At 43.9% G+C, this 144,179-nt stretch overlaps 1 pseudogene; it reads left to right on the top strand.

Annotated features, from left to right (window-relative positions):
* Positions 1–49,637: 49,637 nt before the first annotated feature.
* LOC126177803 (5S ribosomal RNA) lies at positions 49,638–49,755 on the top strand (annotated as a pseudogene).
* Positions 49,756–144,179: the final 94,424 nt, after the last annotated feature.

Here is a 144,179-nt window from a genome sequence, read left to right as displayed (position 1 = left end):
GCACACAGGGCCAACACCCGGCATCATGGTGTGGGGAGCGATCTCCTACATTGGCCGTACACCACTGGTGATCGTCGAGGGGACACTGAATAGTGCACGGTACATCCAAACCGTCATCGAACCCATCGTTCTACCATTCCTAGACCGGCAAGGGAACTTGCTGTTCCAACAGGACAATGCACGTCCGCATGTATCCCGTGCCACCCAACGTGCTCTAGAAGGTGTAAGTCAACTACCCTGGCCAGCAAGATCTCCGGATCTGTCCCCCATTGAGCATGTTTGGGACTGGATGAAGCGTCGTCTCACGCGGTCTGCACATCCAGCACGAACGCTGGTCCAACTGAGGCGCCAGGTGGAAATGGCATGGCAAGCCGTTCCACAGGACTACATCCAGCATCTCTACGATCGTCTCCATGGGAGAATAGCAGCCTGTATTGCTGCGAAAGGTGGATATACACTGTACTAGTGCCGACATTGTGCATGCTCTGTTGCCTGTGTCTATGTGCCTGTGGTTCTGTCAGTGTGATCATGTGATGTATCTGACCCCAGGAATGTGTCAATAAAGTTTCCCCTTCCTGGGACAATGAATTCACGGTGTTCTTATTTCAATTTCCAGGAGTGTAGATATCATTCCAGTGATTGCAAGATCGACTCAATTTTACAAAGAACTTCGCGGTATAGGCCAACTTGGTCTTGTTGCATGCCCTCATTCGCATGAAAAGGGTGTCATAAACCCACTGTCTCCTCTCCAGAGGCAAGTTGCTCAACATCTCTTGTAACCGTTACTTAAGATGCTGGATACTGGCAATGAGACAGAGTTGACGTCCGAATTGGTCCACACATGTTCTGTCAGGGGCCGATCTGGAGACCTTACGGGCGATGGGAGTACCTCATCGTCAAGCAGACTTCATAAAGACACGTTCCATGTGTGGATGAGCATTGTCCTCTGTTGAGAAAAGGCATCACTATACAGTAGCGTGAGAGGTAACCATTCATCAGCAGACTATGCTCCGTGGCCATGATGCCACATCAAAACCACAAGTTTTAGTTGTGGTGGTGACAGCAGACTAAGCATGGGATGGCAATTCTCTACTCCGGCTGTTGATAGTCTCTGATCAACAGTGCAGCATGACAGCGAATGTTGCTGAGAGTCCATTACTTGCTCTCGGAGGGCAGGTGAAGATGCGAAGGGGTAACGATGTGCTTAGCGCCATTCTCCCTAGTGGTGGTCAGACGTGGCCGACCAGAGCCTTGACGACGAATATGCCTCCCCTCACTTTCCCATCCAGTGTGTCATCGAGCCGCTGTCACATCCGAGTGCTCCACAACTCTGGATGTTGCACGATTCTGCCAGCCGGCCAAAGTGGAAACGATGAACATACACTACTGGCCATTAAAATTGCTACACCAAGAAGAAATGCAGATGATAAACGGCTATTCATTGGACAAATATACTATACTAGAACTGATATTTGATTACATTTTCACGCAATTTCGGTGCATAGATCCTGAGAAATCAGTGCGTAGAACAATCACCTCTGGCCGTAATAACGGCCTTGATAGGCCTGGGCATTGAGCCAAACAGAGATTGGATGGCGTGTACAGGTACAGCTGCCCATGCAGCTCCAGCACGATACCACAGTTCATCAAGAGTAGTGACTGGCGTATTGTGACGAGCCATTTGCTCGGCCACCATCGACCAGACGTTTTCAGGTGGTGAGAGATCTGGAGAATGTGCTGGCCAGGGTAACAGTCGAACATTTTCTGTATCTAGAAAAGGCCGTACAGGACCTGCAACATGCGGTCGTGCATTATCCTGCTGAAATGTGGGGTTTCGCAGGGATCGAATGAAGGGTAGAGCCAGGGGTCGTAACACATCTGAAATGTAACGTCCATTGTGCAAAGTGCCGTCAATGCGAACAAGAGGTGACCGAGACGTGTAACCAATGGCCCCCCATACCATCACGCCGGGTGATACGCCAGTATGGCGTTGACGAATACACGCTTCCAACGTGCGTTCACCGCGATGTCGCAAAACACGGATGCGACCATCATGATGCTCTAAACAGAACCTGGATTCATCCGAAAAAATTAGGTTTTGCCATTCGTGCACCCAGGTTCGTCGTTGAGTACACCATCGCAGGCGCTCCTGTCTGTGATGCAGCGTCAAAGGGTAACCGCAGCCATGGTCTCTGAGCTGATAGTCCATGCTGCTGTAAACGTCGTCGTTGTTGTCTTGCAAACGTCCCCATCTGTTGACTCAGGAATTGAGACGTGGCTGCACGATCCATGCGGATAAGATGCCTGTCATCTCGACTGCTAGTGATACGAGGCCATTGGGATCCAGCACGGCGTTCCTTATTACCCTCCTGAACCCACCGATTCCATATTCTGCTAACAGTCATTGGATCTCGACCATCGCGAGCAGCAATGTCGCGATACAATAAACCGCAATCGCGATAGGCTTCCATCCGACCTCCCGAGCACGGGGTCCCGGGTTCGATTCCCGGCGGGGTCAGGGATTTTCACCTGCCTCAAGATGACTGGATGTTTGTGTTGTCCTCATCATTTCATCATCATCCAGGAAAGTGGCGAAATTGGACTGAGCTAAGGTTGGGAAATTGTACGGGCGCTGATAACCACGCAGTTGAGCGCCCCACAAACCAAACATCATCATCACAACATCATCCATCCGACCTTTATCAAAGTCGGAAACGTGATGGTACGCATTTCTCCTCCTTACACGAGGCATCACAACAACGTTTCACCACGCAACGCCGGTCAACTGATATTTTTGTGTGAGAAATCGGTTGGAAACTTTCCTCATGTCAGCACGTTGTAGGTGTCGCCACCTGCGCCAACCTTGTGTGAATGCTCTGAAAAGCTAATCATTTGCACATCACAGCATCTTCTTCCTGTCGGTTAAATTTCGCGTCTGTAGCACGTCATCTTCGTGGTGTAGTTACACTGGCATCCGACCATGTCTTCTGGCTGCTTCACTTTCTTTGTCACACAGTGTCAATACTGTGTCGATTGCCTAGTGCACACGTGACTTCCATAATTTGTTAGCTATTTTTTTAGGATTTTAGTGTGTATCGTTCTGAATTTCACACGGTATTTCAGGAATATTGGGTGTCGCTGCTACACAAGCGGTTGGTGGGACGCACCGTGCTGGACACTCGTGTTGCCGGTAACCGATCGCACGTGCACGCCTTCAGCGCATGCGTGAAACCTGGGTCCATTCCTCACGTCGAAGGGGGAGTGGCAGTCTGGGCCATCAACCTGCTAGCGCGTCGCGTCCGGCTGTCAGTCAAGGCGAACTGGGGGCACGCCGAGAAGGTGCACGTACTCCAGTACTCGCTCACTGCCGCCGGACCACATCCCCTGCACTCCAGGTAAGCTTGCTCAGTGTCAGCTGCTCGCAAAATTTTTTGCATGATTTACGTACCCGAGGACGTAATAAATGTCGATTCAAGGGGAGCCGGGGCTGAAAGAACAAGCATTATGAAACTATAAAAATTACTGTGTAACAAAAACAAAACAATAACTAACTTAAGGCGGAATGAACAGCTTTAAAATCAATTCTCTCCTGCTGGTAACATTCAGTACAGTGTTACTCCACTTGATGCATTGTAACATGTTTGGTTGCTCCTTTGAAAGCTGTCTACAATGTGGTCGAAAAGTTGCTGCTCAAATCTACCCCACCCCTCAACCCCCTTGAGGTCATCCAGAGTCCGGGAATGTCGGATTCATGTAAGCAGATACCGAATTCCATGCGATTGATTCCTACACCTTCGAGGAAGATGTTCCCTCTTTGGGAACAATGTGATCGTGTATTTCCGCCTAAACCTGTGCTTCCGAACATGGGTGTCATTACCCGCTAAAGGGGTAAAATGAAAATTTCTAAGGGGTAAAAACAAAATGTTTTCGGTGAAGTTTTAGTGACCATTCAAATTAATTCGTTAAAAATGATCTTTGTTACCAAAATCCGGGCAGCTGTCGTATATAACAAGTCATCAGCCACCTAATGTCCACTACAGGATAAAAGCCTTCTCTAGAAACTCAATGCATTGTGATCTTCAGAGACACGAATCAATTGTCGCTCTTGCATATCTTGTAACGTCAGCTATCTGACTTTATTTAGTCTGCGTTGTCAGTCTTCTCTCATTTCTTGGCATAGAGAAAAGAACTTCTTTGGGTACTTACCACCCATCTTACTGAGTACTCTTCAGCCTATCTCCACTAACTTTCATTAATATCATAGTTACGTTTCCCGTTCTAACCTATTTCCTAATCCAATTACTTTTCTTTCCTCTCTCTCCCAGTAATTTGCAACATGCATTTCTCCATCAGTCGATGAGACATCCCCAAAATTTGAATGCCATCGTGTGAAAATATCACATCTCACTGTTCAGAGTCAAAACTCTTAAGACGAACTGTCTGTTAACGTTCAGTTTCATACACATTAAAAGCTTCATTTTGGATTTTTTTTTTTCGTTTATAACAGCACTCAAGCTCAGCTTTACTGTTCTATTTATTGCTTTCATTGTCCATCCAATGATAGTAATCACTTGCTATCAGTAATAAATTCTATTTTTTTCAGATTTAGTTAACTGACAAGTTTCAGTGGATGAAGGAATATTTTCAGGTAGTGAAATTCGAGACAAAGTCAGATTTCTTGAACCTTGCAAAGGCCAACACACTATTAACAGTTTCATATAGAGAACAGAACTTGCTTTGTTTTAGCGAACTAACTGTCGTTAGTAGCTATACCGATTCCATTCGCCACAAATTGCAGGTGTGAAAGTAGACTTTCGATTACGGTAGCGATGAAAACAAAAGCTAAAACCTGAATGAACTTGATACACGACTTCCTTTGTGCAATGACAGACAAAACTAAATATAAAAACGTTTTTAGATACAAGCAGAAATAAACACTCAGTTGAATCTTTATTTCTTTGGTTTCTTGAAGCTGTTTGAGCACTAACTATTATAAATCATTTGTAACTTTAAGAATAGGAACGTTAATTTTTTTAGTGTAATGTTCGGTTAGGAGTAAAATAATGTTTAAGGCACTGGATGATAGCTGATCTTGTTCACGGGTAATTATCTCAGAAAGGATGGGAGCCTTTGGTCTAGAACGTGGGAAAGTATAGCTCATCTACAGATCGCGTATAGAGCACTAGTGTAAATCCTTGAAAACTGTTCGAGTGTTTGGGATCCCCACCAGATCGAATTAAAGGAAGCCATTGAAGCAATCCACAGGCGTGCTGCTAGGTTGGTTACCAGTAGGTTCGATCAACGCAGGAGTATTGCGGAGACGACTCGTGTACTCAAATGCGAATCCCTGGAAGGAAGAAGACTTTTTTTGGGGGGAAACACTATTGAGAGACTTTACAGGACCGACATTTGTTACTGAATGCAGAACTGTTGGGCTTCCGCCAACGTACATTTGCCGTAAGGACAGCGAGGACAAGAGAAATTAGGACTCCATTTGCCGCGGGAACCGGAAAGAGGATGACTGTTAATAGTACAAGGTACCCTCTGCCATGCACCGTATAGTGACTTGTGGGGTACGTACGCGTATGTAGAAAGACCCACACATCGTGGAAATGTTGACTGCATGGCTGGATAACAATATGCAGGGTCGTGTCCCATTACTTCACAGCCCTCAAAATATCATCGATAGCGATAGGAGGAGATGAACATCCGTATATGATAGTGGCACAAGATATGACTGACCCACCTCCCTGCCGAATATGTGCGGCTGTGTGGCTGTGATGAACATTGGTAGCTGGGGCCACCTCCACTTCTAGAACGAATACGGGGCTTCATTCAAATCCTGCATTCCCTAGTGACAATGACCTGACCCCACTGATAAATCTACATCTACACTCCTGGAAATTGAAATAAGAACACCGTGAATTCATTGTCCCAGGAAGGGGAAACTTTATTGACACATTCCTGGGGTCAGATACATCACATGATCACACTGACAGAACCACAGGCACATAGACACAGGCAACAGAGCATGCACAATGTCGGCACTAGTACAGTGTATATCCACCTTTCGCAGCAATGCAGGCTGCTATTCTCCCATGGAGACGATCGTAGAGATGCTGGATGTAGTCCTGTGGAACGGCTTGCCATGCCATTTCCACCTGGCGCCTCAGTTGGACCAGCGTTCGTGCTGGACGTGCAGACCACGTGAGACGACGCTTCATCCAGTCCCAAACATGCTCAATGGGGGACAGATCCGGAGATCTTGCTGGCCAGGGTAGTTGACTTACACCTTCTAGAGCACGTTGGGTGGCACGGGATACATGCGGACGTGCATTGTCCTGTTGGAACAGCAAGTTCCCTTGCCGGTCTAGGAATGGTAGAACGATGGGTTCGATGACGGTTTGGATGTACCGTGCACTATTCAGTGTCCCCTCGACGATCACCAGTGGTGTACGGCCAGTGTAGGAGATCGCTCCCCACACCATGATGCCGGGTGTTGGCCCTGTGTGCCTCGGTCGTATGCAGTCCTGATTGTGGCGCTCACCTGCACGGCGCCAAACACGCATACGACCATCACTGGCACCAAGGCAGAACCGACTCTCATCGCTGAAGACGACACGTCTCCATTCGTCCCTCCATTCACGCCTGTCGCGACACCACTGGAGGCGGGCTGCACGATGTTGGGGCGTGAGCGGAAGACGGCCTAACGGTGTGCGGGACCGTAGCCCAGCTTCATGGAGACGGTTGCGAATGGTCCTCGCCGATACCCCAGGAGCAACAGTGTCCCTAATTTGCTGGGAAGTGGCGGTGCGGTCCCGTACGGCACTGCGTAGGATCCTTCGGTCTTGGTGTGCATCCGTGCGTCGCTGCGGTCCGGTCCCAGGTCGACGGGCGCGTGCACCTTCCGCCGACCACTGGCGACAACATCAATGTACTGTGGAGACCTCACGCCCCACGTGTTAAGCAATTCGGCGGTACGTCCACCCGGCCTCCCGCATGCCCACTATACGCCCTCGCTCAAAGTCCGTCAACTGCACATACGGTTCACGTCCACGCTGTCGCGGCATGCTACCAGTGTTAAAGACTGCGATGGAGCTCCGTATGCCACGGCAAACTGGCTGACACTGACGGCGGCGGTGCACAAATGCTGCGCAGCTAGCGCCATTCGACGGCCAACACCGCGGTTCCTGGTGTGTCCGCTGTGCCGTGCGTGTGATCATTGCTTGTACAGCCCTCTCGCAGTGTCCGGAGCAAGTATGGTGGGTCTGACACACCGGTGTCAATGTGTTCTTTTTTCCATTTCCAGGAGTGTATATATATACTCCGCTAGCCACCAAGCGGTGTGAGACGGAGGGCACAATTCGCTCCAAAGCCATATTCCCCCCCCCCCCCCCCCACACACACACACCTCTGTTCCACTCGCGGATAGCGCGAGGGAAAAGCGACTGTCTGAACGCCTCAGTACGAGCTCTAATTTCCCTTATCTTTGAATGGTGATCATTGCGCGATTTGAAGGTTGGTGGTAATAATATATGCTCTAAATCCTCGGTGAAGATCGGATTTCGGAAATTAGTGAGCAGCCACTTCCATTTAGCGCGCCGTCTATCTGCAACTGTGTAGCCGGCCGGAGTGATCGAGCGGTTCTAGATTCTACAGTCTGGAACTGCGCGACCGCTACGGTCGCCGGTTCGAATCCCGCCTCGGGCGTGGATGTGTGTAATGTCCTTAGGTTAGTTAGGTTTAAGTAGTTCTAAGTTCTAGGGGACTGATGACCTCAGAAGTTAAGTCCCATAGTGCTCAGAGCCATTTGAACCATTCCAACTGTGTCCCACTTCAAAATTTCTATGAGATTTGCAACGCTCTCACGATGGGTAAATGTACCAGTCACGAGTCTTGCCGCTCTTCTTTGGACCTTCTCAATCTCTTGAATCAGACCCAACCGGTAAGGGTCCCATACAGACGAACAATATTCTAAGACTGGAGGAACTAACGTATTGTAAGGTATTTCCTTTGTTGAAGGACTTCATCGCTTCAGGATTCTACCAATAAAGCGCAATCTAGAGTTTGCCTTACCCGTTACTTGTGTAATCTGATCATTCCATTTGAGATCATTTCGAATAGTCACACCCAGATACTTGACGGATGTTACCGCTTCCAAAGACTGGACATTTATTTTGTACTCGTACATTAATGGGGATTTTCGCTTTGTTATACGCAGTAGGTTACACTTACTAATATTGAGAGATAACTGCCAGTCATTACACTACACGTTTATTTTCTGCAAATCCTCACTGATTTGTTCACAACTTCCGTGTGATACTACTTTCCGGTAGACTACGGCATCATCGGCAACAGTCTAATGCCACTGCAATACCATCAACCAGATCGTTTATGTAAATCGTAAAAAGCAGCGGACCTATTACGCTGCCCTGGGCACACCTGAAGTTACGCTTATTTCTGTTGTAACAGATTCCGTTACAGGTTGTTTCGTGCACGATGATGCTTGTTGATTAAGCAAGTCTTTCGTGATTGACCCCTAACATTCCCTTCTGTATTAGCATAAAAGTAATATTATTGCATTATTTTCGGCAAACCTTACTGTAACAATGATCTGGTTTGCTTAAATAGTTCTAAATATTTTGAGGTCAGGAAAAGACAAATGGTTAAAACGTTTCTTGATAATTACAACCTCCAAACAGTTTTTAATAGTGGTATTTCTAATTCGTAGGGTAGTCGACGGATCTCGTTGGCGTAGCATGCCTCTAGGTAAAGGATATCCAGCGAAGAAGTCTCTGATTTCAAAATTAAATACCTCGAAAACTAAGATCGAGAGATGAGTCAAACAAGATGTATCTTCCTTATGAAAGCAGTAAGAGTTTTATACGGAAGTTTTGAAATAGTTCGAAAAGATGCTAACAGATGACGCCGTTCGCTGTGCAGCTCGTAGAGTTTCAGCGTTGCATAATTAAACTCGTCCTCTGTAACCAGTATTTGCAGTCACATCACAGTCTTTTCGAAAGGTCCACCGCTCACAGTCTCTAGTTGGTGCAAAGGAACAATGAAACTTGGCATCACATCTTGTAGTGTCTCAACGGAAATGGAGTCAGATGCCACACAGATCTCCGATTCAACTCGTCCAGAGTGGTGGGATGGTTCCAGTACATAATATCTTTCAATGTGCCCTACAAAAATTAGTAGCAATGAGTCAGATCCACCAAACGTGGAGGCCAGTTCACGTCTACGTTAGTAAAAATGCAATAATCCAACGCAATAACAGTATTCCCGACGTATTTCCCCCAAAAAATCGAAGCACCTGTGCGGTACGATGTGGTCGTGCGCTATCTTGCATACTCGGTTCCTGGTCGATCTTCCGCCGCTAGCTGTGTGGCGACAAACTGTTGCGAGATTGCAAGCGTAACGTTCACTAGTGATCGTTTCTCCCATGAGGGAGGGCCAATAATGCAGCCCAAACAGTAACTTTGGAAGAATACAGTAATTTCGCTTCACACAAATGACCATTTCCGGACCCCAAAATCGCCAGTTTTGTTTATTCAGGACCCCATTCAGATGTAAGGGTGCTTCATCTGTGAATCAGATGCAAACAACATCAAATACTTACTATGTAAGAATCTAGTTCGAAAAGTCGGCCCTCCGTCACACACCTCGTACAGGTATGACCAGGTGGAATTGCATTTTGAATGGAAACATGTGTGGGCTTTATTTAAGTATTTCCTGCGTTCTGGTACGCTTCAAACCAGTGCCTACTGAAACCTATCGGAGGGATATCCTTGTATTTTGCTGAACAATTACAGAAAGTATAGTGATATTTTTTGGAGGAACTAATTTGTCTGGGGCCAACATTCCAAGCTGGTTCCTCAGCCACCTGCGTGCCCTTTGGAATTCGTCAAAGAGCTTGCAAATGGTTTTACGCATCAGATCCTTTTGTAACATTAAACCGTGCTTTAAAACTGCGACTTGTTACCATAGGACTGTGTTCTAATCTGTGGTATTCCAGTAGCAGAAAAACACGTTCAATAGAAGACTTGATTTAGACCTCTTCCTTCGGTACGCTAACTGGTCGCACTGAGCTACACCGCACTATTTATAGGCCCTGCATATTGCGATTACAATGCCGTCAGTTTGGAGATTTTCGAACTGTTTTGAAACTTCTGAATTAAATTCTTACAGCTTTCACAAGAAACATACCGTTTGTTGCACATGTCTATCGATCTTGTTTTTCAAGATATTTAATTCTGAAATCAGGGATCCTTCGCTGGACAACCTGTATATTTCCAGCCTTAAAAATAGTGAGTATCTCCGTTTTAAAAACATCTTCTGAAGAACAGTTCACAATATTCATGACCGTCAAATAATATACATCCTTATAGCAAATGTCCACCTTAGAACCACAAAACTACAGACTTGACTCGCAACTACTCAGTTCTTCAGAAGTGAACAAAGATACATCTAACTACACAGATGTGCTATTTGCCATTGAGATGAAATTATGTTTAATTATATATTTTGTTTACAATGTTGTTGTTGTGGTCTTCAGTCCAGAGGCTGGTTTGATGCAGCTATCCATGCTACTCTATCCTGTACAATCTACATCCCTTTGAATCTGTTTAGTGTATTCATCTCTTGGCCTCCCTCTACGATTTTTACCCTCCATGCTGCCCTCCAATACTAAATTGGTGATCCCTTGATGCCTCAGAATATACCTTACCAACCGATCCCTTCTTCTAGTCAAGTTGTGCCACAAATTACTCTTCTCTTCAATTCTATTCAGTACCTCCTCATTAATTATGTGATCTGCCCATCTAATCTTCAGCATTCTTCTGTAGCGCCACATTTCGAAAGCTTCTATTCTCTTCTTGTCTAAACTATTTATCGTCCAAGTTTCACTTCCATACATGGCTACACTCCACACAAATACTTACAGAAACGACTTCCTGACACTTAAATCTATACTCGATGTTACCAAATGTCTCTTCTTGAGAAACGCTTTCCTTGCCATTGCCAGTCTACATTTTAAATCCCCTCTACTTCGACCATCATCATTTATTTTGCTCCCCAAAGAGCAAAATTCATCTACTACTTTAAGCGTCTCATTTCCTAATCTAATTCCCGCAGCAACACCTGATTTAATTCGACTACATTCCATTATCCTCGTTTTGCTTTTGTTGATGTTCATCTTATATCCTCCTTTCAAGACACTGTCCATTCCGTTCAACTGCTCTTCCAAGTCCTTTGCTGTCTCTGACAGAATTACAATGTCATCGGCGAACCTTAAAGTTTTTATTTCTTCTCCATGGATTTTAATACCAACTCCAAATTTTTCTTTTGTTTCCTTTACTGCTTGCTCAATATACAGATTGAACAACATCGGGGAGAGGCTACAACCCTGTCTCACTCCCTTCCCAACCACTGCTTCCCTTTCAAACCCCTCGACTCTTATTACTGCCATCTGGTTTCTGTAGAAATTGTAAATAGCTTTTCGCACCGTGTATTTTACCCCTGCCACCCTCAGAATTTGGTAGAGAATGTTCTAGCCAACATTGTCAAAAGCTTTCTCTAAGTCTACAAATACTAGAAACGTAGGTTTGCCTTTCCTTAATCTATTTTCTAAGATAAGTCGTAGGGTCAGTATTGCCTCAGGTGTTCCAACATTTCTACGGAATCCAAATTGATCTTCCCCGAGGTCGGTTTCTATCAGTTTTTCCATTCGTCTGTGAAGATTCGTGTTAGTATTTTGCAGCCGTGGCTTATGAAACTGATATGTAATTTTCGCATCTGTCAACACCTGCTTTCTTTGGGGTTGGAATTATTATATTCTTCTTGAAGTCTGAGGGCATTTCGCGTGTCTCATGCATCTTGCTCACTAGATGGTAGAGTTTTGTTAGACCTGGCTCTCCCAAGGCTGTCAGTAGTTCTAATGGAATGTTGTTTACTCCTGGAGCCTTGTTTCGACTTAGGTCTTTCAGTGCTCTGTCAAACTCTTCACGCAGTATCATATCTCCTATTTCATCGTCATCTACATTCTCTTCCATTTCTATAATATTGTCCCCAAGAACATCGCTCTTGTCTGGACCCTCCATATACTCCTTCCACCTTTCTGCTTTCCCTTCTTTGCTTAGAACTGGGTTTTCATCTGAGCTCTTGATATTCATGCAAGTGGTTCTCTTTCATCCAAAGGTCTCTTTAATTTTCCTGTAGGCAATATCTATCTTACCCTAGTGATGTGCGCCTCTACATCCTTACATTTGTCCTCTAGCCATCCCTGCCATTTACAATGTAGTGCTATGATTTTATTATTTTTAAATTCAAAATTAATGCTGTAAGTAATAGTAGAATATTAGAAAAATTATAGTTAACATTACTGGTCATTTCATAGTATTACGCTGCTTAATCCAAAATAATTGGCTCAAATGGCTCTGAGCACTATGGGACTCAACAGCTTAAGTCATAAGTCCCCTAGAACTTGGAACTACTTAAACCTAACTAACCTAAGGACATCACACACACCCATGCCCGAGGCAGGATTCGAACCTGCGACCGTAGCAGTCCCGCGGTTCCGGACTGCAGCGCCAGAACCGCTAGACCACCGCGGCCGGCTCCAAAATAATTCTTCTAAACAAATTACACTTTAATACCTGCTTGGATGCAAATAAAAATCAAAAACTTATGTAGCGCAAAAAATATAACTGGATCAGGTTGTGACCTTATCGTACAACGGAGTGCTTCAGTGATATGTCTTTGACGACAGCGGTTAAACGTCCTAGTGGTGTCGCCGTGATATGCGCCAATTCAGCGTGCAACTTCCCCTTGCCAACAGCGCTTCTTGCCGCGTAGGGACATTTCACCACGGGCTGAGCTGGAAATCACCGCTCTGGGCACGCTGACAACATGGACGCTGCACACAAACTGATTTTGCCGTTGGCGAATGGAGCGAAAGAGCACTCTACTGAATTACACTGAGAATAAATGGTTTTCACTTTTACCTCTGTTACACTCTGAGCACTATGGGACTTAACATCTGAGGTCGTCAGTCCCCTAGAACTTAGAACTACTTAAACGTAACTAACCTAAGGACATCACACACACATCCACGCCCGAGACAGTATTCGAACCTGCGACCGTAGCGGTTCCAGACTGAAGCGCCTAGAACCTCTCGGCCACACCGGTCGGCTGTTACACAGGTGGATGTACGAGCACGTGGTGATTTGTCCTGGCAAAAAGAATATTGAAAATGTGGTTTCCGATTAAAGGAAAAAATAAGCAGTTCATCATGGTTGTGCAAAGCCTTTTTTGAGTAGTTTGTTAATAGTACTGGATAATGTGCCGGTTGCCCTCAAGGTGCTCACTACAGAGCTGAAGCCAGTGTAAACACCCCAGTCGTCTCTTTTCACGACAGTCGAGTGCCTCACATTGGTCAGCAGTTTTCCCCCGTCAGTTAACATTCATTGGGAAGGATATATCAGTTCCCCGCCTTGGTCATACATATTGAGGGGCGTGCATCTCTTAAGAAACGATCGGCCGATTTCGGCTTTAACACTTTCACTGCCGGCCCGTAAGTCTTGCCGTATCTCAGAATGCTGAGCATTTTAATGGTTTTTCAGTATTTTTTACTGGGATCACTGAGAACACTAGGCAATAGTTAACTGTGATACGAGCCTTTCACGAAAGCCTGAAACTTTTTTCTTCTGGACTACTTATGTCTAGCTTCCTTGAATGTATAGCGTTTTCATTACGTTTTTAATGAATTTTTGAAAAAATATGAAAGTTTAACAAAATCAAAATAGTTTTTATTAATGACGCTAGTCGACTATTCTGCTTTCAATAATTGAAGGTTTAAATCCTAAAACCATAATTACAAATTGTTACATATCCTTTTTCAAATAGTATAATACACTCCTGGAAATTGAAATAAGAACACCGTGAATTCATTGTCCCAGGAAGGGGAAACTTTATTGACACATTCCTGGGGTCAGATACATCACATGATCACACTGACAGAACCACAGGCACATAGACACAGGCAACAGAGCATGCACAATGTCGGCACTAGTACAGTGTATATCCACCTTTCGCAGCAATGCAGGCTGCTATTCTCCCATGGAGACGATCGTAGAGATGCTGGATGTAGTCCTGTGGAACGGTTTGCCATGCCATTTCCACCTGGCGCCTCAGTTGGACCAGCGTTCGTGCTGGACGTGCAGACCGCGTGAGACGACGCTTCATCCAGTCCCAAACATGCTCAATGGGGGACAGATCCGGAGATCTTGCTGGCCAGGGTAGTTGACTTACACCTTCTAGAGCACGTTGGGTGGCACGGGATACATGCGGACGTGCATTGTCCTGTTGTAACAGCAAGTTCCCTTGCCGGTCTAGGAATGGTAGAACGATGGGTTCGATGACGGTTTGGATGTACCGTGCACTATTCAGTGTCCCCTCGACGATCACCAGTGGTGTACGGCCAGTGTAGGAGATCGCTCCCCACACCATGATGCCGGGTGTTGGCCCTGTGTGCCTCGGTCGTATGCAGTCCTGATTGTGGCGCTCACCTGCACGGCGCCAAACACGCATACGACCATCATTGGCACCAAGGCAGAAGCGACTCTCATCGCTGAAGACGACACGTCTCCATTCGTCCCTCCATTCACGCCTGTCGCGACACCACTGGAGGCGGGCTGCACGATGTTGGGGCGTGAGCGGAAGACGGCCTAACGGTGTGCGGGACCGTAGCCCAGCTTCATGGAGACGGTTGCGAATGGTCCTCGCCGATACCCCAGGAGCAACAGTGTCCCTAATTTGCTGGAAAGTGGCGGTGCGGTCCCCTACGGCACTGCGTAGGATCCTACTGTCTTGGCGTGCATCCGTGCGTCGCTGCGGTCCGGTCCCAGGTCGACGGGCACGTGCACCTTCCGCCGACCACTGGCGACAACATCGATGTACTGTGGAGACCTCACGCCCCACGTGTTGAGCAATTCGGCGGTACGTCCACCCGGCCTCCCGCATGCCCACTATACGCCCTCGCTCAAAGTCCGTCAACTGCACATACGGTTCACGTCCACGCTGTCGCGGCATGCTACCAGTGTTAAAGACTGCGATGGAGCTCCGTATGCCACGGCAAACTGGCTGACACTGACAGCGACGGTGCACAAATGCTGCGCAGCTAGCGCCATTCGACGGCCAACACCGCGGTTAATGGTGTGTCCGCTGTGCCGTGCGTGTGATCATTGCTTGTACAGCCCTCTCGCAGTGTCCGGAGCAAGTATGGTGGGTCTGACACACCGGTGTCAATGTGTTCTTTTTTTCATTTCCAGGAGTGTAGTTTTGTGTGATACACTTTGAAACAGGGCTTTTGCACATCGCGAGTTTGCGTTCACTGAACTCTACCAAGCGCCTTTGCGTCCAGCCTTTTCATTTTACACGTAACAAACCAAAAAAAGTTTCAAAGTTCAGAAAATGAAAAAAACATCATAAAAGAACGTAACGTCTAAGCAAACGTTTTACGAAAAAAAAGAGACACGTCCACCTGAGGTTTGACACAGTTCTCCTTCCACAAAGTCGTGATCATCCTCTGAATCGTCGATGTCGCCATCCTCACTGTCGTTGTCAATGAAATCTTGCTCCAGTTCACGCAAAAATTCGCCGTCCGTAAGAAAACGTGAAGCCACGTCTTTAGTTACTTTGCGTTCTGAACGAACAGCTGCTGTCCTCGAGCAGCATGATTTCATACAACAAACGGCTGTTTTAAGAACTTCATGTCCCTCGCAACACAATGAAGACCGATCGATCAAGTCAGTATACGTGGTTTCGTACTTAAAAGCGGGAGAAATCGTACCCCGTCAAATGACAGCATCTGCAGTCTACCGAAATTTTCGTGTCCCTTCAGTTGACGAGATTGGCAGTCAAAGTGGCAGTCACTGTACACTTTGGAGTGTTGAAATGTCGAAATCGGCCGAAAGTGAGTAAATAAAATTGAGTTCTTCAATAAATGAAGACAAGGCTAAAGATGAATACTTTCTTACCCATTGCAAATCTCTAGGATGGTCCATAACAATGCTCCAAAATTTTAGGTACAGTGGCTCTGTGGAGTTAGATTTGTTAACCGTATGTTCGATCAACACGCGAATATTACGGAGATGATTCGTGAAGCCGGCCACTGTGGCCGAGCGGTTCTAGGCGCTTCAGTCCAGCACCTCGCTTCTGCTACGGTCGCAGGTTCGAATCCTGTGTCGGACATGGATGTGAGTGATGTCCTTAGGTTATTTAAGTTTAAGTAGTTCTAAGTCTAGGGGACTAATGACCTCAGCTGTTAAGTCCCATAATGCTCAGAGCCATTTGAACCATTTTTTGTTTCGCGAACTCAAATGGAAATCCCTGACGGATGTCCTTTTTGCGAAACGGTATTGAGAAAATTTAGAGAACCGGCATTTCAAATTGACTGCAGAACGGCTCTACTGCCAATAACGTACATTTAGCCTAAGGACCACGAAGATAAGTTAGGGCTCCTACGCAGGCACATAGACAGTCATTTTTCACTCGCTCTATTAGCGAGTGGAACAGAAAAGGAAATTTGTAGTACGGTACTCTTCACCGCTCATCATAATGCGACTTGCGGAGTATGTATGTACATGTAGAAGTTGTTGGACACTGATGGCTTCTCCATCCATGTCACAGGAAATAGCGGCTGTTAGGACCGTATAGCACTAAGAGGTGAAGCCATAGCTAGACCGACTATAACATTTATTTTGAAACTACAACGTGCTGACATGAGAAAAGTTTCCAACCGATTTCTCAAACGCAAACAGCAGTTGAACGGCGTTGTCTGGTGAAACGTTGTTGTGATGCCTCGAGTAAGGAGGAGAAATGGGTACCATCACGTTTCCGACTTTGATAAAGGTCGGATTGTAGCCTATCGCGATTGCGGTTTATCGTATCGCGACATTGCTTCTCGCGTTGGTCGAGATCCAATGACTGTTAGCAGAATATGGAATCGGTGGGTTCAGGAGGGTAATACGGACGCCTTGCTGGATCCCAACGGCCTCGTATCACTAGCACTTGAGATGACAGGTATCTTATCCGCATGGCTGTAACGGATCGTGCAGCCACGTCTCGATCCCTTAGTCAACAGATGGGACGTTTGCAAGACAACAACCACCTGCACGTACAGTTCGACGACGTTTGCAGTAGCATGGACTATCAGCTCGGATACCATGGCTGCGGTTACCCTTTGACGCTGCATCACAGATAGGAGCGCCTGCGATGGTGTACTCAACGATGAACCTGGGTGCACGAATGGGAAAACGTAATTTTTTCGGATGAATCCGGGTTCTGTTTACAGCATCATGATGGTCGCATCCGTGTTTGGCGACATCGCGGTGAACGCATGTTGGAAGCGTGTCTTCGTCATTGCCATACTGGCGTATCACCCGGCGTGATGGTATGGGGTGCCATTGGTTACACGTCTCGGTCGCCTCTTGTTCGCATTGACGGCACTTTGAACAGTGGACATTACATTTCAGATGTGTTACGACCCCTGGCTCTACCCTTCATTCCATCCCTGCGAATCCCTACATTTCAGTAGGATAATGCACGACCGAATGTTGCAGGTCCTGTACGGTCCTTTGTGGATACAGAAAATGTTCGACTGCTTCCCTGGTCAGCACATTCTCCAGATCTCTCACCAAATGAAAACGTCTGGTCAATGGTGGCCGAGCAACTGGCTGGTCATAATACGCCAGTCACTATTCTTGATGAACTGTGGTAACGTGTTGAAGCTGCATGAGCAGCTGTACCTGTACACGCCATCCAAGTTCTGTTTGACTCAATGCCCAGTCGTATCAAGGCCGTTATTACTTCCAGAGGTGGTTGTTCTGGGTACTGATTTCTCAGGATCTATGTACCCAAATTGCGTGTAAATGTAATCACATGTCAGTTGTAGTATAATATATTTGTCCAATGAGTACCCGTTTATCATCTGCATTTCTTCTTGGTGTAGCAATTTTAATCGCCAGTAGTGTATGCCACGTAATTCTACAGGATTCACTTTGGATGTATGCATAACATCTGTTAATATGTTTATAGATTTGTCAGTAAGAGCCGGCCCTGGTGGCTGAGCGGTTCTAGGCGCTACAGTCTGGAACCGCGCGACCGCTACGGTCGCAGGTTCGAATCCTGCCTCGGTCATGGATGTATGTGATGTCCTTAAGTTAGCTAGGTTTAAGTAGTTCTATGTTCTACGGGACTGATGACCTTAGAAGTTAAGTCCCATAGTGCTCAGAGCCATTTGGTCACTTGTCAGTAAGAACATTTGCAAATGCATAATGACGTTCCCCCCCATGAACCATGGACCTTGCCGTTGGTGGGGAGGCTTGCGTGCCTCAGCGATACAGATAGCCGTACCGTAGGTACAACCACAACGGAGGGGTATCTGTTGAGAGGCCAGACAAACGTGTGGTTCCTGAAGAGGGGCAGCAGCCTTTTCAGTAGTTGCAAGGGCAACAGTCTGGATGATTGACTGATCTGGCCTTGTAACAATAACCAAAACGGCCTTGCTGTGCTGGTACTGCGAACGGCTGAAAGCAAGGGGAAACTACGGCCGTAATTTTTCCCGAGGGCATGCAGCTTTACTGCATGATTAAATGATGATGGCGTCCTCTTGGGTAAAATATTCCGGAGGTAAAATAGTCCCCCATTCGGATCTCCGGGCGGGGACTACTCAAGAGGATGTCGTTATCAGGAGAAAGAAAACTGGCGTTCTACGGATCGGAGCGTGGAATGTCAGATCCCTTAATCGGGCAGGTAGGTTAGAAAATTTAAAAACGGAAATGGATAGGTTAAAGTTAGATATAGTGGGAATTAGTGAAGTTCGGTGGCAGGAGGAACAAGACTTCTGGTCAGGTGACTACAGGGTTATAAACACAAAGTCAAATAGGGGTAATGCAGGAGTAGGTTTAATAATGAATAGGAAAATAGGAATGCGGGTAAGCTACTACAAACAGCATAGTGAACGCATTATTGTGGCCAAGATAGACACAATGCCCACACCTACTACAGTAGTACAAGTTTATATGCCAACTAGCTCTGCAGATGACGAAGAAATTGAAGAAACGTATGATGAAATAAAAGAAATTATTCAGACAGTGAAGGGTGACGAAAATTTAATAGTCATTGGTGACTGGAATTCGAGTGTAGGAAAAGGGAGAGAAGGAAACGTAGTAGGTGATTATGGATTGGGGCTAAGAAATGAAAGAGGAAGCCGCCTGGTAGAATTTTGCACAGAGCACAACTTAATCATAGCTAACACTTGGTTTAAGAATCATGATAGAAGGTTGTATACATGGAAGAACCCTGGAGACACTAAAAGGTATCAGATAGATTATATAATGGTAAGACAGAGATTTAGGAACCAGGTTTTAAATTGTAAGACATTTCCAGGGGCAGATGTGGACTCTGACCACAATCTGTTGGTTATGACCTGTAGATTAAAACTGAAGAAACTGCAAAAAGGTGGGAACTTAAGGAGATGGGACCTGGATAAACTGAAAGAACCAGAGGTTGTACAGAGTTTCAGGGAGAGCATAAGGGAACAATTGACAGGAATGGGGGAAAGAAATACAGTACAAGAAGAATGGGTAGCTTTCAGGGATGAAGTAGTGAAGGCAGCAGAGGATCAAGTAGGTAAAAAGACGAGGGTTAGTAGAAATCCTTGGGTAACAGAAGAAATATTGAATTTAATTGATGAAAGGAGAAAATATAAAAATGCAGTAAATGAAGCAGGCAAAAAGGAATACAAACGTCTCAAAAATGAGATCGACAGGAAGTGCAAAATGGCTAAGCAGGGATGGCTAGAGGACAAATGTAAGGATGTAGAGGCGTATCTCACTAGGGGTAGGGTAGATACTGCCTACAGGAAAATTAAAGAGACTTTTGAGATAAGAGAACCACTTATATGAACATCAAGAGCTCAGATGGAAACCCAGTTCTAAGCAAAGAAGGGAAAGCAGAAAGGTGGAAGGAGTATATAGAGGGTCTATACAAGGGCGATGCACTTGAGGACAATATTATGGAAATGGAAGAGGATGTAGATGAAGATGAAATGGGAGATACGATACTGCGTGAAGAGTTTGACAGAGCACTGAAAGCCCTGAGTCGAAACAAGGCCCCCGGAGTAGACAACATTCCATTGGAACTACTGACGGCCTTGGGAGAGCCAGTCCTGACAAAATTCTACCATCTGGTGAGCAAGATGTATGAAACAGGCGAAATACCCTCAGACTTCAAGAAGAATATAATAATTCCAATCCCAAAGAAAGCAGGTGTTGACAGATGTGAAAATTACCGAACAATCAGTTTAATAAGCCACAGCTGCAAAATACTAACACGAATTCTTTACAGACGAATGGAAAAACTAGTAGAAGCCGACCACGGGGAAGATCAGTTTGGATTCCGTAGAAATACTGGAACACGTGAGGCAATACTGACCTTACGACTTATCTTAGAAGAAAGATTAAGGAAAGGCAAACCTACGTTTCTAGCATTTGTAGACTTAGAGAAAGCTTTTGACAATGTTCACTGGAATACTCTCTTTCAAATTCTAAAGGTGGCAGGGGTAAAATACAGGTAGCGAAAGGCTATTTACAATTTGTACAGAAACCAGATGGCAGTTATAAGAGTCGAGGGACATGAAAGGGAAGCAGTGGTTGGGAAGGGAGTAAGACAGGGTTGTAGCCTCTCCCCGATGTTATTCAATCTGTATATTGAGCAAGCAGTAAAGGAAACAAAAGAAAAATTCGGGGTAGGTATTAAAATCCATGGGGAAGAAATAAAAACTTTGAGGTTCGCCGATGACATTGTAATTCTGTCAGAGACAGCAAAGGACTTGGAAGAGCAGTTGAACGGAATGGATGGTGTCTTGAAGGGAGCATATAAGATGAACATCAACAAAAACAAAACGAGAATAATGGAATTTAGTCGAATTAAGTCGGGTGATGTTGAGGGTATTAGATTAGGAAATGAGACACTTAAAGTAGTAAAGGAGTTTTGCTACTTGGGGAGCAAAATAACTGATGATGGTCGAAGTAGAGAGGATATAAAATGTAGACTGGCAATGGCAAGGAAAGCGTTTCTGAAGAAGAAAAATTTGTTAACATCGAGTATAGATTTAAGTGTCAGGAAGTCGTTTCTGAAAGTATTTGTATGGAGCGTAGGCATGTATGGAAGTGAAACATGGACGGTAAATAGTTTGGACAAGAAGAGAATAGAAGCTTTCGAAATGTGGTGCTACAGAAGAATGCTGAAGATTAGATGGGTAGATCACATAACTAATGAGGAAGTATTGAATAGGATTGGGGAGAAGAGAAGTTTGTGGCACAACTTGACCAGAAGAAGGGATCGGTTGGTAGGACATGTTCTGAGGCATCAAGGGATCACCAATTTAGTATTGGAGGGCAGCGTGGAGGGTAAAAATCGTAGGGGGAGACCAAGAGATGAATACACTAAGCAGATTCAGAAGGATGTAGGTTGCAGTAGGTACTGGGAGATGAAGAAGCTTGCACAGGATAGAGTAGCATGGAGAGCTGCATCAAACCAGTCTCAGGACTGAAGACCACAACAACAACAACAAACAATGACGTTAAGTATTGCTTCAGATATGTCGGTGATTCCCTGTATTTCTGACCTGGTACCAGTAGACAGATACATTACTATAGCGTTTCAACACACAACATAATAAAATTCAGTTTGCAATGGAGCTGGGAGGCTGTACCATAAATTTCTTGGACCTTAATTTACATATCAAAACAAGAAAACACGTATTTAGCATTTACAGATAAAAACATATCTACCGATACAGAAATCCACGCAAACTCCCAGCATCCACACAGCCACAAACATGCAGCTTTCCATTCAGTAGTGCAACGCCTCGTATCTGCTCCATTACACAAACCTGCCTATCAAAGAGAACTACAGCCCGTCAAACAAGTCGTTTCCAGCAATGGGATTAGCTCTGCCCTGATTGATAATATTCTACGAAAAAATTAAATGAATAAAATTACATCATTTCTGTACGCTGACCAACTGCAATCACACAATAGTTTTAAAGCCCGGAGCAAAATTCCATATATTGGCAACAATACAGACAATCTTGCAAAAAAAGTTAGTCTCGCAGCAACACAACTGCCTTTTTTACTACCAATAACATAACAAAATTTTATTTAATAGTAAAGAGAAAATGCAACCCTTGCCACAGAGTGGTGTATATAAAATGTCTTGCAAACGGTGTGAAAAATTGAATAATGGTCTGTCACGCAGATCTGTGGCAATAAGGCTACATATTTATGAGAGAAGCTGGCGATTAAAGAAGAAAGATGGACCTCTGCTGATCATCATTAAACAGAAAACTATACAGGGTGGTCCATTGATATGACCGGGTCAAATATCTCACGAAATAAGCATCAAACGAAAAAACTACAAAGAACGAAACTCATCTAGCTTGAAGGGGGAAACCAGATGGCGTTATGGCTGGCCCATAGGTCAAACGGATATCAACTGTTTTTTTTTTTAATAGGAACCCCCATTTTTATTACGTGTTCGTGTAGTACGTAAAGAAATATGAATTTTTTAGTTGGACCACTTTTTTCTCTTTGTGATAGATGGCGCTGTAATACTCACAAACGTATAAGTACGTGGTATCACGTAACCTTCCGCCAGTGCGGACGATATTTGCTTCGTGATACATTACCCGTATGAAAATGGATCGTTTACCAATTGCGGAAAGGGTCGATATCGTGTTGATGTATGGCTATTATGATAAAAATGCCCAACGGTCCATTTTAACACGGGTTATGTATCACGAAGCAAATACCTTTCTTACTGGCGGAATGTTACGTGATACCACGTACTTATACGCTTGTGACTATTACAACGCCATCTATCACAAAGCAAAAAAAGTGGTCCAACTAAAACATTCATATTTCTTTACGTACTACACGAATATGTAATAAAAATGGGGACTCTTATTTTTTTTAAAAAAAAAGTAGTTGATATCCGTTTGACCTTTGTCAGCGCCATCTAGCGGGCCAACCATAGCGCCATCTGGTTTCCCCCTTCAAGCTAGACAAGTTTCGTTCTTTGTAGTTTTTCCGTTTGCCGCTTATTTCGTGAGATATTTGGCCCGGTCACGATCACTGGACCACCCTGTATATATGATGTAGAATGTGAAGTTTTACATTCTATCAAAATGAGCAGAGATGAACCTATTTACGAAAAATGGAAATCATTAAACACACGAGACAGAATGCTAGCCTAGTATTAAACGATCAGACTCAATTTCCATTTTGCCCTTTGTTAAATTAAGTTTTCGTTAGACGTACTAGATTCAAACTGTAAATTCATTTGTTTCTCATCATTTGTAGATATGGACTGATAAGCCAAAACATTATGAGCACTGGCCACCACGACGTTGGATATCGCCTGGTGGCGTTGCGAACGCGTGACGCGGTAACAAAAGTATGAAAGCGGAGCAGAGGCGGGCGGGGAATCACCCTAGCGAAGATATGGGCTGAAAATTGGGAAGTAGTTTGACATATCAACTCTGATAAAGGGCAGATTATTATTACGCCAAGCCCGTGAAGGAGTGTCTCGAAAACGACGAAGCTGGTCGAATTTTCTGTGCTGGTCGAATTTCGTGAGCATCTACAGAAAGAGGTAGGACAATGAAAGAACCACTAGACGCTAAATGGTTGGACGGCCACGACTCTTCACAGAACGTGGCGTTCGGAAGCTTGGCTGCTCTTTAAGTTCGGATAGATGGTGATCTGTGGCATCTCTGCTGAAAGACCACAATGCTGGTGCATGCTGTAAGTAGGCTGTTTAGGTTTTTGTATTGGTAACGCCACGTAGCGCTCTGTATGAAAATCACTGGATGTGCTGTGTGCAGTCTGTGACTGGTTGGCATTGTTGTAATATTCGCTATTGTAGTGTTGGGCAGTTGGCTGTTAACAGCGCCTAGCGTTGCGCAGTTGGAGATGAGCCGCCAGCAGTGGTGGATGTGGGGAGAGAGATGGCGGAGTTTTGAGAGCAGATGATCTGGACGTGTGACCATCAGAGACAGTAAATTTGTAAGACTGGATGTCATGAACTGCTATATATATTATGACTTTTGAACATTATTGAGGTAAATACGTTGTTTGTTCTTTATCAAAATCTTTCATTTGCTAACTATGCCTATCAGTAGTTAGTGCCTTCAGTAGTTTGAATCTTTTATTTAGCTGGCAGTAGTGGCGCTCGCTGTATTGCAGTAGTTCGAGTAACGAAGATTTTTGTGAGGTAAGTGATTTGTGAAAGGTATAGGTTAATGTTAGTCAGGGTCACTCTTTTGTAGGGATTTTTGAAAGTCAGATTGCGATGCGCTGAAAATATTGTGTGTCAGTTTAGTGTTGATCAGAATAGGTAAAGAGCGAAATGTTTGAGTACGTTCAGTTCTGCTCAGCTGTTTGAAAATCAAATAATGTAAGAGGTTTATCAGCACAGTAATTCAATAACTTTTCTAAGGGGACGTTTCAATGCACAAGTGTTTTGGAGCACTTTGTTCCTCGTACATTATTGAACATGGGGCTCAACAGCAGACCACCCCTACGTGTTCACATGTTGACCTAAAGGTACGTTTACACTGGGATACATGTATCGCGACATGTATGAGCGACATGTCAATTTGACATGTCGCGATACATCACCTCATACAAAAATTCACGGAACTTGTATGCGGACCCTCGAGCTCATACATGTCGCGTATACATTTTGTATATCGCTTTTTGGCCATATACGCGACATGTATGAGCGACATTTGAACTCGCGCATGCGCAGTACTATCATTTCCTGTCGTCTTGTCGCCTGCCGCTTATTTTGACGATTAGCGCATGCGTAGTACCAGACTCTTTGGTGGATGTTTGAGTTTTGGAGGTGCCGACTATTGTTTCGACGTTAATGTATCTGCATAGAACATCAAAAAGTGCCATATGCAACATTATTCTTCGTGTTTGTGAGGCCATTGTGCAAGTTTTATTCCAAGAAGTGAAGGTATAAGTTTTATATATATCAGAGTATGTAATACATTCTATAATTTTTTCATGCATCTGGCACGTATATCAATTTTTTGCTATTATTCCGGCGGCCTCGCGTGATAATGTTGACAACGGATGCCGACAATCGTGTGTGAGACGTTGGCATTAGCAATCGCGCGACAATGCAAATGTTTTGCAATGAAATCTTCGTTTCAAGAGGAATCCCCAGTGGCCAAAAAACGGAGTGTTACTGCCAACTGATCCTCTGGTGGAATCGCTTCCCGAAAGTTTGTGTTGGTTTTGGACACAAGAGGAGCCACAAGTGATAACAAACCGCGGAAATCCTCCATACTCATTCTAACATAATTCTAAAATATGCGCCATCCTTTGGCGTTAATTCGCGAGAAACTCGCTCTGCCACCATCTACGCTTCCTCCGCCTTTTCTTCCTATCATCTTCCAAAAGAGCAAGTGTACCAGCACATAAAAATGTGAAATCTTCCAAATCGTCGTCGAAAGCTATCGCACAGTGATACATATCAACCAGTGTAAACGCACGCTCTTACATGTATGAGGTTGATACTTGTCAACTCATACAAATCGCGATACATGTCGCAAAGTCGCATATACATGTATCTCATACATGTGCTGATACAAATGGCAGTGTAAACGCACCTTAACGACATCGTCAGTTATGACTGCAGTGGACCTGGGACCATTGGGATTCGACCGACGATAAATGGAAACGTGTTGGTTCTTCGGGTGAAACATTTTTGCTACACGAACGGCGGCTCGAAACGTACAGCGCGCCACAGGTTGGTGGGAGCAGTATCATGCTATGGCAGACATTCTCCTGCGCTTGCATGAGGCCTGTGGTAGTCGTTGAAGGCACTCTGACAGCTGCGAACCATTTGCGTCCCGTCATGCTTGATGTCTTCCCCTACGGCGATATCATCTTTCAGCAGTATAATTGTCTGTGTCTCGGAGCCGGAACCGTGTTACAGTGTTTTGGGCAGCGTTAGAGTGAACTCATGTTGATGACTCGGCGACCAAATTCGCCTGATGTAAATCATCTGGAACCCATCTCCGTCGCTATCGGGCGCCGTCACCGCGTACACAGACCAGCGGCCCGTTATTTACGTGAATTACATGACCTGTGCGTAGACATCTAATACCACATACCAGCACAAAACTACCCACAAACTCTCGGATCTGTGATACGTAGAATCAGTGATGTATTTCGTTACAAAGACGGACAGACAAGCTATTAATTAAGTGGTCATAATGTTTTGTCTCATTAGATCTCCACTTTAAAACTTTGTTTATACCCACTCTTTCTTAGTCAATGTAATTATTTCAATATTTTCATATGTAAACACGTTGTCGTTTTTGTATTTTCTGTACGAATAACATCTGTGTAAGTCGCGCATTATGTTCATCTGTGCTTGTGACATTCAGCCACTTGAAGATGGCCTGAGAAACCAAAAACCGTTAGCGACCAAAGACATACAATTTTGCAGAATATTAGGAACTGAGCGGCTGCTGTGGCCGAGCGGTTCTAGGCGCTTCAGTCCAGAACCGCGCTGCTGCTACCGTCGCAGGTTCGAATCCTGTCTCGTGCATTGATATGTGTGATGTCCTTACGTTAGTTAGGTTTGGCTCTGAGCACTATGCGACTTAACTTCTGAGGTCATCAGTCGCCTAGAACTTAGAACTAATTAAACCTAACTAACCTAAGGACATCACACACATCCATGCCCGAGGCAGGATTCGAACCCGCGACCGTAGCGGTCGCCCGGCTCCAGACTGTAGCGCCTAGAACCGCACAGCCACTACGGCCGGCTTAGTTAGGTTTAAGTAGTTTCTAGGGGACCGATGACCTCAGATGTTAAGTCCCACAATGCTTGGAGCAATTTATTAGGAAATGATATCCTTTTTAATACACACATCAAAAAAGGCTTGCATCACTCCGGTTCCCAGAACTCCTGAAGATAGACGTTGACTGTGGATACTGTATCACAGACACAGCGGCTGTGACTGCTCAGAGATGTCACTAAACCCGCCCAAAGATGTAAACAACCATGCATGAGGAGCGCCTATTAGACGGAGGGGCTCCGACAGCCGATCAGTTCCAGTCATTCCACCAGGAAGGAGGTACACGGCTCTGGAATGTCTGTAGTTCAACCATGACTAGATGGTCATTACCGTGGTTCGATCGCGTCCGCATTGTTACTTTGTGCCAGGAAGGGCTCTCAACAAGGGAAGTGTCCAGGCGTCTCGGAGTGAACCAAAGCGATGTTGTTCGGACATGGAGGAGATACAGAGAGACAGGAACTGTCGATGACATGCCTCGCTCAGGCCGCCCAAAGGCTACTAGTGCAGCGGATGACAGCTGCCTACGGATTATGGCTCGGAGAAACCCGGACAGCAACGCTACCACGTTGAATAGAGCTTTTCGTGCAGCCACGGGACGTCGTGTTACGACTCAAACTGTGTGCAATAGGCTGCATGATGCGCAACTTCACTCCCGGCGTCCTTGGCGAGGTCCATCTTTGTAACCACGACACCATGCAGCGCTGTACAATAGGGCCCAACAACATGCCGAATGGACCGCTCAGGATTGGCATCACGTTCTCTTCACCCATGAGTGTCGCACATGCCATCAACCAGACAGTCGTCGGAGACGTGTTTGGAGGCAACCCGGTCAGGCTGAACGCCTTAGACACACTGTCCAGCGAGTGCAGCAAGGTGGAGGTCCCTTGCTGTTTTGGGGTGGCCTTATGTGGGGCCGACGTACTCCGCTAGTGGTCGCCGAGGACCAACATTGCCTTGATAAACTTGTGGACAGTATGCCACGACGAGTACAGGCATGCATCAATGCAAGAGGACGTGCTACTGGGTATTAGAGGTACTGTTGGTCAGCAGCTCGTGGTCGTGCGGTAGAGTTCTCGCTTCCCACGCCCGGGTTCCCGGGTTCGATTCCCGGCGGGGTCAGGGATTTTCTCTGCCTCGTGATGACTGGGTGTTGTGTGATGTCCTTAGGTTAGTTAGGTTTAAGTAGTTCTAAGTTCTAGGGGACTGATGACCTAAGATGTTAAGTCCCATAGTGCTCAGAGCCATTTGAACCATTTTTGGAGCCAACCCGGTCAGGCTGAACGCCTTAGACACACTGTCCAGCGAGTGCAGCAAGGTGGAGGTCCCTTGCTGTTTTGGGGTGGCCTTATGTGGGGCCGACGTACTCCGCTAGTGGTCGTCGAGGACCGACATTGCCTTGATAAACTTGTGGATAGTATGCCACGACGAGTACAGGCATGCATCAATGCAAGAGGACGTGCTACTGGGTATTAGAGGTACTGTTGGTCCGCAGCTCGTGGTCGTGCGGTAGCGTTCTCGCTTCCCACGTCCGGGTTCCCGGGTTCGATTCCCGGCGGGGTCAGGGATTTTCTCTGCCTCGTGATGACTGGGTGTTGTGTGACGTCCTTAGGTTAGTTAGGTTTAAGTAGTTCTAAGTTCTAGGGGACTGATGACCTAAGATGTTAAGTCCCATAGTGCTCAGAGCCATTTGAACCATTTTTGGAGCCAACCCGGTCAGGCTGAATGCCTTAGACACACTGTCCAGCGAGTGCAGCAAGGTGGAGGTCCCTTGCTGTTTTGGGGTGGCCTTATGTGGGGCCGACGTACTCCGCTAGTGGTCGTCGAGGACCGACATTGCCTTGATAAACTTGTGGATAGTATGCCACGACGAGTACAGGCATGCATCAATGCAAGAGGACGTGCTACTGGGTATTAGAGGTACTGTTGGTCCGCAGCTCGTGGTCGTGCGGTAGCGTTCTCGCATCCCACGCCCGGGTTCCCGGGTTCGATTCCCGGCGGGGTCAGGGATTTTCTCTGCCTCGTGATGACTGGGTGTTGTGTGATGTCCTTAGGTTAGTTAGGTTTAAGTAGTTCTAAGTTCTAGGGGACTGATGACCTAAGATGTTAAGTCCCATAGTGCTCAGAGCCATTTGAACCATTTTTGGAGCCAACCCGGTCAGGCTGAACGCCTTAGACACACTGTCCAGCGAGTGCAGCAAGGTGGAGGTCCCTTGCTGTTTTGGGGTGGCCTTATGTGGGGCCGACGTACTCCGCTAGTGGTCGTCGAGGACCGACATTGCCTTGATAAACTTGTGGACAGTATGCCACGACGAGTACAGGCATGCATCAATGCAAGAGGACGTGCTACTGGGTATTAGAGGTACTGTTGGTCCGCAGCTCGTGGTCGTGCGGTAGCGTTCTCGCTTCCCACGTCCGGGTTCCCGGGTTCGATTCCCGGCGGGGTCAGGGATTTTCTCTGCCTCGTGATGACTGGGTGTTGTGTGACGTCCTTAGGTTAGTTAGGTTTAAGTAGTTCTAAGTTCTAGGGGACTGATGACCTAAGATGTTAAGTCCCATAGTGCTCAGAGCCATTTGAACCATTTTTGGAGCCAACCCGGTCAGGCTGAACGCCTTAGACACACTGTCCAGCGAGTGCAGCAAGGTGGAGGTCCCTTGCTGTTTTGGGGTGGCCTTATGTGGGGCCGACGTACTCCGCTAGTGGTCGTCGAGGACCGACATTGCCTTGATAAACTTGTGGATAGTATGCCACGACGAGTACAGGCATGCATCAATGCAAGAGGACGTGCTACTGGGTATTAGAGGTACTGTTGGTCCGCAGCTCGTGGTCGTGCGGTAGCGTTCTCGCTTCCCACGTCCGGGTTCCCGGGTTCGATTCCCGGCGGGGTCAGGGATTTTCTCTGCCTCGTGATGACTGGGTGTTGTGTGACGTCCTTAGGTTAGTTAGGTTTAAGTAGTTCTAAGTTCTAGGGGACTGATGACCTAAGATGTTAAGTCCCATAGTGCTCAGAGCCATTTGAACCATTTTTGGAGCCAACCCGGTCAGGCTGAACGCCTTAGACACACTGTCCAGCGAGTGCAGCAAGGTGGAGGTCCCTTGCTGTTTTGGGGTGGCCTTAGGTGGGGCCGACGTACTCCGCTAGTGGTCGTCGAGGACCAACATTGCCTTGATAAACTTGTGGACAGTATGCCACGACGAGTACAGGCATGCATCAATGCAAGAGGACGTGCTACTGGGTATTAGAGGTACTGTTGGTCAGCAGCTCGTGGTCGTGCGGTAGAGTTCTCGCTTCCCACGCCCGGGTTCGATTCCCGGCGGGGTCAGGGATTTTCTCTGCCTCGTGATGACTGGGTGTTGTGTGATGTCCTTAGGTTAGTTAGGTTTAAGTAGTTCTAAGTTCTAGGGGACTGATGACCGTAGATGTTAAGTCCCATAGTGCTCAGAGCCAGGTACTGTTGTGTACAGCAATCTGGACCACCACCTCTGAAGATATCGCTGTATGGCGGTACAACATGCAATGTGTGGTTTTCATGAGCACTAAAAAGGGCGGAATGATGTTTATGTTGATCTCTATTTCAGTTCTCTGTACCGGTTCCGGAACTCTCGGAACCGAGGTAATGCAAAACTTTTTTTGATGTGTGTATAAAGTTACTAACTGATCGCCCACTATGGTTATTTCCAGTGTGTAGCTTTTCCTAGCGACAGCTGACGGCAGCAGGTTTGTGAAGGGCTAGATGCCGAGTCTGAAACCGAGCGGCGGTGACGGTTTGTTGCAGGAAGGTGTTGCTGAACGGGGAGCCTCTGTCGCTGCTTCCCAGCGGGGAGGTGCCCGAGTTGCAGCCGCGCCAGCGTCTGCTAGGCCGCGCGCCGGTGCTGCCCCTGCCGGCGCGTTCCGTCACCTTCCTGGTGTTCCCGGAGGCGACAGTGCGCGTCTGCCACGAGGAGGCGGCCGCCGAAGGCCCCCACCACAGCGCCGAGGAGGTGGAGGAGGAAGAGGAAGAAGGCGAGGGCGAAGACGACGATGAATACGTGGAGGAGGAGGAGGAGGCTTCTGACGAAGAGGACGGCGATCCAGCGCAGGCGGCAGCAACGCGCGACAAGCGCAAGCTGTCTGAGAAGCACCACCTCGCCGACGAGATTGACCACGAGTTGCACATCAAGTCTAAGATACCCAAAGAAAGGTTCAGGCACAGGCTGGAGAAGAAGAAGCTTCGTGGCAAGAAGCAGAAGATCCGAGAACATTTGGATCTCGAGGCAGACAAGAAATTGGCCCTAAAGGAGGGCTTAAAGAAGCACCACGCAAAGGATGAAAAGAAACATCGGATTCAAGCTAAGCTGAAACACCATGAAAATGAGAAGCCCAAGCGCATTCATAAGGCACACGAAAAGTACGCTCTAGCTCGTCCAGTTTTTGAGAAAAAACATCACATCGGGAAACAAGCTGTCCACCTGGCCGTTGAACACCACCAACACGGCGATCCGGAGCACACACTGAAGGAGGCGGATCTCCACCACGCAATGGAAGAAGCGGCGCATTACGTCGAGCACAAACTGGAAGAAGCAGTCCATCGGGAACCTGTCCTGAAGCACGTGAAGCACACTGCAGCTCGACCCGTTATCGAAAAGAAACATCACATCAGCAAACACGCTGTCCACTTGCCCCCTGTACACCATCAACACGAAGAGCTGGAGCACAAGCTGAAGCATGCGGAGCTCCACCGTCCATCGGAAGAGGTGGCCCATTACGAACCCACCTCGGAGCACGAAGAACACGAGCTAGAGCATCTGCACCATAAGGATAATCTGAGACATTACCGCCAGCTCGACGCCGACTATCACCACGAAGCTAGTGCCGATGCCCACGACCTGGTGAGGCATAGGAAACAAGCTCCAAAGCATTATCCCACGGGAGACGCACACAGCTGGGAGGCTGATGGGGAGCCAACCCACTACGATCACGCTCCATATAAATCGAATCTCAGATACCTGAAGAAGAAGTACGGCTATAACGACAAGAGTCACGTGTCGGAACAGAAACCCAGAATTCATAAATATAGCGTCTCTCCTCAAAGTCTGCACGAATATTCGGACGATGACACTCGGAAGGATTACTACGCAAAGCGTAAATATTACTCGCGTAAAGAATCACCTTCGATAAGTGAGATCCCGCCACCTTCGTCGTACAGTGGAAGCGCCGTTGGTGAACAACACACTTCAACAACGGGACCGACGAGTAACAGATCGAGTGATAGGCAGTTTACAGAAAATAAAGATGTTCAGGCGCATGGGACGTCAGCTCAGAAGATCAAGCACAAATTCAAACCATTCGAAGACTTCGAGGATACTACTGTCAGCCAATACAGCGAGAGTACTCAATCACAACAGACAACACATGTCGACGGGTTACCACACAGGGCCAGCGGTGAGAACAAGACTATTGATCACATTCAGGCTGTGAACACGTATCCTTGGTACCTGTATAAGTCACACTCTAGTCCAAATATACACGTAATTTACCAGAATACGACGACGACCGGCTCACCTCCAGTGACACACGGCAGTATAAGCCCGCCGGAAAACGTAACTGAAACTACGGCGATTGTAGTGGAATCTACCACCACACAGACACCTTACGTCTCACAAAAGCCAGAACAGTTGTTCACCACAGTCGGTTCAGCAACTTCCGACCCTCACCTCGCCTCGACGACACCTCCGTCAGGGGAACAGCTCTCTTTAATAAAAGTTTTAGACCAATTTCCTGAACAGAAGAGCAGCGAAAGGGGAGCACGTGTCCCCAGACACGCTCCTGATTCTGGGCCGTATGTTATCCCCCGCCCCGCCAACGAGTTAGGCCAGGCATTTGGGAAAACGAAGAGCAGCTTCAGGCGCCGAAAGGAGGAAGAGATGAAGCGGAAGAAGAAGCTGAGAGAAAGTATGAGAGCCAGTAGGAGAAAGGACGACTCCGGAGCACACAGCCAAAGCTTCTTGTACGATCCTAACAAAAGCGTCAGTTACGAAGACGGTGACTATTTATTCGGTGCCGCTAAACGTCCAGAGAAAGACGACAGCTTCCCGAGTGGAGACGTTTACTTGACAGAGGGTGAATCGTCAGAGGAGAAAAATGAGGATTACGATTACGTGGAGCCCGATTCTGCGGAGGACGGTTTGGGCGAACAACTGGCGCAGTCTAAGAGAAGGACGAAACATGTAGAGTCGATAGAGGAAAACGACATAGAGAATCCAGGCTATTGGCAATTCTTCGAGGACATTAAAGTTCAGTTTCCACGGAAGAAAAGTAAGTACCCTGCTTTCGGGGAATTATGGGAAGCTGAGAGCCATAGCGATCCCAGTCTGTGGTTAGAAGCGGGACCAGTAGAGGACAAAGACGTCAAGGTCGTCCGAGAGCCAGAACCAACGCCGGAACAGGACACCAAAACGAAATCATCGGTCGCGAAAAATCTCAAAATGTACTTTGACAAGACACAGCACATGAGCAAAGAGAAGGAAATGGAGGACGAATACCGAAAGAGAAAACAGAAAAGGAAATATTACATAGACGACAACGTTAGTGAAGAAGAAGAAGAAGAAGAAGAAGAAGAAGAAACGGATTTAGAGAGAATTGCGGACGATTATGACGTCGATGACATAGATGAAAGAGTACAGTCGCAGGAAAGCAGTCTCAGAATAGACGGGGACGCACCACAGTACGCTTCCTCAGGAAGAGCGAAATACACACACGGAAGGGAGAAGCGGTCACTCAAGGAAACGCAGATGTCGCTGGCTTCTAGTTCATGGAACGATGAAAAACGGCGGCCCAAACTGGACGAAAAGGAGCTAGAAAAGATGGTCGATAAGATAGTGGCAGCAGTAAATAAGCTCGACGAGGAAAGCAAAGCTAAATTAATTACACTCGATATAGATTCAAGTGAAGACGAAAAAGTCTCTCAGCCGCCTACGGACGCGACAGACATTTCACACGGAAAACGTCTACGGCGGTCGGCAGTCCCAGCAGGATACGAACACGAAACGATATCTAAAGTAGGACACGAACGTAAGTCCCAAATCCCACTGAATAAGCAAAACGGATCACATAAAGCAGAAGGAAAAGCGCATTCAAAAGAGTCTTCCACTGAGAACAATATTTCAGCTATGTCTACCACTTCAAGGTCGAGAACTGCTGGCAAGACAAGTACACTCAACGGAGTCGCAAGAAATACAAGTCACAAGAACTATGAAGCTTCATCGAAGCATCATTTACAGTCTCAGTTTGGTAGAAAGCAGCAAAATAAAAAGAAAACAGCTAATGCAAATCACACTCGAGACCCTGAGAAGTTAAGAAGCTGGAAACATAACAGTAATAGTGACATAAATTTTACCAACTCAAAAAGAGATGCTACAATGAAAACGGAAAAGCTGTCGGAAATTGTTAAATTTAACTCAAAAGCTAATCTGGACAGACATGCATACGTTGTCCAGCCCCATAACCATAGCCCAGAAAACAGTGTCAAGAAGGATCTCAAGGCCTCGTACGTCATACCACCCACAAAACTACAGGAACCTAGTAAAGGCATACGTGAATCTACAGGAGAAAAGAAAGCACCATACAGTGAGATATCCGCTGGCCGTGCCCACGAGTTACATAAGAATCAAAGTCATCACAATGACAGCTTTGAATTCAAATCTGAAAACGGATTCAGCAAAAAGCTTGCCACTCAGTTGCCGAAAAAGAGTCAAAAAACTCAAACGTCTGGAAATTCTAGAGATCAGCATCCACAGATAAGACAACGCAGGTCGGCATTCGATACGAAAATGGAAGACGTACCGGCGCATCAAGTCGAGATACCACCAGCAGGAAGCGACACACTGCACAGAAATATTTTCGGAGAATCAGGTCTTCTCGGAGAGACTGTGTACTGGGAAGATGGCTACCGAGGATCGCCGTCAGATTTGCGCTTTATCACAGACCAAGAAGGACCTCAGCTGAAGTTATATGAGAATAAGAAAGACGTGGCGCCATGGGACGAACACAGCGCGTCCGATGAAAGCAGCAGTGAAACAGACACGTATCATCACGAAGCTATGACTCCTGCCCATCCAGTGGTACCAAGTGGCGCTTCTTTTGTTTTCGAACATACAGGTGACGATGAAGATATCGCAATACCTCTGAGTGATCGCATATACCCTCCAGGAGCGGCTGAAGGACATAGAATGCACTACCGAACACATGATTTCCTTATTCCCGATTCTACAGATACCATTGTTCTCCCAGATGAACTTGAATCTGTAGAAGACGATTTCATTCTGCCGAGAGAGCATCTACCATATGATAAATTTTATTACGAAACGGATTCCAATGCGAATACAAACGGTATCGTAATAGACGACGATCCGGTTTCTGTACCAGAATCCGTTACACACATTGTGACAGTGGGCAACAGCCAACCCGAGCAGATCAACAAAAACGGTTACCCGTTCGAATATAAAAAATCAGTTTCAGGCTCAGAAGAGTATCAGATACTGGGCGTGAGTGACGAAGTGCAAAACGAACTGAATAAAATACTAGGAGATATTAAGAACGTCGTGATAGCACAAAGAACCTCATTCGAACCAATAGACGATTACTTCGAAGATCATCTAAGTGTGCACTCCAGTGACAAAAAAGCCGTTCGACATAAGAGATCTGTTGCTGAAGAAGACGAGGGCGAAGAAGAAGAACAAAATACTGACGATGAAATTGTAGAGAAAAAGCCCTACGAGCTAGATTCGCGCTTGAGATACGTGTTCGATGACGACGAGGAGGACATCGCAACAGATGAATTGTTACCTAATGACACTGTTTCAATGAACGAAATCGATGACGATGATTCTGAACTGATCCAGAACAACCTCATTCGGAAACCAAACAAATACAAGCAGAGTTGGCTGAGCCCCGCTAAAGGTTTAAAATCCGTGGACTCTAATAGTTTGCCATCGGCATCACGAGGAAGTCTAAGTCAACAAGATGACGCAGAGGTCGTCTCAGAACACATATCAAAGCCGAAAATCGCGTCAGAACTTCCTGACGTGCACAGCGCTCCGGACGAGGAATCTCCTAGCATAACAGCGCCAGAAGCGAGTCTAGAAGGCCAACCAGAGGCCGCTCCAAATCTTGATTCAGACCGTGATGAAGAGAGCTCGTCTCACATCTCAGATGTGTCAGCTACCGACGAGACATTAATTGAAAAATCACATCTGCCAACGCTTGAGATGGCACCACAGGAACCTGAAATGACGACAAGTGAATTTATACTTGGCCTCGACAAAGCAAACACGGAAGGAGTTGGTCCATCAACTCCAGCCAAGAAAGACAGTGAAGCCGAAGTGGAATCAACAACTCATTCCTCAACGAACAGCTCCTCTACTTCTAATGAAACAGTGTCGATTACCCACGACGAGAAGGATGTCAGCGACTCTGAGGAAAGTAGTCAAGAAACTCAACAGGAAGAGAAGAAAGGATTCTTCCAAAGAATTATGTCGAAAATAAACAGTGCCTTCAGAGTAATGGGAGCCTGGATGTTTCCACATAAAAGGCAGCCGAGTCCAAGTTCCTAAAACAAAAATATGTGTAACGTGACTCTTCACAAAAGTTTTGTTTTTGTGCTTTTATACATATGTATAGAATCGGACTGATAGCTTCCTTAGTATTATAATATTGCCTATGTATATACTCAGCGTTATCATAATGTTAGTCCTTAAGTCTAAAAACAGTACCTTTCAAAAATCCTTATATGTATGACCGTACATTACGTTGTAATTGTTGCCGAGTGTCAGTTTTCTAATAAAATCATTTTAAACTGATGTTAAAGTGTTTGACCGTAAGCGTCAAATACCTTATTATTTTTAGTATTAATTGGTTCGTCATTAAATGACCACTTTCAATTCCTCCCGTGAATCGGGTCAGGCAAGTTAATTTATACGGTGAGATGAAAGAAGCAAAACGTCACAGGAAAGTTAATTTATTTGATGAGATGAAAGAAGCAAAACTTCACATGAACTTCAAATTCCATGGGTTCTTACCCGTTACCTCTGTACACACTACAAGCCACTGTAGCTGAGCGTGCTTCGCACCAACATTTATCGATTTCCTGACGCATTCCAACTACGTATTGAGCGAGGAAGAAAAGTCTGTCTACATGCCTCTTCCGGAGCCTTAACCTCGACTTCCTTGTGTTCCTCACGTGAGACATAAGATACTGGCAGCAGAACTGTTGCACTGTATTCCTCAGCTGTCGTTTCACTCGGTTAAGCTAACAAGATTCCAATGTAGGTTCCCCGAGAGCTCTTGTTACACCATCCTATGGGCTATAAGCGGTTCTCACTGAGGCAATACGATACACGTTGCAATAAAGGTCACGCGACGTGATGCTTGTCGTTTTCCCACGGGAATGACACATATGCGATACGATACGGTACGATACGATACAAGGAAGAAGACAGCACGAATCACATTTCAGTTTCAGTTGCAATCATGAGGTCTTCGGAAGAGGAAGTTATTGTGGCTTATCATTATTTAAAGCTCAACAAACTAAATAAGAGTAGGAAGTACTGGGCGCACACATAAATTGCTATAAATGTCATAATTCATTGTGGTATCTCTTGAGGTCTCTCAGCACGAACTCAAATTCCACAAATTCTGCAGAATCAGTTCAAACAGCTTTCAGTTTTTGAAGTAATTAGTATAGGTATTCTGACAAAGCAGGGCACAAATTTCGACTTGCTGTTTCTCCTACGGAGTAGCTACCCGTTGCAATAAGGTAAGTTGGTGAAGGTGTGAGAATGACGTTGAAACTACCACCATGAAAAGTTTGTTTCTTATTAGACCACCTAATATGGTGCTTTGTTCAGTATGATACATACGTAAATAACTGTTACAAATTAATACAGGTAGGATAGTAGTTCTACAACAGTTTAGTTTCTCAAAGTAGCATTTCATTCAGCTTGAGGAGCATTCAGAAGGAACGTTGCTGGGTTTGAAGTGAGACCAGTCATTACTGGCGGTGTAGCAGTGGGTGGTAAATTTTGAGTAGTGGTGGATAATCTTCGAGTGGTTCAAATGGCTCTAGGTACTATGGGACTTAACATCTGAGGTCATCAGTCCCCTAGACTTAGAACTACTTAAACCTAACTAACCTAAGAACATCACACACATTCATGCCCGAGGCAGGATTCGAACCTGCGACCGTAGCAGCAGCGCGGTTCCGGACTGAAGCGCCTAGAACCGCTCGGCCACAGTGGCCGGCGGTAGATAATGTATTTCAAGAAACGAAAGAAGCTCATGATCATAAGGAGAATCCGGACCTGTCCTTAGTTTTGTCGAGTTGCTCATTCAGTAGTAACGTGACTTCACCTCTCAGATCTCTTTAACACCTGTTATACAGTTTCCTGGAATCAAGGAGCAAACACTGAAAAAAATCCTGTCGCATGACCTTTGATGTCTTTTCATTTCGGTAAGTTTTTCATTTCCAACCTCGGCCTGTATCGGCAGCATATAGGAAAGGGAAACATGAAACATGATACAGCTCCGCATTCTGCATAGCAGGCGGCAATATTCTTCTCGCATGTGGCGTGTAGTTGCCAGTCTCATCGCGGACAACCTGCAACATATCTTGAGAACTGTTAAGACGTATCGCTCTCCTTCCACCCATAAAAACGAATTCGATTTGTTAGTTATATTTCGTATGCAGCAATGTATGACCTAAACTCCACCAAAGGGAAACTAGCCAGCAACTACATTTTTCACTGCAACCTTTTCAAAATATGCTCGGCAGTTTACTTATTCGCAAAGCATTACAGTAATCATTGGCAATAGCGAAACAAAACCAGCTATCATTCATCGAATAGTTTCCGCAGCCTTGAACGCAAAGCCTGCAAAACGGGCAACACACGGAAATCTGAAAACAGTTTCTTCTTATTTTTTACACAAAAAGAAAAAAGCTTTACACAGAAACTAAGTAGAGAGAATGAAGTAGCTTTTTGAGGCACATCTGATGACTCGAAATTTATATCATACGATACAGCTGCACTCCTTGTTGCGCCGGGCGATGTGAAAGAGATAGATGTCGGACTGTGGGCAAACCGGAACAGAAAAGAATCTAAGCATTTGAAATGCGGTGCTACAGACGAATGTTGAAAATTAGGGGGACTGATAAGCTAAGGAATGAGGAGGTTCTGCTCAGAATCGGAGAGGAAAGGAATATGTGGAAAATACTGAAAAGAAGAAACACTTAAGTCGCTGCGGCTATGTTTCTACGAGTTCACCATTGTGGGTTGGTTTTGCGTCGTATCGACAGTCACATCGCATATCGTATGGGCTCAGTAAGAAACGCGCTTACGATTGTAGCAGCACTTCTTCGAACTCGTTCGATTTCTTCAAATGCTTGCTTGATAAGGACTCTAAACGATGCAACAACATTGCTTAATTGCGACTTCCTTTGCAGACGTCTCGCTCTTTCCCACAATCCTTCCAACAAATCTAAGTTTACCATCTACCTTCGTTGAAACTGATTTTACGTGCTTGCCCCTTGTCATATCGCTTATTAGTACCCCTAGCTTTAACAAAGAGTGATAAAAATAAATGTTGTAACTTTAGAGATTCAGCATATAAATTATATGCCACAATTCTGAATGCAAGATTAAAAAACTAATATCTGATTAACAATCAAGTTTTGGAGTATGAGGACCAACTATTCACAATGTGTGTACACTACAACAAGTTATAGAAAAGAGACGAAAATTTAGCCCAGAAAACCATCTTGCTTTTATAGACGTAGAAAAAGCATTTGATAATGTGAATAGAGGAACGATATGGAGTACAATATCTGAACGGAGTTATTCATCTCATCTGATAAATGTTATTAAGAGTCTATACAAAAACACCGACCCTGTTACCGACATGGGAAACATTTTCACAAAGTCATTGAACAAAAACTAAGAGGTAAGACAAGGATGCTGTATTTCTCTGACACTCTTCAATATCTGTGTAGATGAACCGATCTGTAAATGAGATGGTGAATAAAAAAGTAGTATTTTTAGATCGTGAGGCTAGACTAAATGCAGCTCTATATGCAGATGACCGAATGGTGACTGCAGATAATGAAGATGACCTTCAAATGGGAGCAAGTAGCCGCTGAATACACCCTGAAACTGCTTGTAGATTAACAAAGAAACAGTACTAACCCTTACTTATGGAAGTAAAGCATCGGTGAAAAGACACGATACATGTAGAATACAGGCTCAAGAAATGAGGTTTCTAAGGAGAGTGGTAAATGTACAAGAAAACGACATAAAAGAAATGTGGATACAAGAAAAGATTTAGGAATATATAACCTCAACTAAAAAATAAAATAAAATACTAGAACGTAGAAGGAATATGTTGACCGTATGATGAAGAAAAAGGACTGTCAATTCTAAGTGCACTGGAACAAGAGATGCAGGAAGGTCGAACAAGAGATGGAGTACCGTAGCAAGCAATTTGCCTAATATGTGAAGTGAAGAATAAGTATTTCCCTTAAATATTTAAAAGGCATTAGGCGCTCAAGATGTTCAGCACTACTCTTGTAATGTGATGGTGTCCGTTTCTTTCTCTCTGTCGAAGGCATTACCATGCATTTACCTACATTTATAGAGCGATGGCATACAATTTGGAAATTTTGTCCAAATCTTCCTGTGTTTCCTGCCTATCGTCCAACGACGGCCCTGCTGTGTACAACTTCAGCGTCAGCGAACAAACTTACAGAGCTGCTCTTTCTATGTTGATTTATAAGAGAGCATAGTACCAGTAACTTGGACAACTCAGATAGTATCTCAAAATTAGTATTTAGTCAAATATTAGGTAAAATTGGTATGTACTCAAATATTGGATACAGACGATCCCAACACGTACATAATTAACTGCTGATATATAAGGCGTATGCCACTTTTCTGTTGTGCTGTCTCAGTTACAACTTCTAGTTTATTTCCTGTTAGCCACTTCAGCCGTGAGCCAATCAGCAGACGAATCCGCGAACGAATGTTTTTAAAACAGAAAGCATGATATAATAACGTTTCTATCATTGTCACCAGCAGAGTTGTGTTTTGAACTCCGTTGTTTCGACTACCAGAGTTTGGACCCGTCAGTCAATTTGAAAGCTGCGTTCTTGATTTGTCAATGGACAGTCCAGAAATTGCAGTCTGGTGTCATTCCTGGATCTGCAGCGTGGCGATCCTGTAAATTGTTTACAAATACAAGATAAAAAAACGACAATTAATGCTTCTTTGAGTTTTTAGGTTTTCACTTTCCATTACGTATCTATGCTTATCAAAAAAACAAATGGAACTCTAATACGAAAATAATCCCACCGTATTTCAATTTCGACTATGTCATAAATTTAAATGCCTGGATGCCCTATTTATACTTTACTCTGTCAGTGCACGTCTCACTCAACTTTTGCTTCAATTTTGTTGATTTTAAAGTGTGAGTTTGTCACAAGTGTGGAATGATGAATGGAAGAATTTGGGGGACGGTGGCGGTAACGATAAGGAAGGAGGGCTCAGGTGGTTACAATATGGACAGTTATACTTTTTGGCAAGACAGTTTTGACAGTTTTACGTTAATGGATTTTTGCGTCAATACTTTGTGTAGTTATTTCAAAAGCAAGACACAAACTTGAGAATGTTCTAATGCAATTTATTTATGTAATGAAACCGTGTTTACCTATCAAAGCCTTCGCAAACAAAAATATGTCATTTTCAGTACGGCAGTATGAAGAAAACATAACAACAATGACGAAACTTCAGATATAACATTTACTATTTAATAACAGTTAGTATTTAATCAGCGATTGATTTATTGTTCTTTCATAAGTTCACGATTTAGTCATCAACGAAAGCAGGTTCTAGTCAAATAATTTAACATTATTCCAATCAAATGGACACATACGCACGCACGCACACACATACACACACACACACACACACACATACACACACACACACACACACACACACACACAATCTGAAAGCTGTATTGGAATACGGTCAAATTACATTAGCATAAAATTGAAAGTACACTTCCAAATCAGCACACACGTACATAATTTTGCTCCAAATGGCATATGCGTATACAGGGTGGTCGGAAATTCCCGTTACAGACTTCTAGGACATGTAGAGGAGAGTGACTACATCGTATTTTGAATAGGAACCCATGTCCGGAAACGGCATCCAACGAGACTACAGAGCGTCAAAGTTAAAGGCGCCGGCGTCTGTAAATGTACGTATACACGGGTCATTCCGTGATGATGTTACAGACTTTCTAGGATGATGGAGAAGGATAAATGTATTAATTTGAAGTAAGGAAACGAACGAGTCGGAAGTTATAAACGAAAACCGTTCTGATACCTCTGACAGCTGAATACATGTACCGGTTCTTGTGTTGCGAAGAGTGTAGGGCTGGTAACTTACAGTGGTGGTAGTGTGGACAAAAACGTGAAAAAATGTCCAATAAACGCGGGCTCTAAATTGCATACCTGAGGAGCTATGTCCATTCTTTCATCTTCGCTAATGTGAAACACATCTCCTTTACTGACCAAGTGTTCATAGCTGTTAAGGTACGCACTTTATGTCATTACATAACATATATATCCAATTTTGCTTAAATATACTTTACAAATTATTGCTACTACACTACTACTATTAACAAATTTTTAAAGGGTTGCGTCTAAAGGCCCACTTGAATTCAGAGTCTGTAGTTTGATTATTGGAATCTAACCGCTGCTATTGCGCATTGTCCAGCGCGCGCACCTCACTTGAGTTTGTTAACGCTGTAGGTAAGTTCAGCTGTCCATGAGGGTGCTACAGTTTCACTTATTTACCCAAAGTCAATAAAAGTGTTTATAACGTGGAGTGCTGAGGCTTGTGCAACGTGGAACTATCGGTGCACTGGCGATGAGGTTCAAATGGTTCAAATGGCTCTGAGCACTATGAGACTTAACACCTGAGGTCATCAGTCCCCTAGAACTTAGAACTACTTAAACCCAACTAACCTAAGGACATCACACACATCCATGCCCGAGGCAGGATCCGAACCTGCGACCGTAGCGGTCGAGCTGTTCCAGACTGAAGCGCCTAGAACCGCTCGGCCACAGCGGCCGGCTGGCGATGAAGTCCATCGTTTACGGGCCAGGCATTTGCTCCTGATGTAATCCACATGTTTCGGTGGTTGGACCAGATTCATGCTATCAGCGTCTCGAAGATACTTGATTGGGTTCAAGATAAGCCTCCAATGCCTTTATTCGTTTCCATACCCTCTCTGTGGTAGAATGTCTTGTCACTACCCGAGGCTGCCGAGGATACAAATGTGCGTTACTGCCAGCACCGGCACACGTTTTTTACGAGAACACACGGAATTACGGATTTCAAACCTTCACAAAATGTTCGTAGCACATTTACAGTTATTAGTCCACATATACCGTCCTGTAAAACATGTTCAGCTTTACACAGTTTTTACATTTCATCATTGTTACGATAACCTAAGTATGTACATCTTAAAAGACATTGACACGCTGATTTGCTAACGGCTAAAATGGGGCTACAGTATGGAGATAAGGATGGTTGCATTATTTCCCAGTTTAGCGTTCTATTGATCTCTTTCCTCTCAGTCTTCTTGTCGGCCCATGGAATAGCAGAAGGCTTCGTGGAGGGCACCTCCATTCTGTATTTGTGTACTCTGATTACGCCCGGGCGTCATTCAAAAATGTGAGCGTAACGCATTAAAAGCTCTTGCTCTTCTTCCTTTTGTTCTTTCATAAGACACGCTGACTCACTTACCTTGGCGTGCACGATCTCAGGGCCTGTTTCCTCTTCCTGTGATTCCTCAGTTCCCTCTGTGTTTACAAACATGATGGTAGGACAGAAGAATTGTATTCAAACATCAGCAGTGTGCTTTGGTTAGCTTTCTCCGACGTTTGACTTGACTAGGTCTACTGAATACTGTTGGTCGTTCATAAAGAAATGACACTTCCCCTTATCAATGTCAATTTGTGCCTAATACTTCCTAAAGGTGTCCATCGCGATAAGGCAGTTTACTATTGGCCTTCCAACCACAAGAAAAATGCATTGTAAAGAGAAGCTATCAATTTCAATAGCAATCCATGCTTCAATTTTACGCCTTTATACTTAACTCCTACAGCTGGTTGAATTTTACAATTTTGGATTGGAAGCGTAGGTTTGTGTCCTCGTTTTTGTAATTGATCAAACAAACCCTGCAGTCATGGACTGTGCGGCTGGTCCCGGCGGAGGTTCGAGTCCTCCCTCGGGCATGGGTGTGTGTGTTTGTCCTTAGGATAATTTAGGTTAAGTAGTGTGTAAGCTTATGGGCTGATGACCTTAGCAGCTAAGTCCCATAAGATTTCACACACATTTGAACAAACAAACCCTGTATTCGTGATATTTCCGGTGTCTGATATTTTGCGTACCCTTCAACCACATATTTGTGCGATTATTACTGCCTGTACTGTGTCTTTATTTTTATCTACACAGACGGTAATATCTTCCTGACACAGGCCACCTCAGATGTCACCACAGTTGTCTTATAAGAAAACAGCTTTTAACTAGTTCGATGCCCTCACCCCTATTGCTGCTCATCGAACGGGGGACTGTCGAAAACAGTTCGTTTTCCGAATTACCCCGTGCACTGACCTCCTCGTTTGGGGTTATCTCAACTATGTGCACATTATGCGTCTGGTTTCCCCAGTTAGTATCCTGCGCGGCTCCCGATTCAGATTTTCATTGTACCTGTCCGATATTCGAAACGCAATTTTGATTGTACTGATTATAGGCAGGCGGTGGTGGTTTATTGTGTCGCCCGGTTGCGTTCTGCCCTTGCCAGCGGCCGACGGAGCATTATACGCTTGCTGACTATAACCTCTCTGGTCATTAAACCCTGACCGACTGAAATTCTGTCCTTGGTTATTTGTATGTCCTCGCTTCAATTTTTGTCCGTTTCCGTTACCAATTTGGTTCCTGTTGGTACTGCTGCAAAGGGAATATGGCTGCCAATCGTGTTGACTGATAATGCCTTTCCTGCTGTCTTGTTCCTTAGTTCGAGTGAGGTTCGCGTTCGCACTATCACTTTGTGGTTGCCCAGGTCCTTCTTTGTAAATAAAATCAATGTAATCGAGAACTGAGAGGAAATTTTCTATACCGAGCTCAGGAGTGGTGATTAATTTTCTCATGTACATTAGCCAGCAGTTGGCTTTTCAAAATTTTTAGGACAACTACGTGTGATATCGGTTAGTCCAGTAACAGGTTGCATTTAGATACTTCTCAAAGTATTTTCTGAACCCTCCATGTTTACTGCTGAATGGTACCGGGTTAAATACTTCCCGCCTCAATTTCCTTTGTATTGCGATGGACCACAACTTGTCTAGGAATGCTTTTTCAAACTGTTAGCAGGTGTGATATTTTTCTGCCATGTCCGCGGCCCACAGTAAGACATCAGCAGTGGAATAAGCTTCGTTGTGGCGAATTTTGTTAGAGTGGGCTGCCTACATCAGGGGCAGGTATGCACTCAGAGGCAAACCTATTGTTCTCCTTTGATTGACAGGTACTTAACCTACTGTTCTCCTTTGATTGACAGATCCTTAACCTATTGTTCTGCTAAGAGGATCCTTCCCTTTGATTGACAGGCACTTAACCTGTTGTTCCCCATCCCTCTCCCAATCCCCTCCCCACTCAGGAAACCTCCCCCTCGCTGCTACAGGTACACTTTCAGGTCTGAGTTATTGGAATAGCCCCTCTCACTCTTATCCATTTGATTGACTACATAATTAAATTGATCAATTAATTAACCTCTCCCCCTCTGGCAAACCCCTCCCCACCCAACTTCCCTCCCAGAAATTGCCAGGAAAAAGATGCAGTTGATTGGTCATTTGGAGGGAATTTGGTTGCTGTGTATGGAATATTGTTTAAACACTTTAGACAATGTATAGAATATAGTTTATTACTTATGGCAGTGTATAGAATATATTTATTTGGTTAAAGAATTTGCCCAGAAATCGATTGCTGTGTATGGAATATTGTTTAAACAATTTGGACAATGTGTGGAATATTGTTTATTTAAGCAATTTAGGTGATTCAAGGCAGTGTATGGAATATATGTAAATTGGTGGCTCTTTGGTGGAGAGGAAGGATCTCACGAAGGGAAATTCAAGGATATATTGTTTATTTATAAAAAATTCAGTTTGTGGTGGTTGGATTTCTCTTGCTCATCATTCTCTGCTGTTTGGAAAGATGTAGGTCTTGTAAGAAGTACTTACATGTGCGAAACAGGTTGCATAATATAATGTTCGGCATTGCATTCTGGACGTCTTAACCTAATGTTCGGCCTTTTGTCAGCATTTATCCTATTGTTCTGTTAAGTGGTTTTCCATGTTACCCCCTGAAACGTCCCCTTAGAAAAATTATAGAAGACTGTGCTTAAACTGACACATAATATTTTTTTAGCGCAACGCAATCTGACTTTCAATAATCCCTACAAAAGCATGGCCCTGACTAACATTAACCTATACCTTTCACAAATCACTTACCTCACAAAAATCTTCGTTACTCGAACTACTGCAATACGGCGAGCGCCACTACTGCCAGCTAAATAAAAGATTCAAACTACTGAAGGCACTAACTACTGATAGGCATAGTTAGCAAATGAAAGATTTTAATAGAGAACAAACAATGTATTTACCTTAATATTCATAATTGACATCCAGTCTTACAAATTTCAAGTCTCCGCCATTTCTCTCCCCACATCCACCACTGCTGGCGGCTCACCTCCAACTGCACAACGCTACGTGCTGTTCACATCCAGCTGCCCAACACTACAATGGCAGACAACAATGCAAACTAGCCACAGACTGCACACAGCACAGCCAGTGATTTTCATACAGAGAGCGCTACGTGGCGGCGGCGTTACCAATATAAGAACCTAAACAGCCTACTTACACCCCCTTTCCTTAAACTATTGTACTGACTTTGATACCAAATTAAGTAATTAGTTATGTCCTCCCACCATTTTCTGGTACAGTTTTCGAATTTCACATCCTTTTGAACGCCATTTCTGGCGCATTCTTCTTTGTGATCCATCCTCCTAAACTACTGTACTGTGTTTTACATAAAAATTATGCAAATTAACCTAGTGTTCTGCACTTATCCTGCTGTTCTGCTTCATGTCACCCACTCAGGCACACCCTCCCCTTAACTATTGTACCACTAACACCATGTTGATATAAAAAAATTATGCAAATTAATTAAATCCATATTCTTGGTTGGTGAAATCGATAGACTATAGTCTAAACAAAAGGTCGCTAGTAAAAACACATCCTGTCACCTGACGCATGCTGTCCCCTGTCCACTGGACCACACATGCTGGCAGGAGTCAAGATGCACCCATGGCCCCATGAAGTGACAATGTGGCTGTCAGCTGCTGAACCACACACAGGTGTCAGTTTGGGTCCTGCGAGGATGATGCAGCAGCATCCCTTTCTTACATGACACCTGAGAAATACCTGGCGAAATACGTGTTCACCTAGGCACCGTCGCTGGTGCAATGATGTAGAGCTGTGGGTCCAGCGCTAAGAGAGATGTAATGGTACACCCCGTCCATTACTTATCAGTCCCTTCCTGGAATTCGTGAACTGTCGTAGAAATAGTTAACAGTCGCTTTTTTAGCACCTTTCATGATGTCTCAGCTTGTCCACAAGGAAATTCTTGACCTAACAGAACCTGTTTACGAAAATAGTCCAGAATAACACTGAATGTATTCCTCCTGGTGGTCCTAATGTGGCACCCTGTCCATTACATGTTACCCTTCCTGGAAATCGTTAAGTTTTGCTTTCAACAAACATCTCAGTAACAGTAAATGTTCTCATTGCTGAAAGCCCTCATCATGTCTGTGCACACCTGTGAAATCACCGTTAATCATAAAAGCATTCTTGTTGTTTGGAAAGAGAGCACTGTCTAAGCACAGACATGAAAATCAGAACAATTACGCAAACAAAATTCCAAGCACTGTCCTACAGAAGAAAAAAGTGGCTAAAATTTTCGGTGTTCTACAGTTACAGGTCTGGAGATGTCCTAATGCCACAGTGGTGGATGAGTGACGCCATCCCTGCAAGAGATGGATGGTCTGCTTCAACTTGTCTTTGAACACTTGCTTTCCCAGAACTTTCCGTAGATACCTTGCCTACATCTTGTTCAAATCAGTTCGTAGAAGCTGCTATGTCCTGGCACAAATGATGTCTTATGAATGAATGGAGCTTTATGATTGGCTCTTACAGAATTTACCTACCAAATTACTGATGCCACTGGTGTGGAAGCACTGTCCGCCTTTTTTTCTTTCTGCAGAGGAGATTTTCAGTGGCAAAACTATTTTAGACAGTTCGCCATATTGCACTGGCAATTATACCCTGCCACGTGGCCCACAAATCGTCAAATGTGGAAAGACTATTACTCAATTACACTGCTCTTCCACTGAGGACGGAAGCTTGAAAATTAGAGCGTGAAACTGATCTCCAACCCGACAATATATCACTGTATACCATGTCAATGTAATAAACATACAATTCATGTCCTGTGACATACAAAATCGCCCCTTTTGCATCATGCATATAGCTATCGACCGCTAGACACTCGTACATATAGTGCCAAGACAGATAGCACAAGCACATGCACCGTAGGTATACTCCTCACTGCACTAGATAATTCCCGTGAGGTCGGGCAGTCATCCACTCCCGACGTGTTACCAGAGCGCCCTCAGTGGACCAAAGTCAGTCTCAAAACTGTTTTACACATCCGGGGCCGGCTCCCCTCAGCACAAAGGCGTTACTGTTTATGGCCCCGACCTTCTTGCTTCTCTACATCCATCTCCAGACTCTGGGATTACAAGAACATATGTAATTTCAAATGGTTTGCCAGAATATTTTCGCGATACTTCTTGATATCAAGCACATAGCAGCATGCTACTGATCGCTCGCGCAACATAATTCCGAATATATAGGCTGTAAATTATTTCTCTAGAAACCCGAAAATTTAGGGAGGTGGAGTATGCTGTAAACCACTGAGTAACTAGAAACTTGTCACTTCTGAGAAGACCTCAAAAAAATAGAGGAAACTGATATTTCCACTCACGAAACTGATGTCGGTGATGTTACAGATTCCAAATCATCCCTACAAATTACAAAGTCAACTAAGGAGTTTCTCATGTCTAGAGAACCAATAAATGTGTCTTCCACCTGTCTTTCACCTGCTAAATGCAACACCAAAATCGATGTTCTCTTAACTAAATAAAGGCATGAAATGTAAAGAAGCAGTCAACCGGACAGTTTACATGGGAGGGAATAATGGTCCAGCGCAAACACGCGTCCATATTAAACTTCTCAAATTTCCATGCGATCTCGAAAGCTGTCCAACACAAACTAAATATTAGTTCGCTATTTGGTCATCTAGAGGTTAAGTCAGCTACGTTCCTGCATCCCAACAGGCGCCTCCATTCAGACAGTTCCTACCGTTAGCTGGAAATGTGAATCATTCCCGCCATAGGCCACCGCCAGCACGCCGCGCACCCCTAGACAGAATCATCATCCTACAAAACCGGCCACATATATTTTATCCCCGCACTTACAATTAGCCAACGGCCTTGCCACATTGGTAACACCAGTTCCCGTCAGATCACCGAAGTTAAGCGCTGTCGGGCTGGGCTAGCACTTGGATGGGTGACCATCCGGTCTGCCGAGCATTGTTGGCAGACGGGGTGCACTCAGCTCTTGTGGGAAAACTGAGGAGCTACTTGATTGAGAAGTAGCGGCTCCAGTCTCGGAAGCTGACACACGGCTGGGAGAGCGGTGTGCTGACTACATGCCCCTTCATATCCACATCCAGTGATGCCTATTGGATGAGGATGACACGACGGCCGGTCAGTACCGTTGGGCCTTTATGGCCTGTTCGGGAGGAGTTTAGTTTTTTAGTACTTACAATTAAACGTTACGATCGCGGCCTCAATTTTATGACATTCGACAATGAGCGAAGTATCGGAAATACACCCGGCTGATGGCCGTGGCTCTGGAAATATCTGTACTATTCTTATGACTTGGCATACTCTTCCCTTTGGTGTCACAGTATTCCACGTCAAGTCCATACCTTCCTTACGACTGGGCATAGTCATTTCCTTTGCGCATGTTGTAACAGACACATACTTTATAAGCCTGATGCTCATGGCGAACCAATCACGCACCCCCTACTACTAGGTATAATATTTGGTCAATAACTGATTGCCAGCGACAGGAAATAATACTGACCGAAATCAGCGATGGCTGGACATGTCTCGTAAGTTTTTCTTGCGAGTGTACCATTGTGTCTTAGAAAGAGAGGTGTAATCGTCTTACAAACCACCAGATGTTAAAAAACACGAACCCAACGACCATACTTCTAACACAAGCGGTCTTTGTTCTACAGGTACACACAAGTATCCATGTTAAAATCAATACCGACTTTATATATCGAGGCATGGCATCACCTCAGAATGAAGTGGTTTTTCCAGAAAAATACCATGACACTAAGTACAGTCGGTGATCGCTAGAGTGTATAGTATCAGACCAACAGTGCGGTTACAAGTCGCCGACAGTGCAACCTCGTACTAAAATTTACCGAATTTAGAAAGTGATTCGGCTAAGGAATGTGGTATGAAACGTATTTGAAACTCCCTCACGCCGCCGCTAGATATTTCACCAGTATTTGTAATTCATTCTGTCTCGATGCCATGTCAGAGGTTCGGTGATATATCGACTGGGTTATGGGCGATGGTTGATTGAGAAGGATCACAAACAGTAGTAGATGGTGTGCTGATTGATGTCGTAAGAAATGTACACTAGCTTTTCAGATCTCAAGTGCTACGATTTCGTTAAAAATGATGTCTATGATTTGGAATCAAGTCTTTCCATTCAACCACATACCTACGTTGAATCCGATGGAGAAGTCCTTTAATAATTACAGCCACTAGTGAATCATATTTCTGGCCTCTCATATCTCGAAACGAGTCACCTTTCTCGAACCTATCTGCTACAGTAAAATTCCATTGTGGTTTTAGGTAGTCCCTATGCATCTTGCAACTGCCTTTCAGACTCTGCGCTACCATCCCTGCAGCTCTGCACATGTGATCGTTCCAATGTAAGTTAGAACTGAGTGGAAGTCGGAGAAAGCTATATCTACCACCTTCTGCAACCCATGTAGAATCAGGCTAATTTGAGTTACTGCGACAGGACTGACTTTTTAACAATTCGATGGAAACAGGAAATGTTATCGTAGCTCCGCCAACTGTGCATGATGTGTAAGGTCGGAGATAAACGAAGCCTGCTGCTGCAACATGAGGTATTATAAAAGACATACTGTACGTCACAAGAGATGCTCCCTGTGACCCTGTGTCGTTATTTGAAACACTGTTTTTTCTGTTGTAACACGCTTTGTACACAGCCATACATTTTGTTTTTCCGCCACACCTTTGAGGTCTGTGACAGGTTCTAAACTGACATTAGCACATTCTGATCTGTTCCCTCCCGCAGAAAACTAGACGTTGCACAGTGTAAATCATTTTGTTATTGCTGCTACCATAACACACCACATACACTGAATGATTTTAAATAAAAGACAGTTGCAACATAAGAAAACTGGAAGACTTTGGCAGCGTTGTGGAGCGTTTCCTACCTGCTGTCTGAAGGTGAGTGATGAGTTCTACATTTAAACTCATCTGTCACAGTGACGGAATAGCTGATGGCTCAATTTCGACTGATTCCTCATATTGTAGCATGTATGTGATAACTGTTTTGGTGCTGGCCACCCCCAGAAGGTGTTGCCCCTCCTCCAATACTCTTTCTCGCACTCAAACAAGCGATGTTAGTCAATTAGTATGTAGCAACCAACAGTGTGCCTGTGGACAGATGGTATGGAAAAGACACTGCCGATGTACTGTAATAATAAGCATCACAGTTGATAGTGCGAACAATTTTAGCAATTTTAGAGTAATTTTAACACCGACCAATGATGCAACAGCAAGTTTCCCAATTTCAGTATCATAGCAAACCCGCCCCTTCTCGACTTTGTGAGTATCATTGCAAATGTAGATAGATGACTGTGAAACATGTTCATTCATTGCTAATTCTGGGGCAGTCGTGACCCATGGAAGCTAAACACCTTCCATCTCCACAATCCCGAATGTTTTCAACGCTTACCTAGGTACTGCAGAACCTTGACTTGGATGCTGCAACATACTTAACCTGCCATTAGACGTACCGTCATTCAGTACAGCAAGGAAGTATGTGCATGGCGCCGGCACGCTACCGACTATTTCTACGCTGTTCTTGGTGACTTGGACGCCCAGCTACCCATCCCTGAAACTAAGAGGGAAGACAGCAGGATTAAGCCACAAATTGTATCGAGGACACGTCGTAAACTGCGCGGGGCAATGATACGGAGCCGACGCCAAGATTCGGAGGAACAGGAACACCCCTTCATGCATCATATCGCATCACCGAGATCTACACCTGTCGCGCCCAGCACGTCACTTGCCAGGCCTAAATCGTCAGTGACTTGTAGACCACTACCGCACAATGTACCAGGAAGAGACTAGCAGCAACCGCGCTGAGGAGTTTGTTAAAGATGTGATTCGCACCAAGGCCGGCGACAATGCTGACGAGCTGAGGAAGCCTGTTACGTGCGACGAAGTCCACGATGTAGTCAAAAAAGGTGCTTTGGATTAATCACCTGGCATCGACGGCTTGCCAACGCGCCTTCCTTGCGCTAATGGCGTCGAGGTGGACGACAACGTTCCATGAACTGTCGACAATGGGGAACGCCGTACCGCCATCCTTTGTCACGAGAATTACAGTACTGGCCATTAAAATTGCTACACTACGAAGATGCCGTCCTACACACGCGAAATTTAACCGACAGGAAGAAGATGCTGTGATATGCAAATGATTAGCTTTTCAGAGCATTCACACAAGGTTGGCGCCGGTGGCGACACCTACAACGTGCTGACATGAGGAAAGTTTCCAACCGTTTTTTCATATACAAACTGCAGTTGACCGGCGTCGCCTGGTGAAACGTTGCTGTGATGCCTCGTGTAAGGAGGAGAAATGCGTACCATCACGTTTCCGACTTTGATAAAGGTCGGATCGTAGACTATCGCGATTGCGGTTTATCGTATCGCGACATTGCTGCTCGCGTTGGTCGAGATCCAATGACTGTTAGCAGAATATGGAATCGGTGGGTTCAGGAGGGTAATACGGAACGCCGTGCTGGATCCCAACGGCCCCGTATCACTAGCATGCGAGATGACAGGTATCTTATCCGCATGGCTGTAACGGATCGTGCAGCCACGTCTCGATCCCTGAGTCAACAGATGGGGGACGTTTGCAAGACAGCAACCATTTGCACGGACAGTTCGACGACGTTTGCAGCTGCATGGACTATCAGCTCGGAGACCATGGCTGCAGTTACCCTTGACGCTGCATCACAGACAGGAGCGCCTGCGAAGGTGTACTCAACGACGAACCTCGGTGCACGAATGGCAAAACGTCATTTTTCCGGATGAATCCTGGTTTTGTTTACAACATAATGATGGTCGCATCCGTGTTTGGCGACATCGCGGTGAACGCACATTGGAAGCGTGTATTCGTCATCGCCATACTGGCGTATCACCTGGCGTGATGGTATGGGGTGCCAATGGTTACACGTCTCGGTCACCTCTTGTTCGCACTGACGGCACTTTGAACAGTAGACGTTACATATCAGATGTGTTACGATCCGTGGCCCTACCCTTCATTCGATCCCTGCGAAACCCTACATTCCAGCAGGATAATGCACGACCGCATGTTGCAGGTCCTGTACGGGCATTTCTAGATACAGAAAATGTTCGACGGCTGCCCTGGCCAGCACATTCTCCAGATCTCACACCAATTGAAAACGTCTGGTCAATGTTGGCCGAGCAACTGGCTCGTCACAATACGCCAGTGACTACTCTCGATGAACTGTGGTATCGTGTTGAAGCTGCATGGGCAACTGTACCTGTACACGCCAGCCTAGCTCTGTTTGACTCAATGCCCAGGCGTATCAAGGCCGTTATTACGGCCAGAGGTGGTTGTTCTGGGTACTAATTTCTCAGGATCTATGCACCCAGATTGCGTGAAGATGTAATCACAGGTCAGTTCTAGTATAATAAATTTGTCCAATGAATACCCGTTTATCATCTGCATTTCTTCTTGGTGTAGCAATTTTAATGGCCAGCAGTGCATTATACCCATGTACAAACGGACACCGGGAGTGACGACAGCATATTACCGCCCCCTGACTGATTAACGTCGACTATAAAATTTTTGCACGGCTCCGGGCGACGCGTTGCCGCAAGATATTACCTAGCGTTCCATCCCCAGAACAGACAACTCCACAAGAGAATTTCGTGATTTAATTGCACTGGCAGTGGCGTACAGACTCAGCGCCGCGGTGGTTGATATTGATCTTGACAGCGCGTTAGACAAGGTGCGGCATCGTTTTCTGTTCTCAGTAATGAGCCAAATTGTTTTTTCATCCGTCTTTATCGATATCACCCGGCTCCTGTACGACAGCGCCGAATCGCTGATTCAGACAATGGCCGTGTGGCGTGACCAGCGATCATCCGGAACTCCATAAGGCAGTCTTTTCCGCTTTCGACACTACTCTATGCCATAAGCTTGGAGCCACTCATCGGAAGCCTGACGACCCACTTTTCGGGTCTCACTTTGCGACAGCACACTTTTAAGTGTCGTGCGTATGCAGACGACCTCCTGCTCTTAGTCCGCTCACGGAATGAAACACAAATGGTTCTTGATTTGATGTCAACTTACGGAACTGCAACAGGGAGTAACGAGAATGTTGCTAAATCCTCACCGATGCCCTTTGGACGCGGTCTGTCACACGACGACTTACCACCTTTCCCGTGAGCACAGAAACTGCGATACCTTGGTATCATTTTCACCTCGACAGTAAGCCGCTCCGCTGCCATCAATTTTCGGCGTATTCTCCATTATTCGCAAGGCAATGCGACAAAATCTCCTCCGCCAACTCGATTATTTACAACGTGTCGAATACCTCAGTCAACATGTGACGTCCATATTGGTCCCCGTCGCACAGGTACCCCCGCTGCCACCAACTACTGGACGCAGCCGCGTTCGGATACTTTCTTACGGCAGGTAAGCTCTTTAAGATCCGTTACGAAACGCTCACCCTCTCCCCCCGCGAGCGTTGGGCCTCGGACTCGTCAATGTGCGACTCCGAGCGGCGTCTTTGTACACGTCCACCATCCACAAGCAGAGGAATGGGGGCGCCTCCCTTACGCAATTTACTGGACATTCTTGTGTCCGCGACCTTATCACCGTCAGCACCAGTAGACCACATCACGCACCATCTGACGCACGTTTCTGATTTCATCTTCGCCTTCAGTTATGCTCACACTCACTTACCGAGCACGCGCCTTCCTCGAATCCATTGCTTCATTACATATTCAGCAACAACGTCGAACTCAAACATCCATCGGAGCGATAGCCCACGGTTTGGCGTCATGTTCACCGGCATTTCCTTCCCTCCAACGTCTAGGCGACACGATACCACGTCGCGTGTAGAAGATTTGCCACAAATCAACGTCTTCACACCATCTAATTGTCGGACACTCCGCTTTGTTCTATTTGCCACCACGTGGATGACAATGCCAACCACCTAATTTGTGCTGCCACCAGTGACGCGTGGAAACGACCAAGCGGTGTGTGGCGGAGGGCACAATTCGCGCCAAACTCATAATTCCCCCCCTCTGTTCCACTCGCGGATCGCGCGAGGGAAAAACGACTGTCTGAACGCCTCAGTACGAGCTCTAATTTCCCTTATCTTTGAATCGTGATCACTGCGCGATTTGAATGTTGGTGGTAATAATATATGCTCTACGTCCTCGGCGAAGATCGGATTTCGGATTTTAGTGAGCAGCCCCTTCCGTTTAGCGCGTCGTCTATCTGCAGGTGTGTACCACTTCAAACTTTCTACGAGATTTGTAACGCTCTCGCGATGGCTAAATGCACCAGTCACAAATCTTGCCGCTCTTCTTTGGACCTTCTCAATCTCTTCAGTCGGACCCAACTGGTAAGGGTCCCACACAGACGAACAATACTCTAAGACTGCACGAACTAACGTATTGTAAGCTAGTTCATTTGTTGAAGGACTGCATCGCTTCAGGATTCCAATCACTGATCACTGATATCGTTCCACCTTTAATTTTTAACTCACTTGTGAAGCTTCCTTTTATTTCCATCTCTGCTTCTTCGTTGTACGAATTGAACTGTAGGGGCGAAAGACTACGTTCCTATCTTACAACCTTTTTAATCCGAACACTTCGTTCTGAGTCGTCTATTCTCATTTTTCCCTCTTGGCTCTTGTACATCTTGTATATTACTCGTCTCTCCCTACGGCTTACCTCCTTTTTTTCTCAGAATTTCGAACATCTTGCACCGTTTTACATTGTCGAACCCTTTCTCCTGGTGGACAAATCCTACGAACATATCTTGATTCCCCTCGTCAGTTGTCAACTACAACGTCAGAATAGCCTATCTGGCGTCTTTTTCTTTCCTAAAGCCAAACTGATCGTCATCTAATACATCCTCAATTTTTTTCCGTTCTTCTGTATATTATTCTTGTCAGCAAATTGGATGCATGAGCCGTTAAGCTGACTGTACGATAATTCCCGCACTTGTCAGCTCTTTCAGTCGTCAGAACTGTGTGGATGAAATTTTGAAACGTCAGATGGTAGGTCGCCAGATTCATGCATTCTACACACCAACTTGAACAGTCGTTTTGTTGCCATTTCCTCAAATGATTTTAGAACTTCTAACGGAAATTTATCTGTCCCTTCTGCCTTATTTGATCTTAAATCCTCCAAAACTCTCTTAAATTCTGATTCTAATACTGGATTCCCTGTCTCTTCTAAATCGACTCCTGTTTCTTCCTCTACCTCACCGGACAAATCCTCCCCCTCATAGAGGCCCTCATTTTACTGTTTCCACGTATTCGCTCTCTTCTCTGCATTTAACAGTGGGATTCCCGTTGCACTGCTAATGTTACCACCCTTGCTTTTAATTTCACCGATGGTTGTTTTGACTTTCCTACATGCTGAATCAGTCCTTACGACAATTATTTCTTTTTCCATTTCTTCACATTTTTCCTAAGGGCATTTCGTCTTCCTATTTATTTCATTCCTCAGCGGCTTGAATTTCTACATTCCTGAATTTCCCTGAACATCTTTGTACTTTCTTCTTGCATCGATCAACTGAAGCATTTCTTCTGTTACCCATGGTTTCTTCGCAGTTAGCTACTTTGTACCTATGTACTTCTTTCCAACTTCTGTGATTGCCCTTTTTAGTGACAGCCATTCCTCTTCAACTGTACTGCTTACTGAGCTATTCCTTGTTCCTTAGAGAACTTCAAGCGTATTTCGTCATTCGTTAGTACTTCCGTATCCCACTTCTTTGCGTATTGATTCTTCCTGACTAATCTCTTAAAATTCAGTCTACTCTTCGTCATTACTAAATTGTGATCTGAGTCTACATCTGCTATTGGGTGCGCCTTACAATCCACTATCTGATTTGGGAATCTCTGTGTGACTATGATGTTATCTAACTGAAATCTTCCCGTATGTCCTGGCCATTTCCAAGTATTCCTCCTCCTTTTGTGATTCTTGAACAGAGTATTCGCTATTACTATCTAAATTAGACCTTCTCCTCTCATTCCTTGTCCCAAACCCATATTCTCCTGTAATCGTTTCTTCTTCTCTTTCCCGTACAATTGCATTTCAATCCTCCATGACTATCGGATTTCCATCTCCCTTTACGTACTGCATTACCCTTTCGTTACCCTCATGTGCTTTCTCCATCTCTTCAATTAAGCTTGCGACATCGCCACATATACCTGATCTGTCTTTGTCGATGTTGGCATGCTCTCGATTCTGATAAGAACAACCCTATCACTGAACTGTTCACAGCAACACATTCTCTGCCCTACCTTCTAATTCATAACGAATCCTACTCCCATTATACCATTCGCTGCTGCTGTTGATATTACCCTATACTCATGTGACCGGAAATCTTTGTCTTTTTTCCATTCCACTTCACTGGCCCATACTATATTTAGATTGAGCCTTCACATTTCCCTTTTCCGATTTTCTTGCTACCCCATTACGTTCAAGCTTTTGACATTCCACGCCCCGACTCGTAGAGCGTTATCCTTTAGTTGGTTGTTCAATCTTTCTCTCATGGTCACTCCCCCCTTGGCAGTCCCCTCCCGGAGATACGAATGGAGGAGTATTCCGGAATATTTTGCCAATGGAGAGATCATCATGAAACTTTTTAAATTACAGGCCACGTGTCCTGTGGATACACGTTATATATCTTTAATGCAGTGGTTTCCAGTGCCTTCTGCATTCTCATGCCGTTGATCATTGCTGATTCTTCCGCTTTTGGTGGCAGTTTCTAACCCCAAGGCCAAGAGAGTATCCTGAACCTCTGTCCGCTCCTCCGCCCTCTTCGACAAGGCCGTTTGCAGAATAAGGGTAATAACTTATACAGGAAGTCTTCTGCCGCCAATGCTGATTATTATTAATCAAAATTTAAGCGGTGGCGGGTTTCGAACCCGGGAGGGAGAACGTTTTGATTACTAACGAAAGACTCTACCAGAAAAAGATTTGTGTCCCAAGTAAAGTCACACACAACAGCTAGTTTTGTCGATTAACAATATATTTACTCGTGATTAGCTTTGCCTAATTAGGCTGGCGACAGTCTTTCATTTACATGTATACCGTATTACTTTGCAACCTGAATTACAGTGACTCGATCCCTATTAAATCACCTACTGCTACCGAACAAAACAGAATCTTTAAGGTGACGAAATTTAGTCCGATTCCTTTCCATTACACACGCTCACGGTAAACTTAAATTTCTGTCACAGGAGTAACATTATCGATGATTTACTCATGTAATCATAATCGGTAGTGTTATAATATAATTACTTCCTCCTACTTTACATTTAGAGTAATGCTGATAGCGATAAAATCAGAGGAAATGACTCTTACAGACGTGTACCGCCAGTCTTTCTTCCTGCGCAACATACACGAGTGAAAAGAGAAAAGAGCAAAACTATAATGATACACATTGTACGAGTCTCCTTCTCGCACAGTTCGCTGACACTAATCATGGATGTCACAAAGCAAAACGCTGCACTAGCCCCCGCAAAATATACGTATTTGCTTGACTTGTAGGCATGCTTTGCAGTGAGCTACCTATTTCCCTTGACCTTTGACGTCACTCGATAAGTATTCAGTATATCTGGAATTGACCTGCATATAGTCAGTTGCCAGTGACCAAACAACAATAAGTAAGACCTTCGTAATCTGTTGCAAAGAGAATACCCTAAGGATCCTCCTGACTGTCGGAAACATACAGGGCTATTACAAATGATTGAAGCGATTTCATAAATTCACTGTAGCTCCATTCATTGACATATGGTCACGACACACTACAGATACGTAGAAAAACTCATAAAGTTTTGTTCGGCTGAAGCCGCACTTCAGGTTTCTGCCGCCAGAGCGCTCGAGAGCGCAGTGGCCTGCAGTGAGCGAAGAAACGGTTGAACGCGTGCGGGCAAGTTTCACGCGTAGCCCGCGGAAGTCGACGAATAAAGCAAGAGGGAGCTAAACGTACCACAGCCGGCGGTTTGGAAAATCTTACAGAAAAGGTTAAAGCAGAAGCCTTACCGTTTACAGTTGCTACAAGCCCTGACACCCGATGGCAAAGTCAAACGCTTTGAATTTTCGGCGCGGTTGCAACAGCTCATGGAAGAGGATGCGTTCAGTGCGAAACTTGTTTTCAGTGATGAAGCAACATTTTTTCTTAATGGTGAAGTGAACAGACACAATGTGCGAATCTGGGCGGTAGAGAATCCTCACGCATTCGTGCAGCAAATTCGCAATTCACCAAAAGTTAACATGTTTTGTGCAATCTCACTGTTTAAAGTCTACGGCCCCTTTTTCTTCTGCGAAAAAAACGTTACAGGACACGTGTATCTGGACATGCTGGAAAATTGGCTCATGCCACAACTTGAGACCGACAGCGCCGACTTCATCTTTCAACAGGATGGTGCTCCACCGCACTTCCATCATGATGTTCGGCATTTCTTAAACAGGAGATCGGAAAACCGATGGATCGGTCGTGGTGGAGATCACGATCAGCAATTCATGCCATGGCCTCCACGCTCTCCCGACTTAACCCCATGCGATTTCTTTCTGTGGTGTTATGTGAAAGATTCAGTGTTTAAACCTCCTCCACCAAGAAACGCGACAGAACTGCAAGCTCGCATCAACGATGCTTTCGAACTCATTGATGGGGACATGCTGGGCCGAGTGTGGGAGGAACTTGACTATCGGCATGATGTCTGCCGAATCACTAAAGGTTCACATATCGAACATTTGTGAATGCCTAAAAAAACTTTTTGAGTTTTTGTATGTGTGTGCAAAGCATTGTGAAAATATCTCAAATAATAAAGTTATTGTAGAGCTGTGAAATCGCTTCAGTCATTTGTAATAACCCTGTATATGATGGTCAGGTTCTTCGCTTATCTGTCCATATTACGACGTAAAGACAGCCTAGAACGTTCTTTGCACTCGTTTCCCTAATGCTAAATAAACCTTATCCTCGAGGAGCCATCTAAGTACGATATATAACGAAAGCCGTAGTTTATGTCAGCTGCACGCACGTATAAGTGTTTGAAATCATGTTTGTTTGTTGTGAGCGACTGCGTTTGTCTGCAGCGTCCAGAGTTTTCGTCTTTCGTAATGACGTTGTCTTCAGTTATGAAAGACCACAAGGCCAGCTGACTAACATTTCTTATAGACGTATTGCGTCAACGAGTAACGGTCTCCAGTGACGAAATGTGTCATAGACCGTAGTCTGGTCACTGTCAACGGAAATGTTTCTGAAGTTAGAAAGTAAAGAGTTTCATGTCAAAATGATTCTTTCAAAGAAGGGCGTTCCCTTGAACTGAGATTAATACAAATTATTCCGATTAAACACCAGCTCATACTGCAACGGGAATACTGTTGCTCAATAACTGTTCAAACGGAAGAGGGCACAAGATTCCGAAGCGGGGACAAGAGGGAGTTCAGAGAGATGAATGCTGCTATAATCTACACTATTGGCCATTAAAATTGCTACACCAAGAAGAAATGCAGATGATAAACGGGTATTCATTGGACAAATGTATTATACTACAACTGACATGTGATTACATTTTCACGCAATTTGGTTGCATAGATCCTGAGAAATCAGTACCCAGAACAACCACCTCTGGCCGTAATAACGGCCTTGATACGCCTGCGCATTGAGGCAAACAGAGCTTGGATGGCGTGTACAGTTACAGCTGCCCATGCAGCTTCAACACGATACCACAGTTCATCGAGAGTAGTGAGTGGCGTATTTTGACGAGCCAGTTACTCGGCCACCATTGACCAGACGTTTTCAACTGGTGAGAGATCTGGAGAATGTGCTAGCCAGGGCAGCCGTCGAACATTTTCCGTATCCAGAAAGGCCCGTACAGGACCTGCAACATGCGGTCGTGCATTATCCTGCGGAAATGTAGGGTTTCGTAGGGATCGAATGAAGGGTAGAGCCACGGGTCGTAACATATCTGAAATGCAACGTCCACTATTCAAAGTGTCGTCAATGCGAACAAGAGGTGACCGAGACGTGTAACCAATGGCACCCCATACCATCACACCGGGTGATACGCCAGTATGGCGATGACGAATACACGCTTACAATGTGCGTTCACCGCGATGTCGCCAAACACGGATGCGACCATCATGATGCTGTAAACAGAACCTGGATTCATCTGAAAAAATGACGTTTCCCCATTCGTGCACCCAGGTTCGTCGTTGAGTACACCATTGCAGGCGCTCCTGTCTGTGATGCAGCGTCAAGGGTAACCGCAGCCACGGTCTCCGAGCTGATAGTCCATGCAGCTGCAAACGTCCTCGAACTGTTCGTGCAGATGGTTGTTGTCTTGTAAACGCCCCCATCTGTTGACTTAAGGATCGAGACGTGGCTGCACGATCCGTTACAACCATGGGGATAAGATGCCTGTCATCTCGACTGCTAGTGATACGGGGCTGTTGGGATCCAGCACAGCGTTCCGTATTACTCTCCTGAACGCACCAATTCCATATTCTGCTAACAGTCATTGGATCTCGACCAACGCGAGCAGCAATGTCGCGATACGATAAACCGCAATCGCGATAGGTTACGATCCGACCTTTATCAAAGTCGGAAACATGATAGTACGCATTTCTCCTCCTTACACGGGGCATCACAACAACGTTTCACCAGGCAATGCCGGTCAACTGCTGTTTATGTATGAGAAATCGTTTGGAAACTTTCCTCATGTCAGCACGTTGTAGGTGTCGCCAGCGGCGCCAACCTTGTGTGAATTCTCTGAAAAGCTAATCAATTGCATATCACAGCATCTTCTTCCTGTCGGTTAAATTTTGCGTCTGTAGCACGTCATCTTCGTGGTGTAGCAATTTTAATGGCCAGTAGTGTATTACAAACTCGCAACATGCCGCATAATGCAATTGTTTGTCCAGCAATGTTTCCTCTACCTTGCAATCTGGTGATCTAATTCCCAATCTTTGCACCACCCGCAAGGAGACACAATTAGGCCGTATTTCAATCGTACCACTGACAGAGGATTCACAAATATTTGCAGACGGCACAAGAGTCATTGTGAAGGATGTGGGGCGTAATACATATGATTAAGCAAACAGCGTAGTGGGTAATACTGATTCGTGGCATACAGAGAATGGATTGCGCTTACTAAAAACAAAAGACAGTGCACACAGTTTCTGGCACAGAGCTCTAGTAATAGAAAAGTTTTTCTATCACAAGATGCTTAAATAGTCACAGAAATAGGTAATTTTAAATTCTTGAAATTGATAATAGTTATAAGCATATTTAAAAGTACCTCATTCAGGATCTTCTTCACTATAAGACTGAACTCAGCTGTCACTGACACTGGAACATAACGCTCATTTACACTGAGGTGACAAAAGTCATGGGACACCTTCTAACATTGTGTCGGACCTTCTTTTGCCCGGCTTAATGCTGCAACTCGGCGTGGCATGGCCTCGACAAATCGTCGAAAGTTCCCTGCAGAAAGATTGACCCATGCTACCTCTGTAGCCGTCCATAATTGTGAAAGTTTTGCCAATGCAGGATTTTGTGCACGAACTGACCTCTCGATTATGAGATGAGGTTCACGTCGAGCAATCTGGGCGGCCAAATCATTCGCTCGAACTGTCCAGAATGTTCTTCAAGCCAATCGCGAACAATTGTAGCCCGGTGACATGGCACATTATTATCCACAAAAATTTATTCGTTGTTTGGTTGCAAATAGTCTCCCAGCAGCCGAACATTTCCATTCAATGATCGCTCCAGTTGGACCAGAGGGCCCAGTCCATTCCTTGTAAACACAGCCCACGTTAACATGAAGTCAACACCTGCTTGCACAGCGCCTTGTTGACAACTTCGGTTCATGGCTTCGTGAGGTCTGCGCCACACTCGAACCCCACCATCGGTTCTTGCTAACTGAAATCGGGACTCATCTGACCAGGCCACGGTTATTCAGTCGTCTAAGGACCAGGGTCCAACCTCCCCGTAGAGGTCAGGAGCTGTATGTACAGTAGCAAGCCGCGCCGATGTCAGAGTGAATCCAACCAACACTCGGTTCCTACAATTGCCGTAGTACATTGTGTTGTAATTGCGTTTAATGGCGAGAACAACGTAGTTTCCGACGGTATGAATTTTTATCAGTGAATTGTGACTTAGTTCTGAGCTAGCCGTAATTATCAGGACATTGAGGGATTTCTTAGAGTAAGTTTTTAAGTGAAAAATACTCCAGTTATATCAACCACAACAGACAAGGAAGTTAGTTAGGAATTAAGTTTCATATATTTCCTAAAAGCAGCGAGACCAAATGAAAATGGATAAAGCCTTGTAAACGTACAGATTCGTTTTAGATTGAAAATGCCCGTCTCTGCTCTATACATTTGCTGATTGGGATTACGAAAGGGATTTAAAAGTGAACCGTTGAACATTCCTTCGAAACGCAAGCTGAAGACTGACGCTATTCCAGCTCTAAATCTACCATCCTCTGGTGCTGATTTAGGGCGTAGTAATGAGCCTAACAACGAGAGAAATATTCGGGCATAAAAGCGAAGCTACCTTAAAGAAGTAGAAAATATTTTACAGGTGAATATGTTAGCAATTAATGAAGAAATTACTACTACACAAAACGTCAACCGTGAAAACAAACAATGCTGTGAATGTGACAATCTCTCTCGATGTAGCGCCGAGTTACTGAAATTAAACCATGTTCAAAAAGTAATTCAGGGCTCTTTTTCTGACTATCAGCAGCAAGTGGCTGCGAAATGACGGTGTACTAACTGGCCATCTGAAAACATTACGAAGACTACAACCTTACGTCGCCTATCTTACAAAGCATTACCTTTTGTCAGGGACTTATTCAAGTATTCCTGTCCTCGTGAAGTCACTGTTACAGGAACACTCAGGCAATTTAGCATTCCACTAGGTATTATTAATTTAAGCCTTGATGTTTTGAAAACGCAATCAAAGTTATTAACAAAATCTGAAAAAGACGTAGTTCTTAGCTTTAATGAAATGAAAGTAAACAGTGATTTATGTTTTGACCAGTCAGATGAGATTATCAGAGGGCCACACACCAATGCTTCAGTTATGGTCATCAGAAGTTTGACAGGAAAATGGATGCTGCCCACATTATAATTCTGACACAATATTTTCTACGGACTTCTTGACTGAAAGGACTCAAGTAATATAAAATGGAAAATGAGAGCATTTGTGTGTGATGTGGGGCCATCAAACAGAATGCTTATAGGGAATCTAAAGGCTGCATTTGACAACTCAGGATTTGAAAATCCATAAAATCAGAAACAAGTATGGGTCGTTTTTGATGTGGCTCATGCCTTAAAATTGTTAACGCATCATCTGCTCGACGATGGTTATCGGCTAAAATCTTGTAGTTTGCTCACGAAAGAACCTTTCATTAAGTTAGCTGAACTTCAAAACACTGGCGTAGATTTACAATATGGCCTTAACATAACCATGAACCACTTGCTCATTGCTGGCACGGAAACGCAAAACGTAAGAAAAGCAGCTGAGCTAAAGAGCAGGCCATTTGTCGAAACCTTCCTAGTCCAGTTATGTTGGTGAAGCTGCAAAAATCATAAACAGGGGATTTGATGTAATAAACTCTAGAACTGTTGATGGATACAAATTAAAAAGTGCATATGGATATTATTTGCCAGAACAACATAATGCTTTAGACGAACTGTATGATCTCAGTCACACAATGAGAATAAAAATAAGAATAAAGAAGAGAGAGAAAACAAGAAAAATATTGACCAGTGAATTTGTCTTATACTCAAAGGCAATAAGAAAACAGAAAAGATTAAACCCAAAAAATAAAATAAAATAAACCTACTGGTGATTTGCATCCTTTCCAGAAAAGCATTTTCATGTCTATAAACCTTCTACGATCTTTGTTTAAGGAGCTGACACTGAAAGGCTACAAGTACGTCATGTCTTCCAGATGCAGTCAAGATATCCTTGAGTGCTATTTTTCCAAAGTAAGAAGACTGGCGAAATTCTATGACCACTCTTTGCCTACCATCGTCTTCGAAATAACGAATACTTTGATTTTGAGCCGTAAAGCGAGCAAAACGCTATTAGTTTTTACCGGTCACCCGATTCTGCTGTGACAGTTCTAGAGTCATTCAAAGAATGTCTATGGTCAGCAGCGCGTAAATACCCACATCATGCATTACACTGGTATGTCTATGGATTCATTGCAGGTGTACCGACAGGCAATCATGCGAAGTAGTTTTAACATGTGTCTTGGGCAGCTAGTTCAGCAACCCACATGCAATGGAATTATCTTAGACCTTGCAGCTACAAACAAGCTGGACCTTATCGACAACGTCGGTATAGAAACGGGGATTAGCGATCATGATATCATTACAGCAACTATGGTTACAAAAGTTAATAAATCCGTTAAGAAGGCTAGGAGAGTGTTTCTACTAGAAAGAGCAGATATGCAGTTGTTAGCATCTCACTTAGACAGTGAAATGACATCACTCAGTTCCAGTAAGACGGACACAGAGGGATTGTGGACAAAGTTTAACCAGACTGTAGATCGTGATCTGGAGAATTACGTGCCTAGTAAGTGGATTAAGGACGGCAAAGACCCACCATGGTTTAATAACGAGATTTGAAAAATGCTGAGGAAGCAAAGGTTGCTGTACTCTCGATTCAAAAGAGAGCACACAAATGACGTCAAGCAAAGGTTAGTAGAGATACGTGCATCTGTGAAAAAGTCAATGCGCGAAGCATACAACTACTATCAGCGTCACACCTTAGAAAAAGATCTGGGAGAGAATCCGATAAAATTCTGGTCTTAAGTAAAATTCCTGAATGGGTCTAAGGCTTCCATCCTGTTACTTGTTGACCAGTCTAGCGTGGCAGTTGAAGATAGCAAAATGATAGCCAAAGTTTTAAATTTCACATTCAAAAAATCGTTCACGCAGCAGAATAGTACAAACATACCGTCGTTCGACCATCGAACAGACTCCTGTATGTATGATATACACTACTAGCCATTAACATTGCTACACCAAGAAGAAATGCAGATGATAAACGGGTATTCATTGGACAAATTTATTATACTAGAACTGACCTGTGATTACATCTTCACGCAATCTGGGTGCATAGATCCTGAGAAATCAGTACCCAGAACAACCACCTCTGGCCGTAATAACGGCCTTGATACGCCTGGGCATTGAGTCAAACACAGCTTGGATGGCGTGTACAGGTACAGCTGCCCATGCAGCTTCAACACGATACCACAGTTCATCAAGAGTATTGACTGGCGTATTGTGACGAGCCAGTTGCTCAGCCACCATTGACCAGACGTTTTCAGTTGGTGAGAGATCTGGAGAATGTGCTGGCCAGGGCAGCAGCCGAATATTTTCTGTATCCAGAGAGGCCCGTACATTACCTGCAACATGCGGTCCTGCATTATCATGCTGAAATGTAGGGTTTCACAGGGATCTAATAGAGGGTAGAGCCACGGGTTGTAACACATCTGAAATGTAACGTCCACTGTTCAAAGTGCCGTCAGTGCAAACAAGAGGTGACCGAGACGTGTAACCAATGGCGCCCCATACCATCACACCGGGTGATAGGCCAGTATGACGATGACGAATACACGCTTACAATGTGCGTTCACCGTGATGTCGGCAAACAGGGATGCGACCATCATGATGCTGTAAACAGAACCTGGATTATCCGAAAAAATGACGTTTTGCCATTCGTGCACCCAGGTTCGTCGTTGAGTACACCATTGCAGGCGCTCCTGTCTGTGATGCAGCGTCAAGGGTAACCGCAGCCATGATCTCCGAGCTGATAGTCCATGCTCTGAAAACGTCGTCGAACTGTTCGTGTAGATGGTTGTTGTCTTGCAAACGTCCCCATCTGTTGACTCAGGGATCGAGACGTGGCTCCACGATCCGTTACAGCCATGCGGATAAGATGCCTGTCATCTCTACTGCTAGTGATAGAAGGCCGTTGGGATCCAGCACTGCGTTCCGTATTACTCTCCTGATCCCACCGATTCCATATTCTGCTAACAGTCATTGGATCTCGACCAACGCGAGCAGCAATGTCGCGATACGATAAACCGCAATCGCGACAGGCTACAATCCCACATTTATCAAAGTCGGAAACATGATGGTACGCATTTCTCATCCTTACACGATGCATCACAACAACGTTTCACCAGACAACGCCGGTCAAGTGCTGTTTGTGTGTGAGAAATCGGTTGGAAACTTTCCTCATGTCAGCACGTTGTAGGTGTCGCCAACGGCGCCAACCTTGTGTGAATTGTCTGTAAAGCAATCATGTGCATATCATAGCATCTTCTTCTTGTCGGTTAAATTTCGCATCTGTAGCACGTCATCTTCGTGGTGTAGCAATTTTAATGGCCAGTAGTGTAGTAATAATCATCCCTAGCGTAGAAAATCAAATGAAGGAGTTGAAAACAAATAAGTCACCAGGTCCGGATGGAATTCCTATTCGGTTTTTAGCGCAAAGTCCCAAGTGACTGGAAAAAAGCGCAGGAAAAAAATTAAAAATTTGTAGTAAGTTCCTATGGGACCAAACTGCTGAGGTCATTTGTCCCTAGGGTTACACACTACTTAATCTAACTTAAACTAACTTACGCTAAGGACAACACACATCCCCAAGCCCGAAGAAGGACTCGAACCTCCGACGCGGGGAGCGGCGCGAACCTTGGCAAGGCGCCCCAAACCGCAGGGCTACACTGCGCGGATAAAAGCGCAGGTGACCCCAGTGTATAAGAAGGGCAAAGGAATGGACCCACAAAATTAAAGACCAATATCATTAACATTGGTTTACTGCAGAATCCTTGAACATACTCTCAGTTCGAACATAATAAACTTTCTTGAGACCGAGAGGCTTATGTCTACGAATCAGCATAGTTTTAGGAAGCATCGCTCATGCGTAACTCAGCTTGCCCTTTACTCGCATGATGTACTGCGAACTACGGATGAAGGACAACAGGCAGATTCCATATTTCTAGATTTCCAGAAAGCGTTTGACACGGTGCTCCATTGCAGGCTGTTAAAGAAGGTACGAGCATACGGAATAGATTCCCAGACACGTGAGGGGCTCGACGACTTCTTAAGTTATAGAACCCAGTATGTTGTCCCTGACGGCGAATATTCGTCAGAGACAAGAATATCGTCAGGGAAGTGCGTTAGGACCGCTGTTATTCTCTACAAACGTTAATAATTTGGCGGGAAGGGTGACAGCAATCTGCGGTTGCTTGCTGATGATGCTGCACAGTAAGGCGTCGAAGTTGGTGACTTTAGGAGAATACAAGATGACTTAGACGAAATTTCTACAGGGTGAAAAGTATTTAAGCCGACAAACTCTGGGAGGTGGTAGGGGACATCTACACAAATATTTTTCCCTTATGTCATTTTTTCCTATGAGGATTATTTAAACCGGTGGAGGCCATATTAAGCTCTTCAGTTGTTAGAGGCCGTATTACGCTCTTCAGTTGCAGGCAACTGCTGTCCACCAGCGTAGTAGTGCATTGTCTCTGTTTACTAATGGGGCGATACACCCGGAGTGAGTACACTGATATGGTTGGTGCGTACTACGTAGCGCACCACAACGGACGAGCTGCACAGCGGGTTTATCAACAACAATATCCTAATCGCCGTATCCCGCATCGTACGACCTTTGCTGCTGTGTACCAACGTCTGCATGAGACCGGGTCATTTAGCAGATTACCTGGACAGGGACGCCGTCGCACTGTAAGAACGCTGCAATTTGAGGAAGCTGTCTTGCAGCATGTGGAGCGGGATCCTTCAATCAGTGCGGTTCTTCGTTAATGTGTGGGTCGGTGTTGCTGGGGACTGTTTAATTCGGCCGTATCTGCTACCTAGGCCATTAAATGGCAGGAACTACTACAATTTTCTCGCCAGAGCTTCGCCAGAATTACTGGAAGACGTCCCGCTCCCTACAAGACAATGCATGTGGTTCCCACATGACGGGGCGCCGGCACATTTCGGTCGTCGTGTGCGTCGATTCCTGGACCGACGGTTCCCAGAAACGTGGATTGGCAGAGGTGGTCCTCTACCATGGTCTGCTCGATTCCCAGATATGTCCCCTCTTGACTTTTTTGTGTGGGGAGAGATGAGCAACCCAGTTAACGCAATTCCTGTTGCATCAGAAGAGGATCTGGTTGCCCAGATAGTAGGAGCAGCAGGAACAAATCAGGATACTCCTGGGGTTTTTGCCCGTGTCAGACAGAACATGATCCGACGGTGTAACCTTTGTGTACGTGTCAATGGAGGCATTTTTGAAAATCTACGGTAATTGAAATTGGGTTGTGTTAATGCGTTGTCTCTTGGTCATAGAAAAATAGAAAAGTGTTTGTTGGTTTAATTAATTTACGACCGGAGAAATCTTCCTCTACCGGTTTAAATATCCCCCATGGGAAAAAATGACATTAGGGAAAAATATTTGTTTTGATGTCCCCTACAACCTCCCAGAGTTTGTCGGTTTAAATATTTTCACCCTGTAGTTGGTGTGACGAATGGCAGCTAGCTCTAAATGTAAAAAAGTATAAGTTAATGAGGATAATCAGGAAAAACAAATCCGTAATGTTCAGATACAGCATTAGAAGTGTCCTGCTTGACACAGTCACCTCGTTTAAATATCTGGGCGTAACGTTGCAAAGCGATACGAAATGGAATGAGCATGTGAGGACTGTGGTAGGGAAGGCCAATGGTCGACTTCGGTTTGTTGGGAGGATACTATGAGAGTGTGGTCCGTCTGTAAAGGAGTTCGCACATAGGACGCTAGTATTCTTGAGCACTGCTTGAGTGTGTGGTATCCGTACCAGGTCGGATTAAAGGAAGACATCGAAGCAATTCAGAGTCGAGCTGCTAAATCTGTTACTGGTGCCGTCGAACAACACGCAAGTGATACGGAGATACCTCGGAAACTCAAGTGGAAATCACCGGATGGAAGGCGATGTTCTTTTCTAGGAACACTATTGGGAAACTTTACAGAAGCGACATTTAGAGCTGGCTGCAGAACGATTCTGTTGCCTCCAACATGGACGAAGCTAAGATACGAGACATTAGGACTCATACGGAGGCATATAGACAGTCATTTTTCCCTCGTTCTGTTTGACAATGTCACAGAAAAGGTAATATGTGGTAGTGGTAGGGTGTACCCTCCGTCCGCGCCGTAAGGTAGATTTCGGAGATGTAGATGTAGATGTAGGTAGTACATGCAAGAACGAGATACTTTAAGAGCTAATATATTGTCGAAAACTCGAAATACAGGTGGAGAACCGTCATCTTCTGAGAAGCAAGACCGAAAAATGAAAACGACAGCAAAGAAGTTGAAGAGATTGTTTCAGAAATGGGAGAAATTTTTGAGAATTGCACCGAATACGAAGGGGAGAATGTTCCAGATTTGAAGTAAAATGTTGAGCTATTAGAGATGATTGCAGGATTTGTTGCTTGTAGAGTTAAATGCGAATACCCCGAAGTAGCACATTTGTATGGTAAACTAACTGATTGCATACATGCTTCGAGAAAGAACTAGCTTCAGATAATTTCAAGAGATTCTTTAATGAAGCCAGCTGAAAGTTTTATGGAATTCGCTTTGAAAATGGAAAAAGAAGTTCAACAATTGCACGGCAGTATCATCGATCGTAACGCAAAAGTTTTTGCAAGGTTGGTGGAGATTATAAACTAGAAGTATTGCGGTACGGAGGATTTTGCTGTAATGTGTTTCGTAGGGACATGCACTTTCATCATAATGAAAGCTATGAATAAGAAAAAAATGCAAAGATTGTAAACAAACTGAGAGTGAACAAAGACAAAGACTGAAAAAATGAAAAAAGTTGTAACGTAACTTTTCACAATAGAAAAATAAAACCTGAAGCGCACACTCCGCTGCAGAGTGAAAATCTCATTCTGGGAACATTCCCCAGGCTGCGGCTAAACCATGTCTCCGCAATATCCTTTCTTCCAGTTGTGCTAGTTCTGCAAGGTTCGCAGAAGAGCTTCTGTAAAGTTTGGAAGGTAGGAGACGAGGTACTGGCAGAACTGAAGCTGTTGGTACGGGTAATGAGTTGTGTATGGGTAGCACAGATGGTAGAACACTTGCCCGCGAAAGGCAATGGTCCGGCACACAGTTTCAATCGGCAAGGAAGTTTCATAACAGCGCACACTCCGCTGCAGAGTGAAAATCTCATTCTGAAAGTAAACCTGTTCATATAATTAAAAAGTTTAAAATGATACAATAGGAGGTTTCTCTGTACTACAGTTCTATGTAGTCTAAACTTGTGTGAGCCTCTTCCACCGAAAAACAGCAGTATCCTCCGAGACGGTGAAAGAGGTTGATGTCCTTCGGAGCATTTACACTAGTATTTCACCGACCATAGAAAACAATAGTCTGACTAATATAAGGCTTAATTACAATACTACGCTAAAACATGAAAAATATCTATGAGTTAAATATGTGTGCACCCAGCCGGCCACTGTGGCCGAGCGGTTCTAGGCGCTTCAGTCCGGAACCGCGCTGCTGCTACGGTCGTAAGTTCGAATCCTGCCTCGGGCATGGATGCGTGTGATGTCCTTAGGTTAGTTAGGTTTCAGTAGTTCTAAGTCTAGGGGGCTGATGACCTCAGATGTTAAATCCCATAGTGCTCACAGCCATTTGAACCATTTTTTGTGTGCACCCTGTGCCTATAAGCGGAGTGGCGAGAGGGCTCACAATGACGTCACAGCTCACAGACTGCCTGCGCCTGCCCTTACCGTGTGTTCTAGAATCGTGGTTCAGCCGATATGGTCACGAGCCCAGAAGAAATACTGCAGGTGGTGATGTGCTATTAGCCATCACGTCAGTCGTCTGCTGCCGTAGCCCGTTAGCGCCGAATTTCGCCTCACTGTTCTAACGGATGCATTCGTCGTACGTCCCACATTGATTTCTCCAGTTATTTCACGCAGTGTTGGTTGTCTGTTATCACTGACAACTCTACGCAAACGCCTCTGCTCCTGGTCGTAAAGTGAACGCTGTGATCACTGCACTGTCCATGGTGAGAGGTAATCCCTGAATTAAGTTTTCTCGGTACACTCGTCACATTGTGAATCTCGGAATATTGATCTGCCTAACGATTTCCGAAATGGAATGTCCATGCGTGTAGCTCCAACTACCACTCCGCATGCAAAGTCTGTTACTTCCCGCTGTGCGCCCATAATGACGTCGGAAACATTTTTTCATGAATCACGCGAGTCCAAATGGCAGCTTCGTCAATGCACTGCCCTTTTATACCTTGTGTACGCGATCCCACCGCCATCTGTATATGGGCATATCGCTATCCCATGACTTCTGTCACGTCAGTGCGTTTTGCTTATTTACAGTCTATTTTCCCTTGGCATCATATTCTCAGGCTTACTATTGCATCCACAAAGAATATTCGTAGTCTAGGACATGATCACAAAAATTGGCAATACAATTTCTCAAAATTTGTGCTGACTGACGGTTGTTGTTGAAGTGACTCAAAACTCCAGCTTTGTCGTTCCTGTTGATGCACTTACCCATCTGACTTGTGGTTACAATATGGTCACATGCTAACGTAACTGCAGCGTTCAATCAGTGAACACCAGAAATAAAAAATTAGTCAGGTGCGAGTAGGTCTTTCAATTCTGAGGGTGCTGTACAAATTTAATTATGTACACAGACAGCTCGTCCATCCCGGAAATCTAGAATCTCGGCTGATTTTGCTTTTTATCGATACTGACACTGGCAACATATCGATCCAGGGGATTCCTAGACTTGCGAGAATGTTTTAAGTTTGAAGTTCAAATGGCTGGTTCAAATGGCTCTGAGCACTATGGGGCTTAACAGCTGTGGTCATCAGTCCCCTAGAACTTAGAACTACTTAAACCTAACTAACCTAAGGACATCACACACATCCACGCCCGAGGCAGGATTCGAACCTGCGACCGTAGCAGTCGCGCGGTTCCGGACTGCGCGCCTAGAACCGCGAGACCACCGCGGCCTGCTAAGTTTGAAGTGAGATAGCAAATGATAAACGAAACATTTCTCGTGTGACGTACTTACAGAGTAACAATTTTCGCTTTTTTTTTCCTTTGCTTGCACTGTGAAACTTCGCTTCCTGCTAAATTTTGTGATTCTATGCCTACTGTAAGTTTCCTAACGGTTTTGATGAGTGAATTTTCGAGGATCAAAATATATGATATAAATGGCCGTACCTTTTGATTGTATTGACTGAGAAGTTTAAGTATCTTAAACCGCTAAGGGACCATAAATTTCAACTTGATACTTCTAGTCGTTCCTGAAAAAAGGCGTCGTAACAGACGGACGGGCAGACAGTCCCATAACAGATTACAAAAAATATATTTTTTCGATTGATATAATTACAAATTAACACTTTTCAGATTTTCTCCATTACTTGTACTGTTTAACCTCGCTCCTTGTCAAGTTTCATGATTCTAGGATAACGGGAAGTACTCTATATGTTGCCGCGCGGGATTAGCCGAGCGGTCTCAGGCGCTGCAGTCATGGACTGTGCGGCTGGTCCCGGCGGAGGTTCGAGTCCTCCCTCGGTCATGGGTGTGTGTGTGTGTGTGTGTGTTTGTCCTTAGGATAATTTAAGTAGTGTGTAGTAATCTTAGGGACTGATGACCTTAGCAGTTAAGTCCCATAAGATTTCACACACATTTGAACTCTATATGTTTTGATGAGTGGGTTTGCGAGTATGAAAATTTTAAACACGTATGGCTGTATTTTTTTTGACTGCATCGACTTAGAAGTTCCAATTTTTTTACATGGCTAACGGGCCTTAGACCTTAATATGTGGCATAAATTTCAGCTTCATAAGTGTACGCTTTCCTGAGAAAAGGGTTTTTAACAGTCAGAAAGACAGATGGGCAACAAAGGGTTACGTTTTAACCGTTTGAGGTACGAAACCCTAAAAGTGATTTGTACTTACATGTCGCTCCCTCATGAAATGTTAATAAAAACCACGACAGCTGCATTTTACTAACATTTATATTACTCATCTGTCGAAGCACGAAACCATAAAGATTACTTCCCTATCAGTCTTGTGGCTAATAATAGCGACACATTCAAAAGGAACTGCAGAATTCAGTCAGTGAACTCTAACTGAAAAATAAATTGCACTTATATAATATTTCCTTAAACATCGAACAGAAATGAATGCACTACTTTATGCTGGTTCCATTTTCAACACAATTCTTGCCGAACTGGAAGGTGCGTGTGATGAACTGCAGCTTTACAAATCTTACATGAAAGACCTTCTAGTGGTACTTCTTGTAATACGTAAAAGATTTCATATGCTTTCACAGTTTTGTATTACTTGCAAACAAATGTGACAGATCTCTTAGTGGTCTGTATGCGATGAAAAGTCAGAATAACTCTGAAAAAAGGCGATTGAGGAGACGCGTTGAAAGAAATGCTGGACCCGTATTCGTGTGGAGTGTTGGGCCGTCGTACTTCATGTGTCCAATGTCCAGTCTTTTCCTTCAATAAACCACGTCGTCGACTTCAACATTTTACATGCCAGACTTTGCAGCCTAAATTTCGTACAACGATGATGGGCTGCTAACGAGTATCACGTTTTGTCAGTGAGTCTTTTAAACGCCGAATTGAAAGCATTTCAAACTAGAAGCGGTTTTAAACGGTGTTAACGTGACTTATCCAGCTGCTAAGTGATTTTGTGTCTGGTGTTGTTACCTTTCTCCATTTATTTTATTTATTTATTTATTATTTATTTATTGAACCTGATCCGCTTAGAACCATCAGGCCATCTCTTACATAAAATCGGAGTTTGAAACTTCCTGGTAGATTAAAACTGTGTGTTGGACCGAGACTCGAACTCGGGACCTTTGCCTTTCGCGGGCAAGTGCTCTACCACCTGAGCAACCCAAGCACGACTCACGCCCGGTACTCACAGCTTTACTTCTGCCAGTACCTCGTCTCCTACCTTCCAAACTTTACAGAAGCTCTCCTGCGAACCTTGCAGAAGTAGCACTCCTGAAAGAAAGGATATTGCGGAGACATGGCTTAGCCACAGCCTAGGGGATGTTTCCAGAATGAGATTTTCACTAGGTTCGCAGGAGAGCTTCTGTAAAGTTTGGACGGTAGAAGACAAGGTACTGGCAGAATTAAAGCTCTGAGGATGGGCCGTGAGTCGTGCTTGGGTAGCTCAGATGGTGCCGGCACGGTAGCTCAGCGTGTTCGGTCAGAGGATTAGCTCCTCTCTGTAATAAAAAACTGAGTTCATCAATCAAAGACGAAATTAAACGGGTGTCTTATGACGTCCGCCCAGAGAAGATGCAACGAACGAAAGCGAACAAAATGAGATTTAAAAAAAGGAAAGAAAAGATGGTAGAGCGCTCTCCCGCGAAAGGCAAAGGTCCCGAGTTCGAGTCTCGGTCCGGCATACAGTTTTAATCTGCCAGGAAGTTTCATATCAGCGTACACTCCGCTGCAGAGTGAAAATCTCATTCTGGAATCGGGGTTTCTCACCTACAGAAGTTTCTTACATGGGGCATTCAACAAAACATTTTTTCCCGCCAGTTTCTATTGAAAAAATGCGGAATTTGCTGTCGAGCATCGTGGAAATATCCTGCTTCAGCCCCTATACTTTCATGAAGTTCTGATAGGTGGAGGCACTATACGTAGCCTTCAAAATGATATGAGTAACGGAGGTGCGTTTCAAGCAGAGAGCTGTCATTGAGTTTCTTTTGGCGGAAAACCAGAGCATCGCAGATACTCATAGTCGTTTGCAGAATGTCTGCGGAGACCCAGCAGTAAACAAAAGGACGGTGAATAGTTGAACGAGGCGTCTGTCATCATCGCAACATAGTCGCGCATACCTGTCCGATCCCCCGTGTGCCGGCAGCCCGCACACAGATGTGACTCCTACAACTTTGGAACGTGCGGACACTCTCATTCGAGGTGGTCGAAAGATCACAAACACTTCGCTGCTCAACTGGACGTCTCTGTTAGTAGTCCTGACATACTCCTCCACCGGTTGAGGTATTCAAAGGTGTGTTGCCGCTGGGTTCCTCGCCACCTGATAGAAGAGCATACCAAAGCAACGAAGGACCAATTGGGCGAAATTGCTTGAGCGTCATGAGGCTGATCATGACAATTTTTTGTCGAACATTGTCACACGCTCCGATGTACCATTAGAGTGATACCATGCGGGATACAGGCCCTCCGGGTAAGGTGGCTTAAGCCGTGACATTGAACGGAGATTATATTGAAAAACAGGGTTTCATCCAGAAGAGTCGGGAATAATGCGATGTCTTGGAATCCTGAATAAAACCAACCTGCTTTCAGAAAAAAAAGTACTGCATTACGTATTGATCGCCCTTCATCCATTCAGCGGTGGGCGGTACCTCAAACATGTTTTTAAGGCATGAGGATATTCCATGTGACCAGTAGCTACTTTTACCTTCCGCCCAGAGATTCGCAATCCCCACTTATTGCCATTCACCGCCAGGCAAGTGTCGACCCGCAAGGATGGGCAAATTGGAGGGTGCTGTGACAACGGGGAATCCAGTGACATAGGTATCACAGACACCAAAACACTCAATCTTAGTATAAATAACGGTATTAAAAGAGTATGTATAGTGACAATATGAGTAAATAATACTGATTATGAACTAATGAAGTTAATACTGGCAGTACTTCTACTACTGCTGCTGCTACCAAAAATGATAACAATGGTAATAATAATAATGATAATGATAATTATTACAAAATGATGGATATAGAAAGAATTAATAGGTGTCCAAAATCGATCTATTCTCATATTCTGCGGAAAGGAAATTTTAGGAGGCTGCATCAGCTAAGAATACTGGGAAGTGAGGAAGATCTGGTTGGAAAGAAGGATGTATAGGAGTAACGAGTGCGTACAAAGACGATGGTAATCATTTTTGTTGCTTTAGTAGATATGTCATTAAATGTCTGTTATTTAGTTCTATAATATAAGGCGGGAGGTTATTCCAGAATTTTATTCCTGAAAGTAAGAACAACTTCGAGAACGATGAAATGGGACAGAAAGGGTTTTGCTCTGATGGGAACGGTATTCCTGTCATGTTCAGAGAAGAGCGTTAGGGTCGAGGAGAGATATAAGGGACAATGTACAGGGTGTTTCAAAAATGACCGGTATATTTGAAACGGCAATAAAAACTAAACGAGCAGCGATAGAAATACACCGTTTGTTGCAATATGCTTGGGACAACAGTACATTTTCAGGCAGACAAACTTTCGAAATTACAGTAGTTACAATTTTCAACAACAGATGGCGCTGCGGTCTGGGAAACTCTATAGTACGATATTTTCCACATATCCACCATGCGTAGCAATAATATGGCGTAGTCTCTGAATGACATTACCCGAAACCTTTGACAACGTGTCTGGCGGAATGGCTTCACATGCAGATGAGATGTACTGCTTCAGCTGTTCAATTGTTTCTGGATTCTGGCGATACACATGGTCTTTCAAGTGTCCCCACAGAAAGAAGTCACAGGGGTTCATGTCTGGCGAATAGGGAGGCCAATCCACGCCGCCTCCTGTATGTTTCGGATAGCCCAAAGCAATCACACGATCATCGAAATATTCATTCAGGAAATTAAAGACGTCGGCCGTGCGATGTGGCCGGGCACCATCTTGCATAAACCACGAGGTGTTCGCAGTGTCGTCTAAGGCAGTTTGTACCGCCACAAATTCACGAAGAATGTCCAGATAGCGTGATGCAGTAATCGTTCGGATCTGAAAAATGGGCCAATGATTCCTTTGGAAGAAATGGCGGCCCAGACCAGTACTTTTTGGGGCTTTTCGGTTCCCCATATGCGCCAGTTCTGTTTATTGACGAAGCCGTCCAGGTAAAAATAAGCTTCGTCAGTAAACCAAATGCTGCCCACATGCATATCGCCGTCATCAATCCTGTGCACTATATCGTTAGCGAATGTCTCTCGTGCAGCAATGGTAGCGGCGCTGAGGGGTTGCCGCGTTTGAATTTTGCATGGATAGAGGTGTAAACTCTGGCGCATGAGACGATACGTGGACGTTGGCGTCATTTGGACCGCAGCTGCAACACGGCGAACGGAAACCCGAGGCCGCTGTCGGATCACCTGCTGCACTAGCTGCACGTTGCCCTCTGTGGTTGCCGTACGCGGTCGCCCTACCTTTCCAGCACGTTCATCCGTCACGTTCCCAGTCCGTTGAAATTTTTCAAACAGATCCTTTATTGTATCGCTTTTCGGTCCTTTGGTTACATTAAACCTCCGTTGAAAACTTCGTCTTGTTGCAACAACACTGTGTTCTAGGCGGTGGAATTCCAACACCAGAAAAATCCTCTGTTTTAAGGAATAAACCATGTTGTCTACAGCACACTTGCACGTTGTGAACAGCACACGCTTACAACAGAAAGACGACGTACAGAATAGCGCACCCACAGACTGCGTTGTCTTCTATATCTTTCACATCACTTGCAGAGCCATCTGTTGTTGAAAATTGTAACTACTGTAATTTCGAAAGTTTGTCCACCTGAAAATGTACTGTTGTCCCAAGCATATTGCAACAAACGGTGTATTTCTATCGCTGCTCGTTTAGTTTTTATTGCCGTTTCAAATATACCGGTCATTTTTTAAACACCCTGTACTTTGATAAGACAGTAGAGAAGACAGAGGACAAGGAAATCTCTGTGCTTGTCTGCACGCAGCCGGTATAGCTGTGCAAATGTTGGCGAAATATGATCAAAAAGTCGAACATCGTAGATATAACTAACACAGGCATTCATAACCAGTTCCAAAGAACTTGCAGGATGACATCGCTGTAATCAGCCATTGAAAGTATAATTGTCTGTAAAACTTTCTTAATCAGGTCATGTGGGGAGAGCTTTTTATATGTTTCTAGGGGATGGAGAGATGCTGATGTCTTCTTCCACATTGCAGTTACGTGTTCAGACGAATTTAGATTTTCGGCTTACTCCTAGTCTCTTTGCTGAGGGAGAGAAGTTTATATTTGTCCCATTTAGTATTAAGGATGGTAGGGATTCCCGATATTTCGGGCTAATGCGCCTAGAATGAGCAACTAGTGCCGCTTAAGTTTTGGATGGGTTCAGCTTTAACCCTACATCCTGCGCCCATTTTATGTTGCGCACAGGTCGTTACGCATTGCTGGCAAGACGGCAGGAGTGAGCGAAACCACTGTGCTAAACTCATTTACATGGCTGAGAGTTTGACCCCACAGCTTGCAGACAAGTTGGACAGTCCACTCTGATACACCAAGACACCGGGCATGTACATAACCAAATACGATTGGCCATTTCTGCTATCCTGTCACCTTCCCAGTTCGATCCAACTTGTTGAGTCGATTCCGTACAGCCGACTGTCGCAAACATATCACTTCACTGTCATGACTATCGTCAGCAGTAAACGGTCACACGATCGTCTGGAATCAGTTCGACAGCGCCTATAGCACCACAAAGCGACCAGTGTAATTTTTTAACAGGGCGACTATTGTTTTGGTCGTTAGCTCTATTAGGTTTCAAGCACTGTATTATGCAATTTCGGATCACGTTTTGATGGAAATGGACGAGAGATTTCGCGATTGAGAAAAAAATTTTGTTTGTTTGCGTTACAGACTGATGAAATATGAACAACATCATACATGTTTTCCTTCTAGTGCACACGAAAACTTGCAAAATTCCTTTGAGCCTGTGTTCTCCAAGACACAGTGCTTAACAAACGAATTCTCTATTTTGTATACCGATGACACAAAAAGATTTCCACCTGAAAGATGTTAGAAATGTTTAATAACGGTAATCACATCTTTACAGCTTCCCATAAACTGCTTTCCTTTATTCTGTACATCTCTTCTATTACAGCATCTGTGCAGCTAAGCTTTACCTGCCTGAAGCGTGTAAAAACATACCTGATGAATGCAATTTCAAACGAGAGACTCTCTTCCCCAGCGAATATTTCAACTGACAAAGAACTAGTTCAGTTAATAAAAAAAAAAAGCCGTTCTATGAAGACATAAGCGACAAGTTTGCAGCCTTTAAAGTACCGAAATACTGATTTGTTGTACAAGATTCCAATGGTTCAAATGGCTCTGAGCACTATGGGACTAAACATCTGAGGTCATCAGTCCCCTAGAACTTAGAACTACTTAAACCTAACTAACACACACATCCATGCCCGAGGCAGGATTCGAACCTGCGACAGTAGCAGTCGCGCGGTTCCGGACTGAGCGCCTAGAACCGCTAGACCACCGCGGCCGGCGTTGTGCAAGAAATAGGTAAGTTCGAATCTTACGCTAAGGTTGTACAAATATATGCATATATTTCTTTCCCGCTAGCTCACAATGGTTCAAATGTCTCTAAGCACTATGGGACTTAGCATTTGAGGTCATCAGTCCCCTAGACTTGGAACTACTTAAACCTAACTAACCTAAGGACATCACACACATCCATGCCCGAGGCAAGATTCGAACCTGAGACCGTAGCAGCAGCGCGGTTCCGGACTGAAGCGTCTAGAACCGCTCGGCCACAGCGGCCGGCCCCGCTAGCTCTTCATCTAACTTCACACTCACGAGCCGCCACTGCGGTAGCGCAGACTTAATTGTTGAAAAAATCGAATTATGTCTTATAAATCCCCATACATGGCCATCAGTTCGAAAATTCCACTGCAAGAAGTGAAGAGGGTTCGGCAACACTAAGAGTGAGACATGTTTTACACTCAGCATAGTGCTGTGTATTTGTAATTGCTTGTTGCGTTCTAGTACGCCTATCGTTAATTCTAAAAATTGTTGAGCGTGACTGCTTCTTTGTAGGTTCATGAAGATTTTGCTTTGTGTTCAATCAGAAGAAATACTTGGTGCCTGCAGAAATATTCTTTGTTACATCTGCAGGAAGTTAACTCTGAGACCTTAAAAAAGAAAAATTAATCCTCTTGTAAAGAAGTGTTACGACCTTTATTTTGGATGCCAATCTGGATAACAGGAGAAGAAATGAAGAGCTGTTTTGCTTAAGCTACCCTCCCGACAGGCTGCTTAATGTCATCACGTGACATGTCCTTCGCTGTTCCGTCGATATGAAGCCAGCCAGAGGATCACATATACTGTTATTGCAACCTGGCAAAAAGAACTGAAATAATCTAAAAAACAAAAGAAAAGACGATGCAAATGCTGATTTACCATTTGCTGAAGGATCACATGAAACAATGACGAATCGCTAGTACGAATGCTTCGTGAGAATGTGACAGTGAATGAAAATTAGTACATTGGCAGAAACGAGGGAGGCTGAGAAGGACCTATGTATGTCCGCCCAACATTTGTAGTTAACACAATCAGTCAATTACGAAACTAGCTACAAAGATTGCAGAGTGTTGATTGATCTAAAAAACAAAAGAAAAGACGATGCAAATGCAGATTTACCATTTGCTGCAAGGATCACATGAAACAATGACGAATCGCTAGTACGAATGCTTCGTGAGAATGTGACAGTGAATGAAAATTAGTACATTGGCAGAAAAGAGGGAGGCTGAGAAGGACCTATGTATGTCCGCCCAACATTTGTAGTTAACACAATCAGTAAATTACGAAACTAGCTACAAAGATTGCAGAGTGTTGATCGATTTTTTCATTATTCGTCCATTAGGTTTTGTGCTACGATTGTTCGCTGTAGCATCTTTGTTGTAGCTTAATCACCCTTACGTTTCGCAACCCGCTTAGTTAACGCTGTTTAGGATATCTACAGACTGATTTTCTGTCTCGCATCGACTGTTGCAACTGCTGCCAACCTTCCTGATAGGTCCGGACAAGCGCAGACAATGAGTTTGCAGGTCATTGCGAGCTGCAACCCAAGGCAGGTGGTGGAGACCTTTAGGGAAACAGTGGGCAGGTCAGAAGGGAAGGTAAGTGTCCACTCTTTTTCCTTGCTGGGGAATCTCGTCCATTGTGTGGAGGAGGCTGTGTCGACGGCGACTGAAAGCACCGAGCGGCACCCGGCTGCAAATCGTGGCTTATGTCGGCACGAATAACGTCTGCCATCTGCGTTCAGAGGCCATCCACGGTTTCTTCAGACAGTTGTTACCGTTAGCGAAGGCAGCTAGCCAAGCCAGCGTCTTGCAGCATTATTCCAAGAACCGACCACTGTCCACTGAATTGCATTAGAATGGAAAGCTTAAACCAGAGGCTCAGACAATTCTGTGGTGATCTTTGATGTCGATATCTCCAACTCCGCTATTGGATGGAGAATTGTAGGACCCCTCTTAATGTCAGTCGTGCAGTACACGCAGAAAGAGGTTATTAGGATACCAGAGTACACATGGCATATGGTTGTGGGTATTTAAGTACAAGAAATCCCTCGACATGCTCGATACGATACATTCTGATATCATACAGGAAAGAACATTTGGGCCATTAGTTTTTCATGTAAGATTGGAGAAAGAAGATGGTAGTATAGGATTAGTTAACACCAGGAGCCTCAATGGAAAGGTTCCAGAGTTAGTCTCGCTTATAAACGGTAATAAAGCCTGAGTAGTAACAGGGGCAGATGTCTGGTTGAAACCACATGTTAATAGCAATGAAATTCTAAATTCCAATTCGAATGTGTATTGCAGAGATAGGTTGAACGTGTGTTTGCACCCTTAAATAACATGATCATCTGTGGAGAGAATAGTATAGATACTGAATACGAAATAATTTGGGTGAAGATAAATGTTAAAGGTGGATCAAACATCGCAATCGAATGGTCTTATGGATCCCTCCCTCAAGAGCGTTGTGACATTTGAAGGAATATTTAGAGAAGGTTGCGCGTAAATTTGCTCGTCATGTTATAGTATTATGTGTGAATTCAACTTACCATCTATAGAATGGGAGATTCAAAAAGATTACTCCACATAGCAGGAACGCAGAATCGTATCAATTTTTTTCAAAATGCCATATTCGAAAATTACTTTGTGCAGCTAATCAGAGAATAAACTCATGTACCCGTGTTAGATCACCTGGTTAGAAATATGATCGAAATATTCAACTCAATTAAAGTACAAGAATACATCAGTGCCCATAAATCCATTATAGCACCGCTGAATACGGTTGTAAATAAGAGTGAAAGGAAAGACAGGAAGATATTTCTCCTTACCAAGTGCGAGAAGAAACAGATTTCATATTACCTGACCCGTCAACATGTAATATTCATCACTGAGACTGAAAAGGTTGAGTGTAAATGGACAACAGCATTGTACAATACGCCTTAGACACATACGTACGCGCCGAGCAAAATTATTATGGATAGGAAAGATAAGTCGTGGTTTGACAGCTATGTTAGAAAGCTGCCCTGAAAGCACAGAAAGCTTCACTACTGATTTAAACGTAGCCAGGGCCTCATAGACAAACAAAAACTGAACGAAACCAAAATTAGCATAAGGAGAGCCACGTCTGAAGCGTTCACCGAATTCGAAAGTAAAATTATATTTAGAGTTCCGACAGGAAACTTTAGCACTTAATGTTAAATCACAACACGGATAAAAGCTATCGGCCTAGAAGCTCTGTCATCATAATGCCACCGAAACGGAGGATGACAGAGAGATGGCCAAAACACTAAATTCCTTTTTTCCAAAATTGTCGCACTAAGGAAGATCGTACTGTTTTTCACCCTTCAAATCGTCGCACAAACGTCAAAATGACTGATATACATACAAGAGACCACGGGATAGAAACTTTACCAAAATCGCTCAATACTGAAAAGGCCACTGGACGTGATGAGATACCTACACGATTTGCAAATACACTCCTGGAAATTGAAATAAGAACACCGTGAATTCTATGTCCCAGGAAGGGGAAACTTTATTGACACATTCCTGGGGTCAGATACATCACATGATCACACTGACAGAACCACAGGCACATAGACACAGGCAACAGAGTATGCACAATGTCGGCACTAGTACAGTGTATATCCACCTTTCGCAGCAATGCAGGCTGCTATTCTCCCATGGAGACGATCGTAGAGATGCTGGATGTAGTCCTGTGGAACGGCTTGCCATGCCATTTCCACCTGGCGCCTCAGTTGGACCAGCGTTCGTGCTGGACGTGCAGACCGCGTGAGACGACGCTTCATCCAGTCCCAAACATGCTCAATGGGGGACAGATCCGGAGATCTTGCTGGCCAGGGTAGTTGACTTACACCTTCTAGAGCACGTTGGGTGGCACGGGATACATGCGGACGTGCATTGTCCTGTTGGAACAGCAAGTTCCCTTGCCGGTCTAGGAATGGTAGAACGATGGGTTCGATGACGGTTTGGATGTACCGTGCACTATTCAGTGTCCCCTCGACGATCACCAATGGTGTACGGCCAGTGTAGGACATCGCTCCCCACACCATGATGCCGGGTGTTGGCCCTGTGTGCCTCGGTCGTATGCAGTCCTGATTGTGGCGCTCACCTGCACGGCGCCAAACTCGCATACGACCATCATTGGCACCAAGGCAGAAGCGACTCTCATCGCTGAAGACGACACGTCTCCATTCGTCCCTCCATTCACGCCTGTCGCGACACCTCTGGAGGCGGGCTGCACGATGTTGGGGCGTGAGCGGAAGACGGCGTAACGGTGTGCGTGACCGTAGCCCAGCTTCATGGAGACGGTTGCGAATGGTCTTCGCCGATACCCCAGGAGCAACAGTGTCCCTAATTTGATGGGAAGTGGCGGTGCGGTCCCCTACGGCACTGCGCAGGATCCTACGGTCTTGGCGTGCATCCGTGCGTCGCTGCGGTCCGGTCCCAGGTCGACGGGCACGTGCACCTTCCGCCGACCACTGGCGACAACATCGATGTACTGTGGAGACCTCACGCCCCACGTGTTGAGCAATTCGGCGGTACGTCCACCCGGCCTCCCGCATGCCCACTATACGCCCTCGCTCAAGGTCCGTCAACTGCACACGTCCACGCTGTCGCGGCATGCTACCAGTGTTAAAGACTGCGATGGAGCTCCGTATGCCACGGCAAACTGGCTGACACTGACGGCGGCGGTGCACAAATGCTGCGCAGCTAGCGCCATTCGACGGCCAACACCGCGGTTCCTGGTGTGTCCGCTGTGCCGTGCGTGTGATCATTGCTTGTACAGCCCTCTCGCAGTGTCCGGAGCAAGTATGGTGGGTCTGACACACCGGTGTCAATGTGTTCTTTTTTCCATTTCCAGGAGTGTAGTATAAGAAAGAACCTGCTCCTCTTCTAGCAGTAGTATACCGTAGGTCTAACGCACTGCTTCCTGAGCGGGAAGGCGTGCCGGTCCCCGGCATGAATCCGCCCGGAGGTTTAGTGTCGAGGTCTGATGTGCCGGCCAGCCTGTGGATGGTTTTTAAGGCGGTTTTCCATCTGCCTCCGTGAATGCGGGTTGGTTCCCCTTATTCCGCCTCAGTTACACTATGTCGGCGATTGCTGCACAAACACTGTCTCCACGTACACGTACACCATAATTACTCTACCAAGCAAACATTGGGTTACACTCGTCTGGAATGAGACGTTCCTGGGTAGTCCACTGGGGGGCAGAACCGCACAATAACCCTAGGTTCGGTGTGGGGCGCCGGTGGGGTGAATGAACTGCTGTAGCCTGTTGTGGGGTTGTGTACCAACGAGGGCCACGGCGGAGACGAGGTCGCTCCGTCGTTTCTAGGTCCCCCGTTCAATACATACATACATACACACATACCGTAGGTCACAGGAAGCGCGAACCCTTCTCAATGATTGCAAATGTGTCAAAACATTCACGTTTTCAGTAAGGGTCGTCGAACTACTGCACAGTCCTATAGGCTTATATCGGTGACATCAGAATATTTCAGAATTTTAGAACAAGTTTATGTGAGCCCTGCGTGGCTCACGATTGTGACCTGTCCTTCCTGCAGTTCTAAAACAGCGAGAATATTTTTTTTTTAATTTTCTGTCAATGTCTTCTGGTGCCACTATCCTTGCTTACATTCGCTGTCCGTGACTGGCAGCACCATCGTTATCGATAGTAGGTTCGTGTTACTATCTGTGGAGCGACCGCGAGTATTTCCGGGTTCTGCTCTGACATTAACGGGGCGGTGCGATAGAGTCGGTGGAGTGAGTCGGTGCAGTGAGTCGGCAGAGTCACTCGGAAGGCAGACAGTCGCATCTTAGTCAGTCGGCTCTGAGGCTCAGTCTCATTTGGGTTGTGGACTGAGTCGGGTCCGTCGTTACTCGGCTGTTGGACGAGTTGGCAGTCAACAGCAGGTGTAACGTCCCCTTCCAGCTAAATAAAAGATTCAAACTACGGAAGGCACTAACTACTGATAGGGATAGTTAGCAAATGAAAGATTTTAATGGAGAACAAACAATGTATTTACCTTAATATCATCACAAGTCATAATATATGTAATTTAAAAACTCCGCCATCTCTCTCCTCACATCCACCACTGCTGGCGGCTCACCCCTAACTGCGCAACGCTACGCGCTGTTCACATCCAGCTGCCGCTGCCCAACACTACAATGGCAGGCAACAATGCAAACTAGCCACAGACTGCACACAGCACAGCCAGTGATTTTCATACAGAGAGCTACGTAACGTTGCCAATAAGAAAACATAAACAGCCTACTTACACAGGCAAGTCCGTACAGTGCAAGTACGCGCCAGGACCGTGGTCGACGCAGACGGAAGGCCGTTGGTCTGTCGGATGGCGACATGTGGTTTGCTGAGCACTGACACCAGTATCAGTCGGGGAAGAGTTGGCAGCCAGCAACGGTCGGGTCCGTATGGTGTTAGTATTCGCCGGGACCGCTGATGGCGAAAGTAGGCTGCCATCGGTCGTTTGCTTGGCCGGTCGTCTCTCTCGACGACGTCTTGGATCCTCAGGACGAACACCATTTTCCGAGTCGGGATGTGGTTGGACCTTGTTGGTTCGTTGGAACTGACAAGGGAACCTCCCCATCGCACCCCCCTCAGATTTAGTTATAAGTTAGCACAGTGGATAGGCCTTGAAAAACTGAACACAGATCAATCGAGAAAACAGGAAGAAGTTGTGTGCAACTATGAAAAAAATAAGCAAAATATACAAACTGAGTAGTCTAAGCGCAAGATAGGCAACATCAAGGATTGTGTGAGTTCAGGAGCGCCGTGGTCCCGTGGTTAGCGTGAGCAGGTGGGAACGAAAGGTCCTTGGTTCAAGTCTTCCCTCGAGTGAAAAGTTTAATTTTTTATTTTCAGACAATTATCAAAGTTCAGGCACTCACAAATAATCAACTTCGCTCTCCAAAATTCTAGGACATGTTCAGATATGCTTGGACATATGCAGGATTTGACGGTCTACACACGGAAAAATTTGAAAACGTTAAAAACATATGTTTTGACAGAACACAGGGAAAACTGTGCGACTGTGAAACTGTTGCATTCATTTGTTGCAGTTTATGTGACAAACTCTTATGTTTTCTTCACTTTTTTGGGAGTGATTATCACATCCACAAGAAAACCAAAATCGGGCAAGGTAGAAGAATCTTTTTACCCATTCGCCAAGTGAACAGGCTAGGTGGGACGACAACATATTCCTGTCATGTGACGCACATGCCGTCACCAGTGTCGTATAGAATATATCAGACGTGTTTTCCTGTGGAGGAATCTGTTGACCTATGACCTTGCGATCAAATGTTTTCGGTTCCCATTGGAGAGGCGCGTCCTTTCGTCTACTAATTGCACGGTTTTGCGGTGCGGTCGCAAAACACAGACACTAAACTTATTACAGTAAACAGAGACGTCAATGAACGAACGGACAGATCATAACTTTGCGAAAGTAAAGGTTTAACTCAAGGGAAGACTTGAACCAAGGACCTCTCGTTCCGCAGTTGCTCACGCTAACCACGGGACCACGGCGCTCCTGAGCTCACACAGTCCTTGATGTTGTCTATCTTGCGCATGGACTACTCAGTTTACATATTTTGTTTATTTTTTTTCATAGTTCCACACAACTTCTTCCTGTTTTCTCGATTGATCTGTGTTCAGTTTTTCAAGGCCTATCCACTGTGCCAACTTATAACTAAATCTGAGGGGGGTGCGATGGGGAGGTTCCCTTGTGAGCAGCGACGTAGTCTCCACAGCGCGGAGCCAGGCTGGGACTTTTGGCGGCGGGCACGCGCTGTTGCATTTCGAGGGGCTTACTGTGTGAGCGACTTTTCGCTTTCCTCCGAAGCAGGGTCCTCAAGTTGAGTAATTAGTTGCTTGTTCTTAAAACTTCTTCGTTTTTGTGGATTGTTCTTGCCTCAGCCGTTGACGCGTGTGATAACTAGTGGTGTGTGTTGTTGCCTGGAACATGCAGCCTTCTTCCGTGCTGATTTGACAGTTGTGACTTGTGTTTTCTGTATTCTTTTGATCTTGTGTTGAGTGGTGTTTGATGCCTGGCTCTTGGTGAGGCCGTGCCCGAAGTTATAGGTATCTTGATTTACTCGTCATCGGCCTATATTTTCTATTAGTTGTGCAGTTGGATCTGACGGTTGGAAATCGGTCAGATTGTCGGTCGGTCGTGAACCGTTCCTAGGTTGTGCTGCCTTCTGCTATCTGACCTTAAGCCTTGGCTGCCTGTCCCACTTCACTACACCCTTAAGGGACCTTCTCAGGCCGACCCTGGAGTGTTTTCTGAACATCACTTGATTGTTTTAATTTGTGTTTTTTTTCCTTTTTTTAATTTGTAAGTACTGTGCTTGGCCTTCTCTAGTGTATTAATGCTGTATTAATTGATTGAAATTAGCCCTTTAGCCGTGTTTTATTTAAAATTCTTGTTTCCTCTGTATTTAGGCCTTCAACCGCGTTTGTTTTAAAATCTGTGGCTTTCAGCCGTACTGTGTAAATTCCTGTCTGTAAGGTTTCTCTGTAATTATCTTGAATTCTTAAAATGGCCTTCAACCGCACTCTGTAAATGCTTATCTTAAGGTTTATATTTAATTATTTTGAATAATTGTTTGGGCCTTCAGCCGTTAAGATATCTCAAGTTTTCTTAAGATGGTTTTCTGTTGTACTGTGTAAATGCTTGTCTTTAAAGGTTGCCTTTTACTATCTTGAAATATTATTGGACTTTCAGCCGAGGAATTAATTCAAATTTTCCTTAATATGGCTTTTAGCCGAAATTTGTAAATGCTTGCCTTTTAAAGAATTTCCTTTGCTGATCTGAAATATTATTTGGGCCTTTAGCTGTGAAGATATTATAATTTTACTTAAGTAAGAGCTTCAGCCGTTTGTCTAAATTTTATTATTGAGAAGTTACTTGGGCCCTCGGCCGTGAATTGATCCTTGTTGCTTTAAAGAGAAAACTGTGCACTGGTTTTCGAGGAATAAAGTTGTCTTCTTATGTAACTAACAGTAACTGATCTTGTCCTCTTTCCACAACCTGATCCGCTTTGTCCTGCGAAACCAGATTTCATTAGGTTCGCGTATTATGAAATTTCTAGAGACAGAAAATCACTTCTGTAGGAATCAATATGGATTCTGCAAGTAACGATTATGTAAAACACAGCATATCCTAAGGTTTATAATTTATATAAAACATAGCTACCAGCCACATGTATGGTTTAAAAAGGTTTATTATCTTCAGACCATGACCGGTTTCGGATTTATCTTTACAAATCCATCTTCAGATGGCAGATTACAAGCGTTCTTAGTTGGACCTAGTTTTGTTTATGTTATTCATTTGCTGCAGAGCTGTGTAGTTCTGCCTGACGAAATATTCGTGCGTTTATGTTTTCGAACGCAAGCTTGATACACTTTTCGCACGTTTTGTAAACGTTATTCGTGTATGTTGCGTGTGTAATTAAGATGATGAGGTTAAAAGTGACATCCATAGACTGGAATAGCACTCACATAGTGCATATTGAAAAGTGTATCAAACTTGCGTTCGAAAACATAAACGCACAAATATTTCGTCAGGCAGAACTACACAGCTCTGCAGCAAATGAATAACCTAAACAAAACTAGGTCCAACTAAGAACGCTTGTAATCTGCCATCTGAAGACGGATTTGTAAAGATAAATCCGAAACCGGTCATGGTCTGAAGATAATAAACCTTTTTAAACCATACATGTGGCTGGTAGCTGTTTTTTATATAAATTATAAACCTTAAGTACAACAGCCACGTTTCTTAACATGTCGACTTTCGACAAAATAGCGTACAGCATATCCTGTTCGACTGCGAGATCCAGAAGACAGTAGATGAATCGATGGATTGTTCCTTGACTTCCAGAAGGCGTTCGATACATTTCCACACTGTCATCAAATCAACATAGTGTGGCAGCACGGAATATCAGATCAGCTATGTGAATGGATTAAAAAATTTCTACTAAACAGAACATAGCATGTCATCGTTAACGAAGAGAACAGACACAACTGGTGCAGAGTGTTTCAGGCAGGAAACTTAAAGCCTGATGATTTAATTACCTTTTTCATTAGACTTTAAGGAGAATGGTGATGCCGAACATAAATTAGTGTTCGCCATGGTCTACGGATAGTGTCTTTGACGGGTAATCAGAATGTCGTGGGTCCCGGGCTCTATCTGAATAAAAATCAACGTTAGCGGCTGATGACATCTGATATAAGAAGTCTCCGCCAGTGCACTCAATTCCGGGCGAAGATATTCAGCTCTACAAATATTTTCCCCTCCTTCTTCTGCACTGCCGTCCTCCATGATGCCCATGGTATTCCTTGTTTCCTTTCACCCTGTGCGTTTCAGTAGAGAACTCGTTTCCCTAGAGCATCCTGGCTTTTTCGGTGGATGTGTCTGATGCAGCTCCACTTCCTTCCCTTGATTTGGATGGCGATAGGTTCTTCTCTAGTTCTGTTCAAATATCACATTTGGCCAAAATATTTTAAGGATTTTCCTAATACATCTATTGAGGGAGATTTGCAAACTCTTGGTGAAAGTAGAGGTAATCTTTAAAGCTTCACGTCCATATAGCAGCAATGCTGTCACAGTTGTTCTAAATTTAGTTGTTACGGAAATCTCTCTTGCCCTCCATAATGGATGCAGCTGGATGAAGGCCCCATTCGCCTTCCGGATTCTTATTCTGACGTCAGCAGCTGCTCCTCCTGTCTTCAGTAATCACATTCCTAACGTATGTAAATTCTCTCGCCTTTACAACATGGTCATTGTTCACTCTCAGCTTTCTCGTATCTTCTGTGCTGATTTTCATAATTTTCGCCTTGGTGGCATTCACTTTCAGCCCAGTAACCTTCGCTTCACGTTCCAGGCTCTGCAGTTTTTCTTCCATGTCAACATGGTTCTGCATGAGGAGGCAGACGTCGTCGCAAACACATGATCTTCCGATCACGCAGTCATTGTATCCCTCTCTCTTCTCCACCGTTTTGCTTATTACTTCATTCACCACCAATAAATAGATACTTGGAAATAAAAATCATCTTTGGCGAACTCCAGACTTAAATTGGAAGGGCTCCATAACGTTACCCTCGTAGATGACTCGGCATGTATAGTTAATGTAAATCTCCCTGATAAACTTTACTATCTTCTCTGGTATCGCATACTTTGTCACATATTTCCAAATATGGCTACTTTTAATGGAGTGAAGATTAGTTATGAATTCATTTGACTGTGGTAATGACTCTAAGCTTGTTTATTTGATCAGAGCAAGAATGGCTATTTCTCAGAATCTGCTTGCTCCCTTCTTAGCTGCTATTCAACTTGCTCTTTGATTCCACTAAGGATAATCTGCGCAAACTCTTTGCTTCGAATCGTAATCAAGATAATTGCCCTCAAATTATGGCAGCTGAGAGTCTTCTTTTTCGGGCGGTTTCACGGAAAGTCCTCTCCTTTTTGTGGTATGCTCTCCAAGTTATCAAAAGATGGTGAAGAAGATCAGTAGCTGTGGCTGGGTCAGTGGTCAGAAGTGCTGGTGCAATGTTATCTTGCTCTGGGATCTTTTCATTCCTTAGCTGCTTGACTGCACTTTTGATCTCTTCCTTTGAAAGTGGCTCCGAAACTACTGTATTTTCTACCGTTCCAGGATCACTTTCATCTTCAGGTTATTTTTCCTGTTGAGACTCTCCCTCATCATCTCTACTCAGCCCCTCCACAAAGTGTTCACGCCATCTTCAAACTTGCTCATCGTCGTTGGCGAGGAGATACTTTATTTGTTCCTTAGGGGTCGACTGCGGTCGACTTTTGGCAAGGGTCTTTGTGGCAGTGTAGAGCTCCTTCATGTTGCAAGCACCTGCTGCCATCTCTGGCTTGTCAGCTAGTTCCGAGAACCACTTCCTGCAATCAGTCTCAACTCTATTTCACCTCCATGTGTCGAACTTTATGTTTCTCCTATAATTTAATCTTCTGAAATCGTTTCTTGCTACCTTTCAGTTTTCCTTCTCTTCCTTGTTCGACACAATTACAGGTTGTTTCTGACACACATTCCTTTCTTCTTGGGTTCCTGAAACCAACATTTTTTGTCAGCTGTGTCTGTAAAGGCTATTTTCACCTTCTCCCAGTGTTCCTCGATGCCCTCTTCCTCATCCGTGCAAACGGCCTCGAACCAGTTTCTCATTTCCATTTTCAACTCTTGGCTGCTACTTTCATTTTTTAACTTTCCAACAAGAGTGTGAAACCATTTTCTCGTAGCGTCTATCCTGGTGCGAACATGTGCTGTAATAAGATGGTGGTCACCGGCTGTTTCTGCTCACTTTCGGATTCTCACTGAGGCGTAGAGCTTCTACATCATCGCTATTGAGGAGGGAGATCTGTGAACAAGCGTAGAGTGTGAGTCACGCACAAGACAGGTGGCGTCAAATGGCTCGGGTGTATGTAGTTTCTATACGATATGACAGAGGTCACAAGCTGATAGACACTGTTGGAGATGCACTCAAGATACTATTGATTTTGTTTAAGATTTTGTTTGTTTAATTTTCTAATTCTTTATTAATTACTACTATTATTGTGTTTCGTTATGAGAGTGAAAGAAGGTGCGAATGTGAAATACTGTTTTATGCAAAGTTTTCATACTATACATTGATGTAACAGGTCACGTGAGGAGTATTCGAGCATGATCTAGAGACAAGAGTAGAGTCGGGGCTTAGATCTCAAAGTGATAAGACGTATTGATATGTGCTCCGTTGTAAATTATTAATATTGTGACATTTCGGAGCTAAAATGTTTAAGTCATTAGTACCGGGGAATTATTATAAACTACACATATCAAAAAAAGTTTTCCATCACGTCGGTTCGCAGGCCGCTGTGGCAGAGCGGTTGTTCTAGGCGCTTCATTCTGGAACCGCGCTGCTGCTACGGTCGTAGGGTCGAATCCTCCTTCGGGCATGGATGTGTGTGATGTTCTTAGGTTACTTAGGTTTAAGTAGTTCTAAGTCTAGAGGACTAATGACCTCAGATGTTGAGTCCCATAGCGCTTAGTCATTTGACCCATTTGACCTCAGTTCCGAGCGTTCCGGAACCTGTTGAGAAAATTGGAATAGAGATCCACATAAACATCATTTCAGCCCTTTTTATTGCTCATGAAAACCACACATTGCATGTTGTACCACCACACAGTGAGACATTCAGAGGTGGTGGTCCAGATTGTTGTAAACACCGGTACTTCTAATACCCAGTTGCACGTCATCTTGCATTGATGCATGCCTGTATTCGTCGAGGCATACTATCCACAAGTTCATCAAGGTACTGTTGGTCCATATTGTCCCATTCCTCAACGGCGATTCGCCGTAGACCCCTCAGAGTGGTTGTTGGGTCGTGTCGTCCATAAACAGGCCTTTTCAATCTATCCAGGGCATGTTCGATAGGGTTCATGTCTGGAGAGAATGCTGGCCGCTCTAGTCCAGTGACGTCGTTATCCTGAAGGAAGTCCTTCACAAGATGTGTACGATGGGGGCGCGAATCGTCGTCCATGAAGACGAATGCCTCGCCAGTATGCTGGCGATATGGTTGCACTATCAGTCGGAGGATCGCATTCACGTGTCGTACAGCCGTTACGGCGCCTTCCATGACCACCAGCGGTGTACGTCGGTCCACATAATGCCACCCAAAAGCAGGAGGGAACCTCCACCCTGCTGCATTCGCTAGACAGTGTGCCTATGGCGTTCAGCCTGTCCGGGTTGCCTCCAAACACGTCTCCGACGATTGTCTGGTTGAAGGCATTGTGACACTCATCGGTGAAGAGAACGTGTTGCCAATCCTGAGCGGTCCATTTGGTATGTTGTTGGACCCATCTGTGCCGTGCTGCACGGTGTCGTGGTTGCAAAGATGGATCTCGCCATGGACGTCGGGAGTGAAGTTGCGCATCATGCACCTATTGCGCACAGTTTGAGTCGAAACACGACGTCCTGTGGATGCACGAAAAGCATTATTCAACATGGTAGCGTTGCTGTCAGGATTCCTACGAGCCATAATCCGTAGGTAGCGGTCATCCACTGCATTAGTAGCCTTTAGGCGGCCTGAGCGAGGCATCTCATCGACAGTTCCTGTCTCTCTGTATCTCCTCCATGTCCGAACACCATACACTCCTGGAAATTGAAATAAGAACACCGTGAATTCATTGTCCCAGGAAGGGGAAACTTTATTGACACATTCCTGGGGTCAGATACATCACATTATCACACTGACAGAACCACAGGCACATAGACACAGGCAACAGAGCATGCACAATGTCGGCACTAGTACAGTGTATATCCACCTTTCGCAGCAATGCAGGCTGCTATTCTCCCATGGAGACGATCGTAGAGATGCTGGATGTAGTCCTGTGGAACGGCTTGCCATGCCATTTCCACCTGGCGCCTCAGTTGGACCAGCGTTCGTGCTGGACGTGCAGACCGCGTGAGACGACGCTTCATCCAGTCCCAAACATGCTCAATGGGGGACAGATCCGGAGATCTTGCTGGCCAGGGTAGTTGACTTACACCTTCTAGAGCACGTTGGGTGGCACGGGATACATGCGGACGTGCATTGTCCTGTTGGAACAGCAAGTTCCCTTGCCGGTCTAGGAATGGTAGAACGATGGGTTCGATGACGGTTTGGATGTACCGTGCACTATTCAGTGTCCCCTCGACGATCACCAGTGGTGTACGGCCAGTGTAGGAGATCGCTCCCCACACCATGATGCCGGGTGTTGGCCCTGTGTGCCTCGGTCGTATGCAGTCCTGATTGTGGCGCTCACCTGCACGGCGCCAAACACGCATACGACCATCATTGGCACCAAGGCAGAAGCGACTCTCATCGCTGAAGACGACACGTCTCCATTCGTCCCTCCATTCACGCCTGTCGCGACACCACTGGAGGCGGGCTGCACGATGTTGGGGCGTGAGCGGAAGACGGCCTAACGGTGTGCGGGACCGTAGCCCAGCTTCATGGAGACGGTTGCGAATGGTCCTCGCCGATACCCCAGGAGCAACAGTGTCCCTAATTTGCTGGGAAGTGGCGGTGCGGTCCCCTACGGCACTGCGTAGGATCCTACGGTCTTAGCGTGCATCCGTGCGTCGCTACGGTCCGGTCCCAGGTCGACGGGCACGTGCACCTTCCGCCGACCACTTGCAACAACATCGATATACTGTGGAGACCTCACGCCCCACGTGTTGAGCAATTCGGCGGTACGTCCACCCGGCCTCCCGCATGCCCACTATACGCCCTCGCTCAAAGTCCGTCAACTGCACATACGGTTCACGTCCACGCTGTCGCGGCATGCTACCAGTGTTAAAAGACTGCGATGGAGCTCCGTATGCCACGGCAAACTGGCTGACACTGACGGCGGCGGTGCACAAATGCTGCGCAGCTAGCGCCATTCGACGGCCAACACCGCGGTTCCTGGTGTGTCCGCTGTGCCGTGCGTGTGATCATTGCTTGTACAGCCCTCTCGCAGTGTCCGGAGCAAGTATGGTGGGTCTGACACACCGGTGTCAATGTGTTCTTTTTTCCGTTTCCAGGAGTGTAGTTTTGGTTCACTCCGAGAGGCTGGACACTTCCCTTGTTGAGAGCCCTTCCTGGCACAAAGTAACAATGCGGATGCGATCGAACGGCGGTATTGACCGTCTAGACATGGTTGAACTGTATACAACATGAGCCCGTTACCTCGTTCCTGGTGGAATGACTGGAACTAATCGGCTGAGACCCCCCTCCGTCCAATAGGGGCTGATCATACCTGGACGTCTACGTTGTTGGGCGGGTTTAGTGACAGGTCGGAACAGTGAAAGGGACTGTGTCTGTGATAAAGTATCCACAGTCAACGTCTACCTTCAGGAGTTCTGGGAACTGGGGTGATGCAGAACTTTATTTGGTGTGTGTATTTCGTCAGTTTATGGTACATGATATTATGATTTCGGAAAAGTAGTTTTTTTAAAAGGGAATTAATTTTATATTTGGGGTTTTCCAAATTTATTTATGGCAATTAAACTGTTCTTATTCAGTGACAAATTTTGATTGATTCTGTGTAAATGCGCGTGATTGTGCGGGCTTGATGGTGCTTTCCTATTGCCTGTGATATTTCTGTGCCAATCAGAAATTACCGCAGTCGCGCTTGTTTTAAGAACTAGACGCTCCTTTCGTACAGAGAGAAGAGTAGAGTCAGGGCTTGGGTCTCGTAGTGATCAGACGTATTCATATGTGCTCCGTTGTGAATTATTAATATTGTGATATTTCGGTACTGAAATGTTTAAGTAGTGCCGTAAAGTTCTGGAGGGAGTTCGATTTAGAGTACAACGTGAAATTCGGAACTTTTGGTGACATTTAAATCATTAAATGCCGTGTGGTTTGTTGGTTACTCGCGAACTTGAACATCTTGTTCCGTGAGACTGATATTAGCAACATCTGAGCTAGCAATTCTACGAGAAACAATCCGTTCTTAAACTTTCGGTGAAGGATTACCATAAACTGGCTACGGTTATGAATGACGTGTTCGTGTTAACTTTTCAGACTATGTACAGAATAAGCCTTGGTAGTGACTGGTGTATGCAATCTTATCGTAATACAGTGAAATATTAAGCACACAAATACTTTCATTTAACTATTCCTTCCACCGTCAAAAAATTTTAGTGCGACTTGAGATTATGGTGTGTACAGCTGTTTTTTATATAGCTTTTTCCGGTTGAGAAATGCATTCCAATATCTTCAAGGAGGCGTGCGTGTGTAAGAAGAAATTTACCATCAGATGAGTGGAACTTTGCGAAACACGCTGCGGCCCCGCATCGCGTCTTTAAGGGATTTTCTCCACTTTCTGCTAGAAGCTAGATTGTCAGTTTGATTCTCAATGTGAACGTTTGGAGACACGATATTTTATGGCATTCTTTAGGAGAGATGGCTGTGCACCAGTAATTATATCATTATTAGCACAGAAGTCCACAAAAATCTCTTCGTCGGTATTCATGTTGACAGTTCCATATCGTCTCATCTCCTGCTCCAGTCCTAGATTGTCTGCACCTACCTTCGCACTAAAATCATACGTCGTCATTAAAATCTCTTTCCTGCTGGCGTCCTGGACTGTTTTCTGGAGTTTCAAATAAAAGTCGGCTTTAAATTCTTCATTAGCTTCCTCAGTTGATGCACAATATTGCATTATGGAGATGTTTCTCACTCTTCCCTTGAATCTTGCCAAGAAATTCTTGAAGACACAGGCTTCCAGTTTATCAAACTGTCCTTCATGCCTTTACTTACAAGCAATCCCATTCCTTCCAAGTGTGAATATCACTATTTGACTTTCCAGAATCCAGAAATGTATGCCCACTCAGGATATTCATTCCTCCAAATTCATCCCATCTCACTCAGCTTACTCCCGAGATGTCGAGTCTATATCTCTCTGCTTCTGCTCTGAGTTGCTATAGTTTTCCAGCTTGCTTTGAGGTTCGAATATTCCAGAGTCCGATAAACGTGTCCTTCATGCTAGATGTTGTCCTCGTTAGATCTGTATGGCTGCTTCTCTTAGTTTCTTTAATATATTGATTTTAAGTAGTTGCATGTTATTAGCCTACAACAGCCGATTGTCATGGTGGGGCTGTCACCTCTGAACCTTTGCACTTGTTCCCTACCAAGGTGTTGTAGCTGCGGAGGGAATGTCAATTCCTAGAATTCCCTTTTCCCTTTGTGTGGTTTGATTATACCGCCATTACTCGGTCGTCATTTCCCCGCCTGTAGTAACGGGGTGCACCATTTATACAAAATTCAGAGCGAAGACGATAACTGATGTTTGTTTATATATAGGGGGGGGGGGAGAGTGAAGATCAGACTGCACCCTGAAATACGTTACTTTCCACAATAGGGGCTTGAGTCTCGACTCTTCAGTTCTGTAGGTGAGATGTCAGAGGAACGCTTAGTTCTGGAGACGAATGCAGACTCTTGAAACAACACAGAAGGAAGTGCAAACTTACGTCGTTGCAAGACCGGTAACACGAAACTGATGACAACGAATCAGAATGCTGCGAAGCCAGCGAGACCAGGTTGAAGGAGGCGCAGACGACATGCATGGGGCTCGCATGAGAAGGACCACACGGCCTGAATTCCGGAAAAGTTAACCCTCACACCGAAGGAATAGGTCGCACAGGACGGTGATCTGGACCGAACGGGAAATGCAGCAGAATTCTGTGACGAGAAGAAATGTGGATGAAATGCCTGAATTTATACCAGGTGTACACATACGTATTTGATGGCCTCACAGTTCAATACAGAAAAAAAACAACACTGGAACAAGGTTGGAAACAGGGCACATGTAGACCGGGTCGGAACTGAAACTGAGTGTATCGTTTCTCAGATACGGGCGGTGCTTCGAGTTTACAGCATTCTTCGACACCATATTACAACGAGGAAATATCTGCATCTACTACTACGATCATATTCTGCAAGCCACAGTATAGCGAATTGTGGCTGGCACTAAGTATCATTGCTAGTCAGTCCCTTTCCTGTTACATTCGTAAAAATGGTGACCATTACGTTCCTGTACGAGGCTTAATCTCCGGGTATTTTCACCTTTGTAATGTTTCTGGCTAATTTTTGGTATTCAGTGAAAGTGATGTGAGCTCTCTCTTTCTTCGATGTGTCATGCTTCATATTTGTACTCTGGACATTTTTCGAACAGAAATCTTCAATAGCCGATATGTTACGCCACAGAGCCTCTGGGTAGAAGCAACGTGATCTTTTCTAGTCGGTAGCAAATTGTTGCCAGTGCAGCATTCCATGAGAAGTAACGGAGAGAGCTGGATGTTGGTGATGTTGCTGAGCGGTCTGGGAATTACTAGCAGAACACAGAGATGCAAACGCAGAGGATGTTGAATACAGTGATTCCGTTGCCACAAGATAAGCCATGAAAATTTGTTAGGGCCAGTTAACATTATTAGGGGCACAGAAAATCGTTCATAGTCAAGTTCAGAATTTCAAAATCATTATCAAGTTCAATTCAGTAAAGTTTAGTTCAGATCTCATTTACCTTATTGCTACAGTGCAGCGTTACGTAGGTGTGTGTGTGTGTGTGTGTGTGTGTGTGTGTGTGTGTGTGTGTGTGTGTGTGTGTGTGTAATTTTATTTAGACAGTTTGGATACGTAAAATACAGAGCATTTAATAAAAGCATTTTGTACATTTATTCTTGCAAAATTCGGTTTGCATTTTTATGTAAAATTTTTACTGTGTTAGGTTTGTGTGTTGTAACTGCAGGTCACGTACTGCGACGTCAAGCTTTGTAGCACTGTTCACTGCATTGCACAATACAGAATTTCACAGGATAGCTCATGTAGTTTGTAGTTTTATGTTTCCTAATTATTTTTGGTAGAACTTAATTGCAATACAGTTAAATGGATTTAGCGGCTCATTTTATCAGATATCATTTACGGAAGCACGCCATTTGCATTGTTCAGTTTCGTATCACAACACAGACACACACGAAAGCTGAACAATTGGAAACCAGTTTACAGGCAAACAAACAATGATAAAACAGGAAAAAACAGTTACACCTTATGACCCTTACGAACACTGGAGGCTGTAGAATCATTCTGCTGTTGTCGCAATTGCTGAAGTACTAAACTACTTCAACAGTATTTCGCGAAAAGATCGTCTTCTTCCCTCCAGGGATACCTGTCTAAGATCACGGAGCACTTCCTAGATTAATACTCACTTACCGATCGTGGAATGCCAAGCTCATTGACAGAGCAGTAGCCAGCAAATCGTGTCTCATTGTGTAAATAAATGCGCATAAATTTTGGATGTGGTGCATCTGAAAAAATAACTGTAGTTTAATATGACAATGTTACAACAGAATACCAAAAAAAAGGACAAACTTAGCAGTTTTTTTCTATTATCGCAGCAGCATTCTTGTTATCAGCCAAAATCTGTAATTAATAAGCAGTTGTAGGTTTCGTAATTTTGACTTCTCTTTCATTTGCGCATGACCCTGGCACAAGCAGATTTTCGGTATTTTGACTGGCGAATACGCGGCAGAAACCGACCGAGCGATGTGCCACACTGGGCTCACATTCAGGCAAGAGTGGCTTCGAACCCCCTGGCAATCATCACGATAAATTATTTAGGTCAGGGTATCTCCTTTGAAAGATCATGGTCACTTTTCAGCTACATTTTTGACAAGACCTAGTTTGTAAATGTTAATCCATTTGTCTTTCGATTGAAAGAATGACAAATCTCAGCGGACGACGAGCTCCTGCAGGAGAGAGACAAATGTGCGCTGCTATCAGAATGGACTTGACAAAAATCGTTTGACAATTGCTTTCGACGGATCACATGCGCTGAATTTACAGTAATTATTTCGGTTGATGATGATGAAGTTCCATACTCAGAGGAGCGTAGGGGATGATACGAGAGACCCGCACCGCTGACTAGGCAAGGTCCTAGCGGAGGTGGTTTGCCATTGCCTTCCTCCGAGCGTAATGAGGATGAATGATGATGATGATGACGACACAACACCCAGTCATCTCGAGGCAGGGAAAATCCCTGACCCCGCCGGGAATCGAACGCGGGACCCTGGGCACGGGAAGCGAGGACGCTACCGCAAGACCACGAGCTGCGGACCTATTTGGGTTACGTAAAACAAAAGCCACCCTGACGATCCTTTGAAAGTGGTTAATTTTATATGACGTTCGTACACATTTAATGACTATATGTTGTTATAAAAATTTTGGCAGCAGTAACTGTATAATTCTGAATAGCGTCAGCACAATCGATTTAAAAACATAGGCGTTAGCAGTAAACAGATGGACATGAACGTCCCAAATTTACTTACATATGGTTCAAGAGACAATCAGCAGTAGACACGCACAGCCATTACAATGCTGAAACACGTATTATCATCGTATTATCAGAAGAATGTCTCATTCATACTTTTTAACCAGTAATTCAGAAACCATGGGAGATCTTGCAGATAACACATTTCGCAGTTCTTGTAAAGTCTGTCGTGAACACGTCCTTTGTTTCGCTGCCAGCTTTCAGTCTTGTACTTGCTTTGATTTCATGATCTTGGTTAATACGATTAAGGATGTGGGGAAAATGTTTACTGCAGATACAAATTTGATCCACACACACTTTATATGAAACAGAAAGTTTTCGCCGAGAATCGCAACACACGAATTTCATTGTTTAGAATACCTCCCTTCATTAACTGCAACTGCTGCTTCTGAGCCAAAGATACTGCTGACATGTGTAAGGAACTAGATGAGTGTGGTTTTCAGCTAATAACACGATCATAAAAAGTGCTATTTCCAATGCAGAGGCAGTGCTTATCGATTGCTAATGTCTTCCGAATCGTATTTAAGTACGTTTGGGACGCCAGATTTGCCACTCACTAGGAATTAATAGCGTACTGAAGCGTTCTTTTTATCAGGCGCCCATCGATAAATAGAAAATAATAATTTCACTTCCCTCACGTATACTGGACGTACACAACTTTATCTGTAATTCACGATTTCTAATTCAAAACGAGAAACAACGTCTTCGTCGTTTTACCATGAAACTAGTAGACTAAGGCAGCGAAGACGGCTTAAGTATCTGTTTCGGCATTAATAACTGATTTGTTCTATTTATTTGCACATACGTGATCGTCCAACAGAAGTTTCAATTTTCGAAACAAACTAACTACACTGTTTATAATATCAGCACGCTATCATGAAGTTTGAGTGCACCATCGTTACTGCGTCGATTGTTTGTTAATAGGACACCGGAAAGCTGCGTGTCCCTGTCGTGATCACAGCCTTACTAAGGAATACCAAGCGAACTAATATTATTGAACGAAAATGTGTGGGAAATCATCAAATTCAGAAAAGTGAGCGCCATAATATTTGGTTATGTAGTCGTATACCATTAACACATTTCTTCCTGTACACAAAGCTCTCGCACGTAAGTTATAAGGTGTTATCGATAGGCCATTTGTATTGTGTTTTCTCAGTCCGAGTATGTTTTTCGTCTGGTCGCGTGGGTAACATATTGAAGAGTTTTGCTGCGTATTACTTCCATTTCAGAAATACTGTCGGAATGAGTCCTTCAAAAGGGCTTGCCCATCCAAATCCAACTGGGCTACTGCAGTGACCTCGATGTGTACAAAATGATAAGCTCTAACCTTCCTTCGTTCCTCGCCCATTATCTACCAATGGTTCGAGAGGACCCAAAGAAGCGTACCCGTGCAAGGACGACGGCTTGTAATGTAGCAGGTGTCCGGCGACAGACAATAAACAATCCGGAAATGTAGCTTCGCGGCGCACCGTGGCCGGTACTTTGGGCAGAGCGCGTGCCCGCCCGTGCTGACAACGCAAAGCGACCCCTTGGCTTTATAACAACGGGCCGTCGCTTCCGCGACCTACTTAGTAGCTAGCGACAACAAACACAAGAGCTAGAGGTGAAGAGCTAAGCCACCCACTCTTCCGCCCCTCTGACTAGTATACCACCAGCAACTGACGATCAACAAATGTCCTCTCCAGCTGCTGTCCAACTATGGGGGCGATAGTTCGCCTAATTCTTACAACCACTTCTGTAACACAACAGTTCTGAGATCGTCTTCAGGCTAGGACTGATTCGTGCCGTGGGCGCGAAACGTCTTCCTACAGATAGCGAACTTGTCAACACTGTGCTGAAGTGGGTTCAGCAACGTGAGCAGAGAGAGACGATCGTCTTCATCCAACAACTGCTACTGCGGACGACATCGCCGGCTGCCATATACTCCTGTTTTCTCAAAGGACACCTTAAAGAGAAAGAGGTAAGCTACGTTTGTCTACTCAGCTTTACAATTTGTCTTGTTAACAAATATGTCGTCCATAATGAACTGCTCGTTAAGAGCTACGGCCATTTAGGTACAAGTAATTATCGGTACACAGCTCGAGTCACTTTTATTTTTGTTTTAAAACAGTACAATTTTCCATGGTCCTTCTACAATCTTCAGGTGGATTATGGTACTTTTACGTCATTGAATTTGTTTATGACATAGACCTGTGTTGCCTAATTGGCAGACACCACTGTGGCAGGGAGGTTATGTGTCGTTTGTCACTGATGGAGACACATTAGCTTTATTTAAAGCTCTGAGATGATTTGTACACTTTTATATATGTACTTGGAAACGATACTTACTGAATATCTAGACAAATATTTTTGCTGCATGCTGCCAATGCGAATTCCACGTGTTTATAACTATATAAATTCCAATATTACAACATTTACAGTTGAAAGACGTTTGCTTTCACGTATGACCAGACTATTTGTGGAAGTAGACATATTTGAATAAGACTTGTGAAGATAGCCCAGTGGTTCGTGCTCCTGATTGTTTTTCTGGAGGATGTAAGTTTAAATTCCAGTCTGGACATCCACATTTATCATTGGAGGAGTTTCCCTAAATCTCTTTTGGAGAATGGAGGGGTTCTTTCTTCAAGGAACTATGGACTCTTCGCTGCACCTACCCTTCTGCATTTTACCCACTCATAGTACTCCGGCAGTAACGTTCATGATGTCGAAGGCAGTTTAACCGTCTTTCTTCAATGTGAACAGATGCCAAAAGGGTATGCGCTGAAGGACATATGTGTTATACAAGTTTCCTGTTTCAACAACTACTGCTCTCTCTCGAAAGGTTTTCCATTTTCATTTTGAGATCTTCCAGGAGAATCTTTCGATAAATGGTCGTTTTCCACGTATTGATACTAACAATATCAATAAAAAGGAACTCATACCCTTTCCACACGTCTCAAATCATTTTACTACATATCAGCATAGTTGCTGTAAACGATTTTCCATTTGTTGGGCCCTCTCACGGCCACTGCGATTCAGCCAGTTCGTAGCAGAATTCTGGAGATCGTCGTTATTTTTAAAAAAAATGATGTATGTACTTCACAGTGGTTTGCAGAGCATGGATGTAGATGTACATTACCAGCCTTACGCTATTTCATCTTTGTAAAGACGAAGAAACCCGAAATCGACGCAGTCTGCTGCAGTACTTTATGAAGTGAACATATTACAAAAACAAAACTGAAATGAAAAAGCGGCGCGGGTTATTATCTGAGTCAATTGTCAAAGACCGTGCGAACGGTACGAAGGCACAGATACGTGTTGTGAAATGGTTAGACTTACTGACATAACAACGCAGTTTTTATACAAGGTTACTTCCTGTTAGTTCATAAAGTGTGAGATGACTAATATGAATTCGAAAGAATAAACGTGCGCATAAAAAAATTATAGCGTCAGTTATTCATTAGGTATTGAGCCGGAAATTTCCTAGGCTAACGCTTAACACCTGGTCCCGGGCTTGCCGTACTACCCTCACTATTGAAGCTTCTACAATTTCAGCGACCAGAGTCAGTTTACGTTAATGTATTCTTAAGGTCGTACCGCGTCATAATGTAAAAAGTTGTTGACAGCTAAAGCACAATAGTAGATCCACAAAAAAAACGAGACCTTGGTTTGTCCAATACAGGTTTTTTTTTATCATTATGACGCGGTACGATACTGAGAGAACTTTTATGTCTATTGAAGCTTGCTCTGTAACATAATGGGTGCAAAACGACTAAACTACCTTGTCTCGTTGCCGGAAAAGCAATAAGTTGAAATGTGTAGCTCTATTTAGAGTGAAGAATATAGGAAGATCGGTACCCTGTATGAAACCTGTGGAAAGAGCAACATTTCGTTACAGCAAATAAAACACATGCCTAATCTCGTAGATTTCATGACTGGCATCACTGAATGGATCGCTTTAGGGTTGTATTAAACTCTCTCTCTCTCTCTCTCTCTCTCTCTCTCTCTCTCTCTCTCTCTCTCCCCCTCCCTCTCTCATATAAACGCTCCAGGTGTCTCTCCTAAGGACCATCAGGCGTACTTTCTCAGGTGTTTGGGCAGATATTTGAAGTTTTGTTTTTGCAATGTGTAATTGGAGTCAGCCAAAGAATTACTACTCGTCACGTCTTTCATGCGATGCCCGGTGACAACAGAAACCATCGAAATGTTTCCCTTTTCAAACAAAATTATTTTTAAAGCGGGATTTTTCGTGCGCATTCGATAGAGCAGTCCGAGCTTAGTCTAGTGCGGTATTCGTTTTGTGGATATGTATAACAGGGAGAGTAAAAGCCGAGGAATAAACAGTACTCCAGGAGCGAGTAAGCAGCGCTGCTGCATGGAAGTAGCAGTTAGTGCGCGCAGGGCAGGGCTATCGCTGCTGGAATAGTGGTTTTTCTTCGTGTTTTACTGTCCATGTTAATACATATCGATAAAATAAATATCACACTACATTAATCTGGGGCCGCTCTATCCAATGGGCACGAAAAACTCTACTTTAAAAATCATTTTGTTTGTAATGAGAAACAAACCGACGGTTTACGTCGACACTGGGCATCGCATGAAAAACGTGATGGGCACTATTTGTCTGGGCTGACTCCAGCTACACAAAGTAAAAACGAAATTACAATAATCCGTTCAAGTGCAAGATACCAATTGCCCCTGACGACTCTTCGAAGAGACACCATATATATATATATATATATATATATATATATATATATATATATATATATATATATATGTGTGTGTGTGTGTGTGTGTGTGTGTGTGTGTGTGTGTGTGTTCTGACTTGGGTAAAACACGGAAAACAAACATCGCTGACCTGACGGAGATTTAGAGCTAGCTCCTCACGAAAGCGAATGCAGAGCCTTAACCACTATGCAAACTCTCTTGGGACTAAGACGGAGACGTTACTTATTGACCTGAGTGGCAGTCGAGAGAATCAACGAACGAGTTCCCAGGACACGCTGAGAGTCATCTGGAACAGATATTATTGGTGAAGAAATTTCCGCACAGACAACATTACGTAATATAGAACCAAAATGCATGTGAAGTATATATTCGTATATTTTTCCCAATTTCAAATGGCTCTGAGCACTATGGGACTTAACATCTGTGGTCATCAGTCCCCTAGAACTTAGAAGTACTTAAACCTAACTAACCTAAGGACATCACACAACACCCAGTCATCACGAGGCTCCCAATTGCATGTAGTATATATATACTGAGCAGTAGCTTTGTAGTATTTCCTGAACGTGACGGACTGTAGGATCAGGTAAGGTGAATTATTTGTTTGCAGAAATGTAGATGTTGGTTGATACTCGTGATACTTCGCTGTATTACAATTAGGGAAACCGGAAGTTTTTTTACCTGGAAAACGCTTGGTCAGTCAAGGTGATACGAGGAACAACTTCGCTATTCCTGGAAATAAATTGACAGTCGGCATACGTAGAGGCTATTATCTTCTATTGCTGCTTGTTGTTGTTGTTGTTGTTGTTGTGGTCTTCAGTCCTGAGACTGGTTTGATGCAGCTCTCCATGCTACTCTATCCTGTGCAAGCTTCTTCATCTCCCAGTACCTACTGCAACCTACATCCCTCTGAATCTGCTTAGTGTATTCATCTCTTGGTCGCCCTCTACGATTTTTACCCTCCACGCTGCTCTCCAATACTAAATTGGTGATCCCTTAATGCCTCAGAACATGTCCTACCAACCGATCCCTTCTTCTGGTCAAGTTGTGCCACAAACTCCTCTTCTCCCCAATTCTGTTCAATACCTCCTCATTAGTTATGTGATCTACCCATCTAATCTTCAGCATTCTTCTGTAGCACCACATTTCGAAAGCTCTTCTGCTGCTTATACGGATTATAATCTACTGCTGAACTTGATTTATTACGTGTAAACGTTACTTTGTTTTGTCCATCTCGTGTTAGTGGACATCTGTATTGAATAATGCAAAGTACCAGGTGCAACACCGTAACCAATATGTCTGAAATGAGTATTTGAAAGTACCTAAGTAGCTGCAAGACGTTATATCAGACACACCTGCCACCTTTAAAACGACTTAGCAAAGTAAGTAGTTTTTTAAAATCGCCAAATCGTTTGGTGAGTAAAATGTAAACCGAATACGATGTATATGTAGTAGAGATGTTTGATAAGGTTTCTGCGCCTTCATTTATAGACTGTCTGTTTTCTGGCATCCATTGTGAATAAAGATCCCATTTTTATGCTCAATATTTCGACGACTGACGTAGTCATCTTAGCTAGATGCGGCGATCAGTCGTTTTCCGTGTGGTGGTTGCTTCACCACCACTCAGACTAAACAACTACAAACACGAGTAGAATTGAGTTGGTGCGTAAGTTCGTAGCGTTTTTCCATAAGTTTAATAAACGGAGCATATACACATAACGGAAACTGTCGTCATCAATAACGTACTCTACTTCTCTATTTACAAAAGTCCGCCGACGCTGGGGTACTTTTCGATTCTGCAGTTGCAGAAATCACGTGGTTTTGAGGAGTGTTCTGAGCGTGTTTTCATCCGGAAAGAAAGTTCCTTGAAGATTGTTGGACGGAGAACGGAAAGGGCGAAAATCTGATGTCACAAGGTCACGTGAAAAGGTGGATGCGGAATGACTTCCCAACCAAGTTCCTGTGTAGTGTTTTTTGTGTCTAGCGAAATGTGGCTGGGCGTTATCGCGGACAGCATCACGTCATGCTATGTTCCTAGTTTTATTCTTGGACTTCGTCTACAAAATGTCTCAGTTGTTGACAATGAATTTCAGCAGTGATGGTTACACCTGGGGAAGCAATTCGTAGTAAACCACACCATCGCTGCTCCACCAGATGCATAACATTATCTTTTGTAGGTGCACTCAGGTATTTGTACGGAGAGTTGCTGCTTTGTTTAGGCTCAACCATTCCCTTCCTTTCCTTAAGTTAGCATAAAGACACCATTTTCTGTCACCTGTAAACGATACAGGATAGGAATGGTTGGTGTTGTTCACGAGCCAATTGATGACGACCAAGCTGAGATGCATGGCCAGCCGCTGATTTTTGTAATTTTGGCTTAGAGCATACACCCGATATTTGAACCTTCCCCACTGCGTCACAGTTCATCACATTTGTTAGGTCTCGAGTACACTGCCGTGATCCTTGTGCTCTGATGCCTTTAAACGACCTTCATCAAACAATTATGGTCTTCCTGAACGTGGAGAGTCACTAATGTCAAAACGACCCCCTTAAGCGAGAAAACCGTTTTCTTGGAGTGCTCTGTCCAATGACGTTATCCCCATACACGCCGCCGGCCGCTGTGCCCGAGCGGTTCTGGGCGCTTCAGCCCGGAACCGGGCTGCTGTTGCGGTCGCAGGTTCGAATCCTGCCTCGGGCATGGATGCATAGGGCTTGGAGCCATTTGAACCCATACATGCCGCAAATGTTTCTGGCTGCCTCCATTGCTGTCACCCCTTCGTCGAACTCAAACAGAAGAATATGTCGTAAATGTTCCGATTTCTCCACTTGGCACTCCATTTTCAAGAGTCCACAGCTCCATTCCTATCTCCGAATGATATTATGTGAACTCAAATGGCAACAGTGAACTACGAATAAAAAATGACAATCGCTAGACGGTCCCATAGCAACCTGAATCTCAACATACAAAACAAAAACGCTGCGAACTTATGTACCAACCTAATATTGTGGATGAAAATGTATTCTGCACGCCTGGCACCCGAAAACACACCATTCAGCAGATTTGACAGTAATCCGTATACGGCGAACAATTCGCGGTAGCGATCATATTTTCTCCTTAAGTCGTACGCTTCCGGCTTCAGATTCTTTAGTCCATTTGAGAAAAATTATCTTGCCCCATTTCTACGCGCAGTTGAAAGTACTTTAGTATTTACTTTGCTTAAGAAATGTCCTCTCGATGAAGTAAGTAGGAACAGTAAACAGTTATATACGGAGAGTGCGAATAGAAAGACTTCGTAATTTCCAGAGTGAAAATTGTCCAAATTCTGATTCATCACGTTGATCTTACGAAGGCAGATGCTGTTTACACTGATTGTGCTTCTCTAGGATTGCAAGTGATTGTGGCAGTCATTCAAGCGTGCAATCGACTACACTTAATAACATCGTAGAAGCATTTGCAAGTTTCTATTTTTTTTGTTTCTTAATTATGCATATTCAATTTATTTTGGTTATACCCTGTCTTATAAGCAAAAATAATTTTCAGTTATAATCATCCATAATTACGTTCCTGATATGTCATCCTGCATACAGTGTGTAAATGTATTGTGATTTGTGTGTATCTTTTTCCCTATTCCTTCCAAATCAGTTGTAACTTAGTTTTCAAATATCTTCTTCACTTATTTGAAATTTATATCTCTGTGTCGCTTTTCAATACTTCGTGTATCATTTTACCAGCATATTAACCTGAATTCCATATCTGCACAATGTTTCCCCCAAAACAACATCTCCAAATTGGTTCTTGCTTCGATTAGTCCAATTGCAACACGTAGAAGGTGGTATGTAACAAGCATCAAATTGGTGTGCTTGTATCTGCAAATGATTAACATTGTAGTACAACCGCATGAAGTAAAAGGGTGTAAAGTATTTGCATTTAATGTATAACGAAAGATTACGCGGTGGGTCCTCATATAAAAATCGCATTTGAATGAAGGACGTTTGTGAGAAAGTCTTGTTATACCTTATGTAAGAAGGAAAACCCTTTACCAACATGTGCAGGAATTCGACTACGGGTGGTAGAGTGTGGCCTATGAAGACTGTGGCTTTTTAGTTCCTTAAATATGGAATAGATGGGCCCAGGAAAGCCATACTCAACATGCAGGATCTCAAACTTCCGTTTGGTTATAGAAACAAAACGAGAACCGATACAAAAAACCATATACAGTATTGGAAAGAAAATACAAAGCGTTAACTATGTTTCTACATAGCTCTATCATTTTTGAAGGTCCCTGTCATAGCGTGGCACAAGTTTTTGTATGTTTTTTTCACTGAACGTTGCCACCTATGATATCAGTCGTGTGGTAACATTTTTTTGAGACTGACGCCGTTGTTGAATATTTGACTACCAAGGAACGTTTTCAGGCACTAACAGAAGGCAGTTGCTAGTGACGAATTCAGGTCTGTGCACAGGGTGGTCAAACTGGCTCCATCCAAAGTCCTGTAAGAGCTGTCGCGGCTTGTTCGTATTGTTAAGGTCAGGCATTGCCATGAATAAAAACAATGTCGTTTGTTAATTTTCCGCGGCGCTTGCTAAGAATGCTGCGTCTATATCAAAAGACTGTGAACTTAATTTTTCGAGGTGTCAGGATTTGTTTGGCTTTACCCTTCGTCCACACATTGGTGCCAACGTTTACAGCAACAATGCCAAAATTTATGGGACAGTGCCCATACATTGGAGCCAAGACTCAGTTGACTTCGTATAGAGCCAACGTAACCTGTCTGACGCACATGTCGCGCATTTGCGGTTTTGAAGAGCCGGCGTTGCTTATGAAACACCTCAATCGAAACAACAATCGATGGAATGGAGGCACATCACGCCACCGGTAAAGACTAAGCCTCGGGCTACTCAGTGGTGCCAGTGTTCGTCCAATGTGTGTGGATCGATGAATTAGCATTGGAAACAATATTGGCCCCAATGTTAGTACGACTCCGTTGCTTGTTCGTATTTTGAACAAATATCAGAGTATGTTGAGCCAATATAGGTACGCCGACCACATACTGGCGCCAACGTTGTTTGTTTCCTGTCTTTGCCGTTTGTAAACCGAGTTTTTTTGTCGTTCGTCATCTTCATATTTCTGTCCAAGTTGATTTTTCGAAATGTCGCAGAAACAGTGGAGCAATATTATTCAAATATTTTCTATAGCTTTCTAGCGATGCGACTACTTTCGTCACGTCTAAAATTCATCTCCAGATTAATATACTATTTTTACGCCTTGTTCTGTCGCGATTATGGATCGTTTAGAGGCCTTGTTGAGAACGCAAGCGCCAAATAGCATGAAATTGGTTGTGGCATGTGAATTAACAGCAATGAAATACTATTATTATACAAAAATCAATGAGGCACTATTAGTCGTCAGTGACAACACTGGCATATTTCTACGTCTATGTATTGTAGAGTTCTGTGAACAATGAAGACGAACGAGGTTTGCTTAGTCTAATGTTGGCAGTTGATGTGGTGTGTTGTTATCTGCGTGAACTAAGCTGTTATGTCCTAACGAAAAAGCACCTTTTCTTCCAACTTAAAATATTCTCTCCTCGAAGAGACAAAGCTTATTTGCAATGCCAAATTTTCGATTGCACATGGTGGGAAATTGGATACTGTTCAGCATGATAAATCAAACAAACAATAACTGGCTTCTTCTGCTGCTTTTGCAACAACTTCTAAAACCATTGATTTCTTTACCAAAAAAATAAGTTTCACTCCTAAGACATAATGCATAGGTTGCTTCCACGAAACATGCATTTACAAATGTAAAAGTATGCCAGCATGAACATGAATTAATTAAGGGGGTGTCATCAAATCAGTTCCTTAATATGCAGGATCACAGAGCTGTTACATTTATTATAATAGCGAAAAATATACCATCGTCGAGTGTAGACTAGGTACTTCACCGAAATTACTATATGACATTTCATAGTGAGAACCACACGTTACAGTTATGAGCTTTAATTTTATCAAGATAGAACAGGTAAACAGTAAATGCGTGGTCGATGAAATTCCAGAAGATGAAGACGCTACATTGCCTGCAGCTGACGAAACTTCTGCATTCCATGCTCTGTGTCACAATCACAGTTACAATGCCGTGAACTGAACAACAAATCTCATTAAAAACTCTTGATATCAAGTTTAAGTGGAAAACGAAAGAGAGCTGAAGGCATTGTTAATAATGTAAACACTGCAAGTTTATCCATTTATATCAGTAATCGAAAATCAACTAAGTTTCTTCCAGTATTAGTTAAATATTTCATTTTAGGGGTGGGGTCCATCAAAAAACTATAGAATTCATTTGTATTGAAAATCAATCTTCTAACATAATATCTAAAAAGGTAAGGTCGATTCTGCATGATCATTACCTTGACTGAAAGTATCTGTGATTATCTGCTAACAATACAATGTTTTTGCTAAATTACAAGCAACCCGTGGTAGGAATTATCTCAGAGGAGTGGGTTGTATGGCACATATCATCCACAACAGTGAGGAAACAGCTGTTGGGAAGCTCCCATTGATATGGAGAATATCATTTGTAAAATTAAAAAAGTATTTTCGTATTTATGCTGTAAGGGTGGAAAGACTCAAAAGAGTCCTGCTGCCATCAAATGCTAGGTTACAGCAGTATAAGTTGGTTGGCACTGTTTTCTGTTCTTGAAAGAAATCTGAATTTATATCCCACTCTAAAACAATTTTCCCTCTCTAAATCATGTTGTCCTTATCCTTGCAAATAATTTTCAATGATGTGGAATTTGAATTATGATTGTAGTTTGTTCATAGATCAATATTTTTGAAACAAGCACTCCAGAAATCGAAAAGCAGAATGCCTGAGTTGTAGGGACAATATCTTCTTATGAATTACTCATAGCAAAGAAAACAAACAGGAAAAAAAATAATTTTGTGAATATTAAGGTTAAATCTATGTTGAAGGAATTATATGACAGTGATCAAGCTGCTCACAGTTGGTTTTATGGTATGTTCATTGATGCTATAAGGTAGCACTTGAATATTTGGTTTTTATTTTGTTGGACAAGTTTGAAAGAGAGCTACAAAGGAGTGATATAGAATCAGTTATATCACTGATTCAAAAAGTAAGCAGTGTAAAAATTGATAAGTCAGAACTGTTTGATGAATATTGTATTGCAAAAAAGATTGTAGGTGAAAAATTAAATTACTCAAACGATTCCAAGAAAGAAGTGTATAATAGATGCGATGGACTATTTAAAGTGTGAAAGGAAATAAGCATAAAAGTAAAAGCCCTGCTTGAAATTGAAGAAATTGTTCTATGCATCCTGTGGTCGAATGCAGGAACTGATTGTTTTCAAAAATTAATCGTTATTGGTCACGTGATAAAACAAGTGTTTTATATAGTACAACTGCCAATGCAATGATTCTCAAGTGCAAAACTAACCTAAGGACATCATACACATCCATGCCCGAGGCAGGATTCGAACCTGCGACCGTAGCAGTCGCGCGGTTCCAGACTGAAGCGCCTAGAACCCCTCGGCCAAAGCGGCCGGCCACTTTATACCACAGGAACATTTAGTAACCGAATTTTCGGTTAAATATCGTTACTGTGGTCTTCAGTCCAGAGACAGGTTTGATACAGCTATCCGTGCTACTCTATCCTGTGCAAGCCTCTTCATCTCTGAGTAACTATACCAACCTACATCCTTCTGAATGTGCTTAATGTATTCATCTCTTGGTCTTCCTCTACCTTCTTTACCCTCCACGCTTCCCTCCAGTACTAAATTGATGATTCCTTGATACCTCAGAAAGTCTCCTATCAACCGATCCTTTCCTCTAGTCAAGTTATGCCACAAATTCCTCTTTTCCTCAGTACTATTCAGTACCTCCTCATTAGTTACGTGGCCTACCAATCTAATCTTCAGCATTCTTCTGTAGCACCACATTTCGAAAGCTTCTATTCTCTTCTTGTCTAAACTATTTATCGTCCATGTTTCCCTTCCATATATGGCTACACTCCATACAAATATTTTCAGAAAAAGACTTCCTGACACCTGAACAAATTTCTCTTCATCAGAGACGCCTTCCTTGCCATAGCCAGTCTACATTATATATCCTCTCTACTTGCTCCCCAAATACCAAAATTCATTTCCTAATTTAGTCCCCTCAGCATCACATGATTTAATTCGACTACATTCCATTATCCTCGTTTTGCTTTTGTTGGTGTTCATCTTGTATCCTCCTTTCAAGACCCTGTCCATTGCTTTCAATTGCCCTTCCAAGTCCTTTGCTGTGTCTGACAGAATTACAATGTCATCGGCGAACCTCAAAGTTTTTATTTCTTCTCCATGAATTTTAATACCTACTCCGAACTTTTCTTTTGTTTCCTTTACTGCTTGCTCAATACACAGATTGAATAGCATCGGGGAGAGGCTACAACACTGTCTCACTCCCTTCCCAACCACTGCTTCCCTTTCATGCCCCTCGACTCTTACAACTACCATCTGGTTTCTGTACAAATTGCATATAGTCTTTCGCTTCCTGTATTTTACCCCTACCACCTTCAGAATGTAAAAGAGAATATTCCAGTCAACATTGTCGAAATCTTTCTGTAAGTATACCAATGCGAGGAACGTAGGTTGCCTTTCCTTAATCTATCTTCTAAGATAAGTCGTAGGGTCAGTATTGCCTCGGTGTTCCAACATTTCTACGGAATCCAAACTGGTCTTCCCCGAGGTCGGCTTCTACCCGTTTGTCCATTCATATGTAAAGAATTCGTGTTAGTATTTTGCATCCGTGACTTATTAAACTGATAGTTTGGGAATTTTCATACCTGTTAACACCTGCTTTCTTTTGGGTTGGAATAATTATATTTTTCTTGAAGTCTGAGATTATTTCGCCTGTCTCATACATCTTGCTCACCAGATGGTTGGCTCTCCTAAGGCTATCAGTAGTTCTAATGGAATGTTGTCTACTCCCGAGGCCTTGCCTCTTAGGTGTTTCCCAGCTATGTCAAATTATGCACGCAGTATCATATATCCCGTTTCATCTTCGTTTACGTCCTCTTCCATTTTCACAATATTGCCCTCAAAGTAGATCGCACTTGTATAGACCTTCTATATACTCCTTCCACCTTTCTGCTTTCCCTTCTTTGCTTAGGACCGGCTTTCCACCTGGGCTCTTGATGTTCATAAAGGTGGTTCTCTTTTTTCTAAAGGTATTTTTAATTTTCCTGTAGGCAGTATATATCTTTCCCCTAGAGGTGTATGCCTCTACATCCTTGTTTGTCCTCTAGCCATCCCTGCTTAGCCATTTTGAGCCTCCTGTCCATCTCATTTTTGATACGTTTGTATTCCTTTTCGCCTGCTTCATTCCTGCATTTTTATATTTTCTCCTTTCATCAATTAAATCCAATATCTCTTCTGCTATCCAAGGATTTCTACTAGCCCTCGTCTTTTAACCTACTTTATCCTCTGCCGCCTTCACTAATTCATCTCTCGAAGCTACCAATTCTTCTATTGTATTTCTTTACCCTATTCTTGTCAATCGTCCCCTAATTCTCCCTCTGGTTCACTCAGTTTATCCAGGTCCCATCACCTTAAATTCCTACCTTTATGCAGTTTCTTCACTTTTAAGCTACAGTTGATAACCAATGAATTCTGTTCAGAGGCACATCTGCCCCTGGAAATGCCTTACAGTTTAAAACCTGGTCCCTAAATTTCTGTCTTACCATTATATAAGTTATATGAAACCTTCCAGTGTCTCCAGGCTTCTTCCACGTATGCAGTCTTCTTTCATGATTCTTAAACCAAGTATTAGCTACGATTTGGTTATGCTCTGTGCAAAATTCTACGAGGCGGCTTTTTCTTTCATTCCTTACCCCCAGTCCATATTCACCTAATGCTTTTCCTTCTCTTAATTTCCCTACTATCGAGTTCCAGTCCCCCATGACTATTAAAATTCCGCCTCCCTTAATCATCTGAATAATTTCTTTTATCGCATCATGCATTTCTTCAATCTCTTCGTCATCTGCGGAGCTAGTTGGCATATAAACTTGTACTACTGTGGTGGGCGAGGACTTTGTGTGTGTCTTGGTTACAATAATGCGTTGACTATGCTGTTCGTACTAGCTTATCCGCACTATTTTTTATACATTATTAAACCAACTCCTGCATTACCCCTATTTGATTTGGTATTTATAACCCTGTATTCACCTGGTCAGAAGTCTTGTTCTTCTGCCATCGAACTTCACTAAACCCCACTATATCTAACTTTAAACTATCCATTTCCCATTTTAAATTTTTTAACTTACCTGTCCGATTAAGGGATCTGACATTCCACGCTCCGATCCGTAGAACGCCAGTTTTCTTTATCCTGATAACGACGTCCTCCCGAGTAATTCCCACCCGGAGATCCGAATGGGGGACTATTTTACCTCCGGAATATTTTACCCAAGAAGACGCCATCATCTTTTAATCATACAGTAAAGCTGCATGCCCTCGGAAAAAATTACTGCTGTAGTTTCCCCTTGCTTTCAGCCGTTTGCAAAAATGGTTCAAATGGCTCTGAGCACTATGGGACTTAACATCTGAGGTCATCAGTCCCCTAGAACGTAGAACTACTTAAACCTAACTAACCTAAGGATATCACACATATCCATGCCCGAAGCAGGATTCGAACCTGCGACCGTAGCGGTCGCGCGTTTCCAGACTGAAGCGCCTAGAACCGCTCGGTCACACCGGCCGGCTAGTCGTTCGCAGTTTTGGTTAATGTCACAAGGCCAGATCAGTCAGTCATACTGATTGTGACCCTGCGACAACTGAAAAGGCTGCTGTCCCTCTTCAGAAACCATATGTTTACGGTTAAGTAAGGTATCAAAAAAAATTATGATTTTGGATTGAGGATTTCACGCTACATGTTATCCTGGATGGAGAGTAACCGACAGCACTAGACGCAACACTCACTGCACGTGCTCCAGGAAATGTGTTAGCTGTTCTTGTTATATACTAAAAATAACCTCAGATCTTTCGAGTCCGCAGCTCGTGGTCGTGCGGCAGCGTTCTCGCTTCCCGCGTCCGGGTTACCGGGTTCGATTCCCGGCGGGATCAGGGATTTTCTCTGCCTAATGATGACTGGGTGTTGTGTGATGTCCTCAGGTTGGTTAGGTTTAAGTAGTTCTAAGTTTTAGGGTACTGATGACCATAGATGTTAAGTCCCATAGTGCTCAGAGCCATTTGAACCAAGATCTTTCGAAGATGATTTAGTTATCTGCAGTGAAATCCTGGCTGAAAAAACTTAGACAAATATTCTATCAGATCTTGATAAAGATTTCAAAGTGGCTGATTTGAGTGTTCAGAGACGTAAAACTGGAAACTTCACGGAATGCAGAACGTACTGCAAAATTTAATTTTCACTTAGATGGAATTTTATAAGCTTTATTCTTTAATTTTGATAGAAGTCAAGTTTTTATTTGCAGACAGGATGGAGTACTCATTTTAAAAAAAGAGTTACCTCCACATTCAGGACAGCGTATTGACATGAAGTAAGCGAGAGTACAGTTAAATTCATATTTCACAAATATGGGATGACCTTGTGTTTCTTTATATTCACAGCTATAACTTTCGTATAAATCTGCCCACGTTTAGAGTTCTGTTTTATATGGATACATAAAAACATTTGTCACAAAATTTTCCAATTTCGTGAGGTTTATTTTTCCAATTTTCCTTAAAATCCATGTAATCATAGGCCTATCCTCATTGAAATAAAGTTAGAATGAAAAAAAAGTAAACTGTACTCAAACAAAACTGTTACACACTTATTTACGTCTATGTTCAGTGAAACCCCCGAAAAAAACGTTACAACACTTGCATTTAACACAATATCATCTAAGCAAGGTAATTAGTTCAAAATGTTAGATACTTATTTACAAATTCAATATTATGAGAAAAAACGGTATAACACATGGAATATAATATTCTGGGCACCCGTAAGTTGTATTTACGATTAAATTTGTAATGTGAAATAAAACTTTGTCTTTTTTACTAAAACATTCACAAAAGTCCCTAACTTCTTTCATGACACCTGTTTTCTACAATTTCCATTGTCACACTTGTTTCTTCATGCAAGCGTGCCGTCACAAAGTTATGGCTGTAATCTTCGGAAACAACTTTTTCGCTTTCCAGTGGCTCAAGAAAATTTTTGTGAAGTGTAACTCTTATACAGAATGATCTGTACATATGATTTACTTGTAAGAACTTACCTTCAGTTAGTCAGCTCGTCAAAGTTATCGGCAGTAGCAGAAAGTTTTCAGGAAATCTGGAAATACGATTTTCCACATGTCAACAAAATGGTCTCGTGATCAGCTTAAGCGTAATGCACGTACTTGAGCTTGTCACTAATGGTAGTACTATGCAAGAACACACTGCAGCAGAGCCATAAGTTGAACGTTACCTTTATTACAGAATTTGAGAATGAAAACCTTCAGCACGCTGTTGTAACAAAATAATACTTTATCCACAAAGTTGCATAGTTTTACGGTATCTGTTAAATTTATTGAGTCTAAATAAATGTCCAGGAACTTTCGATTTAATTTTTTCCACAGTTGCTACGAGGTTTCTTTTCTCGCTGGTCTCTTTCAAATGATATTCGTTGGTTTTTCTTTCTACCCAGCTAATCCCTGTTACTGCCCACCTCCCCCCCCCCAAACACACACACACACACACACACGAGCGAGAAACGGATCGCAGCGATTTGTCGCATGCGATATTGCCTGCTATCGGTCGCTTGCATCGATACCCCACGTACGAGCGATTTGCCAAGCAATTTCAATCAGTATTGTGAACGTCACTGTGTCGAGAAGTTCTGCTATAGAAAATTAACTGCTATGTTTACCAGAGGTTGCAGTTGATTTCCATGTCCCCATGAATACTTGAAAAACATAAATATAAAATAAACGGGAGTTATAATTTATTAAACTTGTTCTGCAAATTGTACTTATCAACATTACAGTAGGTACATATGTCATTTTGTATAGAAATTAACAACTTTAATAATGCGTATAATTTTTTCACAAATAACTCAAAATTGTATCATGACTATTAGTGTGAACTTCCCATCAATTCTACTTCATAGCACAAGCTCGAAAATGATAATCACTGCTAAAATCTGAGGATGTATTTTCTATTACTTCTAAATATAAATGACAACTCTGTTATCAATTTAACTTCTCAGAGTAGTTCGTAATCCCTATAAATTATAATGTAAATTTTTTTATTCAACATGGACAAAGTGAAACGAAATAAAACAGCACAAGGAAAGCTTAGGAAACGGAGAAACCAGCGGCAGCCATTTCGTCACATTACGCTGCTAACCAGCACGCAGCAATATCGCTTGCACGATTCGCATGCGATCCATCAGAGTGCTTGGGATTTCCAAGCGACCAGCGAACATCGACTGATAGCAGCAATTTGCCCAAACACTGCGATCTACGAAGCGATCGGTCGTCCAGGCCACAGATCGCTGCGATCCGTCGTCCGTGTGTGGAGCCCTTTAAGCCACCAACATCGCTTAAATGTGCTTTCTGTCCGTTTCCAACAGAGCCCAGCGTTCACAGTCATTGGCGGTGATACCTAACTGGAAAATTAACGTTACTTGCGGGATAGTTATCGTCGGCTGAAATTTATGGCTTACCCACGGAGTATTCTTTTGCAAAATAAGGAAGGTATAGGACGTTAGTCTCTAGAGATATGTTACGTCTTAATGGCAGCCAACACAAATTTCAAGATATAGTGCAATAAACACAGTGAATTGCAGACAAGATTGAATCCACAGTGGCAACACATCTAAAATTATTTCTTGCCCGCTACAATGCATCAGCAGCACTAAAAGGAGGCGCGTAACGCAGGGCTCTGTGCAGGGACTCGCAAGTAGGTCATAGGATATCTACATCATCCTGTTCACAGTATGCGACCACAACGTTCAACACGCAGAAATGGAGCAACCAACAATACAATACAAAACAAAACGAAACGAAACAGCCAAAAACCCAAATAAAAATACTTGAAAACAAGCAAAGTACCCACAAAAAGATGCCTGAAATTGAAAACGTTCTTACTAACCCATCCACATCTGTCCAAGAACATCCAAAAGAATAACTTTCCACCACTGAAACTACTGACTTTCGCAATGGTTCGTTCCAGACGCAATTCACGACGCACGTAACGCATCTGATGACATCCAATCGGATATGAAGTAAATCCATGATTCCAACGTTGCAACCTACGTCCTCTATTATTTGCGGAATGTGTTCCAGTCTCTGTCTTCCTCTTCCGGTTTTGTCCTCTACAGCTCACTATAATACCATGGATGTCATTCCCTGATGTCTTAACACACGTGCTATCATTCTTTCCCTTATCCTTGCCTGTATTTTCCACATATTCCTCTCCTCTCCGATTCTGCGCAGAACCCCCTCATTCCTTACCTTATCAGTCCACCTAATTTTCAACATTCGTCTGTAGCACCACCTCTCAAATGCTTCGATTCTCTTCAGTTCCGGTTTTCCCACAGTTCATGTTTCATGCTGTGCTCCGAACGTACATTCTCAGAAATTTCTTCCTCAATTTAAGGCCGATATTTGATATTAGTAGACTTCTCTTGGCCAGGAATGCCCTTTTTGCCATTGCTTGTCTGCTTTTAATGTCCTCCTTGCTCCGTCCGTCATTGATTATTTTACTGCCTAGGTAGCAGAATTCCTTAACTTCATCTACTTCGTGGCCATCAAACCTGATGTTAAGTCTGTTGTCGTCCTCATTTCTGCTACTTCTCATTACTTTCGTCTTTCTTCGATTTACTCTCAGCCCATATACTGTTCTCGCTGGACTGTTCATACCATTCAGGAGATCTTGGAATTCTTCTCTTTCACTGAGGTTAACAAATTCATTAGCGAATCTGATCATTGATATCCCTTCACTTTGAATTTTAATTCCACTCCTGAACCTTTCTTTTATTTCCATCATTGGTTCTTCGATGTTCAGATTGAACAGTAGGGGTGAAAGACTACACCCCTGTCTTACACCATTTTCAATCCGAGCACTTCGTTCTTAGTCGTCCACTCTTATCATTCCATCTTGCCTCTTGTAAATATTGTATATTACCAGTCTCTCCCTAATTTTTCTCAGGATTTCTAACATCTTACACCATTTTCCATTTTCGAACGCTTTTTCCAGGTCTTTATTTTTCTTTAGTATTGCTTCTATTATCAACCGCAAGGTCAATATTGCCACTACGGTGTCTTAACTTCCTTAAAGCCAAACTAATCGTCATCTACGACATCCTCAATTTTCTTTTCCATTCTTCTGTATATTATTCTTGTCAGCAACATGGATGCATGAGCTGTTAAGCTGATTGTACGATGATTCTCGCACTTGTCAGCTCTTGCAGTCTTCGGAACTGTGTGGATGATACTTTTTCGAAAGTCAGATGCTTTGTCGCCAGACTAATACATTCAACACACCAACGTGAATAATCGTATTGTTGGCGCTTACCCCAATGATTTTAAAAATTCTGATGAAATGTTGTCTATCCTTACTGTATTATTTGATATTAAGTCCTCCAAAGCTCTCTTAAATTTTGATTCCAATACTGGATCCCCTATCTCTTCTGAATCCACTCCTGTTTCTTTTTCTATCACATCAAATCTTCCCCCTCATAAAGGCCTCCAATATACTCTTTCCACCTATCTGCTCTCTCCTCTGCATTTAATAGTGGAATTGACGTTGCACTCTTAAGTTATCACCTTTTACTTTTAATTTCACCGAAGATAGTTTTGACTTTACTATATGCTGAGTCAGTCCTTCCGACAATCATTTTTTTCCGATTTCTTCACATTTTTCATGCAGCCATTGCGTCTTAGCTTCCGTGCACTTCTTACTTATTTCATTTTTCAGCTACTTGTATTTCTGCATCCCTGAACATTTTTGTACTTCTGTCTTTCATCGATAAACTGAAGCATGTCTTCTGTTACCCATGATTTCTTCGCAGTTACCTTCTTTGTACCTACGTTTTCCTTTCCAACTTCTGTAATTGCCCTTTCTAGAAATGTCCATTCCTACTGAGCTATTCGTCATTGCTGTATCTACAGCCTTAGAGAACTTCAGCCGTATTTCATCATTCCTTAGTACTTCCGTATCCCACTTCTTTGCGTATTGATTCTTCCTGACCAACCTCTTAAACTTCTGTCTACTCTTCATCACTACTACATTGTGACCTGAGTCTATATCTGCTCCTGGGTACGCCTTACAATCTAGTATTTGATTTCGGAATCTCTGCCTGACTATGGTGTAATCTAACTGAAATCTTCCCGTACGTCCTGGCCTTTTCGAAGTATACATCCTCCTCTTGTGATTTTTGAACAGAGTATTCGCTATTACTTGCTGAAATTTATTACAGAACTCAATTAGTCTTTCTCCTCTCTCATTCCTTGTCCCAAGCCCATAGTCTCCTGTAACCTTTTCTTCTACTCCTTCCCCTACAACTGCAATCCTATCCCCCATGACTATTACATTTTCATCTCCCTTTACATACTGTATTATCCTTTCAACATCCTCGTACAATTTCTCTGTCTCTTCATCTTCAGCTTGCTACGTTGGCATGTATACCTATATTAACGTTGTTGGTGTTGGTTTGTTGTCGATTCTGATCAGAGCAACCCTATCACTGAGCTGTAACTCATTCTCTGCCCTACCTTCCCACTCCCGTTATTCCATTTTCTGCTGCTGTTGATTTACCCTATACAAATCCGAGCAGAAATCCTTGTCTTCTTTCCATTTCATTTAACTAACCCCTACTATATCTCGATTGAGCCTTTCAGTGAGTAATCAATCTTTTCCTCGTGGTCACCTCCTCCCGGAGATCCGAATGGGGTACTACTACTCCGTAATCTTTTGCGAATGGAGAGACCATCATGACACTGTTTCAATTACAGGCCACGTTTCCTGTGGATACACGTTATATGTCTTTAATGCATGGTCTTCACTGCCTTCTGCATCCTCATGCCGTTCATCATTCCTCATTCTTCCGCCTTTAGGAGGTAGTTTCCCACCCCAAGGACAAGAGAGTGCCCTGAACCTCTGTCTGCTCCTCTGCCCTCCTTCTCAAGGCCGTTGGCAGAATGAGGCTGACTTCTTAACGCTGGAAGTCTTCGGTCGCCGATGTTCATTATTAATCAAAATGTAGGTGGTGGCGGGCTTCGAACACGGGAGCGATGATGTCTAATCAAATGGTTCAAATGGCTCTGAGCACTATGGGACTTAACATCTGAGGTCATCAGTCCCCTAGAACTTAGAACTACTTAAACCTAACTAACCTAAGGACATCACACACATCCATACCCGAGGCAGAATTCGAACCTGCGACCGTAGCAGTCTCTCGGTTCCAAACTGAAGCGCTTAGAACCGCACGGCCACACCGGCCGGCCGATATCTAATCACAAAAGTTATCCCGCCCCCCTTTTCTTTTTCATCTCATTTTGTTCCATTGTGTTCGTTGTACATGTTCGGGGCGGACGTCTCATGACACCCGTTCAGGTTGTTCGTTGATCCGTTCACTCTGTTTTTTTATTACAGAGGGTAGTTAACCCTCTGACCGAACACGCTGAGTTACCGTGCCGATATCCTTAGACCATGGGTGTAGCCCCTACGTTGGAGTAATACAGCCAAGTCTAACGAACGAGATTATGAACACGATATGAAACTTCCTAGCAGATTAAAACTGTGTGCCGTACCGAGACTCGAACTCGGGACCTTTGCCTTTCACTATGATGACGGGGCGTGAGTCGTGCTTGGGTAGCTCAGATAGTAGAGCACTTGCCCGCGAAAGGCAAAGGTCCAGAGTTCGAGGCTCGATCCGGCACACAGTTTTAATCTGCCAGGAAGTTTCATAACAGCGCACACTCTGCTGCAAAGTGAAAATCTCATTCACGAACACGATTTTTTTAAAAAAAGAAAAAAAGTACGAAGATCACCACTTACCAATCAGATTTCGAAACACAACATAAGAAGACGACTGGTACGTCTTGCGAGCTGAAACAAGCATAAAAGCAATCAAACAACAAACGGAAGAGAAACATGTGGTTCTACTCCCAGAGTTGCAGTAACAGAGATTCACCATGGCATCACAAACGAAAAATGGAATAGGAATTAAAACCACAGGCGATGTGCATCTTTATCACATAACACTAAGGCGTATTTAAAAAAATAGGAGTTATCTCGAATCACAAAAAAAGAAGCTGGTAAGCTATTTGTTCACCATTTCAGAATCCATTATGTACTACACGGGGTAGAGCCATCCAATCCTCTTGCCCTCAACCAACGCAATAAAGAATGTGCAACAGGTTCAAACATACCTCGGAAATAGACCCCAATGTGCAAAATGTAATGAACCACACCTAATTTTTCATTACAAAATAAGCAACACAAAAACAAATCCCAAAATGCAGCAATTGAAATGGTGACCATCATTTTGCTACTGATCCGAAATGAAAAGAAAGACAGAAAACCTATCGCAGCCGACAAAACTGAAAAAGTTAAGTACACTGATGAATCTTCCACGTTCTCTGACCCAGAACAGAAGGAACGCAACCAAACGAAAAACTTTCCTTGCGCCTTCACCACAACCCGTAACATTATATCCGAAAGAAACACATTTATAACGGCAAGATCAGAAACAGCTTCTGAAAAATTCCTACGACGTGATTTGGAGGCAGCGCAAGCCTGGCACAGCGTCCAAATCTGTATCAGCAAGTCGACGTATAAAGAGGCCTGAACTTAACCTAACACGGAACACTTCCAAACAAGAACTAGTCCTTACATTCATGTTTGAAAAAATGTTGTCAGTATCCGTTTTGTAAACATAAGGCTTTCTGTGCGAAAAAGGCAGTCCTTTAAGTCATAATAAGAGCAAAATAAATTATCACTTTTGGTGCTACAGAGAGCAGACGCATAGACAGAGAAATCAATCTTCGTAACTACGCCTGTCACCGACTTGACCAGCCCAAAACAAGCCGTAGCTGATGCTCAGATGGAAAAGCTGTTGCAGTACGGCTCAGTCTTTCGGAAAATCACTAAGCAATTGTATTAAAAATTACAGCACGACGTAAGAAACCTCTGCTCTTTGCAAGATGTATGTACCTGCTATCGAGGTATTGCCAGTGGATCTCATTAATGACACATCCTCACTTAGCCCAGCTATAATTACCGGAAATACAATGACAGAGCCACAATATTTGGTGACAAAGCACAAACAAAATGGTGAACTTCTTGTAGTCACTTTGAACGGAAATTTCTTTAGACTCGGAAATGACTCATCGACTTCTATCAATCACTGTGGCACTTTTGCTCCAGACTGCATAATGCGCACACTGCTGCTAGCCAGACGCTACAGAGACATTAAAATTGGGACTAGCATATCTAGAAACTACCTGCATATTACTGTAGGAACTACAGGTCTAGGACTAAAAAACTTAAAAGTATAGACTTAATTAAATCTGGGGGTCGAAAAATTCAGATTCGAATTTTTTAGAACAAAACGTAGTTTTTCGGGAATCGTCCTCCCAAACACGTTTCACGAAATGACCACGACGGGAAAATTCTAGAAATCAGAGCTTACACAGAAGCTTACCCACAATCATTCTTCCCAGGCGCTATTCGCGAGTGGAACAGGCAACGGGGATGAATTAGTGGTACCAGAAGTACCCTCAGCCACACACCGTCAGGTGGCTGGCGGAGTATTGACGAAGATGTAGATGTAGATGAAACAAGGCAGACGCAACAGCAGGATTCTATTGGGATATTGAATTAAAATCGATGGAGAAGAAATTAAAACTTTGAGGTTCGCCGATGACATTGTAATTCTGTCAGAGACAGCAAAGGACCTGGAAGAGCAGCTGAACTGAATGGACAGTGTCTTGAAAGGAGGATGTAAGATGAACATCAACAAAAGCAAACCGAGGGTAATGGAATGTAGTCGAATTAAGTCGGGTGATGCTGAGGGAATTAGATTAGGAAATGAGACACTTAAAGTAGTAAAGGAGTTTTGCTATTTGGGGAGCAAAATAACTGATGACGGTCGAAGTAGAGAGGATATAAAATGTAGACTGGCAATGGCAAGGAAAGCGTTTCTGAAGAAGAGAAATTTGTTAACATCGAGTATAGATTTAAGTGTCAGGAAGTCGTTACTGAAAGTATTTGTATGGAGTGTAGCCATGTATGGAAGTGAAACGTGGACGATAAATAGTTTAGACAAGAAGAGAATAGAAGCTTTTCGAAATGTGGTGCTACAGAAGAATGCTGAAGATTAGATGGGTAGATCACATAACTAATGATGAAGTATTGAACAGAATTGGAGAGAAGAGAAATTTGTGGCACAACGTGACTAGAAGAAGGGATCGGTTGGTAGGGTATATTCTGAGGCATCAAGGGATCACCAATTTAGTGTTGGAGGGCAGCGTGGAGGGTAAAAATCGTAGAGTGAGACCAAGAGATGAATACACTAAACAGATTCAGAAGGATGTAGGCTGCAGTAGGTACTGGGAGATGAAGAAGCTTGCACAGGATAGAGGAGCATGGAGAGCTGCATCAAACCAGTCTCTAGACTGAAGATCACAACAACAACATCGAATTCACGTTCAGTAAGATGTAGCATGACGGGCACCTGTTCAAATTGTTACATTTCAACTTCCTGTAGTGGCCTCATATAGAAAGGTTTGCACCGCACTAAGACTTTTTAAGGTTTTTTTGAACTTCCCAGGAGAAACTGCGCAGTTAATATCAAACTTTATCGCCGACAGGAAGCACAAGTTCAGGCCGGTAATTAACTGTCGACACGTTTCACTACAGCCACAGGAGTTCCGCAGGCAGCAGTCACATCTCCACTACTGCATACAATCTACACCGCTGACATTCCTAAAACTGGATGGTGGAATGAAGGAATAGCTTTATACGCAGATGATACTGCATACCGGTGTTACGCCCAATTTGCGACAATATTAATGAGCAGGCCAACCGTTATATAAACAGTCTGGAATCTTGGCTAAGCAAGGGGAGGATAAGTTCTAATCCCACAAAAAACCAGTTAATATTTTTCCAACATCGGTACATTATTACACTACTGGCCATTACAATTGCTACACCAAGAAGAAATGCAGATGATAAACGGCTATTCATTGGACAAATATATTATACTAGAACTGACATGTGATTCCATTTTCATGCAGTTTGGGTGCATAGATCCTGATAAATTAGTACCCAGAACCACCACCTCTGCCCGTAAAAACGGCCTTAATACGCCTGTGCATTGAGTCAAACAGAGCTTGGATGGCGTGTACAGGTACAGCTGCCCATGCAGCTTCAACACGATACCACAGTTCATCAAGAGTAGTGTTTGGCGTATTGTGACGAGCCAGTTGCTCGGCCACCATTGACCAGAGGTTTTCAGTTGCTGAGAGATTTGGAGAATGTGCTGGCCAGGGCAGCAGTCGAACATTTTCTGTATGCAGGAAGGCCCGTACAGGACCTGCACCATGAAGTCGTGCATTATCCTGCTGAAATGTAGGGTTTCGCAGGGATCGAATGAAGGGTAGAGCCATGGGTCGTAACACATCTGAAATGTAACGTCCACTGTTCAAAGTGCCGTCATTGAGAACAGGAGGTGACCGAGACGTGTAACCAATGGCACCCCATACCATCACTCCAGGTAATACGCCAGTATTCCAATGTGCGTTCACCGCGATATCGCCAAACACGGATGCGACCATCATGATGCTGTTATCGGAACCAGGATTCATCCGAAAAAATGACCTTTTGCCATTCGTGCACCCAGGTTCGCCGTTGAGTACACCATCGCAGGCGCTCCTGTCTGTGATGTAGCGTCAAGGGTAACCGCAGCCATAGTCTCCGAGCTGATAGTCCATGCTGCTGCAAACGTCGTCGAACTGTTCATGCAGATGGTTGTTGTCTAGTCTGTTGGCTCAAGGATCGAGACGTGGCTGCACGATCCATTACAGCCATGCGGATAAGATGCCTGTCATCTCGACTGCTAGTGATAGGAGGCCGTTGGGATCCAGCACGGCGTTCCGTATTACCCTCCTGAACCCACCGATTCCATATTCTGCAAACAGTCATTGGATCTCGACCAATGCGAGCAGCAATGTCGCGATACGATAAACCGCAATCGCGATAGGCTACAATCAGACCCTTATCAAAGTCGGAAACGTGATGGTACGAATTTCTCCTCCTTACACGAGGCATCACAACAACGTTTCACCAGGCAACGCCGGTCAACTGCTGTTTGTGTATGAGAAATCGGTTGGAAACTTTCCTCATGTCAGCACGTTGTAGGAGTCGCCACCGGCGCCAACCTTGTGTGAATGCTCTGAAAAGCTAATCATTTGCATATCACAGCATCTTCTTCCTGTCGGTTAAATGTCGCGTCTGTAACACGTCATCTTCGTGGTGTAGCAATTTTAATGGCCAATAGTGTAATTTGCGAGGGCAGAAACCAAAAAAAATACTCGTCTCCGGAAGCAAGGTATCACCCCACAAGCACACGTAAAATCCCATGGAATTGACTTAGACGAACTATTAAATTGGCGTAAAGATACGAAAGAAAAAATAAGATGAGCAGTACGACTAGCGAAATATAGAATGCGTGGTGCGTATCCACCAGTGTCATTATTTACATACAAGTTATTCGTTCCTCCTACGCTTAAATATGGTATGCAGGCATGGCTAATGTATCCCAGCCTACCGGCAGGAGAATGCAACGAATAGCCGGTGACCTAGCATACGACTTTCCTGCTGCCTCACTACATGAAACTCTCACTACAAAGAAAATATAACATCAGCTCAAGGGGAAATGTGCTAGATTCGGATTACGCAGATTAAAATACACTGGATCCACGAAATAACTCTTTCAGCAAGAAACTAGGACCTCCACTAGCCAGACTTCAAATATACGTACGCCCCAAACGTCATTCTGTCAGTCACTTGTATTTAATAAAGAAATAAAGGTCATACTTAATATATCAACTACACCAACCGGAAAATGAGATAATTTAGCACTAACAGAAGGAACTGACATAATTACATTAGCTAGAATATAAAGGATATCACTTCATGACAACAGGTATTATTGATAGATCAGACTAAACGAAACGCCTTGGCGTATGACAAACCATTCTAGTTGAGGTTTTACTGCAGGAAGGTTTTTGTTCGGATGTAAGACGAATGCCAAGATTTAATAATACGTGTATGAACATCTTTTTTCCTGTCCACCAGCATTAGATACGGCCTTCAAGCCGAATAAGAACCCAAGATTTTAAAAAAATGAACATCGGCACTGCAGCATTCCCTACAACTGGCTGTAAAGCTCGCCAGCTCCTTCAGAGTTGGTAAAAAAATCACATGGGTTTGCCGCCACTCATCGAGTAATGTTAATTGCTACAGGGATCAAAGTCTGCTGTTTGAAAACGAATACGGACGAGGCAACGCATGATCCTAACAGTCTGGACAAATGGCTCAAATGGCTCTGGGCACTATGGGACTTAACATCTGAGGTCATCAGTCCCCTAAGAACGTAGAACTACTTAAACCTAACTAACCTAAGGACATCACACACATCCATGCCCGAGGCAGGATTCGAACATGCGACCGTAGCAGCAGCGCGGTTCCGGACTGAAGCGCCTAGAACCGCTCGGCCACCACAGCCGGCACAGTCTGGACAATTTGTGTCCCAATTTAGATATGAAAAAACTGTTCAAAGACTGAAAATAAAGAAATTAGTTTAAAATATGGTACGGATTTGTAGCAAACGATTTCCAAATTGTCGTCATCACATACAGGGTTATTACAAATGATAGAAGCGAATTCACAGCTCTACAATAACTTTATTATTTGAGATATTTTCACAATGCTTTGCACACACATACAAAAACTCAAAAAGTTTTTTTAGGCATTCACAAATGTTTGATATGTGCCCCTTTAATGATTCGGCAGACATCAAGCCGATAATCAAGTTCCTCCCACACTCGCCACAGCATGTCCCCATCAATGAGTTCGAAAGCATCGTTGATGCGAGCTCGCAGTTCTGGCACGTTTCTTGGTAGAGGAGGTTTAAACACAATCTTTCACATAGCCCCACAGAAAGAAATCGCATGGGGTTAAGTCGGGAGAGCGTGGAGGCCATGACATGAATTGCTGATCATGATCTCCACCACGACCGATCCATCGGTTTTCCAATCTCCTGTTTAAGAAATGAAGTGCGGCTTCAGCCGAACAAAACTTTATGAGTTTTTCTACGTATCTGTAGTGTGTCGTGACCATATGTCAATTAATGGAGCTACAGTGAATTTATGAAATCGCTTCAATCATTTGTAATAGCCCTGTAGGCTTCACTTTCAAAAATGTGGAAAGAACGTTCAGCATCCTATTCGTACGATTTTTCCACTCATTTTTCAAAATAATAATAATAATAATAATAAGGAAAGAGATAGAAAATTTTCTTTGGTGAGCTCTATAATTGCAATGTCTTATTTGAGAGAGGTTCTTACGTTGACATTGTGAACAACACGTGGGCTGTTGTAGGTGCTGAACACGCATTACATGGTAGCCTCGACACGCCTTCTTCAGTTCTTTGTCCGCAAGCAGCCCATAGAAAAGGCCACTTGTAAATTGAACTGCGTTGTCTCGAGCACATCAGAAAAAAACAGGTATCACCAGAGGCGGACTGAGTGATTGCGCAAGTTATGCGAGATATGCTACAGCTACCACTCAGAGAACTGATGTAGTTATTTCCACGCAGGTGTCGTACACTTTCGTTATGCTACTTGTTTTCTTTACCTTTTTTGTCGACTGTCTTACATTGCAATAGACATTTGGAGACTTTCTTGTTGTGTTTCGCCTCATCTGAAATTTGTGTACACTCGGCGTAACATACAACAGTAATCTGTTGACTCCCTGGTGGCCTTGAAATGCTTACTTAGTCAGGAAGACGTGACTCTAGCCAATGTTTACGTTTTTGTTCCTGGTTTATAATTAGTCAGTAGACGGCACGCACGTACTCGCTTGCGTCACCCAAATGCCTATGGTCCGCGATGTCTAAATAATAAATAAAATTAAATCAACAAGTAAACAAGCACAGAACTCAGGGCAAGGTTCGCCTTTATGCAACAGTGAGCAAACTGTAGTGTTTCCTTTCCTCGGGGTTCTGCCGTGAAAATACAAAATAGAAAATCTGATTGGGTTTTGAATTTTGATGGAATAACTTACGGATAACGCGGACTTTCTATTACTGATTGAGATAGTGCTGTAATTTGACCGTGAATGGCAGACCGGGTCGGCAACACTACAAAAAGTGACTGTAAGGAAATAGCATCAGAAATAAGTTGAAATTTACCTTATAATTCTATCAGAAACGTAGTATCTATTATAATATAGTCTTCGTGGCTGCATCTGGAATACTTCTTGATTTTATTGTAGGATGTCCTTTTTTTTATTGTTCGCCGGTCCTCTTGTTCTCCGTCTGATGAAAATTTCTTGAAGTTCTCACTGTCTGGATTAATTTATAAATTTGGCGATAACCATTGCGAATCACTACTGAAATAACTTGAAGACGCCGTGTGTTCGTTTCATAATACAGTTTTAATTTCCACTTAAAATCATTCTTTAACATCAGCGCCAAAAAATACACGTCTTAAACGTATGAAGACAAGATAACAAGAGAGTAATGAACTAGTTGTTAAAACAACCTTCGCAAAAGTAAAAAAAAAAAAAAAAAAAAAAAGATCAAAATTACTTATGAAAATCTGTCGCTGGCGCAGCGCTCTTCTGCATGCGCGATCGTAAATCACATCTTTGCTTTGGCGGAGGCGCGGTAGTGAAAGTACCGTTACAAAACCCATCCCACCAACCGCTTGACACCGTTCCTCACAAACGGCTCTTGATCAAATTGTGCACCTATGGAGTGTCTCGGTTGTGCCATTGGATTTGTGATTTGCTGTCGGAACGATCACAGTTTCTTGTGCCTTTGTCCTGCATCGGCGCAAGAATAACGGGATTAGGAACATATCTGGCATTGAATGGATTTGGCCGGATGCCCTTCCTGCCGCCACCCTGTTACACCTGTCAACTGTCTGCATTCAAATGAAAGCGAGCGAAAGTTTTCTAAATGTTTGCGAACCGTGTAAATGAGGCGGGATATGACTACCAGTCCGTAATTCACATAGTAGCATGTGGGAAACACCGACCCTAATTGTTAATCCACCGAGCGGATTCGATCCGAGGACAACGCATCCCCCTCCCTCCCCTCCCCCCCCCTCACCCTCCTCACCCTCCCCCCCCCCCCCACCACCACCACAACCGCCACCATCCCGGAAGCAGACTTGTAACACGTGCATGCTCCTCCCGTAGGAGCTCATGTTTAAAAGACTGACTGACAAGTGGGAAAACAACTGCCTCATTCTCCCATCCTCAGCACCTAAAATAAGTTTCCCAAACAAATTGGCATAGAAACATGCCTGCGCTCTTTTTAGCATGTAACTCACCTTTCACGCCCACAAGCTCCCCTAACCGTAACTCGCTCACACATAAACTAGTTCATCACTGTCACTCGTCCCCATCCACTCTCACTTGCCCATTCTCACTCTCTGCCACTGTCTCCTGTCTCACAGCTACTGTCTCTCTCGTCCTGTCTTCTTACTACTGTCTCCTCTCAGTGTCACTGTCTTCCTCTTGCTCTCTCTTACTGCAAGTCTCATTTATTCCTTCCCATTGCTACTGTCTCTTCTCACTGTCACTATCTCTGCTCTTCCTATTTGTCACTGTCATAGACTAGGACTCTCATTATCACTGGCTCTCACCCACTTCCACTTACTTTTTCTCTTTATTCCTCTCCCAGGCACTGTCTCCTTCACTATTTTGCTATCACTGCTCTGTCACTGTCAACTATGTTCCACTACTGTCTCCCTGTCTTTCTCTCACATTGCCATTGCCTCCTTCACTCTTTCTATTCCACAACTGCTGTCTACTATCATCAAGTATTTATTACTTTTTCATCTCTTTCCCACTGCCGCTATCTCCTTTTCTCTCAGCATAAAAAAGCGCGCATATGTTCTCAAGCAAATATTTTTCAGAACATTTTTAAATGTGATTAATGTATAATGAGACAGCAGATACCCCTCTTATCAGTCAGACTCCTTTGAATAAGAGCATATTCACCTTTTTTGTGCTCAAATAGGAGCATTTTTACGCTGTTTCCCTTCTTTTCCCTGCTACAGTATGGCGTGTCACTCATATGAAAAGAACTTTATGGCTTAGTAAAATTTTTATAGTTTACTTATATTATTATTATCGTTAATTCTCCATTAAGGAGAGCGTTAAAACACAATCAATATTCACAATGACAATATGGTACATAAATTGGTACAGTTCAAATTCATGGCACTTTTTCTGTCTCTTTCTTTTCTCTTCCCAAAAACCTTTCATAAAATAACTGTGTTTCTTCTTCCTCTCTTCTGTCCACTTCTTTCCTGGTTTCTTCTCTTTTGGTGTTTCTTCGAATTTCTGTTTGTTGATTTTTTTCTCTGTATTTTCCTCTGTTTGATATTTCTTCTGTGGAGATGTTTAGATTTTTGAGGTCTTCCATGGTTTCCTTTACCCAGTTAGTTTTCATCTTATTCGTCACCACTATGTTAAAAATCTTCTTGGTCAGCCTATTTTCATTCATCCTATGAATGTGCCCATAGAATTTTGCCCTTCTTTTTCTGATATTGTCTGTAATTGTCTCTGCCTGTTTGTACAATTCCTTTGTTGGTCTCTTTATCCAGATCCCCTGTCTCTGAACTGGCCCATAGATCTTTCTCAGAATTTTCCTCTCTTGCTTTTCCATTTCCTTGATTTTAGTTCTTCCTCTGATTACTGTTGTTTCTGAGGCATACAAGGCGTCAGGTAAGACTATTGTTTTGTAATGTCTTAATTTGGCTTTGACAGAAATATTTCTTTTATTGTAATGGTTCCATGTAAGTCTGTATGCTTTTTGTAGTTTTATAACCCTTTCTTCATTGGCTGTTGAATTCAGTCCTGTTTTCTGTATAATCTCTCCCAGGTATCTGAAACTTTCTACTTGTGTTATCTTTCCGTACTTTGTTATCAATGGGCTTCTGTCTGTAGATTGTGTGTCCACGTACTGGGTTTTTTCATATGATATTTGTAGTCCTGTTCTGGCTGCGATTTCATGCAATATCTCTAGGGCTTCTCTGGCTTCTTTTCTGTCATTTGTAATGATGACTATATCGTCGGCAAAGGCCAGACATTTTATGTTGACGGTTCTATTTTTCTCTCTCCCCATCTTTACCCCATTGACTCCTTTGTCCCACGTCCTGATTATTTTCTCTAAAACAGCGTTAAATAAAATGGGTGACGGGCCATCTCCCTGTCTCACTCCTGTCTTGATTTCGAAAGATTCTGAGATCTCGCCCATGAACTTCACTTTTGACTTTGTATTTGTTAATGTTTCCTGAATTAGTTTTCTGGTCTTGTTGTCTACCTTCATTTCTTCTAGTGTATTAAAAAGTGTTTCTGTATCTATGGAATCGTAAGCCTACTTGAAATCAACAAATGTTACTGTGGTGTTTCTGGACTTTCTCGTTGTTAATAATGTTCTCAGACACCAGATCTGCTCACTGCATGATCTTCCCTTCCTGAACCCTCCTTGGTATTCTCCGATCTGTGGATCTATCTGAGGTTCTAGGCGATTTAACAGAGCTTTTGATAGAATTTTGTATGCCACCGGCAGTAACGAAATTCCTCTATAGTTATTAGGATCTGTTTTGTCTCCTTTCTTATGGAGGGGGTGTATTTACTTATATGAAATTGAAATAATGCAAAACTAATTTTGAACCTCAGACTAGATTTTAAGTTCATAAAAATTTGCATGTGCTACAGCATTACACCAAAGGGCTCGCAGAATCTTTTTAGTGATAGCAGAGACACTTTACAGCGTATTTCTCCGCGCTACTACGTTTTCGCTTCACACGTGCTTATTTTACGTCTACAAGTAGGATAATTTTGAATCGCTGTTTCTCGGAAACGGACAAAGATATATATATAAAATTTTCAAAATCGTTCCATATCGGGATCTGAGGAATAAACCGTAAAAATTTCAGTCATTTGATATTCATAGCAGTCTTGGAAGCCGCGGTTCGGTTTTCGTACGAAAAATGGTAAAAATTCTTTTTTTAGGGTTTTCTAAGGAGCCGCACTTGAACTAATAGTGGCTCTATAACCCCCTTAGAGCGCACAGTAGACCAGTCAGACGCAAAAAGAAGCAACCGATTTTCTCCATTTGCCTAAGCAGGAGGAAGTGTGTAATAATCATACTTTGACGTGTACTGTAGGATAGTGGCACTAAGACGATCATGTTGGGTATACATATAGTCCCTGGCTAAAGGGCTATCGAAAACACTTCACTCTGCCTTTCTGTCAACGACAGAATCAGAGGTATGAGGACCCAGAAGAATACCGTTTCGACGTGAGGCTTTTCGGAAGATGTTAGGCAGCGCACATCAGCAGCCCTCTTAAACTGTTTGCAGTGCTGCTAGTGTTTCTGCCTATTAAAGTCATCAGAAGATCTAAACCAATTGCAAAATTATTTAAAAAATGATCTGCATGGTGCGAAAAGTGGCAATTGAGTCTAAACAATAAAAAAATGGCTCTGAGCACTATGGGACTTACCTTCTAAGGTCATCAGTCCCCTAGAACTTAGAACTACTTAAACCTAACTAACCTAAGGACATCACACACATCCATGCCCGAGGCAGGATTCGAACCTGCGACTGTAGCGGTCGCGCGGTTCCAGACTGTAGCGCCTAGAACCGATCGGCCACCCCGGCCGGCAACAATAAAAAGCGTGAGGTCATGTTTGTGAATAGTAAAAAATATTTCATTAAACGTCGGTTACACGATAAATCATACAAATTTAAAGGTTATAGATTCAGCTAAATACCTAAGGGTTACGATTACAAATTACTGGAATTGGAACCATCATAAATACAATATTGTAGGGAAGGCAAACCAAAGAGTACATTTTATTTTCAGAAGACTTTGAGGCTACAACAGTTTAATAAAAGGAATGCCTACACAACGTTTCTTTGTCCTCTTCTGGAGTGTTTTTGCGCGGTATGGAATTCTTGCCAGATACACTCCTGGAAATGGAAAAAAGAACACATTGACACCGGTGTGTCAGACCCACCATACTTGCTCCGGACACTGCGAGAGGGCTGTACAAGCAATGATCACACGCACGGCACAGCGGACACACCAGGAACCGCGGTGTTGGCCGTCGAATGGCGCTAGCTGCGCAGCATTTGTGCACCGCCGCCGTCAGTGTCAGCCAGTTTGCCGTGGCATACGGAGCTCCATCGCAGTCTTTAACACTGGTAGCATGCCGCGACAGCGTGGACGTGAACCGTATGTGCAGTTGACGGACTTTGAGCGAGGGCGTATAGTGGGCATGCGGGAGGCCGGGTGGACGTACCGCCGAATTGCTCAACACGTGGGGCGTGAGGTCTCCACAGCACATCGATGTTGTCGCCAGTGGTCGGCGGAAGGTGCACGTGCCCGTCGACCTGGGACCGGACCGCAGCGACGCACGGATGCACGCCAAGACCGTAGGATCCTACGCAGTGCCGTAGGGGACCGCACCGCCACTTCCCAGCAAATTAGGGACACTGTTGCTCCTGGGGTATCGGCGAGGACCATTCGCAACCGTCTCCATGAAGCTGGGCTACGGTCCCGCACACCGTTAGGCCGTCTTCCGCTCACGCCCCAACATCGTGCAGCCCGCCTCCAGTGGTGTCGCGACAGGCGTGAATGGAGGGACGAATGGAGACGTGTCGTCTTCAGCGATGAGAGTCGCTTCTGCCTTGGTGCCAATGATGGTCGTATGCGTGTTTGGCGCCGTGCAGGTGAGCGCCACAATCAGGACTGCATACGACCGAGGCACACAGGGCCAACACCCGGCATCATGGTGTGGGGAGCGATCTCCTACACTGGCCGTACACCACTGGTGATCGTCGACGGGACACTGAATAGTGCACGGTACATCCAAACCGTCATCGAACCCATCGTTCTTCCTGGGACAATGAATTCACGGTGTTCTTATTTCAATTTCCAGGAATGTAGGATAGACGAAGCACATCGAAAAATTTTAGAAAGGAGACAGCTCGTTTTGTATTATCGAGGAAAACTGTGTCACGGATATGATACGCGAGTTGGGGTCGCAGCCATTAAAACAAAGGCGTATTTCGTTATAGCGAGATCTTTTCACGAAATTTCAGTCATCAACCTTCTCTTCCGAATGCCAAAATATTTTGTGACCATCGTAATAAAATAAATCGGAGCTCTCATGGAATGATTTAAATGCTCATTTTCCCACGTGCTATTCGAAAGTGGAACTGTCGAGAAATAGCCCTACAGTGGTTCAATTAACACTACATCAAGCACTTGAATGTGAACCGCAGAACAGTCATGTGGAGCTAGATGTAGATGTAAATCTTACAGGTCGGTAGCCCAAACTGTATATGACTGCTCCTTTTTTTTTTTTAACATTTGCTAAACTTTAACCCGGGTGCCACACTGTGTGTTGGGGACCGTAATATTAGGTCAGCGTGTCACAAACTTCTAGAAATGATAATGAGACTGGATATGAGTGCGATCATAATTTTCAGACCGCATCACACAAGCGACTACTTGAAGACAACAGCAATGCTCTCTGACTTTTAGGATCAGAATTGTTGCCTGCCATGCAATGAACTTGCAAACGGCGTAAATACACCTTTCAGATTGCGTTGGTTTCGTCGAAACACCTGAACGGAGGTGAGATGTAACTGGAGCCATTCTGTTTTGCTGACACACAGCCGCGCTATCTCAGCTCAGACTGTTGCTGAAACTAGTATTCGTATTGCTCCTGCTGTTGGTGCAGATGTTGTTGTTGTTGCTGCAACAGCAGCTGCAACTGTCGAGGTTCTGAGAAATTTTGACCCACGAACGTAAATAACTGATCACGTTTGGGAGCGAAAAATGCTTGTGCGCACTTGTCTATCCTTGATTGGCAATGAAACTTGTACATCACAATCGGACAAACGAGAACCACAGCCATGCCGGAGGGGTTTACATGACTCGCAAATTGCAGAGCGAGAGCAGGAACACAAAGCACAAATCGTGGTGAATTCGCGATATCGTAACCAGAGAGACAGAACCAAAACAAAGGCAAGTCAGTATCGTAATGCAAATGGCCCAGGGGTAAGAATCATCAATGATCAACGGGCCGGCACGGTAGCTCAGAGTGTACGGTCAGAGGGTTTAGCTACTCTCTGTAATAAAAAATAAAAAATAAAAAAAAAACTGAGTGAACGGATCAAAAAACAACCTGAACGGGTGTCATCGGACGTCCGTCACGAACAAATTCAACGAACAATATAGAACAAAATAAGATTTTTTAAAAAAAGGGGTAGAGTCTGCAATTCATAATCAATACGTCTTCGGTTCTGGGTTCGGATCCCGCAGATGCTTAAATTTTGATAAAAAATCAGCATTGGCGGCCGAAGACTTGCGGCATAAGAAGTCCCCCTTATTCTGCCAACGGCCTTGTCAAAGAGGGCGGAGGAGCGGACAGAGGTTCAGCGCACTCTCTTGTCCTAGGGGTGGGAAACTGCCCCGAAATGCGGAAGGATCAGCAATGATCAACGGCATGAGATTGCAGAAGGCAGTCGAAACCACTGCATTAAAGACACGTAACGTGTATCCACAGGACATGTGGCCTGCAACTGAAAAACTGTCATGATAATCTCTCCACTGGCAAGAGATTTCGGAATACTCCCCCATTCGGATCTCTGGGAGGGGACTCCCAAGGGGGAGGTTGCCGTGAGAAAAAGATTGAATAATCAACGAAAGAATAACGTTCTACGAGTCGGGGCGTGGAATGTCAGAAGCTTGAACGTGCTAGGGAAAGTAGAAAATCTGAAAAGGAAAATGCAAAGGTTCAATCTAGATATAGTAGGAGTCAGTGAAGTGGAAAGAAGACAAGAATTTCTGGTCAGATGAGTATAGGGCAATATCAACAGCAGCAGAAAATGGTATAACGGGAGTAGGATTCGTTATTAATACGAAGGCAGCACAGAGTGTGTGTTACTGTGAACAGTTCAGTGACAGGGTTGTTCCTATCAGAACCGACAGCAAACGAACACCGACAACGATAGTTCAGGTACACATGCCGCCAATGCAAACTGAAGATGAAGAGATAGAGAAAGTGTATGAGGATACTGAAAGGGTAATACAGTATATAAAGGGAGATGAAAATCTAATAGTCATGGGGGACTAGAATGCAGCTGTGGGGGAAGGAGTAGGAGAAAAGGTTACAGGAGGACATGGGCTAGGGACAAGGAATGAGAGACGAGAAAGACTAATTGAGGTCTGTAACAACTTTCAGCTAGTAATAGTGAATACTCTGTTCAAGAATCACAAGAGGAGGAGGTATACTTCGAAAAGGCCGATTGATACGGGAAGATTTCAGTTAGATTACATCACGGTCAGGCAGAGATTCCGAAATCAGATACTGGATTGTAAAGTGTACCCGGGAGCACATATAGACTCAGATTACCATACAGTAGTGATGAAGAGTAGGCTGAAGTTTAAGACATTAGTCAAGAAGAATCAATACGCAAAGTAGTGGGATACGGAAGTACTATGGAATGACAAGATACGCTTGAAGTTCTCTAAGGCTATAGATACAGCAATAAGGAATTAAGGAATAGCTCAGTAGGCAGTAGAGCTGAAGAGGAATGGACATCCCTCAAACGGGCGATTACAGAAGTTGGGAAGGAAAACATAGGTACAAAGAAGGTAACTGCGAAGAAACTATGGGTAAAAGAAGAAATACTTCAACTGATCGATGAAAGGAGGAAGTACAAGAATTTTCCGGTAAACTCAGGGATACAAAAACACAAGTCGGTGAGACATGAAATAAATAGGAATGCAGGGAAGCTAAGACAAAATGGCTGCAGGAAAAATGTGAAGACATCGAAAAAGAAATGATTGTCGGGGAGGCAGACTCAGCATACAGGAAAATCAAAACAACCTTCGGTGACATTAAAAGCAACGGTGGTAACATTAAGAGTCCAACAGAAACTCCACTGTTAAATGAAGAGGAGAGAGCGGATAGATGTAAAGAATACAATGAAAGCCTATATGAGGGGAAGATTTGTCTGATGTGATAGAAGAAGAAACAGCAGTCAATATAGAAGAAATACGGGATCCAGTATTAGAATCAGAATTTAAAAAGAGCTTTGGAGAACTTAAGATCAAATAAGGCAGAAGGTATGGATAACATTCCATCAGAATTTCTAAAATCATTGGGGGAAGCGACAACAAAACGACTATTCACGTTGGTGTGTAGAATGTATGAATCTGGAGACATACCATCTGACTTTCGGAAAAGCATCATCCACACAACCAGCTTAAGAACTCATGCACCCAGGTTGCTTACAAGAATACTATACAGAAGAATGGAAAAAAAGGAGGATGTGCTAGATGACGATCAGTTTGGCTTTAGGAAAGGTAAAGGCACGAGAGAGGCAATCCTGACGTTGTGGTTAATAATGGAAGCAATACTAAAGAAAAATCAAGACACATTCATAGGATTTGTCGACCTGGAAAAAGCGTTCGGCAATGTAAAATGGTGCAAGATGTTCGAAATTCTGAAGAAAGTAGGGGTAAGATATAGGGAGAGACGGGTCTTATACATTATTACAACGTCAAGAGGAAATAATAAGAGTGGACGACCAAGAACGAAATGCTAGTGCTAAAAGGGGTAAGACAAGGATGTAGCTTTCCGCCCTTACTGTTCAATCTGTACATCGAGGAAGCAATGATGGAAACAAAGGAAAGGTTCAGAAGTGGAATTAAAATTCAAGGTGAAAGGATATCCATGATACGATTCGCGCTGATGACGTTGCTGTCTTGAGTAAAACTGAAGAAGAATTATATATTCTGCTGAACGGAATGATGAGTCTAATGAGTACAGAGTAAATAGAAGAAAGACGAAGGTAATGAAAAGTAGTAGAAATGAGAACAGCAGAAACTTAAATTCACAACTGATGTCACGAATTAGATGAAGTTAAGGAATTTGCTTCCTAGGCAGTAAAATAACCCATGACGGACGGGGCAAGGAGAACATCAGAAGCAGACAAGCAATGGCAAAAAGGGCATTCCTGGCCAAGAGAAGTCTACTAATATCAAATATCCGCTTTAATTTGAGGAAGAAATTGCTGAGAATGTACGTCTGGAGTGCAGCATTGTATGGTAGTGAAACATGAACTGTGGGAAAACCGGAACTGAAGAGAATCGAAGCATTTGAGATGTGGTGCAACAGACGAATGTTAAAAATTAGGTGTACTGATAAGGTAAGGAATCCGAGGCATGTTCCCTTTTAATAGGATTTGTCGACCTGGAAAAAGCGTTCGACAATGTAAAATGGTGCAAGATGTTCGAAATTCTGAAGAAAGTAGGGGTAAGATATAGGGAGAGACGGGTCTTATACATTGTTACAACGCCAAGAGGAAATAATAAGAGTGGACGACCAAGAACGAAATGCTAGTGCTAAAAGGGGTAAGACAAGGATGTAGCTTTCCGCCCTTACTGTTCAATCTGTACATCGAGGAAGCTGGAATGGAGAAGGGTCAGGATGACAGGACATCTGTTAAGACATGAGGTAATGACTTCCATGGTATTAGAGGGGGCTGTAGAGGGCAAAAACTGTAGGGGAAGACAGACATTGCAATACATCCATCAGATAATTGAGGACGTAGGTTGCAAGTGCTACTCTGAGATTAAAAGAGAATGGATGAGGGAAGAATTCCTAAGAGGATGTTTGATCTGCAACTGGAGGGGAAGAGGCCCAGAGGAAGACCAAGAGATAGATGGGTGAAGGGAGTGAAGGAATGTGTGACGAGAAGAGGAGAGAACTGGACGAAGGTGGAAGAGGGGGAATGGTGGAAAGACAGAACACGATAGAGAGGCTTGTGTTCCCGACAGACCCAGCCAGTGGCTGGAAACTGTCCAAGATGATGATGATGATAAGGTAAGGAATGAGGAGGTACTGCGCAGAATCGGAGAGGAAAGGAATACGTGGAAAACACTGGAATGGAGAAGGGTCAGGATGACAGGACATCTGTTAAGACATGAGGTAATGACTTCCATGGTATTAGAGGGGTCTGTAGAGGGCAAAAACTGTAGGGGAAGACAGACATTGCAATACATCCATCAGATAATTGAGGACGTAGGTTGCAAGTGCTACTCTGAGATTAAAAGGTTGGCACAGGAGAGGACTTCGGGGCGAGCCGCATCATACGGAACAGTGCCGTATGCGGCCGCTGCGATCTTCTGCAATCTACGTTACCTACCGCTCAATGCGCCACTGGCACGTTGCCAGCCTCTGGTGGTTTCCGCATCGACTCAGTCTTAGGATCTCTTTATAGGTCGCCGCTACTGATACGATCTAGGTGGAGACAACAAATCGGTCACTTGTATCTATTATACAGGCTTCTGTAGGTTATTAATAAACTTGTCTCTAACATAAAACTATGCTTTTTTGAGTACGTGTCAAGCAGCAGAAAAATTCTGCTTTGCGAAGAAAAAAAAATAGAAAGAAAGAAAAAAGAAAAAACAAACGAATACATCCCTCTTTAAAAGATTCTGACAGAAAAATGGGGAATCAGTTGCCACAAACCTCATCCCGCCTTCCTCACTAAAAATTTCGGCATGCGAAATATTAGCTCTCTTTGAAGATAGAACATTCTAAATCATTTTACTTAGTCTCTCTTTCTAGTTAAGCCTTCATACTCAGCATCCCCCTCTCTCTGCCACTGTCTATATGTGTCTCTCTCCCGCTGTCGCTTTCCCCCCCCCCCCCCACACCATTGACTTACAGTATACCCCACTGCCCCTGTCTCCTCTCTCACTTACACTCTCTCATCTACCTACATCTTAAAGTTCGCCAGTCTACGTCGGCTGTGACGGTACGTCACATAAATGGACATTTGGAGAAAGGGAAAGGAAGTTTTTGTTATGAGACGTGTCAATTATAAATTATTTCAAGACTGTGTACGTGTGCGCGATGTATAACAAATAGTAAAGAACGTAAGTTATTATTATCAAAACACAAATATCGATGCAATTAACAAAACACAGTTTTTTTGGTATAATCTCTGTGTAACATAGGCCATGAAGATCAGAGACAATGCTTGGATTAAACTATCTCTCCTTTTTTGTTTCGTCTAGCGGTAGGCCGCCATTGTAGTGCTGTTTGATAATTAACGGAAGTT

Source organism: Schistocerca cancellata, chromosome 3 (genome assembly GCF_023864275.1).
Source record: "Schistocerca cancellata isolate TAMUIC-IGC-003103 chromosome 3, iqSchCanc2.1, whole genome shotgun sequence".
Lineage (NCBI taxonomy): Eukaryota > Metazoa > Arthropoda > Insecta > Orthoptera > Acrididae > Schistocerca > Schistocerca cancellata.
Note: the sequence above shows the minus strand (reverse complement) of the source record. Positions and strands in the feature narration are given on the sequence as shown.